The sequence below is a fragment of the Grammomys surdaster genome, unplaced genomic scaffold, assembly GCF_004785775.1.
Source record: "Grammomys surdaster isolate TR1022 unplaced genomic scaffold, NIH_TR_1.0 136, whole genome shotgun sequence".
Classification (NCBI taxonomy): Eukaryota; Metazoa; Chordata; class Mammalia; order Rodentia; family Muridae; genus Grammomys; species Grammomys surdaster.
This window is the reverse complement of record NW_021604594.1, coordinates 369,587-486,151: the sequence shown is the minus strand read 5'-3', so window position 1 is coordinate 486,151 and position 116,565 is coordinate 369,587. Positions and strand designations below refer to the sequence as shown.

The 116,565-nt window shown below is 47.8% G+C and overlaps 5 protein-coding genes across 5 annotated transcripts; 3 read left to right on the top strand and 2 right to left on the bottom strand.

Moving 5' to 3' along the window:
- The first annotated feature begins 6,570 nt into the window (after positions 1-6,570).
- Positions 6,571-21,622, top strand: Ube2l6 (ubiquitin conjugating enzyme E2 L6). The gene is made up of 4 exons (XM_028762989.1): positions 6,571-6,669; positions 10,112-10,207; positions 16,786-16,972; positions 20,950-21,622. The coding sequence occupies exons 1-4, from the start codon at positions 6,643-6,645 to the stop codon at positions 21,099-21,101; spliced, it is 462 nt and encodes a 153-aa protein (XP_028618822.1). The 5' UTR covers positions 6,571-6,642; the 3' UTR covers positions 21,102-21,622.
- Positions 21,623-22,596: 974 nt separating this feature from the next.
- Smtnl1 (smoothelin like 1) lies at positions 22,597-35,744 on the bottom strand. The gene is made up of 8 exons (XM_028762988.1): positions 35,591-35,744; positions 30,885-31,519; positions 29,768-29,900; positions 29,611-29,662; positions 28,511-28,666; positions 28,228-28,342; positions 27,919-28,070; positions 22,597-22,952 (listed from the first exon to the last, which is right to left on the bottom strand). Exons 2-8 carry the CDS (start codon positions 31,515-31,517, stop codon positions 22,808-22,810), a joined length of 1,386 nt encoding a protein of 461 aa, XP_028618821.1. The 5' UTR covers positions 31,518-31,519; positions 35,591-35,744; the 3' UTR covers positions 22,597-22,807.
- A 2,836-nt stretch (positions 35,745-38,580) lies between these two features.
- On the top strand, positions 38,581-41,890 carry Timm10 (translocase of inner mitochondrial membrane 10). The gene is made up of 3 exons (XM_028763030.1): positions 38,581-38,706; positions 39,158-39,272; positions 41,478-41,890. Exons 2-3 carry the CDS (start codon positions 39,202-39,204, stop codon positions 41,677-41,679), a joined length of 273 nt encoding a protein of 90 aa, XP_028618863.1. The 5' UTR covers positions 38,581-38,706; positions 39,158-39,201; the 3' UTR covers positions 41,680-41,890.
- An 8,169-nt stretch (positions 41,891-50,059) lies between these two features.
- Positions 50,060-76,626, top strand: Slc43a1 (solute carrier family 43 member 1). Its single transcript, XM_028762937.1, has 15 exons — positions 50,060-50,360; positions 51,534-51,700; positions 62,717-62,894; positions 62,992-63,047; positions 63,176-63,252; positions 65,776-65,868; positions 67,543-67,676; positions 68,616-68,794; positions 69,854-70,000; positions 70,103-70,138; positions 70,341-70,494; positions 72,583-72,724; positions 72,975-73,048; positions 74,493-74,616; positions 75,934-76,626. Exons 1-15 carry the CDS (start codon positions 50,245-50,247, stop codon positions 76,078-76,080), a joined length of 1,824 nt encoding a protein of 607 aa, XP_028618770.1. The 5' UTR covers positions 50,060-50,244; the 3' UTR covers positions 76,081-76,626.
- An 8,229-nt stretch (positions 76,627-84,855) lies between these two features.
- On the bottom strand, positions 84,856-100,462 carry Rtn4rl2 (reticulon 4 receptor like 2). The gene is made up of 3 exons (XM_028763078.1): positions 100,414-100,462; positions 94,091-94,572; positions 84,856-85,973 (listed from the first exon to the last, which is right to left on the bottom strand). Exons 1-3 carry the CDS (start codon positions 100,442-100,444, stop codon positions 85,224-85,226), a joined length of 1,263 nt encoding a protein of 420 aa, XP_028618911.1. The 5' UTR covers positions 100,445-100,462; the 3' UTR covers positions 84,856-85,223.
- Positions 100,463-116,565: the final 16,103 nt, after the last annotated feature.

The following is a 116,565-nucleotide window of genomic DNA, read 5'->3' as shown; positions in this document are numbered from 1 at the left end:
CTCTCTCTCTCTCTCTCTCTCTCTCGCCCTTGTCATCCTGGAACTCGCTCTGTAGACCAGGCTAGTCTCGAATTTAAGAGATCTAACTGTGCCTCCAATGCTGGGATTAAAGGCAAGCGCATGCGCGACCATCCTCTGTTTTTTCACCGAAGCTTTCTAGAGACTTTTCTGGGTCTTACCTGGAGCCGTAGAGCAATTGAGACTCCACAACCCTTCCACAGCCTTCCTCTGCCTGCGTTTGCGTGGGCGGTCTCGCTCAACCTGGACTGCCTCATTAGCCTTCCCCCATTAGGTTAAAACCAGGAGAGAACAAAACTCTCAGATCTCCATTGATCTCCCCACCTCTGGGTGAGTCCTCTGGTCAGGCTTGATTACCTGGGTGATAGAAGCTTGTGTTTTGCCCATCGAGTCAGGAATGCTACATTACTCCGGTTCCCTTTCCTATTTGGCATGTGGGTGTTGGGAATTCAACTCTGGGTCCCTGGGAAAGCAGGGAGCATTCTAAGCCGCTGAGCGTCCACTTCAGCCCCATCAATTTGCTCTTCAAAGTTCCTCACCCTCTCTTTTCCTCTCCTTCAGTAAGATGTGGCAGTGTGGACTTAAAGGTACGCTGTCTTTGGCTTCTTATCTCTGAGCAGTTTAGAAAGAGTGCACTGCTGGAGTCAAAGGCCAGTCTGAAGCAGTTTCTTCACAGGGTCCTCTGGGAAGCTGACTCCCAGGCCCTCAGGCTTGGCAAGAGCAGGCAGGCTATGGGGTAATTCTGGAACTTCCCGATTCCTGTGAAAACCGGCCATTGGAAACAGATCAGCCCTTCCGGGATTGTTCTGGGGCAGCTGAGACAGCCTCATCACAAAAGGATTGAGACTACTCAGTTCTGTACTTCCTGTCCCAGCCCCTTCAGGAAGAATGTCTCTAGACCCCATTCTGTTCTCCTGTGCAACGAAGGGCTTTGATTAATGCCATAGATAGCCTCATCTGCCCAACCATAGGATTATTTACTTTCATATTGTTTAATGGGTTCATTTTGTTTACTGGCGACACTAAGAGGAAAACAGAGCAGGACATCGGCTCTATAAATGGAAAATCAATAGCACTCACCACAAATAGAACTGATCTGGGCCAGCCAGGCTCGGGGCCTTGAGCCTGTGATACTTTCAGGGGCCTATGAATATACTTTAACTTTAATTTCTTTTAAAATTAGGAGAAAAATTGACCTTGCCTGGAGTGTGTGTGTGTTTATGTTTGAGTGTAGAGGTCAGACAGAGGATAACCGCATGTGTCTGTCAACTGGAGTCTCTGTGATTGTTTTTCCATTGCCTGGGAAGCTAGCTGGCCTATGAGCTTCAGAGGAGCCTTCTGCCTCCCTGTTTCTATCCCCCCCATAGGAGCACTGGGGTTATGGGTGTTCATGCTGCTTGCTTAAGTGGGCGCTAGAGATTTAAACTTAAGTCTTCACATTTGCATGGCACTCACTAAGCTACCATGCTCAGACATGGATTGTATCATTGTTCATTCATTATGCTTTAATAGTATTTTTTAAATTATTTTTTAATTTTTGACCACCTCACAGAATTTTATGGGAACCGAGAACAAGAGTTTAGCTTATCACTTAAGAAATGTCCAAAGTCCACATCTCTCTTCTTCTAAATGATTTATTTAATATGTATGAGTACACTGTCACTGTCCTCAGACACACCAGAAGAGGGCATCAGATCCCATTACAGACGGCTTCAAGTCACCATGTGGTTGCTGGGAATTGAACTCAGGACCGCTGGAAGAGCAGTCAGTGCTCTTAACAACTGAGTCAGCCCTCCAGCCTGATTTAATAATATTTCTAATATGAAGATTTTATGTTTGTTTGCTTGCTTTTTTGTTTGTTTTTTGAGACAGGGTTTTTCTGTGTAGCCCTGGCTATGCTGAAACTTGCTCTTTAGACCAGGCTGGCCTTGAACTCAGAAATCTGCCTGCCTCTGCCTCCTAAATTCTGGGATTAAAGGCATATACCACCACCACCTGCCAATATAAGTTTTTTTTTTTTTTTTTAAAGTGGAGGAAGGAAAACAAGACAATAACAGCCATGAAACTCATAACCCTGTAGTCTTAAAGGGAATGTTGCTAAGATAAACATAATGAATACAAAATGCTGTTACTAAAGTCTTCCTGTTAAATGTGTAGTGAAAGCTGGGCAATGGTGGTGCACACCTTTAATCCCAGCACTTGGGAGGCAGAGGCAGGCAGATTTCTGAGTTCAAGGCCAGCCTGGTCTACAGAGTGAGTTCAGAGTGAGCCAGGACAGCCATGGCTACATAGGGAAACCCTGTCTTGAAAAACAAAACAAAACAAACAAATGTGTATAGTGAAGCCTCTTCCCTCCCTCCTTGTTAAATGTGGGAATCAGAAGCAGTGCAGTGCCATGGTGATAGATGCCTGAGATCTCAGCGCCTGGGAGGCAGAGACACAGAATCATGAGTTTAAGACCAGGCCTTAACTGAAGATCAAGTTATAGTCCATCGTGGGTTAATGGAGATGCTGACTCAAAAAGAAACGAAGGAAATTATCATGCATTAGATAATAAAGACCGACAAGCTTGACACTGGTCAGTTATCCTTGGAAAGCAAAGAGAATCCAACAAACTCAGAAGACTTTTTTAAAACAAAAGATTAATTCTATTTTATTTTTAATTATGTGTATGTGCATATGAATACAGTTGTCTACAGAGGATTCCCTGGAGGCAGAGTTATAGGTGGGTGTTTGTGATCAGTCCCAGAAAATGAAGGAAGGAAAAAGCAAAAAACAATATAACAACAACAAAAAAAACAAAAATCCCCTTACCTATCCTCCCCCCAAAAAACAATAAAAAATTATTATTTTAAAAAATGCTTGCAAATTTATTTATTTATTTCTTCCTTTCTTCCTTTCTTCCTTCCTTCCTTTCCTTCTTTCTTTTTTTTTTAACTTTTGTTTTTCAAGATAGGTTTTCTCTGTAGTCCTGGCTGTCCTGGAACTTACTCTGTAGACCAGGCTGATCTCAAATTCACACAGATCTTCCTGCCTCTGCCTCCCCAGTACTGGGATTAAAGGCATGCACCTCCAATGCCTTGCGGCAAGGTTTTGTTTTTTGTTTTATTTTTTTAATAATAAACATCATATACCAAATTTTACCAGATCCAAAGTAGAAAATGCTTTTTAAATCTGTGTATTCTGTAGCTTTGGAGACTGAAGCCAGGCTTTGTTCTTACTAAATAAGCTTTCTACTTATTCTTTTAAAACCCCGCTTTTGTTACTTAAACCCATTTAAAATGTTCAGCGTCCTTTTGGGGGATTTACCTGCACTGGAAGTCACTGGATTGGATGATGATGATGAGGAAAATGGCAATGACAATGTTGATTATTATACTGTTGTCATCTGTGACCTTCTACAGCAACAGGGATACATGCGGTACCCACACCTACACATAAATTCACACAAAACACTCACGCACATAAAATACAATGAATCTTAAGAAAATTTAAATGTTCACCTGTAACCTTTAAAATATGTATTTGTCTATAGTTTTGACTGGATAGTTATTTAAACTTTATATCTTAACTTTAGGGCATGGCTTGTGGGCGTCATAAATGAAATAAGCCAGACACAGAAGGACAAATACTACATATTGTAACTCACATACACGGTTTCTGTTCTGTTTGTTTGTCTGAGACAGCATCTCATGTAACCCAGGCTGGCTGCCAACTCTTCAGGTGCCCAAAACTGACTTTGAAATCCTGTCTCTACCTCCCAAGAGCTAGGGTGTGTGCCACCACAGCTGGCTCTTTCCCTATGTGGAAGTTTTAAAAAGTTCTCACGGAAGCAGAGAATAGAATAAATATTACTAGGGAACGAGGAAGGGAAGCAGAGAGGAATTATACAGAAAGCTAGATAATAAATACCAAATATGCTTAGGTAAAAGAAATGAATTCTAGTGTTTTTTTTATTATGTTTTACTTTGTATGTGTGTGTGTGTGTGTCTGTGTGTGTGTTTGTGTGTGTTGGTGTCTGTGTGTGTGTCTCTCTGTGTGTGTGCATATACCATGGTGTTCATGTGGAGATCAGAAAACAACCCAAGGGACTCAGTTCTCTCCTTTTCTCCTCCCATTATGTGGGTCCTGGGGAGCCACAATCTTTGCTTGTAGAGCCATCCCCCAGCCCCAAGTTCTTTCTTTTCTTTCCTAACTTAAAAAAGGATATTTTATGTGTGTGATTCTTTTGCCTACACATGTGTGCACCGTACATATGCCTGGTGCCCAGGGAGGTTGGCAGAGGATGCCTGATCTCCTGGAGTTATGAGTGGTTTGTACGGAGCTGCCATGTGGGTCCAAGAAACTGGACTCAAGATGCTGTAAGAGCAAGTGCCCTTAATTGCAGGACCATTTCTCATCCTAGGGCAAACTTCATTAACAGTGATTCATGATATATTTCATAAAGAACTAGGAGAGTTTGTAGCTCCCAAACACAAGGAAATGATGTTTGCCACGCAAATACTAATTTGATCATTACATAAAATTTGATCATTACATAAATACATCTGTTCAATTACCACATGGTATCCATCAGTATGTACAATTATTATGTTCCAGTTAAAATAAAGGAACTGTTTACTTATTTACCTGTGCATCTGTGTGTGTGTTCTTAGAAGCTGGTGTGGACCCTTCCCAGAATGCCTGATTTACATCAGGATGCAGTGCGGTAAAGAAGCAGGAACATCACACTTTCTGTGCTCCAAGCTATCCACCCTATCACTTGGCCAACGCTGTTCCTTCCCTCTTATTTCCCACACCTTCCTCCCATTCTCTTGTGGAGCTAACTCTTCAGGCTCCCTCACTTCCATTCTGTCATCCAGGAAGCCTTTGCCCTGTCTCCACAAGGAGATCATGTGATTCCCCTCCTCCTCTCCTCCTCTGGGATGGAGTGATTTGTTATGTGATTTTCATTAAAAATTCAGAGACAAAATTGCTGAGTGTGGTGGCACATGCCTTTAGTCCCACCTCTTGGGAGGCAGAGACAGGCCGAGCTCTGAGTTCAAGGCCAGCCTGGTTCACCAACAAGTTTCAGGCCAGTCAGGACTACATGCTCAAAGAACTACAAATACAAAAATTTAGAGGCTGAATTCTCTGTGTTTCAACTGCCTGAGAGCTTCTCTGAGGACAGACACCACAATTTCTCCATCTGGTGTGTTCCACAGATAGTGCCTGGCACTTGGTGTTAACTAAAACTACTAACCAGAAATTGGTTCAGATGTCCTGCCCCCTTGTCTCCGTCTATATTTAGAATTGCAGATAGTGTCCTGTTTATTGCTGGCATTTAGGATTAAAGTTATTGAATTGAAAAAAACAGAATCGTTTTCCAAACACATCCTATATCTAAGCAGAACAGATATTTGGTTCCTGGACAGAAAAAAAAATTATGTGACATACTGGGTCAAAATCTTGGGCTTCGGCCGGGCGGTGGTGGCGCACACCTTTAATCCCAGCACTTGGGAGGCAGAGGCAGGCGGATTTCTGAGTTCGAGGCCAGCCTGGTCTACAGAGTGAGTTCCAGGACAGCCAGGGGCTACACAGAGAAACCCTGTCTCGAAAAACAAAACAAAACAAAACAAAAAAAATCTTGGGCTTCAAAATATGCTAATTTCTGGGCTGGAACGGGTGAGGCAGGTAGGTGGATTCCTCTTTAGCTTCAGAATTTCTCCCAGATGCTGTGGTCTGCTATTCCACCATGGTCTCAACTTGGGCTGGACAAGAAGTCTTTACCCTTGCCCAGAGGGCTAGAGACTTCTTGGCTGTTCATGAGGACACACAGTAGGTCCACAGTTTGTAATAGGTTGGTGATAAAATATAATAGGATCCTGAAATCTATCTTGAGGCTTCGGCTACTCATCGTTTTCCCAAATCGCCACACAGCAAACAATTTTATGTGCCCTGCAGAGTCAAAGACTTAAGGTCGACAGAACTCTCCAAACCAAAAGTGAATGGGTCCAACAGCGTCCTCTAGTGGTTCTCGGCACCAAGCAACCTAAAAGAAGCATCCGACGCTGCGTCTCTGCAGGTCTGCTGGACTGTACCACTCAGGATCCCACACAGCTAAAGGAGTGGTCCTTGGAAGGCATAAAGTCTACACTGACATTCCACCCCACTCTCTTTTAGGGATGGGGCACTGGACTCACAAAGGCAAAGTGACTCTGAGAATTTCTCTAGAGGTGGGGGTTAGGTCCACAATCCCATTGCGGAGGTCGCAGAGAGCCCTGCAGCCGAGATATTTTGCATCGAGAGCATCAGTACTTCGGGCGTCGCGGGAGTTGACAGAGGCTGGAGATGAATCCCATTCCGGCTTCTGCCAGATGTACCCCGCAAGATTCAGGAACCAAAAGGAGCAGTGCGCTCCACGGACGTAGTCTCTGATCTGCAAAGAACACGAGTTCCTGAGATCCAAGACCACCAAGCTGGGCACTCTACCGCAGCCTCCAGGAATCCACCGAAGGGGTGGGGAGCAGGTCTTTGCCGCCTCAGTCCGTGTGGGTGGTGCGGAGCGTGGGCGGGGCTCAGGAGCTGCAGTTCAGAGATCCGCGTCCCGCAGGAGTCTGCTGGTGCCCCACGCTCCAACCTGAGATGACCGCCAGCAAGCGAGTGGCGAAAGTAAGCCTATATAGGATGACCCTTTTCCTGTGTCCCTCCCCGCCATGCCCTATCCCCTCTCCCCCGGCTCTCTGAGCGCCTTTGTTTATTTGCTTACCAGGGCTGGCTGAAACCCAGGCATCCTCACCTTCTCTCAATGAAGGAGTGGGAGGAGGAAGGCGGTGTGTGTTTGTGTGTTTGTGTGTTTGTGTGTTTGTGTGTTTGTGTGTGTGCGCGTGTGTGCGTGCGCGCGCGCACGTGCGAGGGGGGGAGGAAACGGGGGGGGGAAGGAGGGAGAGGGACTGATTGAGAGAGGCTGGAAACAAAAAAGTTGTCATCTGCTTCCGGAGTTGTACTGGGAGATAGAATGAACTAGCTTTCCAAACTGGTTTCAGTTTCAATTCTGCTGAAAATTTATTAGTGGAGCTTATCTCACGCACAGGAAGGGCTCTGTTGCGCCGCCTAGTGGATACACCCAAATTTGATACCTACCTTACCCGAGGCCTCAGAAGCCAGAGATGCTGTTGGGCGGTGGGGCAGACCCTGGAATCAAAGTGTACAGAACAGTCCCTGAATGAGAAGTAACATTTTATGCCCTGAGTAGGTTACTTGCTGCAGATGCTAAACGCCTACTTTGTACTAACCCGGTGCCAGGCGGCAGGGGCAGAAAAGGAACAAAAATCTTGTTCATTTCTGTGTAGGACAATATTTGGTACTACCTGAAAGAACGGAAAGAGGGCAGTTTACTTGGGAATGTCTAGAGAGCCAGGATTGGAGATCGTGGAGGAGAAACGCTGGTGAGCTGGTACTGGCACCCTCAGGCTTTGAGTCTCCCCCAAACGCCCCTCTAGTCTGCAGAATTGAGAGGAAGGCTTCCTCAGGAGACAGGAGGGATGGTTGCTGGCCTCATCTTTCAAAAAGAAAATTCTTTTAAGATGGAGAAGTCTAGAGCAGACCCAAACCAGAACTAAACTTTGTTGGTTTTAGGCTAGTACACAATGAGACAGAGGGCAATTGCTACCTCAGCGCTAAAAGGTAGACCGGCTTTTGTTGCTCCAGAATCCTCAGCGCCAGACAGTTTGTTAATCTAACTCTTGCAACAACTGTGGGATAACTGTGTCTTCCCATTTCACGGAAGAGGAAACGGAGACATCAGGGAAAGTAACATGTCTGACCAGCTAAACTCTGCAGATGTAATGGGGCTGGAATTTGAGCCCAGACTGATAACACTCTAACTCACAGGGCTCTTAATGGCCTGTTTGTCTTCGCTTTCACTTCTCCTAAGTCAGGTGACTTACTAGCAGGCTTTGGGAGGAGCTGTGTGTCCCAGCTTGGGTTTCAGCAGTCATGTGAAATTCAGTCAGAATTCATCAAAACAACAAAATCCAAAATCTCTTATCCAGTAGTAATTCCCCTTCTGTATTTTTTGATACCATTTTGTGTTGTTCAGGTTGGCCTTAAACTAGATATGTAGCTGACAATGGCCTTTAATTTCTTTTTTAAATGATTTGATTTAATTTTATGTGTATGGATACCCTGCCTGTCTGTTTATCTGTTAACTACCTGTGTGCCTAGCAGAAGCAAAGGAGAGCATCAGATCCTCTGGAGCTGGAGCTAGAGATAGTTGTCAGTCACCATGTGGCCGCTAGGAATCGAACCCAGGTCCTCTGGAAGATCAACAAGTGCACCTCACTGCTGAGCCATCTTCCCAGCCAACCTTTAATTTCTTATTCTTCTGCCTCCATCTTATCCCTAAGACCTGGGATCATAGATGTGCACCACTTTATCAGGTTTTATGCAATGCTGGGGATTGAACCCAGGGCTTTGTGCATGCTAGACGAACACTCTACCAACTGAGCTGCATTGTCAGTCCAGGAAATATCCATTCAAGATCGGTGTTATACTTAAGCCTTTGTTCTTGCTCGAGCTATAGCACACGTTATGCTTGTGGTAAGATAGACTAGGCAACTGGCTGTACATAGAAGGCACAAGAAGCAATTTGTTAGTGTGATTACATATGGAAGATAGGCTTAGAGATAAAAGGGAGTGTGGGGAGTTTATATACTTGGGAGACAGAGTACAGATGATGTACAGCAGTGAAGGACCCCACTCCCGAGCCCCTGGCTTAGGGGAACTTTCTGCCTGTGTGTACACAAGACTTTCTCAACTTCATCTTTGTTGACATTTGGGACCAGATCATTCTTTGTAGGATGTTTCATCAGCATCTCTGGACTTTACCCATTGAATTGTGGCAGCAGTCACCCCATTTGTAACAGTAGAAAATGTTTTTAGATATTGGCAGAGGTGCCCTGGTGGGCAAACACGTCCCCGGATGAGAACCACTAGATTGTATCTATTCATTTTCACCAGAGCTGCCTTGAATATGTGAACATTTTTCAAACCATCATCCCCTTCTCAAAATGAGAAGCTCTAAAGTCCTCTGGGGAAGTCCCTTGGTCAGATGCACCATGGTATACTGGGGACTCTGGGTGTGCTGGGGGTGTGGTTCAGTGGCAGGGTACCACCTTGCTTTCTCAGGGTCCTTGGTCCCATCCACACTACTGCAATAATGAAACCAAACCAAACCCAAAACTTTTGGGTTGTTCTGCAGTGAAGAAGCCGTTTAGCTCAGCTTTCCCAAATGTACTTAGCCATAAGGCCCTTTTCCTGTAATAACTATTCCATGGGGGACCTGCACATGCTAGTCCTGTCTAGGCCCTTAGCCTGGGCTCTCTTTTTTTCTGCCTGGTGGGTTTGTACCTGCTCTTCCAAGACCCATCTCACAGCACACAGCCTCTGAAGTGTTCCCATCCCCCTCTTTCCTGGCTTTGTGCCCATTCACTATTCTTGTTTCTGCCATTACTCCAAAGACGTTCTTGAGGGCCACACCCTGCCTTAGTCAAGGGTCAGCAGAGGGTATTCAGTAAACTGCTCTTGGGAGAACTCAGGGATGCCCAAGTGATTAAGCCACATTTCTGAGAAGGTGAGTCACTCCTTGCCCCTTGATTACCATGTGTGATGTGCAGATTTCTCACCTGGGAAGCCTGGATCAGTCCTTTACCCCTGGGTGTGTGATGTCCTTGCCGTTCATTCTCCGAGTGCGTATTGTGTTGGAAACTGAGATATTACTGAAGAGAGAGGGATGAAATAGGACTCAGTGAGTTTTCTAGAAAAAGGGCAAGAGGATAGAGTACCTTGCCTTCAGAAAGAAGGCTCCCAGGAGAACTCCCTGGAGTTCTTAATATTTGAGATCACCTAATCCTTACACTGGGGCCTACAGCATCGCAGTGAGGCTGAAATCAGGTAATTCACATCACTCAGCACTGGGTCTCACACCAGCTGAGCGCTTCCTAAGTTGGGGCTCTGACCTTTCTCTTTCTGCTCTCAGGCTAGCCTGTTCGGGCTTGCTGTGGGGCTGACTTTGTGAGCACTTGACTTACACCCCTTGATGTGATCCCTACAGGAGCTGAAGGATCTTTTGAAGGAGCTTCCGCCATACCTGTGCCAACTGTCTAGCGATGATGCCAATGTGCTGGTGTGGCACATGCTCCTGCTGCCAGTGAGTGTCCATGGGGACCCTTTGGAGACTTAGGTTAGCATGGGTAGGGAGGGTCAGGCCTAGGATCTCTTCCTGGAGGTTGTGCTATGCAGAAGAATCTCTGTCTCTAGACCAATTTCAATTAGTCCAATCAGACCAATGAGCACAACAGAGACTTTAGACATAAGAGGACACCCTCCTTCAGACCTGAAGCTTCCAAACCCACCACAGAAGATTGAGGAGATGAACAGAATCAAAAAACAGAGCAGGCCAAGTGGCGAACGTGAGGACCTGAGTTCAGTCCTCAGCACCCATGTAAGAAGTCACAGGAGCTGGGAATCCCAGGGATAAGAAGCTAGAAACATGTCATTGGAGCTCACTGACTAGGCAGCCTAGCTCACTTGGTGATTTTCAGGCCAGTGAGAGGCCCTGTGTGCCAAAACAAGGTAGTATAACACACACACACACACACACACACACACACACACACACACACACACACTTTGAGAAAGGTCTTCCTATGCAGCTTTGCCTGGTCTGGAGCTTACTATGTAGACCAGGCTGCTCTTGAACTCTAGAGTATCTTTAGTTAATATAGTTTTTGACAAAATGAGATCACCTTGGGTTTTTGTTTTGTTTGGTACAGGATCATGATTCAGCTTGATAAATATACCTAGAAGAAAGAGGGGTTTTGTTTGTTTGTTTTTGTTTTCAAGACAAAACAAACAGGTCTGTGTAGCCCTGGCTATCCTGGAACTTGCTCTGTAGATCAGGCTGGCCTGTTTCTGCCTTCAGAGGGCTGGGATTAAAGGCGTGCACCACACTGCCTGATTAGAAGAAAGATAAAACAAGCAACACAGCCCTTTCTTAATTAAAGAGCAACACAGCCTTTCTTAATTAAAAAAAACTGATGGTCTAATTATTTAGAATCTGTGCCTACCATGCCAAGGTCTCACCTTCTCTTTCCACTAATCTGTCATCTAGAAAAATGGAGGAAGGCTTGAGCTGGGCCAACATCTGAGTCCCGTCAAGGACTTGAACTGGCTTGAAGCAGTTCAGGTGCTGGGCTTGGAGTAGGTCATGATTCTGGTTCAACACAGAACTCAGGTGTAGTTCTGGGCTACAAGTGCTAGGGGAAGAAGATAGTAAAATGAATCCTAGTTATGTCTCCAAGGAAACCAGTTTTGGGATGATGACAGTGACAGAGGAGGATCAGGTCAGAAGAGGGAAGTCATAGGAAGAACTAGGAAATGTCTTGTTTGGGAGACACTACAAAATCAAAGGATCTCTATGATTGGCTCCTCAGTTAGTTGTGCCAAAAACTTCCCAGCCAATCAGGAGCCCAGAGGAGATTTGTTAGGATCTCGACTTCCCTAGGACCTGTGATGAAGAGTGTAGCTGGCCCACATGAATAGAGAGCAGGGGCCTTAGGGATGAGCAGACCTCTTGTCCCAGAAAGACTTAGTCTTAATTTACATATTCATCCATGGGGCCCTATCTATCACTTCAGTTTTGTTGGGTCAGAGCTGTACTGGCCTTGTAAAGCTCAAAGAATGGATCACAATCTGGAGGACCTGGAGAAAGGTAACACTGAGAACCCTCACTACCTTAAGACAGGACAGTTCCTTTTACAGATAAGGAAGTGGAAAACTAGGAGGTTAAGGAACGTGCTCATGGTTACCCAGAATAAGGTGATGGGGCAGGAGCTCAGCGGCCTCCAGAATTCCATTTCATTTCTCTTCCCCTTCTTCCCTTCCCCTCCCCTCCCTTCCGCTCCCCTTCCTTCCTCCTTCCCCCTCCCTTCTCTCCCTTCTTTCTGTTTGCCTTCATGGATCTGTGGAAGCAAGAGGCTGATTTAAGCTCTGTCTACTTTTTTGTTGTTTTTTAGACTTTAGTCTGGAACTTTCTAAGTAGGCTAGCCAGGCTAAGCAGCCAGCCCCAGGGATCTACCTGTTTGTGCTTCTGGGCATCGGGATTACAAAGGTGTGTCATCATGTCTAGCTTTTTTTTTAATGCGGGAATTTGGGGGACCCAAATCAAGTGTGAGTGCTCACAAGGCAAACACTTCACTGAGTGAGCATCCCAATGGACCCTTCCTTTCCCTTTTCGTCTTCCTTCACATGAGACAGGGTCTCACTCTGTAGCCCAGACAGGCCTTGAGCTCACAGAAGCCCTCCCGCCTTGGACTTTCAAGTTTTTCTCTTTTTTTGTTTTGCTTGCGGTGCTGACACTCAAACCCAGGGTGCACGTGCTAAGCATGCACCTTGCCACTGAGCTGCATTTCCAGCTCAAGTCTTCTGTCTTAGTTTTCAGTCAAAACATTTTTTTATGTAACCCAGAATGTGGAAAGTAGTCGCAGTCTTTCGGCTAACATTAGATGCAGTGTGAAATCCTTCATCTGGCCCACCTTCCTCAAGGATGAGAGATGGATTCCTAGGGAAGCTCAGAGTCACTTAGTAGCTTGAAGCAGAACGGGAGCAGGCTTTGCCTCAGCTGTCTATAGACCAGACGCAGAGACACCCAGTGCTGCCCCAGGGTCTTCCCTCATCCTTGTCTCCACTTCCCAGGCTCAGGCTTCACTGTTTATCGAGACCCGGGAGCTGGGCATTTCTCTTATCTGCTCATTTCCACACAGTCAAGCCCAGTGTCCATTTTGCAATCTGTTACGGAGGCGCAGTCAGTTAGAATCTTGACTCTAGGCTGAAGACAGCTCAGTAGTGGATGTGCCTATTGAGCATGTGTGAGCCTTGGGTCCATTCCAACACTCAGAGCGTAACACAACACAACACAACACAACACACTTGACTCTGCTTTGCCACTATTGTAATTCTAGCTGTCTTTACTCTGTGTTTTCTTTTCTTTTTCTTTCTTTCTTTTTTTAAAAAGATTTTATTTGTTTTATATATGTGATGAGTATGCTGTATCTGTCTTCAGACACACCAGAAGAGGGCATCGGATCCCATTACAGATGATTGTGCGCCACCATGTGGTTGCCGGGAACTGAACTCAGGACCTCGGGAAGAACAATCAGTGCTCTTAAACCGCTGAGCCATCTCTCCAGCTCCAAATCTGTGTTTTCAATAATGGACACTCTAAAAGGACTTGGAGTTTGGCCTCAGCCTAAAACACCCTGATCTCTGTGCTGGATCATTCTGGTCTCTCCTCCTCTCCCCTTTCCTCTTCTTCTTATAGGGTCTGATGTATCCCACGCTAGCCTCAAACTTCCTAAATAGCTAAGACTTTATCTACCACCCAAGTGCTGGGATTGCATGTGTGCGCCATCACGTGATGCTGGGAGCTGATCCCAGGGCTTTGTCCATGCTCCGTAAGCACTCTGACACCTGAGCTGCATCTCCACCCACTGGAATGTTCTCAGAGGGCAAGGAGTAGTGGTCATGTGTGGGTTGTAGAGTAAAACAAGTACCAAGTTTCCACTTCAGCATAGTCACAGTGGCCTGGACATCACATACACACGGAACTACAGTGTCCTTATCGGAAGATGGAGATGCTGAGATACATGGCTTTCATACTTATCAGTAATAGCTGGCACATGTCTGTGCTGCCAGACCTTTCTAAGCCTTTGAAATAAAATAACGATTATTCTCATCTAAGTCCTATGAAGACATCCACTGTTATCACTGTAAGGAAACACACAGAGATCCAGTTACTTGCTTTAAGAGATCTACTATTAAGACAAGGGCCCAAGGCTGCCCAGGCAGGGTAGCTTCAGGGTCTTATATTCCCCGTACTCCGCTCTACAGGCTAACTAATGTGTGCCATTCCTAGTCTCAGATGGTTCAGGGTAGGTGCCCAGGAGAATCTTGAGGTCATGTGATCTCAATTCTTCTTGTACTAGCTTTTGGTCATCACCAAACCCTTGTCTACTCCAGTCCCTAAGTTTATGGTTTTTGTATTGTAACTGAGTTTGGCTGTGTAGACCAGGCTGACTTGAACTCACTCTGCAGTCCAGGCAACAGTCCTTCCACTTCACTTTCCAAATGCTGGGATTATAGGCATGTGGCTTTATGTCTAGGTTTTTTTTAATTTTAACTTATGTATATGTCTGTTTTGCCTGTGTGTATATGTCATCATAAAGTATAATCATCTTTAAAGTTTTCAGTCTTTAAGGAGTTCAGTGATGCCCAATCTCAATGGATAGCTCTACCAAACAACTCCAGCATTTAAGGCCCAGAGACTATTCCAGAAGAGGAAAATTGTAATTGCCAGAGGATCGGGGGTTTGCTGCGAGACTGTGTTTTGAGCAGCATCAGAAGCTACACCCAAAAAGCCTCACCAACATGAGATGCATAAAGACATCAGTAGACATCAATAGACATGCCAGAGTGGACTGGGAAAAGCCCAGCATGCCTCAGTCCTGTACAGTTAGCTTCAGGCGACTATGGAATTCTGACAGGGGGAGGAGTAGTCTTCCCCAGGGAAGAGCACACCAGTTGCTTATCCAGTACCAAATGGTCAGCTGTAAAAACATACAAATGAGGAACATTACGCAGACTGAAAAGTGTATGTGTGTGTGTGCGTGCGTGTGTGTGTGTGTGTGTGTATATATATATATACTTATGTATGTATATATACGTATATATACAAATCCACACATATATATACTTATATATGTACACTTTTATATAAGTATATATGTACATGTGTGTATATATACTGTATATACCTATATACACTATATCTATATCTATCTATATCTATCTATCTATACATATACATATACATATACATATACACACACATACACACAGCACACAGAAAGTGGGTGATTGCTGATGGCTCAGGAGTTAAGAGCACTGACTGCTCTTCCAGAAGACCCAGGTTCAATTCCCAGCAACCACATGGTAGCCCACATCTCTCTGTGCATGCAGGCAAAACACCAATGAACATAAAATAAAAGTTAAGCTTTAAAACATTAAAAAAAGTGATTGCTTTTCCAGTTTTAACTCTGGTGTAGTTTTCTTTTTTTGGTGAGTGCTGAACAAGCCCATAAAAGTGTAATTAAAAGTGAAAGTATAAAACCCTAGTCTGGTGATGTCACTGAGAAGCCTGCTCTTTTCTGAAGGGAAACAGGAGCAGGGGATCTCAGGGAGAGGGGAGGTACAGGTGGCTGGTGATGGTAGTGGACTGGGAGGAGGGGAAACAGGGGAGGTTATAGTCAGGAGGTATTGTATGAGAGAAGATAAACTTTAAAAAAAGAAAAGGATAAAACAAACAAAAATTCTAAGGGAAGTGGCTTGGCTTCAGAATGTTCTCACTGTGGAACGTTACTGAGGTGTAAAGAGTTTAGAACCGGGCAAATGTTTCAGTGACTACAGGAACTTGTGTGATGTTTTTATTTGTAACCTTACTACAACAACAAAGTGATTTTATTTAAAAAAAAAATCTCCTGGATATGGTGGTTCACACCTTTTATCCCAGCATTCAGGAGACAGGAAATAAATGGATCTATGAGTTCGAGGCCAGCCTGGTCGACAGAGTGAGTTCCAGGACAGCCAGAACTACATAGAGAAACCCTGTCTTGAAAAAACAAAGTCCTCTGAGGAGAGCTGGAGAGATGATTCTGTGGTTAAGAGTGCTATCTGCTCTTGCAGAGGACCTGAGTTCAAATCCCAGTACCTACATGGTGGCTTATAGCCATCTGTAACTCCTGTCCCCGGTGTTGACATTTTCTGACTTCCACGACTATGTGGTACTCACTCATACATACATGCAGGCATTCATACATAAAATAAATCAATCTTTAAAAATATTCTTTGGGGGGCTGGAGAGATGGCTTAGTGGTTAAGAGCACTGACTGCTCTTACAGAGGTCCTGAGTTCAAATCCCAGCAACCACATGGTGGCTCACAACCATCCATAATGAGATTGGATGCCCTCTTCTGGTGTGTCTGAAGACAGCTACAGTGTACTCATCAATAAAATAAATAAATAAATATTTAAAAAAAATATTCTTTGGGAGAGGGGGAATGGAGGAAGGATTTTGGGAGGGGGTGACCAGGAGGGGAGGGGGGCAGTGAGAAAGGTATTAAATTTAAAAAAGAAAAAAAATTCTTTGAGGGATATATCCCAAAATGGAATTGATAGATCACATTTTAATTTTTGGAGAGTTGCTTTCTGGTTCCCCACAGCATCTGCACCATTTTTAATTAATAAATTTGCTTTTTGATGATTTCATATCTGTGTTATTCACACACTGGTTGCTCTCACGCCTGCCTTGTCTCTTCCTTTCTCATACACCTGTTTGTTTTGTGTTATTACCCACTGAGCTTAACCAAAGCTGTTTGTGTGCTTTTATGGGTTCCTGCCCCATTTTTCAGGTGAGGAGTCTGAGGTTCAGGGATGGGAGGTGGCTCACTCATGGCAAGAGAGCAAAATGCGGGGTCAGATTTTCTGACACGGTGCTTTTGTGAGAGTCTATCCTCCATCTAATTCCTAAGGCTTATATCTTCCTGGTAGTGGAGGCCACCCAGGACCCTGGGATGGGGAAGAAGGGACGGCTAGATCAATGCTTTTGGAGGAAAACTGTCTTTCAGGGAGTCGTACCATCAGAACAGACCTTAGTTGCTTCTCTTTGATCAGGACCAGCTTCCCTATCGCCTCAAGGCCTTCGGTCTGCGGATTGATTTCCCTAGAGAGTATCCACTTAAGCCTCCCACACTGAGATTCACCACCAAGATCTACCACCCCAACATCAGTGAGGATGGACTAGTGTGCCTGCCCCTCATCAGCATCGAGAACTGGAAGCCTTACACCAAGACCTATCAAGGTAGGGTGAGCCTTCCCCAGAAGAGGGGCCCATGGAGAAGGGGGCTGCTGGATAGGGTTGTTGTGGACTTATTTTGATTTAATATAGGCTTAAAAGAGAAGAGATAGGGAAGGGGGTGTAACCCAGGGTGTAATTTGGTGCTTTCCGTGTCTACATAAGGTCTTAGGTTCAGTTACTCCAAATAAACTGAGTGTGATCACCCACACGTGGGATCTCAACACTTGGGAATTGGAAGTAGGAGGGTCAGAAGTTCAAAGTCATCTTCAAGGCAAGATGGACGAGCTGGTAAAAAGGCTCACTGAGCAAGCCTAAACCTGGTGTGATCCACAGATCCCACAGTGGAGCGATTGAACCAACTCACACAAGTTGTCCTCTGCCCTCTCCACAAGATCTGTGGCATCCATGTGACTCCACATGCACACACACACAACACACACACACACACACACACACAAATAAGTAAATAAAAAGTTCATTCTTGAGGCTGGAGAGATGGTTCAGCAGTTAAGAGCACTGACTGCTCTTCCAGAGGTCTTGAGTTCAATTCCCAGCAACCATATGGTGGCTCACAACCATCTGTGATGGGGTTTGATGCCCTCCCTCTTCTGGCGTGTCTGAAGAGATTGACAGTGTACTCACATACATAAAATAAATAAATCAATCTTTTTTTTTTTTTTTTTTTTTTTTTTTTTTTTTAGTTTTTTCGAGACAGGGTTTCTCTGTGTAGCCCTGGCTGTCCTGAAACTCACTCTGTAGACCAGGCTAGCCTCGGACTCTCGAACTCCGAAATCCACCTGCTTCTGCCTCCCAAGCGCTGGGATTAAAGGCGTGCTCCACCACTGCCTGGCAAATAAATAAATCTTTAAGAAAAATAGTTTATCCCCAATTCTGCAGCATGTTTGAGGCCTGGCCGGACTACAGTAGACCCTGTGTCAAAAATAAGTGGGTGCTGGAGTGATAGCTCTGAGGTTAAGAGCACCCATGGCTTTTGCAGAGAATCTGAGTTCAATTCCTGCACTCAGGTAGTGCAGAGCTATCTGTATTTCCAGTTCCAGGAGATCCAGTGCCCTCTTCTGGCCATTACGAGTGATGCATGCACGTGATGCACACATATGCATGCAGGCGAAATACTCATCCATAAAAATTTAAAAGGTATATACAAAAAATTTAAACATTCATTTAATATGTAAGGACTTTCTGTCTGCATGCATGTGCATGTCTAGTGCCTGTAAAGGCCAGGAGACGGTGTTGGAACCCTGGAACTTGAGTTACGGACATTTGTGAGGTGGATGCTGGGAATCAAATGCAGTTTGTCTAAAGAGAAACCAGTACTGTTAACCGATGAGCAACCTACCCATCCCCAGTAAATGTATTTAAAAAATAAATAAGTCCGAGTGATAAAAATGTTAGTGTGAGATGAACCCCCTGTTGGATGGAAAGATGCTTCCTGAGACACTGGATGGTTGGCATATTCTAGTAGGCGTAATTGAGACACTTAGCCATGGTGTGTGTGTGTCTGTGTTTGTCTGTGTGTGTGTCTGTTGGGGGGAGGAGGGAAAGAGGCGGGGAGGGAGAGGGAGAGCCAGAGCTTGGCTGCAGAGGGAAGAGCTGGGAATAAGAGGAGCTTCATCTCATCCTGTGAGATGGTGTTACCATTAGCCTGGTGGAATAAACCGAGACACTAAAGCTTAGGTGAGGGACCTAGAGGTGCTGAGGGGCAGAGCGTGGCTAAATCTAGGAGGTGTAGTGTGTTGGTTAGTTTTATGTTAGCTTAACACGAGCTAGAATCATTTGGGAAGGGGGGACTCTCCATTGAGAAAATGAGCGTCTGGCATTTTCTTGATTAAAGATTACTGTGAGAAGGCCCGCCCACTGTGGGTGGTGCCAACTGTGGGCAGCTGGTTCTGAGTTGTGTAGGAAAGTGGGCTATGAGGGGCAAGCCAGTAAGCAGTGCTCCTTTGTAGACTCTGCTTCAGCTCCTGTCCCAACTTCCCTCAGTGATAGAGTGTGATTTGAGACCTGTAAGCTAAATAAGCCTGGTCTATGGCTGTGGTCTTTCATCATAGTCACGGAAACCCTAGGGTATGTAACAAGCCTCTAGAGACTGTAAAAGGATACTGCTGCAATATCCATGCTTGAGAACTGCATGGCCAAGCTACACCTCCCCACCCCTCAAAAGGCAAAAAATAAACATGTTTAAGTAAGCTTATAATTTTGCGTTGAGCCCCAACTCGAATACCCCCAACTCTAGAGCAATAACAGAACATTGCCTGAAATGCAAATGCTGGAAATGTTGGGTATGTCTCCAGTAAGTGACTTAACAGTCGTAGTCCACCTGAAACAGGAACTGAATTCTTAATTGTATTGAACGTTCATGAATTTAAACTTAAATAATGTGTAGGAAGTGGTGACCATGTTGGACAGTAAAGTTCTAAAATATGTGGACTCAGCCCGGGTGCCAGACTGTATCTGGCCTGCTCAAGATTCTTAACCCAGGGGAACAGGGATCCTTGGGGCTGAGGGAGACACAAGAAGTGGGGCTTGGCTGAGCTCCCCCCACCCCCCCAGGAGGGGGCTGTGATGCTCTCTTCACTAGAGCTGTAAATGAAGGCATAGACATTGTGCACATGCTAAAAGGGTTGGATGCCACCTCCTCAGGTTCCTGAGAGCAGCTGAGAAAGATGAAACGCCACTGAGGCAGGAGTGGTGTTCATTCTTTCAGTTCAGAACCCCTTTGCCCCAAATAAAGGTTTCTTGGCAATCCAAGTCTAACAGAACGCCAGGATGTTTGAAAGATGGCTTATAAGTTAATGATCACTGCCCTTGCTGGAGACAGGAGCTCAGTTCCCAGCCCCCACATCAGGCTCCTCACAGCTCACTGTAACTCCAGCTCGAGGGAATCCAGCTCTTTGTTCTGGCCTCCAAGAGCATCTGCACACACAGGGGGCACACACACTAAAATATTAAAAATAAAACAGAAAACCACAGTGCCTCTTAATAAGAGTGAAAGACTCGTAGATCTAGCCCAGTAGTGCCTAGCCCCGCCATCATCAGAGAGGTTTCCTATTAGTAGCTGATAGGAGCAGTCAAAGATTAGGTAGAACTCGGGGAACCCTGCAGGAGAGGTGGAGGAAGAATTGTAGTAGCCAGAAGGTTTGAGGACACCAGGAGAACATGATCCACAGACATCAACTAAACAGGGCTCAGTGGGGCTCAGAGAGACTGAAGCCTCAGTCACAGAGCCTGCAAGGGTCTGCTCTAGGCCCTGCTGTGGTTGTTTGGCTTGGGGTTTTTATGAGACTCCGAACAATGGGAGTGGGGGAGTCTCTGACTCTTTTGCCTGCTTATGGGCTCCTTTTCCTCCTACTAGGTTGCTTCGTCCAGCCTTTATATGAGGGTTTGGGTAACATCTTGTTATGCTGTGTTTGGCTGCTATCACGGGGAGACCTACTCTTTTTTGAAGGAAAACAGGAACAGAGGATCTGGGAGAGAGGGAAAACATGTAGGGGGACTGGGTGGAGGGGAGGGATGGGAGGCTGCAGTCTGGATGTATTGTATGGGGGGAAGAATAAGTAAAAAAAAAAGAGAGAGAAAGTGAGTAAAAGTGAGAATCGAGAATCCTGCTTATCTCATGAGAAGCCTCTTTGAAGCATGGCGAACACTGAGATGTGTCTGAACACTATGAGATGTGTTGATAATCCTAGTACATGGCGGGCGGAGGAGCTCGGGTTCGAGGGCAGCCTGGGTTTCATAATAGACGAGGGAGAACTGCTAATCCATGAGTCAGGGCTTTAACCTCACCCATCGAGAATGAGAGTGACATCTGCTTTGACTGTGGAGCCATCCTGAGTGATGGTATGCTCTTGTGGTACCCTGAAGATGATTGTGGGCCTTCAGGAGAATCCGGGGATGAGTATCCCTTACCTCCTCTCATGGCTCTCCCTGGTCCTGATGCCCTTCTCTGTCCTCTTCCTCAGTCTTGGAGGCCCTCAACATCCTGGTGAGTAGACCGAACCTGGAAGAGCCTGTGCGATTGGAACTTGCTGACCTCCTGACTCAGAACCCAAAGATGTTCTGGAAGAAGGCGGAAGAGTTCACCCTTCAATTTGGAGTGGACCGACCCTCTTAATTCTGGTTCTGAAGCCTCTCTGCCTGGATCTTCTGCTTAGTGGATGGGTATCACAGACTGGTGCCAGAGGCCTTGGGAAGCCCATCCTGTGTCTAAGTTTTCCTTTGTAGCTGATGATTATGAATTTTGTACCCGGTGTGTATGTATGTGTTAGGGGAAGCTGTGTGGGGTGTGCTCCTTCCCTAAGTCATCTGGCTGGAGAGGTGCCATTCCCACATCCTCCATGGCTCCAGCGCTAGTGGGAGTTAGGTATACACAGTTCCAGGCCTGCTTTCCAGCTCTTAGGTCACCTTCCAGGCCAATTGGCAGAAAATTGAATGCCCCAGGGCCCAGGCACCAAGGGCTGAGAAAGGCAGGACTCTGCTTGGAAGGCAGGGCCTACAGAAGGTGCCAAATCTACTACTGAGTGATTGAAATCAACCACACTTGTAATAGGCATGGCCAGATTTAAGTCTTAAAACATCTTATTTTCCGCTGATGAATCTCAAAATTAAGAGTCTAATCTCCACCCAGAAATCAGACTTCATGTTTCTAAATTTTTTGCTCTCTGACTGGCTACATTTCTGGGGACTAGGCCTCAAACTGGGATTTGTGTACCTCCAATCTCCTGTCCAGGGGGCTCCACAAAATGTGTGTGCTTGCTTGCCATTAACTTCACAGATGAATTCCAGAGTTCAGCTAAGTTTTCCATGAGAGGATGGGGTGGTGTTTTGGGGCTTGTTTTTAAAGTTTTTGTTACATTTTTATTTATTTTGTGTGTTTGTGTAGAAGTGAGTAAGCATATGATGGCCTGGGAGTAGAGGTAAAAGAACAATTTATTGGAGACATAAATTTCTCCTTCCACTATGTAGGTCCTGAGGATTCAACTAAGGTTGGCTGTCTGGCTTGGTAGCCTGCACCTTTCACCTTGTGAGCCCTATGAGTGAAGTGTTTCATCAGAAAGCAGGCTGGCTGGGGACTAACAAAGAGTGTGACTCAGTGTCTAGTGGCTATTCCTCCATACATGATAAGAAATGCTGGCCCTGACTAGGCCATCCTCAGGTGGGCCTTCCAAAGGTCTACAGGGGGAACACCAGTGTTTTGCACGAGGCAACAACTCATCAGTGGGTTGTGTACATCCTTCTGTCAGCAGAGACCCCCATTTCTTCCTATATCCTTGACAGCATGTCTGATTTTCCTTCCCTGGTGCTAGACAGTGAACCCACAGCCTCATATATGCCAGACCAGTCCTCTATCATTAACTGACCTTCGATACAGTGGAACGACACAAGGCAAAATTTCAGCCAGAGTAGGAGTGATCAATTTTGTTGGAAACCAGTTAGTTAGAATGGGTGGCCGTCTCTCGAGCGCCACCCACTGACCGGCTCCAGAAGCACAGTTGTGTGAGATTTCTAGAGAGTATCTACTTCCTGTCTAGAAATCGGCGTTTCCCCGACTCCCCCCTCAGTGGGAGGAAGTGGAGAGAGTAAAAGAGGCCGGGCAAACTGACACATATGGTTCCAAATACGGGTCTCTTTTTATTTTTCTCCACCGCCTATAACACACTTGTGGCTGGTTGTGGTGCAAGGAACGAGAGGAATTCTGCAAAAGTACTTTTAATGCCGTTGATACTGGTGCCACCTGCTTTACGCCTGATGGCGCAAAAGCACCTCGAGGCCACGGTTGGCAGCTGGGCCCTGCTTCCTCCTCCTGCATGGCTTTGCCATTCATTTCTTTTTCGTCTTCACCAGCCCTTTCTGCACAAGGCTACGGTATAGCTCCTGGATGTAGGTGTAGACACACTTGGAATCGGGCACTGCCAGCCGCACCATATCATCCACCTCCAGGAGCTGGGCACAGTCGGCTAATTTCCTGAAGGGAGGGTGGAAGGAGGAGCTTAGGGTCAAAGGTGATGAGGGAGCAGAGGAGATGGATGGGCCCAGGGGAGTGAAAGGCACCAGGTCAGCCATCCCATATGCTGTGTGGTGACCGAGGCACTGCAGGGTCAAGCCTAAGACGTATATATTTAATGGACCTGGGTCTCCACATCCTCACATGGGACCTCTGTTTTCCAGTCTGTATGATCTTCCCCTTCCACATGTAGAGCTATGGTCGGAGACAGCAAATACTTAAAAGAATGGACATGAATCCTACTCAGAGTACCAGCTTACAGCAACCCTAACAGTGTCACTCAATTAGATCAGCTATTTATTAAGCACCTACTGTGTGCCAGACACTCTTCTACTTGTTAGCACTGAATAGTCAAAACTCTGTTCTCGAGGTACCAACAGAAATCAAATACATAAGGCAGAGGGTGTATCAGATTGGTGAGAGGTCTTATGAAGAAAAGAATAGCTGAAAAGGGCCACTCTGTGCTAGAGAGGGCTTCTGATCATTTTAATAGGGTACTTTAGGAAGGCTTTAAGAGTAAATAAGGAAGCCAGGTGGAGACACAGCATTTGTAAAGGCCCTAATGCAGGACTGCTTGGTGTGTTTCCGGACTGCAGGGAACCTGGCAAGTCCTCATTTTCTAACATCTCAACTGTACTTTGAGGCTACTTGATACCCCTGGGCTTTGCTGAGGCCGATAAGCTGGGCTAATCACTGCCGGGGCCTCCCTTCCCGGTGCCAGGTGTCTTATCAGCTAGTTCAGCAAGACGGTCTCGGTTACTCCTTTTTATCGCTAACAAGCAGTGGAGGAACTGAGCTGAGAGGCTTTGGTGCTTTGCCCAAGGTGAAAGAATGTAACAGTTGGGACTCAGCCCCAGGCCTGCCCAATGCCTTTGGCACCTTAGCTCCAAGGACGCTAGGTCTCAGCAGTCTGGGCTGCCGAAGCCAGCCAACCGTGGGTGCTAGCAATGGGAACAAGAAGGCCCCAGCGGAAATCCCGTCTTGGGGCTGCCCCAGCTGGGCTGAAATCCAAGCCACTGGCATGGGAGCTGGGGGAGGGGCACAGATATGGAAGAACGGGACAAATTCACTGCATCCACACCTCAGCCAATGGGTGTGGACTAGTGCCGCCCCCCATAATACTGGGAGGCAAACCTTTTATGCCTCTGGAGCCCGGAACGAAGGAGGGCTCCTTCATCAGAGTAACTAGTAAAGCCCACCGGGGCTTTGGATTGGCTCTTCCTTCCCTTCATCGAAGGATTTTGAGAACTAGGGGAGAGTACCAGGAGGTGATAGCTTTGACAGAGGCCCCCTTTCAAATCCTGTGAGACACTTTCAGAGAGGCCACGGAGCTGGAAAAGAGGAGTGAGGATTCAAACCTCGGCACCTCAGCTATGACTCTCCACTCTCTGTTCCTAGAATTCTCCCTAGCCTCATTCCCATTCTGTTGCTTGGAGCCTCCCAAAGCCTGTGGTCATCCTCTGCTTTTCTGTGACTCTGCCTCACTTGTAACCAGGTTTGTCCTCTCTTAAGTTAGAGATATTTGGCTGGGGCAGAGCTGCCTATTCTTTTGTTGCCTCTAAGCTTAGTTTGTCCAGGAGTGTCACATAATACCTACCCCACCATGCTCCTCCGGTAGGTTGGGAAGACCCTAACCTCTCTGCCCATCTCCACCTGTGAGGATTCAGTGAGTGAGTCTGGACAAACATTTTGCAGATGCTTATTTGGTTTCTAGAGCCTTCACTCAGCATTGGGTATTGCTGGGATGGAATTTCATGGTCCCCGGCCTTATCTTCCATCCCACGGCAGAACAAGATAAAACTGGAAGAGTATTTTAGGAATACAGAATCTAGCTGGAATTTAGTAGTTATTGTTTGCCTTTGTGGCCAAATGTTGGGATTAAAGGCACATTCCACCACCCCTGGTGGCTTTTAAATGGCATCCCTGTATCTAATGACCTGCCCCAGAGACCCTCTTAGAAAGAGAGGGTTGTCCACTGATCTCCACCTAACTGGAACGTCACCCCTTAATATGAGCAGTATGTAGCTCATTCAACTAATGTTTAAGAAAACCTGCTATTAAAAAAAAAAAGTTGAGAGGGAGTTGGAGAGATGGCTCAGTGGTTAAGAGCACTGGCTGCTCTTCCAGAGGTCCTGAGTTCAATTCCCAGCAACCACATGGCAGCTCGCCATGTCTGTAACTCCAGCTCCAGAGGATCCAACATCCTGAGACATACATGAGGGCAAAGTATGGGTCAATATGCTTTCATGATCCTGATGGAGATACACATCCCTACTGGTGGGTGGCCAGGCCGAGGTTAGACTAGAGAGCACGGGGTTTCCAGGCCAGACAATTTAGCGTCCTCATTTCTAGGGTTTGTTTGTTTGTTTATTTATTTGAGACAGATTCTCCTGTATCACGCACAAGCTGATCTCCAACTCTGTGTGTAGTGAAGGATGAACTTAAACTTTTGATTCTCGGGCCTCTAGCTCCTAAGTGCTAGGATTACAGGTCTGCCTCATCACATCTGTTGATCAAACACAGGTCTTTGTGTTCCATAAATGAGCACTCTAAAAACTGACCTCTATCCACAGCCATTGATTGATTGACTGACTGACTGATGAGTTGGGTTTTACAGCAGAGATGAGGCTGGCCTCAAATTTGCAGCAGTCCTCTTGCTTCAGCCTCAAGGTGCTGAAATTATAAGCACACACCACTATGTATGGGCTTTAGAAAAAGCACGTGGCTGTCCATTAGGGGCCTGAGTTGTTCTCCTGCTGGCCATCCCCTCTGTACAACCCTGTCTCCATTGGTGATTTAGAAGTTTCTTGCTGGGACATAGCATTACCCGAGGATCCAGCTATACCACTCCTAGGCATATACCCAGAAGATGCTCGAACATATAACAAGGACATATGCTCAACTATGTTCATAGCAGCCTTATTTATAATAGCCAGGAGCTGGAAAGAACCCAGATGTCCTTCAACTGAGGAATGGATTCAAAAAATGTGGTATATTTACACAATGGAGTATTACTCAGCTATTAAAAACAATGAATTCGAGAGGTTCCTAGGTAAATGGATGGAACTAGAAATTATCATCCTGAGTGAGGTAAGCCAATCACAAAAGAACACACATGGTATTCACTCACTGATTATTGGATATTAGCCTAGAACCTTGAAATGCCCAAGAAGCAACTCACAGGCCACATGAAGCCCATAAAGAAGGAAGACCAAGTGAGGGTGATTCGGTCCTTCTTAGAAGGAGCAACAAAATACTCAAGGGAGCAAATATGGAGACAAAGTGAGGGACAGAAACTGAAGGAGGGGCCGTCTCAAGACCACCCCACCTGAGTATCTATCCCATGTGCAATCACCAAAGGTAGATGCTGATGTGGAAGACAGGAAGTGCATGCTGATAAGAGCCTGATATGGATATCTCCTCAGAGGCCTTCAAGAGTCAGACATATTCAGAGGCAGATGCTCACAACTAGCCATTGAACTGATCATGGGGTTCTCAATAGAGGAGTTGGAGTGAAGACTGAAGGAGCTGAAAGGGTTTGTGGCACCATGAGGAGAGCAACAATACCAACCAACCACAGCTCCCAGGGTCTAAACCACCAGCCTGGGAGCACTTAGGGGGGGATCCAGGGCTTCAGCTGAATATGTAAAAGTGGAGGGCCCTGCTGGGCATAGGTGGAAGAAGAGAACCTTGACCTCATGAAGGCTGGATGCCCCAGGGGGTGGGAATTTTGAGGTTGGGGAGGTGGGAGTGGGGGGATGTAGATAGAGGTTACATCCACAGAGAAGAAGGAGGAGGGGCGAGGGGATTGGGGGTTCTGAGGGGGTGGTGGGGGATGGGGTAAGGGGACAACATAGGAAATGTAAATAAATCATCCAATAAAAAAAAAAAAAAAAGAAAAAAAAGAAAAAGAAAAAAAAGAAGTTTCTTGCTGGGATCCACTCCTAGGGTGGAGGTGTAAGGTAGAAAACCTGTGTCTGCCCTTATTGCCCCTCTGGTAACCATGTTTTGTTGTTGGTGGTGGTAGTGGTTGGTTGGTTGGTTGGTTTTGTATTAAGATGGGTTCTCACTACACATCCCAGAAAATCCCAAAGTAAATAGTAATTATCATGGTAACCATGATATCATTTGTTATAATAATAGTAATGTAGCCGAGAGTTTTTGAAGTACTTACTGTGGGCTAGCCCTGTTACAGGTTACAGGGACTTAATTATGTTACTGAATTCTTATCTCTGTAAAAGAGGAGACATCATGGGATTTGGAGGCACTGGGAAATAAAGGAGAGTGGGCATGTCTAAGGTTACGTAGAATCAAAACCTGTACTCCCTTGTCCAATACCAGAAGGCTTGCCTTTCTTCTCTCCCTTACCCTGCTTAAATTTCAAATTTTCTCTGGCTGTATGTGTTCACGTGCACAAGTGTATGCAGGTTTGTGGAGGTCAGAAGTGAGTCTTGGGTGTTGTACCTCGGGCACCACCCACTGGGTGTTTGAGTCTTGGCCTCTCACCTATTAGAATAGTATGGTCAGCAAACTCAGGGATCTTCCTGTCTCTGCTACACTTGGGATTTCACATGTGTCCCGGATGGAACTTGGGTCATCATGGTTGTGCAGCAAGCATCTTATCAACTGAACCATCTCTCCTGCGCACCGAATTTTCCACAGGGCATCTGTCACTGTCTGCCATTACATGTTTATCTGCATGCTATGTTCTTATGATCTGTCTCTTCATTTAGAATATAAGCCACAAGGATCATAATTTTGACTATTTAAGCCATTTACCTAAAGGTGCAAACAAACAAACAAAAAGCAGCAACAACTCGGATACAAGGCTGGGTGGCAGCATTCTCTGTTTGATCACCTGCCCTGCACCCGGTACACCCATCTGGACTCCCTCTGAGGCCACCCAACTCCCAGAAGTGAGGCTTACTCTGCAGTAGAGAAAGCTAGGGTGAAGTTGTGCCGGCGCTTTGTTGGGTCCAGCTCTGCATAGTCAAAGGCTTCTGGAAAAAACTTGTGGATGAGGGCACAGAAGGCCATGCCACTGCTCCAGCTGGAGGAGAAGTTTTGGATGTCCACGTGCTGAGATAGGCGGGCAGAGAACAGAAGACCTTAGCAAGCCTGGGCTGGAGAGCCTGTCTCTCCCACCCTTTGGAATCTGAACCTTCAGATTCTCCACCACACTATTGCCCCGGGGAAAAAGTTCCTTGTCCCTTCTGTATCCCCAGCCAGTCCCCACCTCGTAGTTTCTCGTCATGGCTCGGCACCATTCCAAAAGCATGTTCTTAACACCACCAATGGCCGCCCCGGCTGCCTTTGTGTTCCGGAACAGTGCAGTGGGGCCAGAGGCTGCCCTGTGAAGAGAGGAGCAAGATACGGACGGACATTGTGGGTAATCTCTGGCTCCAGGGTTGGGTCTGGCCTTGATGGTTTCCACTGGCCCCTAGGCCTCCCTCCCTCAGCCCCATCCACAAATCCAATGAAAAATCTCAGCCCATCCTGGCTCCTGGTTGAGATCCTACCCGCCAAACTTGTCCATGATGGCCTTTCGATTCTGTGCACGAGGCCCCCGGGGCCGGGTGGGAGCTGACACCCTGCGTTCTGGTGCCCGTTCCTTCTTTTTCTCCGAGGGTTGGGGCTCCGTGGGACTCTCCGGCACCTCACTGGGCAAAGATTCACTACATGGAGAAGTCGCAGAAGCAGAAAAAGAGTTTGAACCGACACCACAGGCTGCATGGGGGCTGGGTAGAGGTCACTGCCATAGACAAGTCTGTACATGTATGCTTACTCGGTACACACACTCATCCTGTGCCTAGCACTGGAAGGGCCAAGAAGCAATAAACAGACTCAAGCTAACTCTGGGGGAGCATATAGTCTGTTGAGGCCATATGGTGGAAAACTAGGGCACATCTGGGGTCTGACCTGAGTTTAGATCCTGGCTTTGTTATTATTCTCTGTGTGATCCTGGGGTTGTCACCTTACTTCTCAGAACCTCAGCATTCCTATCTGTAAAGTGGGGACAAGAATGCCTACCTGACAAGGTGATTCTGAGGCCTACAGAAGATCAGGGTCAGGTAGCCATACTTGCTACAAAGCTATGCAAATGCTTGGTGAACATTCACAGGTCACCTTTCCTTAGGAGACACACAAGGGTGATGGAAGAATAAGGCTGGCTGTCTAGAACTTTCCATCTGCCAGGCACCATGCTGAAGTGCTTTTTGCTCTCTAGTCATCACAGCCTACAATAATCCTGGGATATCCATACAACTGTTATGTGCTCTTCACATGACAGCCAAGTGACATATAACACAGCTAAGTGACATAGCCAACCAAGGTCACATGACAAGTAAGTGGCAGAGCCATTGTCCAAACTCAGGACTCTGAATTCTTAGAGAGCTGTAGTAAAGTCATGGGATCTGAAGAGGCTTCAGCCACAGAGCAGGAGGTAGACCAGGCATCTTTCATGCCTCTTACTCCATTTGTTTTCTGGGATCTGTTTGGGATACAAGGCTGAGGGTCAGGGATCCTGGAAACTGGGTTCTGGGGAGGTCCAGAGAGAAGCGATGGTTGACTGCAAAAGGATCAGGAGAAAGGAGGAATCAGCTCTAGGGCTTGACTTTACCTGGCTGAAGGACTGGTCTCTCCAGATGCCGTAGACTCTGGAGCCAACCCATCTGGCGGGAAGGAATAGAGGGGAAGGAAGCTGAGGCTATCTGTGATGTGCTCTCTGCATCCTCCTCCTTTAGGTTAGCCATGCAACATCCTGGGCTGTTCCTTACCTGGGCTGAGGCTAGGCCCCTCATCTGTGGGGCTCTCAGGCCACTCCTCGGGGGAGCTGGGAATCACTGCTGCCCTTTCTTCTGATTCATTTTCCTTACCCTGCTCCGGCTCTTCAGTGGGACTCCCTGGCTCCTGGGATGAACAGGATCTGTGTAGGCAGCTACCCAAGGCTTTCTAGGAACTTCAGAAAAATTTGGAAGGCAGCCTGAACCACACTCTCCTTTCTCCCGTATCTCGATACCTGGTGGAGGAAGAGTGTACTTTCCCAAGATATTATAGTTTGGAAAGAAAGTGGCCACACTTCTATTGATAGGTGGTTGTATCATCTCAGACTATCCCATTGATGAATTTACAGATAAATGAGCTTTTATAGGAGGTAGGGCTTAGTTAGAAGATCTATTGCTGGGGCTGTGCCTTTGAAGGACATATCTTTTATGTGCTGTACATATGTGTGTGTGTGTGTCCCTTTGTGAATACACTTGTGTATGAGTATGGGTGCCTAGATGCTGCAGTGTGTGTGTGTGTGTGTGTGTGTGTGTGTGTGTGTAGGTCAGAGGACAACCTCAGGTATAATCCTTACTTCCTCCTTATTTGAGACAAGTTTTTTTGTTGTTATTGTTTGCCTGTGCATAACAGGATTCTCTTCTCAGTCTTGGCTTCCCATCAGGCACATGGGGATTACAAATGTATATTACTGGCCCTGACTTTGGCATAGGCTCTGGGGATTTGAACTCAGAAACTTAGCTTGCTTAGCAAGTGTTTGTACCCAACAAGCCATCTCCCGAGGGAAGAGAATATCTTATGTTCAGAGATTTCTCGTCTCCTTTTTCCTGCTTCTTGGCTGCCATAGAAACAGTTTTCTTATATCATACCCTTTCAGATATTTCTGCCTTATCAAAGGCTTAAAAACAATGGAGCCAGGACTGAAACCTTTGGAACCACGTTCCAAAATAAAATTTTCCTCCTTTAACTTGATTTGCCTGGGTGTTTTGTAGTAGTAACAACAAACAAACAAACAAACAAACAACAAACCCACAAACAAACGAGAATCGGGGGGGGGGGGCTTTGATTCCAGAGGGAGAGAAGGCTTGAGGCCTTTCTGTAAGTTCTACTCACCACCAACTCCTTTGTGTCACTTCCGGTCTCGTTCCCCTCAACCTCCTGAGGCTCAGGCTTGGTCTGGTCTTTCACATCAGCCTTCTTCTGAGATTCAGTCTCAGCCTCGGTGACAGTAACCTCTGGTCCAGCATCCTCCGTGGGTTCAGGCTTGGCCTTATCATTCACATCCGATTTCTCCTTAGATTCTAGATTGGTCTCTTTCTCATCAACCTTCTGCTTCTCTGAGGCTGGCATGACCTCCTCTTTCTCCCTAACTTCATTGGGTTCAGATTTTGTCTCTTCTTTCTTACCAGTGTGTTCCTGAGAAGCTGCTGTGGTGTCTTCCTCACCACCCTTCTCCTCGGCAAGGTCAGCCTTGGCTTCCTCCTTCCCTCTGGCCTCCCCTTGCAAGTCTGTCTTGAGCTCATCTAATATATCTGCTTCCTCCGAGCATCCCCCTGAGGCTCCACCCTCACATGCTTCTTTACACAAATGGTCAGCCCCATCTGGAGACCCTTCTTTGTCACTTGTCCCAACTTTGCCTTTGGCCACCTCCTCTGCAGTGCCTTGACTTTCTTGTGTCCCAAGATTCCCTGCAGTTGGGGAGACAGTAGTCCCATCCTCAGAAAGATTCCCTTCTGTCTGTTCCATGTCTAGAAAGAGAAGATGTGAAGACATGAGCCGGGCAGTGGTGGCACACACCTTTAATCCCAGCACTTGGGAGGCAGAGACAGGCGGATTTCTGAGTTCGAGGTCAGCCTGGTCTACAGAGTGAGTTCCAGGACAGCCAGGACTACACAGAGAAACCCTGTCTCGAAAAACAAAACAAAACAAAACAAAAAGATGTGAAAACATTATTGCACACTGCCCTGGCATGAGGTAAAGACCCTGACCTCTCAATGCCCTTCAAGAAGTCTGTAATTCTGTCCTGTTTCCCTTACTAGTTAGTTGTGTGTGACATCAAATTCCCACTCTCCCTGTAGAAATGAGAAAGATATAGAGAGTGCTCTCTGCTAAAGAGGGGCAGTTGGAGCATATTGAATTGATGTTGGATGGCACTTACCCAGTGCTCTTCTGTAAGGATGGCTTTATTGTTGTTATTTTGAAGCAGAATCTCATGTAGCCTAGCCTGTCCTCAAACTTGTCTTCTAGCAGAGGAAATTCCTTGAAACCCTAATCCTACTGCCTCTGTCTCCTGAGTGCTGGGATTATAGGCTTGTACTACCACACTTATTATTATTGTGCTGGTACACCATTATTATTGTTGTTGTTATTGTTGTTGTTGTTATCAAACCTAGGGCTTCATGCATGCAAGCCATTACTTTACCCCTGAGTGAAATGTTCAGCCTCATATCATGCTTTTAAAATAATTTTTGCTTCATTTTGATTAAGCCAATAAGGTGGTCACAATTTAATACCTTCATTCCTCAATGTGGGAGGAATAACTGCTGCCTGCCCTCTAGAGCCCAAAGCAGGCAGGTGTAGAGAACTGAGCAGCCCTGCTTTGCTTCTATTGTGTAGATTTCCAATTTCCTTCTATTTCGGGTAAGCGACATTGAGCTCCCATCGCCAGCAGTGATCTAACGTGTCTTAAAAATGCATTATTGGATTTAAAAATAACTTCATTCAAAACAAGAGAGGCCTTTAGGAAATTTGAGTAGAGATGGTACAAATGTCAAATCGTAGAGGTGATGTAAAAATACTGAAGCTTTGGGAGGCCCTGAGCAGGCTAGTCTCTGAACCTCTGTGATTCTTGAGAAGTGGACGAGAAGAGTTTGCTCTGGTAAGAGAACAGAATCCCATCCTCTCTAGCATGCAAAGCTGGCCTCCTCCTGCTCCTGGGTGTATGTGGCAGAGAGGATTCCTTCATTTGATGATTCTTATTTGAATGTAGTATATAGTTATGGAGTAGGGGAAAGATCCTTCACTACCTTCTCTTGTTGGGGTTCTAGTTACAAAGAAAACAGTTCCCAAATGAGGCTCAGGGCATGACTCAGACAGTAGAAAAAGCGGACACTCTTGTCATTGGCTAAAAATACCTCCTGCCCTTGGCAGTACTTTCTTGGTGAGAGTATTCAGGATCTCTCCATAAATTGGAACAGAGCTCAGGCAGCATGAAGACAAGATCTGCTTCTGTCTCCTACTTCAGTCTTCCTGTTCCCCTAGATAAGAGTCCAGAGGTCCCTGGATTTGGTACCCTCTACTTTCTAAGAAGCAGATGGGGTTTTGAAGAGATACAAAGACTGTTCACACAGTAGCCTCTTCATGTTGTGAGAGCTCCAGTCGTATATTCTAGTAAGAGGGTTCCCCTTGCTGTGTGCCTGTGTGGCATCGTGAAGAGAAGATAGCCAGGCAGTCATAGCACATGGACCCTGACCTTCTGGCCACTCACTTTGAGCTCAAGGGACTCCCTCAGAACCCCAACTTTAGATCAGAATGGAAGTATGCTACAAACAAAAATACCGTGGCACGGGGGCATGTGCAAGGCTCCAACCCAACCTCTAACACTGTATAAACAGGAAGGACTGGTACAAGTATGGAATTCTAGCATTTGTGAGGTAGAAGCAGAAGGATCAATCTAAGCTACAATGGTATCCTTGAGGACAGCTGGGGCTATGTCTCAAAGAAGAAGAGGAAAAATATGAGGAAGAAAATGAAGAAGATGAAGAAGAAGAAAAAAGAAGAGGATGAAGAAGAAGGAGAAGGAGGAGGAGGAGGAGAAGGAGAAGAAGAAGAAGAAGGAGAAGAAGAAAGAGGATGAAGAGGAAGAGGAAAAAAGGAGGAAGAGGAAAAAGAAGAGGAGGAAGAAGAAAGGAGGAGAAGACAAAGGAGAAGGAGGAGGAGGAGAATGAAGAGGAAGACGAAAAAGAAGAGGAGGAAGAGGATAAAGAAGAAAGAAGGAGGAGAAGAAGACAAGAAGGAGGAGGAAGAGAAGAAATGAATAAAATCTCTTGACAGTGAGAGGAAGATGCACTTATTTACTGACCAAGGTTATTCCAAATTTAGCCTGCTTTTCTTAGAGATATACAGCATTATTAGCACTTAAGTGGGTATCAGGTACCACTGAGTTTAAAAAAAAAACCTGAATACTTAGCTTGAATATCATTGAATTCACCTTTCCTTAAACCTACCTGGCCATGGAATCTCTCTTTGACCTCTTTTCTTACTGAAATGTTTTCCATGAGACATTCCTATCACCCTCTTTGACAAAACCATGTTCAAGCTCTGAACGAGGCACAAATTCTCTTCCTTCTCTGTTCTTTGCCCTTGTGGTGTGCACCAGGGGTGAAGGTCACTGGGGTTTTATGGGGTTTTAGCTCCCACTGTTTACTGTCTGATGCTTGTTCAGCATTTTAATTTCTAGAGGTAGAAATAGATCTTAGTCCACATGGATAGCGGAGGGCTTAAGCACACGGGAAGTATTTGGAGGGAGTCCTTAATCAGAGCTTGTCTAGTGAAGATTGACTGTGCCATTCCTGAGCCACAGTGAGGTCCTGATCTGGTCCCCAGGGCATTTATTAGTGACACAAGACAGAGAGAGCTGGATGTCAGTAAGATGATACCCCCAAGTGAGGCATATTTGGCTAAGACATAGCTGTTTGCTTCAACCATCGTTCCCTCTAGCAGCACAACACACGAGTGAGGTGGAGGGGAGGAGACAGTATACATGTGAACAAACACACACACACACACACACACACACACACACACACACACACACACCCCTCAGCTACCTTGACTCTTCATCACCTCTGCTTTCCCCCTCTAGGCTTGACATAAATAGACAAGGAGTGAAGAAGCTCTGAATTCTGAGGAGCCAGGATAACACCCCCTTCCCCCAGTGCTCCCAGTTCTCCAGCAGCTTACAGCTTAAACTGATGCACTCCACCTTAGTCATCCCTTGCTTGACCCCTCGGGAAGGTGCAAGTACCACCATTTTATAGTTTAGGAGTCTAGTTTAGGGAATAACATTCCTGTGACTGAAGTCATAGGAGAATGAAATAGGTCAAACTATACCTGGAACCAAGGTCTCCTGAGTCCAGAGTTAGAGCATGTACTGAAGATACTTTTTCTATTAGATCCTCAGCCCAGTGTCATTTCAATAGCCTCAGCTCAGAAGAGTGGACAAGCCACCCGTAGGGAGGAGCCACTGAATAAGGCTGAGGAGGTCCTCTTTCTAAGTGCACACTAGACCCTTCACGAAAGAAGCACCCCTCAACGCTCCTTTCCTGCTTTTCTCTCTGCTTCCTTCTTCCCTCTTCCCCCTGAACCCCAACTGTTACCCATATATTGTGCTCAGTTCAACTCTTCAGTCCAGCTCCCCTAGTCCAAAGGGAAAACCACAGTGTGGATGATTGCTGTCTCTGTGATGCCTCTCTTTCTTACTGCCACCCAATCCTTGGGAACACCCAAGGAGTTCCGGTCTTCACTTGGAGAGATCGTTACATCCTACTCACGCCCCCCCCCAAGACCTCCACTTGTTACTCCCCTCCCCACTGCCCTCTTCATAGATGCCCACCTGCAGACCATTCTGTACCTGACCTCAAGGTCACCCAACTCCTTTAGGTATCAAAAAAGAATTGACATAGCAGAAAGAATTAGGAAGCAGCCTGAATTTCTGTCATTGTACTATCCCCATTGAAAGATCTGGCTCGTGGAAGGTCAGAGTAGGGGCTAGAAGATACGGGAAGTAGTTTTAGAAAGGGGACCGTAACTTTTCCTACCTGTGTGCCTGCAGCTCAGAGATCTTGCCTCGTTCTAGCCGAGTAGCCTCACTCTCATCGTCCTTTAAGCTCTGGTGGCTTTGAGCCCCCAGCTCAAAGTCCCACCTCCTTGCTTCCACCCCACTCCACCTTCAAGAGGCCTGGGCTTCGGGAAGAGCATTGTTTACTGCTCTGTTGGTACAACACTTTCTCTTAGGCTGGGAGGCTCAAATTTCCCCTGAAGATCTGACAGGTGCCACCTTTCAATCACGCTGTGTCCCTCTCACTGACTGGCCTTAACAACATCTTTCCTGCGATCACCTTCCTTCCTGAAGTGCCCTGGCCATGGAGACCTTGACAAGCTACAGTCAGTCAGGGACCCATTTGGAATGTGGTCTCCAGTAGACCTCCCTTAGCTCCTTGCTTCCAGCTGTCGTCTAATTTCCTCCTTTACTCCTCTCTAGACAAAGTAGCTGCGGAGGGGTGGGCTCAGAAGGTGGTAAATGGAGCAGCTGCCAACTGTCGGCTCACACTGGACCAAGAAGCTTGAAAGGGGAGGGGCCAAGAGAAAAGAGAAATGGAAAGAGCCAATGAGACTGGACTTTAAGCATGTACACCATACATAACTCATTGCTTCTGCTTTGAGCTCTATTGACTGGAGCGTGATCACTCTGAATATTCTCTCTCTCTCTCTCTCTCTCTCTCTCTCTCTCTCTCTCTCTCTCTCTCTCTCTCTCTCTCTCTCTCTCTCTGTGTGTGTGTGTGTAAAATTAAGATTTTGCAACCAAAGCAAAGCAAATCCTTCTCCTGGCCGTTCGTCATACAACTTAAGGAGGGTACCATTTGGAGAGTGTGGGCGGTGACACTCCTCCCATTTATGAAGCGTGTGACTCCTCCAATTCCCCTCCTCCAGCCCCTTTCACTCAGCCATACTGGCTTGCTTCCTGTGCCGTAAATAAATCTAATCAGTGCTTTCCAGACTCAGGACTGGGTTTTTCCTTCTGCTCTTTGTGAGGCTAGCTCCTTCTCATTATTCTGAATCCAGCTCAAATTTCTTTCTCTAATGGAGATTCTCTATTGTTAATCTCTCTTCATCAATACTGCCTGCTCATGTACTGTATAATAGTTACCGGAATAAAAAAGTGCATTCTTGATGTTAGGTAGTGGTGGCACATGCCTTTAATCCCAGCACTTGAGAACAGATGTAGGCAGATTTCTGTGAGTTCTAGGATGGCCAAGGCTATACAGAGAAACCCTGTCTTGAAAAACAACAGCAACTCATTGCATTCTTGGGGTTAGAGAGATGGTTCAGTGGTTAAGAGCATGGCACTTACTGTCTTTATGGAATACTCAGTTCCCACCACTTACATAGTGGCTCACAGCCATCTGTAACTGCAGTTCCAGGGGATCTGACATGGAATGAACCGAAAGACAAGGTAAGCTGTTCATCCAGTAGGTTGCTCTTCTCAGGGGATGGATCACATCACAGAGAGAAGCGGTACAGGGTCTTAAGCTATTGGGAAGACTTTGGCTTTCTCCATGATTAGAAACCACTAGGGGGTGTGTGGCATGATCCAGTTGTAGTTTTTTACATCACTCTGGCTGCTGAGAGAATCAGTTGTCCTTTGACCTCCACATGTCCTTTGATCCCACCATGGGCACATGTCCTTATAAATTTAAATTTAAAAATAGTATATCAAATGAACTGTGTTGTTCAGTTATAGAGTGTTTGCTTACAACGTATGAGACCCTGAATTCAACCTTCAGCTCTGCAGAAGACAGATGAAAAAAAAATCACTATTACCTGAGAATGTGAAAATAGCACTTTGGAAAAAGACTTCATCTGCTAAAGACAATAATAGATCAAGAAAATGTGACTAAATATTAATAATTATTAAATCTCGCCGGGCGGTGGTGGCGCACGCCTTTAATCCCAGCACTTGGGAGGCAGAGGCAGGCGGATTCTGAGTTCCAGGCCAGCCTGGTCTACAGAGTGAGAGAGTGAGTTCCAGGACAGCCAGGGCTACACAGAGAAACTCTGTCTCGAAAAACAAAACAAAACAAAACAAAACAAAACAAAACAAGACAAAAAAAAATAATTACTAAATCTTGGGGTTAGATACAGTGATGTTCATTAGACTGTGTTCTCTGTGTGTTGTGAATTTGCCCTAATAAAAATACTTTTAAAAGGATAAACACAAGCTTTTTTTAAAAAAATTACATTTATTTATTATTTATTTATCGTGCGTGTGTATGGCTATAATAAAGAAGTGCAGTAAAATATGTTGCAGCGCTGGGGCAGTTGGTAGAGTAACTGTCCTACTTCCATCCCAGCACTGCAAAGTCAGGCATAATGACGCTCATCTGTAACCGCAGCACTCGTAAGGTAAAGGCAGAATTGTAAGTTCTAGGTCATCTTCTGCTACACTGCAAATTAGAGAGCAGTTTGGATTCCATGAGACCCTGTCTTAAAAGCAAACAAAGAAAATCTCTATACGTGTTTCCTTTTTCTGCGAACAGCAATCTTGTATCTTTCTCTCTGCAACCCCACCAGTTAATGCTGCACACACAGTTCGTTCATTTACTAATGTTTGGGTCCTATTCCGCGGGATTCTGACTTCACGGGTATGAGGTAACGTCTGGGCGGTGAGGTTTTTTATAAAAGTGCTTCAGGTAGTTTTAACATGCAAAACTGACAGGAATGCTCCTTAGGGAAACGTTCTCCCTTCTTCGCACAAGATCCGTCTGCGCTCAGGCTGGGCTCTCCGTGGTGGGTTCAGGGAACCAATACTCTTCCACACTCTAAACACTCATAGGTCTCCGGGACAACTGGAGGGATGGAACGCTAACAAGGCCGCCGGCGCTCTGCCATTCACTCGGCACTCTATGGTACTGTGGAGTCCACTCTAGCAAGCTGAAGTCGGTTTCTCTTCGGCCAGCCAATGGCTCCGTCTCTATGGTAGCCGGTTTCCCAGCGCAGCCTGGTCTGCGTTTTCTTCCGGATCAAAGAAGAGGCTAGACTTCCTTCCGGAAGTGACCCACGTGCTTCTTATTTCGCTTATCTTGGTACCCGGTAACTTTTTACTTTTGACCCGAAGTTGGGGACGTTGTGGGAGCTGTGACCTGCCCAGACCGTGGTGAGTGAGCCGTGGTATCTGATCCCCAGGGTGATTCTGATTATGCCATTGCAATGACAGAGGCTCAGCCTTTAGACCAGCCCCGGGAACCTAAGTTGTGGTTAGGGTCACATTCTTGGGGTTGCGTGGGTTCAGGCCCACGGTTTGGTGTGTTCTGTCCCTACTGTCGATCCTCTGGCTAGGAGTGATCTCAAGGTACTTATTTCTCGAGAAGAGGTTTCCGTTTCCAGTTCCGAGCCCCGTGGCATCTTGAGTGACCTTGAGCTGGACACTGTCCCCTTTAAGGGCCTCATTTCCACTTCTGTTAAGAGGGCTGATTACGTTTACTGACGTGGGGTACTGGTTCCTGCTGGTCTGAAACGCTGTAATTCCTCGCGCCCTCCAGCCCCTGGGTGGGTACTAGGGTGTGAACCGGGAGAGGTCGGTGGTGACTTACTATGTCCGCTCCTAGGACTAAAGACCAGGAGGCTATTCTCTCCACCGTGCTAAATTGACATGGATCCGCTCAGAGCCCAGCAGCTGGCTGCGGAGCTGGAGGTGGAGATGATGGCCGACATGTACAACAGGTAAAGAGAACCTTGGCTAGGAAAACTAGCCCTAGTCACCCCTATCACGACAGAGGACTTGTAACGAATGAGTTCCATAAGGTACTGGAGCCAAATCCCACCCTCCTGTCCCCGCCCGACCCTCACCACGTGCTTGGCTGAAGTAAATACAGGTCACTAGAAGGATTTGGTTGACTATTTAGAGGGAGTAAAAGAGGTGTGAGGGAAAAATCTTCTGCTCAGGCTCTGCTGAGCATCAAGAACAAGTAAGCACTGCCTTTTCTTTTCCTTCCTTCCTTCCTTCCTTCCTTCCTTCCTTCCTTCCTTCCTTCCTTCCTTCCTTCCTTCTCCCCAAATAGCCCATCTAATTACCTTTGTTTATGTATTTTGTGTTTGGTTATGAGTGCCAGCGTGTATGCCGTAGCAGCACACATTTGGAGGTCAGAGGACAACTTAATAGGATTCTATCCGGGATTGAACTCAAATCTTCTGGCTTGACAGCAAGTGCCTTTGCCTCCTGAGCCATCTGAACAATCATTTAGTAGTTAATAGCATTTAATAGCTAATACTAATTTTTTTCTTCCTTTTTTGGGGTGGTGGTGGGGTAGGCATTTTTGTTCTTGTTTTCCAAGATAGGGCTTCTCTGTGTTGCCCTGTTTGTCAGCTTGATTTGTGTGGACCAGGCTGGCCTCCCAGAGATCCACTTGTCTCTGTCTCCTGGATGATGGGATTAAAGGTGTGCACACCCAGCCTTCATTAAACTTTAACTCTGTGTTAGTTACTTGCAAAGCATTTTATATACATCATCACTTAGAATTTTTATTTTATTTGTTTTATATGTATGGCTGTTTTGCTTGCATGTATGTATACATGTGCATCACATGCCCACAGAGGCCACTAGAGGGCATCATATCTCCTGGAACTGGTGTCAAAGATAGTTGTGAATTGCCATGTGGGTGCTGGGAACATAACCCAGGTCCTCTGCGAGAGCAGTAAGTTCTCTTAACCACTTTCCAGGCCCCAGTATCATTTTTGTAAATACTTAAAAATAATTCAAAGAGATAATGGAGTATAATGTAGGGTGTTTGTCTAGAATGCAGGAAGCCCTTGATTTGATCTTGACATGGTGCCTGTAATTTCAACACTCAGAGGCCAGAGACTCAATAGTTCAAGGTCATCCTTGGCTATATAGTGAGTTCAAGACCAGCCTAGGATAGATGAGACCAGTCTTCAAAGAAAGGAAGGAAGGAAGAACAAAAGAAAGAAAATCAGTGGGTTAATTTTATTAGTACCATTTTAACATAGGGGAATTGAGATATCAAAGGGTTTAATAATCTCAGGGTCTGACGGGGAGTGGTGGTGCACACCTTTAATCCCAGCATTTTGGAGGCAGAGGCAGGCCGATTTCTGAGTTGGAGGCCTGCTTGGTTTACAGAGTGAGTTCCAGCATAGCCAGGGCTACACAGAGAAACCCTGTCTTGAAAAACAAAACAAAAATAATAATAATCTCAGGGTCTATAGCTGGTCAATAACAGTGTCAGGACCAGAACTTCACAACTACTACTTGTAGTAATTTGGCCAATTTGGAGCCATCCTGGTGCACCAGTCACCTGCTGAATATCTTTAATCTGAATGTCTCATAATTGGTTATCTCATCAGTGAAACTGACATAAGAAGCACTGCTTCATAAAGACATTACAATACTAAACTGAAAGCCTTTAGTACCTAGCACATCACACAGGAAATAGCAGGTATCTGCTGATTTTAGTCAACAGCTCTTGATGGGTTTGTCTTGGAGACTACAAATTAGAATAGTTTTTAAAATGAAGGCTGTGCAGTCAGACTACCTAGCTTTGTGTGATCCGTAGCAAATTACTGAGCTGTGTCTTAATTTCCTCATCTGTAAAGTGGGGATAGTGATTGTGCCTACCCCACTGGGTTACTGTGAGGGTTGCATAACAGAATCTGTATTAGCCCTTAGCACGATACCTGGCATACAGCGAGTATTCAGCAAGTGCTTCCTCTTTAACTAGTCTTATGTATGACTCAAAGAAGATTCTTAGTTGGAAGAACCTTCCAAAGTGGTTGAAGTGAAAACTGGGGGTTTCCACTGTTTGCATGAGGTTGGGAATCAGGCAAGAATCAGTACAGCAGGTTGGACTTACTGAAGGTTCCTGGGATGCTACAGGAAGTTACTGATACAACCTTGTTCTTTTCTAATCCCAGAATGACCAGTGCCTGCCACCGGAAGTGTGTGCCTCCCCACTACAAGGAGGCAGAGCTGTCCAAAGGCGAGTCTGTGTGTCTGGACCGATGTGTATCCAAGTACTTGGACATCCATGAGAGGATGGGCAAAAAGTTGACAGAGTTGTCTATGCAGGATGAGGAGCTGATGAAGAGGGTACAGCAGAGCTCTGGGCCTGCATGAGGCCCCAGGCCGTGTGCACCTGTGGTGTACCTTACTTGATTAAAGTGTCCCTAATGGATGTCACATGTGAAAACTGTCATACTTAGCCCCTTGAGCATCTTCAGGACCCCTGCGTGTGGTAGAGCTCTCCTGGCTAAGGAACTTGTCACACTGGTTTGTGACTTTGTATGTATGTATATGTATATATCTTATTAAAACAAATTTGTCCAAAGCAGTGTCTTTATTTGAGAGTAAAGAGTCAGAGCATCCAACAGAAGAGGGAATTTAATGCAGTGGGTCTTTCTGTTTGTGGGGCTGGGTTGTTTTGCTTATTTTCTTTCTTTTCTTTTCTTTTTTTAAGTACAGGATCTTACTCTGTAGACTAGACTGTCCTCAAACTCACAGAGATCCACTAGCTTCTACCTCTCAAGTGCTGGGATTAAGATGTGCACTACCATGCCCAGCAGGTTGCTTGTATCTTGAGGTGGGGTTTTATTATGCAGCCCAGTCTGGCTTCAATCTCAGTCTTCCTGTGTCAGCCTCTAAATGCTGTGATTATGGGTGTGTATCTTAACACAGTGCTTTAACACTATAGACTAGTGGGATGGATAGTATGCTAGAGTCTGATGCTTTGCTGTGTGACCTGAATGTGCTACATCTCTGTGATACAGTGGACTGACTTGGATATAGGAAGCGTTAAGTATCTTTAAAGCTTGATAGTAAGAGGAGGCAAGCAGGCCATTTTGACACATATCAAAAAGAAGCGATTTAGGGGACATGGTGACAGTGGATAGGATTTTGTGAACAAGTAACCACTCTGTTCTAGGTGTTATCTAGATAGCTATAATACTGTCAAGATGGGACGTGGGTCAACCATCTTGGAAAGTGATCTAGGCAGGGGCCTGAGTGATGACTTCACCATCTGTGTTTATCTGATTCAGATTATCCCTCAGTCACTTTTCAGTCTATGAGAGTCCACCCACCCAGACTAAAGGTCTAAGTAGGAAACAGGTTCAGAGCGGCAGCTGCTTACATGTCACACAGTATAGCAGTGGGAAGGCCAAGTCCTATTGCTGTCTGAGGAGGGCCCTTGGACTGCAGCTTTCTGGATTATTCTCAGTTATTTTTGGATTATTCTAGAAGCCACTGACAGCTGTACATTCAAAGTAGGCTTTCTCTGTATAGGTGTCTGGGACAGAGTAAAGGACAATAGAGGCAGAAACTTTGTTCAGCTTACAAGTGCAGGTTCAAATTGGTTTTGAATCTTGGCTGAGATTTCTAGCTGTGTGACCTTGGGAGAGGCATTTAACTGCTTTTGTTACCCTACCTGTTAAAATTGCAATAGGACCCATCTGTCATCTTGGGTAGTTGTGCAAACTACTAACTCAGTAGTTAGAAAGACTAGATGGACCTCTGGGCAATGGAAAAAGCATTGTTCTGTCAGGATGGGCAGAAAGTCTTTCTAAAAGCTGAAATATAAATTTAAGTCAGCAGGTGGCACTGTGTGCACATGAGTCTGAGCTTCTGAGGCCTGTGCCACAGTTACATTTGCTTGTTCTCTGCCAGCAAAGCAGCACATTGCTAGGAAGAGCCACTGTGAGGAAAAGAGAAACTGTATCTGCTTTCAGGTTTAAAAGGGACATCATGAGTATTGTCTTGATAATGCACAGCTGGAACAAACAAAGCCTGGTGGACCTAGGGAGGAGAGGTTCCAGCTCAGGGATAGCTCTTAGAGAGGCTTTGCCATGGCAGGGAAGTGTGGAGCGCTGGGAAACAGCTGCAGTGTGGCTGCAACACCAAGTGTGAAGAGAAAAGCTGAGCAATGAGCCCAGAAGCCAGGGCAGGCTCAGCTCCAGAACAGCCTAGGGAGTGGGCTGTGTTAAGCCATTTGGAGTTTCTCCCTCTAAGGGTGTCAGCAGGCTGTTACAGGATTTAAACCTTTCAGTGTCAGGGACAGGTCTGCTTTTCAGAGGCTTGCTCTCTTAGCCAGACAGACCGTGTTAGATGGCAGTAGATAAAATGGACCAAGGAGGGGCATGGTGCAGACCGTGAGGAGAGAAAGGGCTGATGATGTAAAGCCTGGCTCACATATATGGAGTTGTTGTAGCTAACCTCTGCTGAGGGCCTTATATTATTTTGCTTAATTGTAGGACAACTCTGAGGTAGGTACAACTATTGCATTTTATGGATGAAGAGACTGAGGCTTTCAAGGGTTAGACATTTGCCCAAGGCAGAGCTGGAATCCTGAGTTACAGACCTGAGGATGCTTTAGCTGCTGCTCTTTGGCTTAAGGGGAATTCCCTAAGGAAATTGTACTGCAGCGACTTTGCATTTTCACACTTTTTTCTGTGGGATGTGTACAGAATGAGTTGGCTAGGTTCTTGCTGCCAGTGAACCATGGGGCTGGAGTGGAGGGTTGGAGAGACAGTAGACCTCTTCATAAGGTCTGAGAAATAAGACGGAATTAGGTCCTTTCTGTCACTGAAAGGAAGTATAAACCCAAATGTTGTTTTGCTCAATTATCCCAGTTTTAAAAATCAGGAAGTATCTCACAAAAATCCAGGGTTTGGCTACTTTTAAGAGGTAGAAGATCTGTAAATCTGGACTACAGGTTGATAACAGCCTGTTGGAAGTGGGCAAAGGCTCATCTGCTCATCAAACTCTCACCGGTGGTTTCTGCTTCCTCCTCTCTGGCCTGACCCAGTAAGGTCTGGTCTGTGTCTTCTTCGGCTGTTAGTGTATTCTGTGGTAGGCAACTTCTAAGATTCCCGGGGCCTCAAATGATTCTTCCCAGTATTTATAGTCTTATGTGGATCCCTCCCTGTATGCAATGTGCACTAGATGTAGATACTTCTGATAAAAAGATCAATAGCTATAGTTATAGGATATAGTTATAAAAAGACTGCATGCTCTTCTTCCCTTCCTTGCTACCTCTGATCAAGCCAGCTCCTATGTTGAAAGCTGACCTGTGAAGAGGCCCTTGTGGTAGGCAACACTCACATGGTAAATGTCCCACCATGGGTGTGAGTTTGGAAGCAGAGCCTTCCCCTGCTTGGCTTTCAGATGACAGCATCCCTGATCCACACTTTGCAAGCCTGTGAGAGACATTGAAGGTCAGGGCCCAGCCAAGTCACACTTTCTCTCCTAACCTGGAAAAGCTGAGATAAAGCATTGTGTTTTGGGGTAACTCAGCCACAGACAGCTTGTGCACATGTCTGTGTACCCGAAGCAGTTGTCTGAGACTGCTGTTCATTTCACACCTATGCTAGAATGTGTTGGGTACCATTCTAGGTCCTTGGCATATATCATGAGCAAAACAGAATAAGACACTTGCCTTCTCAGAGCTTATATTCGAGTAGGGGATGCTTTTCTGAAGGGCAGACAACCCCTTGAGAATCTAGGGAAAGGTTTGCAGTCTCTTTCAGGTCTCAAACCCTGTTAAAAATCTGACAAAAGCTAAGAGTTGTTTTCTCAATACAAACCTATAGACGTGTGTAAGGGGTCTTATATGCTGAGCTGAGAGGAATCTTGTGATGAGCATTGTCTTAGGTCATAGGACACAGTGGAATTAAAAGCTAGTTGGTGGGACAAATACTAAAACCAGGTGGTTTTATAGTTGTGAAAAACATTAGGCTTTGGGTTAGGAGCCGACTAAGCCACACCCATGTATATTAGCCGCTTTCTACAGCTGTTGTAAAAGAAATGTCAAGCCCCCCACCCAAAGCCTATTTCTTACCCTCTAGCAGACTTCCAAGGTGCCTGAATTCCAGGAGAATAACAGGTACCCTAACTAAAATAAAAAAAAAATATTTAGTGGGTAGATACATGCATATATGTCAGAAGTTGGAAAAACTTGCAAGTGTCAGTTTTCCCCAGCTATGTGGGTTCTAGGGATTGAACACAGGCCTGGCAGCAAGCATCTACCCATTGAGCCATCTCTCTGTCTTCTGGTGCCCTTATTCTTCTTCAAGAATAGAACCAGGCTACTAGACTCCTAAGATATCAGAAGGCACACCCTGGACCAGGTAATGGGTACACTATAAGCAAATGTGCTCCTTATCCCCTTTCCCCCATGTCCTCTAAATCATTCACTAATAAGATTACTTCCTTTCTTCCTCATAAGGCAAGACCTTCTACTCCCAGTCCCTGGTTGTCAGAGGCAGGCCTGTGCTGTGGTTATGGTGCCTGGAACTTCCCTCTTCCTTTGAGACCTATAAGAAGGGACCTCTCACTTGGCTCCTTCTATGCTGTCTGTCTACAGTGTTGGGGGTCTGTGATCTTGTCATAACCCCTACACCACTTTCCATGGCATTAATATTTCTCCTAATATGTCTCTCACCCAGAAGGACAATCTGTCCCCAGTGTGCTCCAATAACTCTAAACCAGAGGCCTTTCAGTAAGTGTTACAAAAGATGTTCAGAGAGTGGTGGGGCTATGGAAAGGACTGTACTCATAGTCTGGGTATTCAGAGAAGGCTACATTCTCCAAAACGATAAACTAATGAGATTCAAAGGATGAGGATTTACCAGGCAGGGACTCTGGAGTGTGGGAGGCTAGAGGGAAGGCACATCCATGCACCTGCCCTGAGAGGCACACAGTCCTTCAGAGGACATTTACGGAAATCACCTAACTCCACTAACAAAAAGACACAGAAGACATTTCAAGGGCAGTGGCCAGATAAAGCTTTTGTTTCCAGTAGATCATGCTGGTTATTTGCGTGGTCAAGTGGGGTGGAATTGGGAAGGCCAGGTTGCAAGGGTCCATTCTGGGCTCAGTGAGCAGCAGGGCTCAGGAAGGCCAGTGTTTGGAAAGAAGGTGGGAGCTGCAGGTAATGACAGGGTACATGCAAAGAGGGAGGCAGGGAACAGAATCTGGGGTGTCTCCGCTTTTGTCACATAAGCCCTGGAAGAGATGCTGCTGCTGTTGACCCAGGGAGCAAAAGAGGAAAGAGAATGGTCACTTTAAACTGCTGAGCAACCCTCACAGCCTCAGAAGGCCCAGCAGGCCTGGAAGGGCAGCTTTCAGCAACAGTCTATGCTACAACTCCTTTCCCCTATGTGCGTCCCTGCAGCTTTTGGAATTGAGTTCTTCATATGAGGCTTCCTTCTCTTGGGGACTGATAAATCCTGCTGAGTCTTTCCCTTAAAGCTATCTGCAGACATCAACTTAACACATTATCCTTAAAGACCATTTCCTGAGCTCCTGACTAGATCCAACTCCCTTCCCCAAGTACATTTCCCAGTTATATATACACTTCCACCACGGCCCCTTGTTCAGCTTCCCAAAATCTCAAGTGCTCTCCTGGAATAGAATGTGTGTTGAGTGTTTTGCCAGCAGGCATGGAGTGTACCATATGCGTGCAGAGCCTTTGGATGCCAGAAGAGGGCACTGAGTTCTGTTAAACTGGCATCATAGAAAATCGTGAGCCACCATGTGGGTGGATGGGAACCCAACCCGGGTCCTCTGCAAGAGCAACAACTCCTCTTAATGGTTGAGCCGTCTCTCCACCACCACCCCGTCCACTGCTTTCTGGTTTTTGCTTTGCTCTGTAGCCCTGGCCTAGAACTAGCCTCACCCTTGTACCTGCCATGCAGCCTCACCTCTGCTTCTGGAGTGCTGAGAATGTGTGTGTGTGTAACAATACCTGGACTTCTCCAACCAGCTATTATAATGGCTTCCTACTTATTTAAGCCTTCCCCCCAACATACCCTCTCTTCATTAAACATTAACCATGTCTGTCCCCTTCAAACAAAACCAAAAGAAGAAAATGAAAACATTCAAGTTTTTGGGTTGTTTTTACTGTAAGTATTTAGCTTCAGGGAGACCATTTCAAAGTCATCCTAGACTCCCTTCCCAGCTTTATTTCCTGCCACTCCCTTCTCATTTACTCTACAGATGTTTAGCCGCAGTTTACTGTATGCCAGGTCTATGATAGGCAGCAGCAGCCATACAAATTACCTACAAGATTTTGCACCCAACAGGCTTACAGCCCATGGAGTGGGGAAAGGGAAAGAGGGAAAGAAAGTCTTCATTTTAGTTTAGCAGGGGGCTTCCTAAGTGATCAGCACAGTCTTTGGGGATGGGTGGGCAGCTTCCAAACAAAGATGAAGCTTGAGAATGCTGCCAGGATGAGTGAATGGGAAATGAAGAAGTGAACCTGCCACTCCTACAAAGAAGGAGGAGCAGGTGCAGAGCCGGGATGGTGTGAAACCAGCTGGCCAGGCTCCGCTGCACATCTGCTCTTAGGTGTTCTGAGTATGCAAGCAGTGAACAGAAGAAAGGCTCCTGACTCCACAGAGTCCCTGAGAGGAAGACGGGAATGTCAGATGGAAAGAGGAGTAACGAGCCTTCCAGACACAGGAGTTCACAGACACTAAAGTCTTATGGGTGGGACTCACAGCCACACTGAAACTTCAGTGCAAATGTCTGTGCTTATGTCCATGAAGCATTTTCATAGATAATGGATTAATATTTCAATGTGGTCATCAAGAGGCCATGATGTTGTTGAGTTAGAACCTTCCTGTGGGGCCCCTTGTGCTGAGCTAAGGACCAGAGATCAAGGATATATACATATATATATATATATATATATATATATATATATATATATGAATGAATGACACGCACGCGTTGCCTTTCTGGATTGGATTGAAACACATACATATGCAAGAGCTCTATTGCTCAGTCACACTCCCTATCCTGCAGCCAGCAAGGCCTTTTAAGAAGTAAAACCATCAAAGGCTGACATGCGCTTTCGCCAGAGAACTCCCCGTGCCTTTCTGCTGTCAAGCTTTTGCTTTGCTGTTCCTTCACCTGGCTCACAGGAATGAAAACACCAGAAAACTTACAAGCCAGACAGGCCTGCCTCCAGTCTCTGTGGTCTAGCTGCAAACCTTGTTTACTTTCTGTGTGAAAACTTGTGAGGTTTGAAGCACACTGTGACGAGCTGCATATTTAATAACTTTTGTTTTGGAAAGTGCCCATCACATCTTAGTCCCTTGGCAATGTTAGTTCCTTTATTGGTGTGGTGACTCAGCTGCTCAGGAGTTCAGGAGCTCCTTAGTGGCTACCTTGGTGGAACTCTCTGCACTGTTTCAGGCTCCTTCAGAGATCTGTGAATACCACCTGCAGCACTCTTCACTTTTTTTTTTTTTTTTTTTTTTGGAGATAGGGTTTCATGTAGCCCAGGCTGGCTGCTTCTTCTTCTTCTTCTTCTTCTCCTCCTCCTCCTCCTCTTCCTCCTCCTCTTCCTCCTCCTCTTCCTCCTCCTCCTCCTTCTTCTTTTTTTTTTTTGGTTTCTCTGTGGAGCCCTGGCTGTCCTGGAACTCACTCTGTAGACCAGGCTGGCCTTGAACTCAGAAATCCGCCTGCCTCTGCCTGCCAAGTGCTGTGATTAAAGGCCAGCGCCACCACCACCCGGCTCCAGGCTGGCTTCTTGCAGGTTGAACATGACCTTGAATTTCTGATCTCTACCTCAGGAGACATACACCACTAACCCTGGTTTGTGCTGTGTTTCAGATCTAACACTCCCCCACCCCCCACGCCCCATCCCAGGGTTTTCTCTGTTTAACAACCCTGGCTGTCCTGAGATCTGAGATCAGGCTATCCTCAAAGTCGCAGAGATCTGCCTGCCTCTCCCTCCTGAGTGCTGGGATGAAGTGTATGCACCGAGCTAACCCATATCCGTATTTTTCTTCAGCATAATTACTTCCTAAATCTGTGCCATTGTCCAAATAAGTACCGAATACCCTCCTTGTTTTACAGATGGGGAAATTGAGGCCAAGTGGGCTGAATGATTTACCAAAAGATCAATCATTTAGCGACAGGAAGCACCTGATCATTGAGTCTTGCGAAATAATGACAACAGCCGCAACAATGAATGTTTGTTATGCTCACCAAGGGTACCCAGCATCACAACTGCATCCTAATTCCATCTCCTCTTGACAGGCAGGCAAATTCTACTGCTATCCAAATTTATAGAGAAGGAACCAATCTTTGAGAAGTTAAGCTGCCCAAGGCAACTCAGGCTAGACAGCTTTCAAAATGCATTAACTGGAGCATATAAACTCCAAAAGAGTTCTGACTCTCAGAAAACAATCCTTTTCGATTTCACAGTTCAAGACCCCACCCAAGCCTCTGCAGCATGCAGTCTAACTCCAGCCAAGTGTTTGGTTGTTTTGAACAAAGATGCAGCGAATGCTGTCAAACGTTAGTTCAGGGGGTCAACAGAGAAGCTGGGGGTCGAGAGTGGAAATTTAGGCGCCCCAGGCGTACTGGATAAGAAGAGTATCTGGGGACCAACAGGCGAGTCACGTGTGTATGAAACTCGACCTAAGGGGTGGGGAAGGGACGGGAACCCCCGCCCCCACCTTGGGGCGCTGCTCCCAACGCCTGTAAATACAGCTATCAACTCGGCAGACCGCGTAGTCCATGCCCTGGCTTCCCCTCTTCACTCATCTGTGGCGCCCGGTCGGTTCCTAGATCCACCGCTTCTTTCGAGGGCGCAGACGAGGTGAGACCGGCGGGCTGTGAAGCTGAAGCTCCGAGGCCCGCTGGGTCTGGCACACAGGGAAGACCCCCGCGTGGATGCGATTTGGAATTGGGATCCTGGGTCTCCGGAGATCCGGTGTGTGGAAGCGCCGCGGAGACTCTGTGTTACTCCGGGTGACAACAGCTGCGGGAGGCAAGTTTGTAGGGTACAGGTGAGCAGCTAGCGCAGCTCAAAGTCACCCAACCACACTTGCAGGTCCCGGAGAAGCGTTCGTCCGTTACCTGAGTCGCTGGGCACATTGTTCCCTCTGCCAGACCCCTCCATTCTCCCCTTCTTTTCTTCCACTCTGTTTAGAACCACGGTTGTCATTGTGGGAAGGGACCTCGGGGACCCCTGATTCGAAAGCCCCGTTTCACAGATAAGGGGCTGGGCCACCCCCTAGAGAAGCGGGTAGGGTCTTTTCCCCTTCGTCTTTCTTGCTTGTTCTTCCCCTGACCCTTCCCTCTCGGCTCGGTGGGGTCTTGCTCTGGGTCCTCGCGTCTGATTGCCTCTCTTGTTGGCGGTGGCTACCGCGGCCCTGGCGGGCTCGGGTTTCTTCGTTGCCTCTGGTAAACACACCCGCCCGCCGGCTACCCCATCCGCCTCCTTATAAAGTATGTCCTTATAAAGGCTGCAGGCACCGGACTTCCTGCCGGAGCCCGAGCCCCCTCCCCGGGACTGAAGGGCTGGCGCGTTCCCAGGCGCGCGGCGGAGTGAGGGGCGCGCCGGGGCGCCACAGGGCCCGCCCAGGGTCTCCCTCCACGTGGCAGCCGTGGGATTGGCCCAGGAGACCGGAGGGACAAGAGCGCCGCCGGCTGTGGCAGGCGGGAGGAGGTTTTCTACCCAGGCGCTGGAAAGGAGGAGTAGAATGAAAGGCGTAACTAGAATAGAGGGTCTCGGGGTAGCCCCAGACTTCCCTTTCCGCCTCCTGCTCGCTTCGGAGAATCCGATCTGGCGCCAAGAGCCTGGCTAGTTGTGGGCCAGAGGTGGCTACAGAGTACGGTCTGCCCCTTGGTGACTTTGAGAGACTTTGGGAACTTGGGGATTTGTCTCTGGAGCGGGATCGGGGCGCCCTGGCCCGGGTAGGCAAGCCCGGCAGCGCGCCAGGAAGTTGCTTCGTTCAGACCAGACCTTTCTGGTTCCTGATATCGCCCTGCGGGCCAGTGGCGCTTTCGCTCCTGGCACTGCCAGAGCGCGCGGAGCCAGCTCCGCCGCACCGGGCTCTATGGGGCCTCCATGAAGGCTCCATCTCGTTGGCTCCAGGGGTCTCAGGAGCCACCATGATGGAGTACCCTTCCCAAGGGCCGCTAGGAAGCCCTTCTCTGAGCGCTCTGTTTCTCTGCAGAGTCTCGGCCACCATGGCCCCCACGCTGAAGCAGGCGTACCGCAGGCGCTGGTGGATGGCTTGCACCGCTGTGGTGGAGAACCTCTTCTTCTCTGCGGTGCTCCTGGGCTGGGCCTCCCTGCTGATTATGCTCAAGAAGGAAGGCTTCTATTCCAGCCTGTGCCCAGGTATATCCGAGAAGGGTTTGGGGTGGGAGGTGAAGACCGCGAGGGACGGTAGAAGGAGGAGGCAGGAAGTTGGAAACAAGGACAGGTGATCAGGCAGAGACAAAGCGACAAAGCAGGGCTGTCCAAGACTGGAACACTGGGCATCTAGGAATTGGACAGGTTCACTTCATGATCTCTTCAAACTTAACGTGCCACTCTGTCAAGATTCTCTGATTCAGTGGTCACTGAATGCCGATGTCCTACTAGGCTGATTGCCTATGACAACCTTTTGTCTAGAGTAGTCTGTAGACTCTCAGAAGTTCTGCACCTACCTGAATAAGGAATTCTCAAGTTAAACAGGTCTTTTTTGTGTGCTAGCAAGCATTGAGCTGCGTCACCAATACACAGAGAGTTTCTTAATGAGATCAAGAAGAAGCACACAAACTGGATTATTAGTGTGACGGATATATACTCTTGGCCTGGACCTATACTCTTGGCCTTTTCAAGACCTTGGAGTTCCCCGTTCTACAAATCACCCTTTTGTACAAGGTTAACAGCATTATTTCCTCTAGAATGGATATTTGTGGAGCGTTTGTTTCTGTTTTCCACATCAATCACCTTGGTGTGGTGTAAAGTGACCCCAACCTGGAGTGGGAATCCTAAACTCTTTGAGAACAGTAGGTGCAGCCAAAGGCTGCCTGTCTGCATCTGTCCTTCGGGGAGGGAGCGCCTCACTTGGTGGCTGGAACTTGGTGCATATTTTTCTTCTCTGGAAAGGAGAGTGCTGTGCTCAGTGCTCAGTGCTCAGTGAAGGAGCTGTGTGGTGTGCAGTTTGGTGCCTCTCCTGTCCCTTTCTCCACATTCATGTTGTGGAAAGAAGGCCAGCAGGGATTTGAATTCTGCCTTCCATCTCATTTAACCATCGAGCTCCTTACAAATTGAGTGTCTATTATGTGGGAACAATAGTAGTATCTGTTCTTGGGATGGCTGTGTCTCAACACACATGTAATTGTCCTTCTGGCTTCTGGCTCCTCAGTTCAACCTGTTGGCCTCATAGCTTAGCCTGTGAGTGTGGGAGGATGGGAAACCATTTCCTTGAGGGTGGAGGTGAGGCGCTCTTGATATCTATTCCTTTTTGCAGCACCAGCTATACCATGGGGCTGCCCCACCCCTACTGAAGTTATCTGTAAGGAAGCAGTGGGTTGCACCCAACTATGGCACTCTGCCCAGGTGCCTGACCCCAGTTACAGAGGGCAGGGACTGGAGATGCTGAAGTTAGCATGAGTCCTAGGAAGGCAGGGTGGATTCCTTGAGGAAGAGGTCTGAGATGGAATGATAGGTATGCATTTCAGGATGGTTGAGAGGACCAAGTGGGCCCTTAGGGACCCCCACTCCCAGGAGACTCAAATCCCTCTGAGCTTTCTCTGGAGACTAGAGAGAATTATCCCTTTGTTGTCTGGGGGCCTTGATGTCTGCTATAACCCATCCAGTGGCTTTTCCCTGCCTTCTGAACCTGGGAGTAATAGAGTTTCACTAAGAATTCTTTAGTGGGAATTCATTTACCTTGCTCATTTTGGTGATATTTGACAAATACATACACTCTAGCCAGTTATCACAACAGCCAGTATTCACAGCGTTTCTACCACCCCCAAAACTTTCAAGGGCCTGTGATATGTGTAGATCCCTCATTTAAAACACACAACATAATAGGTTCCAGAATATTCAATATTGCATAGTCATCCCCACAAATTTTAGGGCACATACTTTATCTTCAAAAGCAACACTGTACCATTACCAGCACCAGCTCCCCCTGTGCTCTCTCTAGGCAACCGCTTGTCTGCTTTCTGTCAGAGGCTTGCTATGACAAATGCCAGCTATACCTATTTGGAATGTTTTCTATAAATGGACTTTTGTCTTTTGTGGCTGCTTTGTTTCACTTAGCATAATGTTGTTTTTTTTTTTTAAGGTTTATCCTTATTCCACATATAAGCCTTAATTTTTTTTATAGCAGAGTGGTTCACTATCATGTAGACTGACTACATTTTCTTCATTAGTTAATGGACATCTTGGATATTAAGGATGATACTCCTGTGTTTATGTGTTTATTTTGGAGTGGATTTGCTGGGTCATGAAGATAACTAATGTTTTCCAAAATGACTACCACATTTTAGATTCTCACCAGCAGTGCACGAGGGATTCCAATTTCTCCACAACCTCAGCATTGGTTGTTGATTGTCTTTTTAAATTTGCATTTCCCTAATGGCTACTGAGGTTGAATGTTTTTTTCATGTGTTTTTATTGGCACATTCTCTGGAATAACATCTAGTCAGCTACTTCTTCCACTTTTTAAGTTGTGTTATTTGCTTGTTTATTTATCAGAGATTGGACCCTGCGCCTTACACTGCTAAGCAAATGTACAGTCTACCACTGAGCCATACGCCTAGGTCTTTCTTTTTCATTATTGAAGTGTAAGGGTTCTTTACCAGATCTAAGTCCTTTATATAGTTTTCTTTTCTTTCTTCCTTTTTTTTTTTTCCTGGTGTGTATCCTTTTTTAGTGTTGATAAAATTTTATTTGCCTAATTTTTATTCTGATACACAATCCTGTTTAAGAAACTGTTGGTTAAATTTAAGGTCACACAAATTTGCACCTGTGTTTTCTTAGTTTTGTGGTTTGGCCTTTTAAGTTTTGATCCTCAGTCTTATGAGGTACCGTCCTGATGTTTTAAGTTTCTTGAAAGTGGGTGTGTTGTTGAGTCTGGCTGTGGTGAACTAAGTGAACTCTTGTCCTTTCCCCCAGAACATATTTGTACACTTTTGGAAAGCAGTGCACAGCATCTCTCCCCACCCCCTTGTTTAAGGGGCCCTGCAGGCTGATGGATGGGATGGTGTTTTCTGTTCTGTCCTGCTCATGCTATCTGATCACAAACAGCCCTTTCCGATTCTTGGTGCCTCATTCATCATGAGTCTTCCCTGACATTTCTAGGAGATCCAGTCTCACTACAAACTTGCTCTTCCTCTGGCTCTTAAAATCTTTCTGTCCCCTCTTCCATTATCATCCTTCTGCCTTAGGTCCAGGAGTGTTGTATGGTAGATTGAGCAGTTGGGGCTAGGTACCACATAGGTACTTGTCCTCTGTGTTCTGAATGGTTGTGATTTTCTTTAATGGTCTCTATCTAGATAATTGTTATTTTTCTGTCACAGAGCATTGCAAGTCTCAGATGATGTTGTTTAACAAACAGTTGAAGAACTAAGCGAATGCGAAGTTTATTACTGAGGTTGACATTAGTATAGGCTTTGGGGTTCCTTGATCATACTGTCTGGTTTCAGGGTCTCCCTGCTATGTATACTCTGGCATAAGAGCTAATGGAGACTGTTACTCAAAATTTAATCAGGATCATTTGAGTTTGTAACACACTAACAGAATAACAAAAGAATGTTAACAGTTGTTAAATATTTACTATTTGTTAGGTCTTTAGATCTCATTGTAAATCTGTGATGCCAGTATTATTATAATGCCATTTTGGGGGACAGAAACCCAAAACTGAGAGATGCAATGTGCCTACGGTCACTCAGGTGGTAAGGAGACCAAGGGCTGCTGCTGAGGCTCCCTGACAACTGCGAAGCCGTGGGCTCTATCCCCACATCCTCCTTTGAGAGAAGGGCACAAAGTGACCCTAGAACTTCGTTACTAAGCCTCATGGGAAAAGCTGAAGTGACCCAACCGCTAAAGGCTGAGGATTGCTCTGGAGCAGTCCAGCTGTCTTAGATATTGTTCTTGGTATGAAGAAACATCATAACCAAATAAGCTTATAAAAGAAAGCAATTAATTGGGGACTTGCTTACAGTTTAAGAGGGTGAATCCATGACCATTACGGCAGGGAGCATGGCAGCAGGCAGGCAGTTATGGCACTGGAGCAGTGGCTGAGAGGCAGAGAGAGATAGACTGGGTCTTCCATGGGCTTTTGGAACCTCAAGGCCCGCCCCCAGTGACACACCTCCTCAGTAGTTCTATCAACTTGGAATCAAACATTCAAATACCATTGTCATTCACACTACCACATTTCATGCCCTGGCCCCCGTAGGCTTATAGTCACATCATAATACACAGTACATTTAGTCCACCTTCCAAAGTCTCCATAGTCAGTAACAGCCTCAACACTTAAAAAAAAAATGTCACTTTGGAGATTTGGGCAATCTCTTAACTGTAACCCCTGTAAAAATCAAAAATCAAATTACATAATTCAACATACAGTGGCCCAGAATATACATTAGCATTCCAAAAATGGGGGAAAAAAAGCATACTGAGGAAATACTAGATCAAAGCAAGAAATGGAGCAGGGCAAACTCCAATCCTGTTACTTCATGTCAGTTATCAAAGGCTCTTCAGATCTCCCACTCCTTCTAACTCTGTTGACTGCAGCACACTTCTCTCTCCCTTAGGCTTATTCTACAACCTGTTAGCGGCTCTCCTTGACAGACATCCCATGGCTCATCCAACATCTTAGGGTCTCTAGTGCAATCTAGGCTTCGTCTTCACAGCTCCACGAAATGGTCTCCTGGGCCTCCATGGAGAGACTCTTGCCACACACCTGGTCTCAGTGGCTTTCCTTAACTGAAGAGGAAGATTCTACAGTCTCTTTATAATTATCTTTCGTTAACCACAAGGTCAAAGCTGCCAAGTTCTGTTGCCTGGTGGGGCTGGAATCTGGGCCCCTCCAGGAATTACATTTGCATAAATTTTGACTCTTTGATGCTTTTTAGGTATCAAATCCCTCAGGTCTTTTCCCTTCAGAGGCTCCAGGATTGGCTGGGTAGGGTCTCACTCTTCGGAGCCCACTTAGCATCAGGCCTTTCCCATTTAGCATCAGGCCTTTCTTAAAACTTCTTACCTCAGAGCACAGGACTTGACTCCAACATTACCTTCCCTTTGGCCATAGACAAGACCTTACCAGCTAGAACTTTGTCCTGAGGTGTTTTGGTGGTATGACCATGTCACCAGCAAGAAAGTATCATGTGGAAGCAAACATGGATTAGGAGACAAATCAAATCACTTAAAATTTGCTCTGCATGTATGGGACTCAGGCCATTGTCACATCCAGGTGTTTCAGGTCACTGTCTCCATTTTAAAGGTGGGGCAAGTCTTTAGAAAATTTTAGCAGCATTCCTAGTGAAGCCAAGATTTGACTAGAGATGTATGCTTAACCATGATCTAATATTGAGGGTTTCCTAGACAGAATCATATATAAGCCACTTTTGTAATTTTATCATTTCTGAGTTCCATAGTAACTGTTATTTAAAGTATGGTGCAGCCTTGGGTTTGATGTTGTATATAAACAGGTATCTATTTATATATATTCCTAAGAAATACATATATAGTCCCATGTTTTTTTATTGGATATTTTATTTATTTACATTTCAGATGGCATCCCCTTTCCCCATTTCCCCTCCTTAGAAACCCCCTATCCCATCCCCCTCCTCCTTTTTGCTTTTATACCATTCTAATTACATGCAAGTATTAAGGTCAGTTCTAGGTTGAGGAATTAGCAATACAATAGATACAAATAGTCAAGGAACAAGCAAGACAATAAACACAAATAGTCAAAGAACAAGTAAGGCAATAAACAAAATTCTGTGAACATTCCCGTGATCACTGTTTCTAAGGACTTATCAAGATAACCAAGTTATCTGAGCCTACTTCCCTGTCCTAGCTCATAGTCATTTTCATGTCTGAAGTCTACTTCCTTGTTCTAACCTAATATTTATATTCCTGCCTGAAATTACTTCTTTGTTCTAGTCTAAGATTTATATTCCTACCTGAAATTACGTCTTTGTTCTAGCCTAATGTTTAGATTCCTGCCTGAAATTACTTCTTTGTTCTAGCCTAATGTCAGATTCCTGCCAAGCAGCCCATTTCCTTGTCCTTGACCCATGTTAGATTCTTGCCAAGGAGCCCCAAAAGCTCTCCACCTCTCCCCCTTTTTTATTTCATAAACAAGACTGAGCCTGTGTTAGGTTGTTCTGCCAAGAGTACCTTCCTTACCCATCAGGGAATATGCATTATCAAAAGCAATGCACTTCTGTCTTAGGTTGGTAAGGGTCTGTGCAGAATCTTACCCATCTTTGGCTTGCCAGCCTGTTAATTTACTGTCTGGGGGTCCATTTTCAGTTTCAAGCCATGTACTTTGGCTGCCAACATGTTGATGTTGTTAAAGACAAGCTTTAACATGATAGGCAGGAATAAAATTATTCCCAGGGCTAAAAGGGCTATCATGATCAAGCTATATATGCTATTCTTGAAGTTTAGCCAAAATAGAAATACTGACTTCAGGGCATGGGTAATTTTATCAGCAGTATCTGCCTCATCAATGCTCAGCAGAGCAGTATTCTTCAAATTCATAAGCTTACTATGCAAAGTTAAAACATCCAGAGATGTGTTAGAATTATGCCAAATACACTGCAAGTGTCTTTAAACTTTTTCCTAATTATAATGACTACCGCTGTAAATTTTAGAACTAACATGCATCCAATGGTATTTGGCATGACACTTGAGATGGCTCCTTACTCTTAAACTCTGAACCTCCTTCCAATAACTTGAATAGGATAAAGAGCATCAATCTGTTTTTCCAAATGCCTATCTAAATTTTCTTGTATATTCAACACGTTAGTAACATTTTTTTGCTAAATGATTAGCAAAAGTAGCTGTCTTAACTTCTTGTGTCACAGCAATTGCAGAAACAGTGGTGATAGCAATTAATGTAATTAAGGCTGTTATACCAGCAATAATCAAGCCCACTACCCTCTTCCTTCTACTTAAAGCCTAACTCACTTCTTCCAGTACTTGCAAGCTCTTTTCAGAAGACCAAGGTTCTGTAAAACTCAGGGCAAAAAAAAAAAAAAAAAAAAAAGCTGGTTGATAGATCTCCATAACTGACATGCCAGGTTTCAACACACTAACACAGTTAGAAAGTGTACAATCGCCAGGCGGTGGTGGCGCATGCCTTTAATCACAGCAATTGGGAGGCAGAGGCAGTCGGGTTTCTGAGTTTGAGGCCAGCCTGGTCTACAGAGTGAGTTCCAGGACAGCCAGGGCTACACAGAGAAACCTTGTCTCGAAAAAACAAAAAACAAACAAACAAACAAAAAAGAAAAAGAAAGTGTACAATCAATGCAACTTACATTAAATACTGTAGAAGAAACAAAAATAATTTTAACTTGACAATTAAAAGAGCCTTAACACTGGGGGCTGGAGAGATGGCTCAGCAGTTAAGAGCACTGACTGCTCTTCCAGAGGTCCTGAGTTCAATTCCCAGCAACCACATGGTGGCTCACAACCATCTGTAATAGGATCTGATGCCCTCTTCTGGTGTGTCTGAAGACAGCGACAATGTACTCACATAAATGAAAAAAAAAAAAAAAAAGAGCCTTAACACATGTACTAACACTTTATCTCTTGCTAACATAACATCATAGAGAATTGCAGCTAACTTCCAAATATGTCTCTGAAAATGTCCAGATCCAGTTTTCCAAATGAAGACTGTTATTTTCAATATTGAATTGATTTCTAGACTAGTACATGATTGAGTCTGAATAACTGGTTACATTTAAGAAAAATACAAGAGTCATTAACTTCTCTTTTTGATTCTCTGTTCCACAAGATCTAAAAACTTGAGGCAAGGCAGCTTGTCCCATCAGGGGTATAGGTAAGCAAAGGTGGGTCAGGAACATATGTCCAATACAGCTTCCCAGTCACCATTGTCAGGGCACTCAGCAAGCTCACAGGTCAGCATCATTCTTTGTCCTGGCATCAGCATGTCTCATCCGTCACTCTGGCAGCCACCATGATCCTTCAGCATCCTATGATCCTGGGTGTGTTAGAGCTCCTGGGAGTCCAGCTTCCTCTGGGTTTTGGGGGATTGGGTGCAGAGCTGACACCCTAGGACTGTTCTGGGCACCAGCGCAGACTGGAAGGTCTACTCCCATGTTTTTAATGCACAAATAACCAATAATTGAGACCTCAGAAGTCATTCCATATACTACCTAACCTCACTTTGAGTTACACTTCACATGTAGTATGTATGGCCAATGTAATGTAATGGCCCAGCAGGAGCAGACAAGGGCTGGAGTACAGTGTTAGTCATGTGCTTTTCCTTGATTTTTTTTTTTAAGATTTATTTATTTGTTTTATGTAAGTATACTGCTCCTGTCTTCAGAGACACCAGAAGAGGGCATCAGATCCCATTACAGATGGTTGTGAGCCACCATGTGGTTGCTGGGAATTGAACTCAGGACCTCTGGAAGAGCAGTCAGTGCTCTTAACTTCTGAGCCATCTCTCCAGTCATTGATTCTTAATCCAGATGCTAAGTACATTCCCACTTACTGAGTACATTCTCTTTTCCCCCATGTCCCCTTTGTCTGTGAAAGTGGGGCACTTGGATCCTAAAGACTTACTCTGCTGTGACTACCATGGATGCAGGTCCTTTAACCAGCCACTCAGTGATCAGGCTTTAGGAGCTAGCTCATATTGAACTCCTAAGAAGTTGATTGCTTAAACCAGAAGAACTTATGTATTAGTGGACCATTAGCAGTCCACTGGGCCGGATTCTGTACCAGAATTCGCTGGCATAGGATATACTTGGGGAAGTTTTCAAGCTGGCCTGTGGGACAGCTAGGATGGGTGGTGTGGTGAATCTCTGCTGGCTTTGGAGATTCTTCTGAGTTTGAACTGGAGCCCGCTGTAGGCTGCTGAGTGGTTGAGTACTCTTGCTTCTGGGAACCTCATCATCTGGAATCAAGACCGCTGTCTTACTCTTTAGGGTTGTTGTAAAGATTTTGCTTGAACAACCTGGCACAAAGCAGGTGTTTGCTGTAAGCTAGTGGAATTACTTAGGAGGGAGCTTGTCATTTGATTATAAAAGATTTAAAGGCAGGGACAGTCTTTAACTCAGGGGCTACAAATTCAAATGTCATGTAAGGGCAGGCAGATGATAATAAAGAAGGCAAGGAGGGTAGGTTTAAGATAACCATCATCTGGGAGCTATGAGATAGATGTAAACCTGTTTAAGGACAGCACTGGCAAAAGAGGAGGCCACCTTCCGTAGGAACAGCTAGATCTTCCTGACTTTCCCTCCCTCCCCTCTCTCTTTCTCCCTCCCTCCCTCCCTTTCTTCTATGTTGCTCAGGTTTGGTCGGTTCAGAACTTCTGCATTCAAGGCCTCTTACCTCAGCCTCCTGAGCAGCTGGGACTGTGGTTGCACATCACCATGCCACAGCCGAGAGCCCAAATTGTCAATGAACTAGAAGTCTGGATTTTTACTTAAAGTGACACTCAACCCAATCTACTGCCAGCCCAGCACAACAGGGGCAGGGAGAGAATCAGTGGTGGTCACCTGTTTGTGGCCTTTGGTCTGACTTGTCTTTCTCCAACACAACGCTGGTGGATAGCAAATGTCTAGCAATCAGGTGTAGAGTAGACCCATGTGGACAAACCCAGTGGCAAAATGGATGGTGATCATAAGGATAGTAAAGTATGATGGTTAGCATCATTCTCAAGGCTGAGTGGTCTAACCTCCTGCCTGCTTCCTTTAAGACTGAGTGGGCTAACCTCCTGCCCACTTCCTCTAGGTGCCTTAGCCCTTTTCCTAGCTTCCCAGGTAGTTGGAACTACCCAAGGCAGTTCCTTTTTCGGTAGCCTGCTTTTATGTTCTTTTTTATGTTAATACACAGATATCATTACCTCCTGCTACCTGTAGGTCCTTTGGCAGTTTAAGGCTACTTGAAGTCAGAGGTCAATAACCACCCTCTTTCCCAACACCCAGGTACAATCGTATCCTTCCATTCTCTTTACAGAACTCACTACTTTTCTATTTTTTAGTTAACGATTCTCTGTCTGTCTCTGTCTTTCTGTCTGTTCTCTCTCTCTCTCTCTCTCTCCCTCTCTCTCTCTCTCTCTCTCGGCAGAGTCTCATGCATAGCTTAGGCTGTCCTGGAACTCACTATGTAGCTCAGGCTGTCCTCAAGGCAATCCTGTGTCAGCCTCCTGAGGGCTGGGAATTCATGCATGAGTCATCACAAACAGTTCACCTCACTCTTAAAATCAGCATCCATTTGTTCCCCATCATGAGCCTTTGCAGAGCTAAGGGTACGATGTGTAGGTCTGGTCTCAACCTCACTGTCAGCTATTTCAAGAGCTCTGGAATGTGCCTCAGCCCTTTCCCCTGGGCCAGAAACTCTGCAGAACTCTCTTTACTGTCTCCAGCTGAGGCTGCTCGTTGGCTGCCCTTGTTAGCAGACAAGGGGTCTGAGGCACAGAGTAAGAGAGTTTCCCTGGTCCATAGCTAGTCAGGTGGGCGATAGGAATGAAGACCCTGTTTAGCCTGTTTCCCAGGTAATGCCCTGTTTTCCCCTGACACCCAGAAACAATTCGGAAGCAACTACCACATGGCTCAATGCACAGAGTTATGTAAAGTCACCTTCTGTCCCCTTTACCTTGTTACAACCCCCAGGTTCACACCTGAACTTGGCCCCTGGAAGGCAGCACATCGATGTCTTCATTGGGGGATGGGATGCTTTATTAGTGGACTCTTGCGGGCTTGTTGTGACTTACAGGGTCTGTGCAGAGCAGTGCCCGGAACATAGTGCTAAATAATACGAGCTGTTGTTATCAGGATGTCACTTACTGAGAAGGCTTCCTCTACTTTTTATGTGTGATCTTATTGCACACATTAAGGAACCAGTCACCGATTTGGGGTGTTCCCCACTGGTGCTCTCCCATGACTGTAATAACTTGGTACATACTGTGATGTCCACTTTCTCAACTAAGTTAGTTGAAACCTCAGATTGAGAGTGTATGCGATTCTCTCAGGACCAGATCCTAACAGCTATCATTCACGAGCTCTTTTCCTACCCCAGACAGAGCATATTACTTCCAGGGACACCTGGCTGGTTCAAGCCGGAGGCCTGCATTGGAAGGCAGGACCTCTGAGCCAGGCTTCCTGATTCTGTTGCATGTGCTGAGCCCTCTCTTTCCCTCCTCAGCTGAGAACAGGACCAATATCACCCAAGATGAACTGCATCAGTGGACAAGCTGTGACCAGCAGGAAAAGATGCTCAATCTGGGTTTCACCATTGGTTCCTTCCTGCTGAGTGCTACTACACTGCCTCTGGGGATTCTCATGGACCGCTTTGGGCCTAGGCCCCTGCGCCTGGTGGGCAGGTGAGGTCGCTGTGTTGTTTGGAGATACAAGGCCAGGAAGGTGATACAGAGGAGGGGAGGCTAAAAACTCATGCCCTACTTTTCTGTGTCCTTACAGTGCCTGCTTTGCCGCATCCTGCACTCTCATGGCCTTGGCCTCCCGGGACACTGAAGGTAAGCCATCTGCCCTTGTGTGCCTTCTCTAGAATAGGCACGATAAAGGTGGACATTGACCCCAGTTTCTGTCTGTGGACTCCCATGGCTCCACAAATGCCCTCATCTACCCTTCTTTCTCTTTTCAGTTTTGTCTCCATTGATATTCCTGGCACTGTCCTTGAATGGGTTTGCTGGCATCTGCCTAACGTTTACCTCACTTACTGTGAGTATTACTGATTTGCCCTGGCAGCCATCCAGACACCTGGGAGTGGGTGGGGTTAGAAATGAGTGAGAGGGGGTTGAAGAGAGGGCTCCGCAGTGAAGAACATTTGCTGTTCTTCCAGAGGACCAGATTGGGTTGTCAGACCCCTCAGGCCTCCAGCTTACAATCATCTATAACTCAAGCACCAGAGAAACTAACACCCTCTTCTGGCCTCTAAGGGGACAGCATGCAAGGCACACCCAGACACACTCATACACATAAATAAAAACAACTTTGGAATCACGAGAAAGGATAATGACTGTCTCTGATCAAGTGCTCGTGTGTGACAGACTATGCAGGTGGGAACTAAGGGTAGGCACGGAGCTGTGCGTGGGTGAGACTTTGTGTGTGTACTGAGCCTGTAATGTCAGTTGAGATCCGTTCCCGCAATGAGCCTACAGTACAAACAGGACTATGTCCTCACCTTCCAGAAGATTCCATATGGGGGATTAGGGAGGGGTGGAACAGAAAACCCAATAAGCAAGCAAACTAATAAATCATGTCAGCAGTTATAAATACTGGGAAGAGAACTCAACTGGATAATGTCTCTAGGGCCAAGGAGCAGCTGAGCCGTGGGGACCTATACCACATTATAGGGGAGTGTGTGTTAAAGGGCTTGAATGGAAATGTGTCTGCGAGGTTGTACTGTGTGAATTTGCCAATAGTTGACTGTCTTCGACCTATGAAACTAACCCTTTCATGTGGCTTAACCTATTACATCTCTGTGTGTTTGTTTTACTGTATATGTTTATGTATGTCTGTGGGTATAAGGGTTAAAAGTTTAGCAGGGTGGGGGTGGGGTAGGGAATTTACTGTTGGGCTTTTTTTTTTTTTTTTGGTTGTTTATTTCGGATTCGGCCAAACTGGGTGTTTTGGCTGAATTTCTCATCCCAGCAGCTGCCGTTAACTGCAGCTGGGAACATTTCACAACTTTCAAGGAAGCTGGTCCCTTCTGATCCACCCCTCTGTGCAGCAACCCCTTCCCGCTGTGCAAATTGGCTCAGGCCTCTAAATCTCTTCTAGGGCTGGAACAGGAGGCTTGACCTGGACCCTGCCCTGGGTTGTAGAGGGGATTGGAGGGCCAGCCAGTCTACTCTTCAGCGGTCATCGCCTTGGTGATATCCAGCCAATGGTGGGGCCTGACGCCAGCCCCGCCCCGCCCCACCACTTGTTGGCCCTGCCCCTGCTGACAAGCCTAACCAAGAGCCTTTTGCTGTTGCAGTCCGTCTGTGGGCTCTAACTACTGCCGATACGCTACCTCCTGGGTCACTCTATGGTTAGCTCTTGCCAGTGCTGGGTTTAGACAGAGCCTCTTCGACCCTTGAGGTGCTGGGATCCTTTCCTGGTGTCCTTGACAGTGTACGTAACAGACAGAGGGCACTAGGAAACCTTGTTCTAATGGGAGCCTGTTTGGTCTCCCTGACTATGTTCTCCTGGGTCAGCGACAGCTCCCTTCTCTAAATGCTTTACTCCCACATTGCTATTTGAGGTCTCTTGACTGAGCCTCTGTTCTGGTGGAGAGTTTTTAGTCTCCATATGGCATCTAAGGTCCTATCCTACGGCATCTAACACTGGAAGACAGTGGGATGAAGGGAGGACTTTGCCTTTCCTTTCCCCGAGGGCCTGGCTCTCTATTAGTGAGCAGAATAAATGATCAATGAATTCATTACTGGTTGGTGTTCTGAGCCTGCTTTGCACATCAGAGCCACCTCAGCTTCGTTCTTACTGTCCTGGTCTTTCCTGTGATTTATCCCAGTTCAGCAGAACCGGTGGACTATGGTATTTGGGCCTTGAAGAGGATTAAAGGTCACCTTTGTTTTAGAGGGTTATCCACGGCCATAGCCTTGGTGGGGCCAGGAGGAAGTCTTTAAGGCTGGAAGCTTGAGTGCTTTTCTTTTCGTCACAGCTTTAGCTTTCTCATTTTGGAAATGAGTTGGATGGACTACATCAGTGCTTTTTATTTATTTTTTGTTTATGTTACTCGAATGTGTGTTTGGTCTGTATGTATGTCAGTGTATCATATGCATGCCTGTTGCCCTGCAGAGGCCCGAAGAGGCTGTCAGGAACCAGAGTTATAAACAGTTGTGAGAAACTATGTGGGTGCGCACTGGTTATTGAACATCTGTAAGCTCTCCTGTCCCTTGTTCCATGTTTCTTAACACTTGCTCCAGCATATTATCCAGAGGTGTCATCAAATAAAAGGGGCTCCATGAGCAAAAAAACTGGGGTAGCCCTGGGATGAGACAAAGTTAAGACTTCTCTCTAAGGATATTTCTGGAACACTGTTAGTTGCCCATGGGTGTGATAGACCGGTCAGAATGAAAACATTCACCAGTGGGTTTTACCTTGGGACCTTTCTGCAGGTCTCCTGGGGCTGCCATTCCTGGAGTTCACCTCCGAGCTTTCCTATAGAGTGCTAAGAAAGATGAGCCCAGGAAGGTATTAGCATTTCACCAGCTCATAGGAGTTGCTCTTCTCCCTCAGCTGCCCAACCTGTTTGGGAATTTGCGATCCACTTTCATGGCCCTCATGATTGGTTCCTATGCGTCTTCTGCCATCACTTTCCCTGGAATCAAGGTATGGCACTTTTCATAGGGCTGGGGAAGGCTGGGGAAGGCTGGGGAAGGCTGGGGAAGGCTGGGTTGTCTCTTTCCCCCTCACTGTGTGTATCTGTGTGTGATACAGTTGGGCTCATCCATGCTTATGGCAGCAGAGGTTGATGTGGGATCATAGTCTCTTGCTCTCTATCATCTTTTTTGTTTCTTTCTTTGTTTTAGTTTTGTTTTGAGACATGGTTTCTCTGGTTATCCCTGGCTGTTCTGGAACTTACTCTGTAGAGGATAAGGCTGACCTCAAACTCCTAGAGATCCACCTGCCTCTGCCTCCCAAGTGCTGGGATTAAAGGCGTGCACCATCCCCAACCGACTCCATCTTAGTTTCTTTGTTTCTCATTGAACAAGAAGCTTGAAGTTTTAGCTAGACCAGCAGACCAGTAAGCCCACTAGGATCTGCTTGTTTCCACACCACAGCCCATCCCAGGTGGCAGACGTGTGTTGTCACATCCCACCTTTGCTTATGTGATAGAGATCCAAACTTTACCACCGACCCATTTCCCTGCTCCTCTAAGCTGTCTTTTTGCTTTGCCCCAGGAATTGGACGGGGCAGGGTAAGTGGTGGTGTTAAGTCCGGAAGGCCAGATATTTCGGCTAAGTCTTCCTACTGGAGAGGCTGGGTAACTTAATCTAAGGTTACGAAGTAAGCCTATGCCAGAGTGGATCTTGGTCAGGCTAGCCTGGTGGACCTGGAAGAGGAAGGTCTAAGCTTTAAGCTTGGGGTGGGCTGGAGGACTCGATTCTTCCTCCGTCAAATGGTACAAAGCACTCTTTCCACTGGACCATGCCATCGTTCTTCAGAGTTGACCTTGGGCAGCTGGTTGCTTTCATGGATATTTTTGCTTACCTTCTCTAAAGGAGTTTGGAGTGGTGAGCTTGAGGAGTCCTACGTTACCCCTACATGCTTAAGGGGTGCTGTTTATAGAAGCTGTCTTACCTCCAGAAGGAAAGAGCCCAAGTTTCAAGTTCCTGGAAGAGGTGGAGGTTTTCCCCACACAGTGACCAGGGCTCTCACCAGGAGGCTGTTAGGGAGGACAATTGGAGACAGTTCTCTTATCAGAGGGGCCGGCACACTTGCACAAGAGCCCAAGGCAATTTGGAACCTATTTGTTCTGGGATTAGAAACTTGCCGATCAACCCACCTCCTTTCCTTTCGGTGTATGTACCTGTGTGCTCTTGGGAACCTTGAGATAAGGCTTCTCATGTTGGATTTGCCTTTCCATGAGGAAATGTGCTAGCCAGGGGAAGGGTAAGCTCAGAGCATTAATTTCCCTTGTGCATATGATATGAAGTAACATTTTTGTGTGTGTGTGTGTGTGAAAATAATAGTTTTTATGGAGTCACTGGCAAAAATTGGCATTCCTTTCCAAGGTAGTAGTTGAGAGTCCCTAGGCTTGTTGAGGAAGGGGCAGGCACTTTTAAAGAATGGCCCCACGCTCCTTCAATGGGGCTTGAGTGAAGGAAGGGAATGGCAGGTGTTCTGGTCTGGCTTTTAATTTCTGGCTTTGGTTTCCCCACCTTCAAATTGGGTATAAGGAGCAGGATGCAAGAGACCTTGGAGGCTTCAGTCCTCCAAGGGTTCTGCTTTTGTGGGGCTCAGGAAAGCTGGCTTCCTCTATAGCCTGTTCTTCCCCAACAGCTGATCTACGATGCTGGAGTCCCCTTCACGATCATCATGTTCACATGGTCTGGTCTGGCCTGTCTTATCTTTCTGAACTGTGCTCTCAACTGGCCTGCAGAAGCCTTTCCTGCCCCTGAGGAAGTTGATTACACGTGAGAGGCTGGGAGAGGAGGTTGGAGTATGAAGTGGATCCCTGACCCCCTGGCCCCTGACCCCTGACCCCTGACCCCTGCTGTAGAGGGTTAACGCCAGGGCTATGATGATGTGATTGACAGAATGGCTTTGGCTTTAGACCTGGCTTTGGAATTCAGTTTTGCAAATGGCCTCATATTTCCCAGCTCTGCTTTTGCACCTGAGCCACCTGTTTGCACATGTTTTTAAAATAGCAGAGCTAGCACATAATAGGTGGTCAACATGTACTTTTTACTATTAATGTCAATAATATCTTTGGCTTTGGAGGAGAAGGTTTGATTAGGTGACCTCACCACCATCCCTGAAACGTGGTAAATAGTATATGGAACCAAACAAGAGGCTGCCAAGAAAATTAGTTTACTGTTTTTTTTTTTTTGGGGGGGGGAGCAAATTGATTGCCAGATTTCCCCAGCCCCTTTTCAGTTCAATAACAGCCAGAGGTGGTACTGCACAGCCTAGCACTTATGTATGGTAATAGTCAAATAGCTGGCATTAATTGAGTAGCTACTGTATGCCACACATTGTACTTACTGTTAAATAGCTGTATGATATAGATGCTGTTACCAACTCTGTTAATGACAGAGAGACTTGATAAAGGTCCTAGCATTGAAGAGGTGAGTTGAAGTTTGGAGGGGACCCGGCTGAGCCAATGTCTGTACCTCTTCTGTGAGACTAGACCAAGAGAAAAACATTCATCTGCCCTTCATTTACCTGGGTATTTGTGTAGGCAGCTGCCTAAGCTAGGCTCTGAGCAAGAGAGATGGGGGCCGCAGTAGGGAGCTTATGTCAGGACCAGATAAAGGGGTGGTCAGTACCCTGGGACAGCCTGGAATGGTACCTAGAGCTTGACATTAGACTGTACAGCTGGCTCTCACATACTGTGGTCTGACTGTTGGCAGGAAGAAGATCAAACTCATTGGGTTAGCCTTGGACCACAAGGTCACAGGTGACCGTTTCTACACCCATGTAACTATGGTGGGTCAGCGGCTGAGTCAGAAGACCCCCAGCCTGGAGGACGGGGCTGATGCCTTTATTTCATCCCCGGATATCCCTGGTACCTCAGAAAAGACTCCTGAAAGTGAGTGTCTTGTTCGGTTTCTAACCTTGAGGGGCAGGGAGGGTGCAATGTCATCTCTCCTTGGTTTTCATAATACCCTCTGTGGATATCGTGGATGGGGAAATCAAAGCCCAGTGGGAAGTCCAGATTTAGGGGTACCCTGCTGGATCCTCTGGATGAGGGTAGCAGGAGCTTCCATCATAGAGCAAATCTCCTGAGCTGTGAGGCAGCTGGTGCTTTGCCCCCCAACCCACCTGGAATCAATCCCCCTGTCTGTTGCATCAGGCACTGCCCAGTCAGGGAACTTGCAGGCAGGGCCTTCTGATGTCTGGAATACTTGTACCCCCTGCTGGCCACAGGAAGAAATGCACAAGGCTGAAGTTCCTTTCTAAAGATACCTTAGCTGGATTTCTCTCCCACTCCCCTTCCCCCCCACCCCCCCAGGCCTCAGCTACATGATTGAGGATGGAACATGGGCTCTTTAGTGAGAAGGTGAGAGTCTGAATCCTGCTTTCCATTGAATGACATTGTCACTGGTCCTCACCCTTGCCTTCTTCATGTCTTAAACCATCATCCAACGGGGAGGGTCGTTAGGAGGACTGCCTGACTCACTGGGCAGGAAAGCTGTTCATGTGGCGCATAGTGGGTCTAGCCATAATAGTAATTATCCCCACTGCCCATCCTTACAGGAGGATGCTTTAGAGTGGGAGCCTGAGCCAGGCGAGCCATTCACTTGTCTGAGCAGCAGCTTCCTCACTGTAGGAAAGCCTAGCTCAAACAAGTAAAAGTTAAAAAAAAAAAAAGATTGTTGCAGAATTGACTTACTGAAAATAAAGCTTATTGGGAATTGTGTTGCATAGCAATTGCTTCATAAATATTGCTAATATACAAACACACACAGGAAGCATTTAGAAGTCCCCTGAAAATGTGCTTTGGAGGCTGTTATAGAGCTTGGCAGGACCTTAGAGTATAGTGTACCTGAACCTTATTGTCTCTGAAGAGTCCTTTAGTTACACTTGACCCATAGAAGCTGAACAGTGGACGGTCCAGGGGCTTGACCTCCCACCACTCTTTCCTCAGAGTCTGTCCCTTTTCGCAAGAGCCTCTGCTCCCCCATTTTCCTGTGGAGCCTCGTCACCATGGGCATGACCCAACTGCGGGTCATCTTCTACATGGGTGCCATGAACAAGATCCTGGAGTTCCTTGTGACTGGTGGCAAGGAATTCGGTAAGACTCTTTGGAAACCCCGTGCAGGGGTGGGGGCATGGTGTGTGTGTGCAGCGCAGCTCAGAGGATCATCTGCTCACCATGTCTCTCCTCTACCCACAGAGACGAATGAGCAGAGACAGAAGGTGGAAGAGACAGGTAGGGTGATAACAGCAGAGCCCTGGCCCATACCTTACCCTGACATGTCCTGTTCCTTGGATTGGACTCATTCTCATAGTCCTGGGGTCCTGAGAATTTGGATCAAATGAAGGTTGTCTGAGCACAGTCTTCCTCTGCTGGAGGCGGGTGGCAGTGCCCACCCAGCTGCTGGCATCCTGACCCCACTTCTCTTCTTGCCCAGTTGAGTTCTACTCTTCCATCTTTGGAGTCATGCAGCTGCTGTGTCTTCTCACCTGCCCCCTCATTGGCTACATCATGGACTGGCGCATCAAGGACTGTGTGGATGCTCCAATGGAGGGCACCCTGAGTGAGAGTGCTTCCTCTGGAGATGCCAGGTAACCCGTAGGGATGGTGCTGACAGGAACCCAGACAACACTTTCCATTTCCTCCTTGTTTGTGCATATAGCATCTGATTTCAGTCTCCTGAGAGGTCTGAGAAAGCAAGGCACTTCCCTGTTTTACAGATGGGGGAACAGGCTGGAGAAGGCATGGCCTGTTTGGCATAAAAAATACCTATAGTTGAGGGCTGGGTGTGCACTAGGCACTCTGCACAATTCTGAGTCCAACAGAATCTCTAGGAGATGAGTTCAAGATGGTCCTCATTTGACAGTCTAGGAAGCTGAGACCTGTACCACTAAATAACCAGCCGGAGAGCACACACACAGCAGGTTCCTGAGCCAGTGTCAAAAAGCAAACACTCTAAAGCTTGTCTGAACTTGGGGACTTATGCCTGTTATCTAGGCAGGGGGCTGAAGCAGGAGGTTGCTATGGGCTTGAGGCCAGCCTGGGCTACATGGTAGTACTAGGCTTACTTTGTCTACAGAGTGGAACCCAGACAATTTCAAAACAAAGGCTAAGGAAAGGTGGGGAGTTGGTTTATTAATTATCTATTGCTCTGGAATGCTTTGCCCTATTCCCAAATCACAAATGTTCACTATTCCACACTTCTGCTAAGGGCAGAGAGTCTGGGAATACCTCAGCTGGATGTTTCTGTTTCCAACCTGGGGTTTCTCATAAGGTTATGTTCTAGCTTCCTACTAAAGTGCTGCCTGGATTGGATGACTGCTTCCAGGTTTGCTAGTGTGACTGAGCATGAAGTGGCCCGTGTTAGGACTACTTTAGATATGGCTTCCTGACAGAAAGAATTCTGAGAGAGGGGAGAGGTGAAGGTAGAAGCCATTGTATCTTCTGTAATGTATAGTCTTAGTAGTAACCTACAATCACCTCTGTCATGGCCTGTGCTTACTCAGAGTGATGGTGTAGTAGATGATGGCCTGGGGTTATCCTGGGCATCTTGTTGGCTGAAGATTGAAGTTGGATTGAACTTGGGGATCCTGACAATTTTGCCCTTTGTAAATCCATTTGCCCTGAGAATGTAGGAGAGGGTGATTAGGAGAAGAGGTATTTAAGGATAGACCCAGTGGCTCTCTTTTGTTTTCTGGACTCCAGTCTTCTACTCTTGATGGTCAAAGCCCATTTACAGAGCCCATCTGACAGGACAGGTGGGCAGCCTGAGATCACCCCCAGCCTGATGTTCTTTATCCTGGGCTGGCCCCAGAGCTCTTAGTCATGCCAAAAGGGGAGACTTCTGGGCAGTCATGCCAAGCTGTGCCCAGATTGGCATCTGCTTTTGTTCAGGCTGGTGGGCAGTTGGTATGAGGAATCCCTTCTCTATCTTCCTTCTCATCTATGATCTCCTGACTTCAGTGTGTGTGAGACATGCTTGGGGCACTCGCCAGGCTGATTCCTGGGCCTCCAGACATTCTGCATTCTGGGGATAGCTCTGTAGACTTATACCTCAAGTTGGTGCTTATCTAGTTAGACGAGGAAGCCATGCTTATAGAGAAATGGTTTTCTCTTTTGCAGGTGAGTATGAATGTGCGTGTGCGTGTGTGTGTGTATGTGTGAACATGCACACATGTGGGTAGAGGGCAGAGGACAACCTTGGCTGCTGTTCCTTAGGTATTGTCTATAGTTTTCAGTTTGAAATAGGCTGTCTCATTGACATGGACCTCGCCCAGTAGGCTAGACTGGCTAGCCAGTGAGATCCAGGGATTCACCTGTCTGTACCTCTCTGACACCTGAGTTTACAAGTATATATATACCGCTTTTAGATACAGTCTAGCATTCAATATGTGGACCAAGCTGGCCTTGAATTGCTAGGATTAAAGACGTACATCATGCTGTTTAGCAATACCTAGAAAAAAAAATATATATATGACATTTAGTGGTTGGACTCAGATTTTCACATTTGCAAGGCAACTTCTTCACTGACTAAGTCATCTCTCTAGATGGAGAAATGGTTTTCTGCTTTTGACGCTTTCCTATCTACAGGTATACCAGCAGGGGATGGGGCCAGGCTAGTACCAAGGAGCTCCCAGGGAGTTCTAGGCAGCAACTAGTGACTACCTGTTATTTTTCAGAGATGGGGCTATCACCAAGTTCACCAGACCACGCTACCGCAAGATACAAAAGCTCACCAATGCCATCAATGCCTTCACCCTGACCAACATCCTGCTTGTGGGTTTTGGCATCACCTGCCTCATCAAGAACTTAGAGCTGCAGGTATCTGCTTTCCTCCACCCCTCTCCATTTCTAGGACTTCCTCTTAGGGATGTTCTACCAGTACCTGCACACTCTAGAAGCATGGCTCTGTTCCATGTCTGTATCCTGGGTTCTCCAGGGGGCATGCTTATTAACTCATATTGATGAGGGTTGGATCAGGGTAGAACCGTAGATGGCCTTCGAAGGCCTGGGTCCCTCCTCTTTCTGCCTTGATCTTTCTGACCCTCTTCTCTCTCTCCTTGGATTTCAGTTGGTGGCCTTTGTCCTGCACACCATAGTTCGTGGTTTCTTTCACTCGGCCTGTGGAGGTCTCTACGCTGCAGTGTGAGTCATGTGGACCAAGTTGCCTTCTAGAATTTTGCCTGCATGATTAGGGATGCTTAGCCAGAGCTGAAAGGGACCCAGTGCTCTGAAGTGGCATTGCTCCTGGCCTCCTGTCAGTATTGGCTTGTCAGAGGGGGATGTGGTCGTGGAAGCTGGCTGTTCATATCTCATGGCAGGAGCTCAGTGATTACAGGTAGTCCACCCCCTATTCACAGAGATGACCAAGTCATGATGTCTTTCCTAAAGAAAATGGGAGTCTCCTCTGATAAACGTTTTGGCCCTGGGGCTGGATTATGGCCTCTCTCCTCGTGCCTGTCTTGTAGAGATTTCTTGTAGTGTCCTAGTGAACAACTTTGGTTCCTTTCTCCCTTCATTCTAACCGGAAGTCATTGTTGAGATACTTCTTTGCATGGATTATGTCATGCAGTGCCCCTTCATGGGAAGGCTCTGGGTATGTGGTTGGCCAATGCTTCCTGGAGCCATCTTAGCAGTGTAGGAGCTCCTCTCCTACACTGTCCCAGCTATGCCTTTCAGTCACCTTTGATGTCTTTTCTCTGAACACTCGTATCCAGGGTAGCTGTAATCCTCTTGGCTCCACCTTTCACGTTCCCCCATCTGGTTTCCCAGCCTTGCCTGTTTGAGTCCCAGCCCAACCCAGTGTCATCTCACGTGTGGATCATTGCAAATCCGCATCACCTGTAGTAACCTTGTGTCTCCCCACTCCTACGTTTTGAGACAGGGTTTCTCTGTGCAGCCCTGGCTGTCCTGGAATTCTCTCTGTAGACCAGGCTGGCTTTGAACTTAAGAGATCTGCCTGCCTCTGCCTCCCAAGTGTCAGGATTAAAGGTGTGCGCCACTATGCCCACCTGCCTACTCTCCTTTTAACATGGGCTGGATCACGAGTTATCTAGCTGTCCTTTTGTCATGACCACCTCTGGTCACCTCAGGGTCTCCATTTGCAAGACCCTGGTCTCCATGCAGTTCTCCACTTGTCTGTTTAGCTTTCCTCCTTAGCTCTTAGCATTAAGATGCTACGCATTTATCTTACCTTAGACCACAGCTGCATGATATCTGTCGGTTCATTGCTTTTCTTAAGCATTTTGAACAGTGTCTGTACATAGGAGAAGCTCAGTAAACATCTGTGGAAAGAATAACATGAGTAACCTACTGAGGCTTGTCCCCTCCCTGCTATTAGTGAAGGAAGTGGGGTACAGAGAGACTGAGCTACTGACAATGACCACACAGAGAGTAGGTGACTGAACCCAGCCTGCTGGCTCAGAAGTGGCATATGCCTTTGAGGGCAGGGACCAAGGGCTACATACAGAGCCTGAATTCTTCAAGGAACACTCCTCCTGGCCAACACAGTGACATCTGGGGAGGGAGCGGGATGGGTGCTGGGCAGCAGGGGGTCTTGCCTCTGACTCTTGGATGTCCTTCTGGATAGGTTCCCGTCCAATCATTTTGGGACGCTGACAGGTCTTCAGTCCCTCATCAGTGCTGTGTTTGCTCTGCTGCAGCAGTTACTCTTCATGGCCATGGTTGGACCCCTGCATGGAGATCCCTTCTGGGTGAGAGCCGGTTGAACATGGCCCAGGGGACACGTATCCTAGTACTGGGGAAGGGGGAGGGGTTGGTTTTTTTCTAGAACCCCTCACTCCTGGCATCTCAACCAGGAGGTGCCTTGGAGATACCTAATCTGGGTCTGTGAGGCTGGCTGCTCATCAGAACCCTTCCCAGAGTGTTAAAAACCACACGTCTCAGATCAGTCTCTCTCCTGATCTGGTTCCAACAGTCTGCTTGTATCCTATTTCATTAAGCTTTAGCATGTGTGTGGTGAGTGTGTGTGACTGTGTCCGTGTTTGTACGTGTGTGTGTGTGTGTGTGTGTGTGTATGCATGTATGTGTGCATGTGGAGTCCCACGGTTGACACTGGGTGCACTACTTGATTGTTCTCCACCTTATTCCCTGAGACAGGGCCTTTCAGTTGAACTCAGAGCTTAACAGTGTGAATAGTCTGGTTAGGTAGTTTTCTCCAGGCAACTGGAATTGCAGGCGGACCACCACTCCCACACAGTATTTATGATTTTGGGGATCTGGACTGTGGTCCTCATGGTTCCCATTCACATTGACTTACGGAGGCACCCTCTCTCAGGGTTCTTCCCCACCTGACTCTGGCAGAGCGCCTGCTCCTGAGGTGCCACTGTTATCATCAAGTGCCCCCCTTGCAGAACTCTCATCCACTTCCCTGACATTATTTCTGCTGTGGGACAGTCAACCATGAACCCTCCTTCTGAGAGAACACTGACATTACCCTCCCTGAAACCTGCTGAGCAGTTGTGGTGCCGAGCATGCTGATTTTTCTTTCTTTCACTCAGTCTTTGCCACAGTCGACCTGTGAAAGAGGAACTCAGAGTTGAGACTTTTTGCCCAAAGTCTCACATGAGTTATGGAGTAGGATGTGATTCCCAGGAGCTCGTGAAGGCCGTGGTCCTGGGAGTGAAGTCCTATGTGCTCCAGGCTGGCTGTGGCTCCTTTGGCCATGACAAAGAGCCTTTTCTTGTCATGCTACTGGGATCCTGCTGGCTGGCATGAGCCTGCCTTCAGGGGCATAAGTTCCTCCATTCATGAGAGTGGTGCATTGTGGGGCCTCCCTGTTATTTCCTAGACTTCACCTCAGGCCCTCTGCCAGATTGCTGACCCATCTGACATGCTGATGGAACAGCCACCACACCTGCTAGGTCTGACTACATTTCTTCTGGTCCTGGACCTGGAGTACAGACAGCTACCTTCTCCTCCATGTTGGGAGTCTCAGGCAGGTCCCTGAAGAGGATGTGTCCAGCCAGTAATGATTTGGCTTTCTTTGACTTTCTTTCCATGTTCTGAAGGTGAATCTGGGCCTCCTGATTCTCTCGCTCCTGGGATTTCTCCTACCTTCCTACCTCTACTACTACCGGTCTCATCTGCAGAGAGAATATGCCACCAAGTTGCTAGACCCTCAGAAGGTGCTCAATACTTCGAAGGTGGCTACATAGACTCCTGAGGCCAAGAGACTTGGAGGACAGGCAATCAAGGCCTGGTAACACAAAGGGAATGGCCCATGGCTATCTACCTGCATCGTGTGCACAGAGCCAGGGGCTGTGGATTTATAAATACTAAGAGTTCTATTTTTGTAGGGACTTGCAAAAAAGGGAAACAAGGAGAACAAAACCCCCAAACCAAAAACAACCCTTAAAGAATTCCCCCAAACAAGCTGTCCATCAACTGAAGACAGTGCCTATTCCAGTGGTTGGGCCATCTTCTTGGAAAACAGTGTGGGGCTGTCCTTTCTCCACACTTGGCCTAGGAGCCTTTGTGGAGCTGCCTTCTGAAGACTCATTGATCAGTGAACAGACTACACTAAGATTCCAGCTGCCAAGTGTGCACACATTCACGTTCTGCACATGCAAATGGCATCCTTTCCTGCGGGGGAGGGATGGAGGGGCTGGCTGTGTCCATGAGGGGGTGTGGGGCTGGAGGGCGGGTTCCCTCCCTGGTGCTGTTTCTTACAGATCTTAGAGGAAATAAAAAAGGAAGTGAAATCTGGCTGGTGTGTATTTGTGACTGGAGGAGTGTGCTGTTGTCTTTCTAGAACTCTATGCCTCTGCCTCATCCAGGATTGGCTGGGCCCTTAGGAAGGATGCTTGGGGGCAGGGGGGTGAGAGCGATGGTTCAGTGGTTAGAGCACTGGTTGCTCTTTCAGAGGACTTGATTTCAATTCTCAGTACCCACATGGCAGCTCACACTCCAGTATTCAGAGTGAGTTCCATTCCGACAGCTAGCCAGGGCTATATAGAGAAACCTTGTCCTTTTTTTTTTTTTCTTTCTTTTTGGTTTTTCGAGACAGGGTTTCTCTGTATAGCCCTGGCTGTCCTGGAACTCACTCTGTAGACCAGGCTGGCCTTGAACTCAGAAATCCGCCTGCCTCTGCCTCCCAAGTGCTGAGATTAAAGGTGTGCACCACCACTGCCCGATGTGAAACCTTGTCTTGATAAACAAAATAACAACCTGTGTGTGTGTGTGTCTGTCTGTCTGTCTGTCCATCCATTGGTTGTCCAGCCATCTTCCTCTACTCAGTTATGTACTACCTTGTCTTACTTTTCTGTTGTGCAGACACCATCACCAAGGCAACTTTAAGGAAGGAAGAGTTTGTTGGGACCTACAGAAAGGTTAAAGTCCATAACCATCATGACAGGGAGCATGGCAGCAGGCAGGCTTGGTGCTGGAGCAGAGCTGAGAGCTCACGGTTTGAGACAACAATCAAAGGAAAAGGAGAGAAAGCTAATTGGGAATGGTGTGGGCTTCTGAAACCTCTTCTTCCAAGGAGGCTGCACCTCTTAATCCTTCCCCAAGGGCTCCACCAACCAGGGAGCAGGGATTCAAATATATGAGCCTATAGGGGCCATTCTCATTCACCACCCCATTAGCGTCTAAAGGAAGTTCAGTTTCTGTCTCCCCAGGGTTTGAGAGGACATCTTGGAAGCTGCCCTTTCTCCATACAAGAGACCAGGGCCAGAAGCTTAAGGAGGACATACTTTAGAGCCAGAGCCAGCTGTGGTGGATCCCAGGCCTTAGAAGGCTGAGGTAGGAAGGTTGCCAGGACTGTCTGTGAAGCTAGCCTGGACTACATAGTAAATTCCAGGCCAGCCTGAGCTCCAGAGTCACACACACATACACACACACACACACACACACACACACACACACACACACGGGGCGGGGGAGAGGAGAGACATTAAAGAATGACTCCAACTTTTCTGTCACCAAGGCATGTCTGGGGCCTGCTGAAAGCAATGCCTATTTGTTGCCTCCTATTTTATCTTAAGACACCAGGCAAAGTCTGAGCTGTGTGACACTATTTTTACATTTACTTTAAACACTAAAGCGAGACTTTAAAATTACTCACATGTAAAGAGAACACCATCTTAAGTAATGAGCGACATTCCAGGAAGATGTGACCCTGTTTATCCCAGGCTATCACTGGTCCATGCCCTGGGACATAAAGCCTTAGCAGTTAGTCATAGACAGACAGGGCCATGGGTGCCTGCTGAGGCTCTGTCGGCCACACAGGTGAGTCATTTCCCCGCTATAGTTGGAGAGGTTAGTAATGCACTGATTTATAGTTTTCAGAAAACACCTAGAAAGGTTAAGGCAAAGGCAAGTGCTACACAGAGGCAGAGAGGATTTAGACAAGGGCGGATAGCAATGTGACTACAGAAGCCTACCCCATTAGCAGTCAGAGGCAGAAAAGATTACCCTGGCATCCTAGTTCTCAGGGCTGGATGACTTGTTAGTATGTTCCAGGGATTCACATGTTAGCCTAGGGTAATCTGTCAACTGCGCGGTTGACAGATTAACACCACTATCTCTGACTTAGAAGTGACCCCAGTAAAAGTCTGGATTCTCTCTCTTGGCCCCTACCCCATGGAGGACCCCCAAATGCTAGGGCTGGAAGATAACATCCCAGATAAGCTGTGCTTCCCTGTTTGTTCTGAGTTCCTCTTGAGGAATAAATAAAGAATGGCCCACCCATCTTCAAATGACAAAACTGCACGGAGGTCTGGGGAGAAGTCACGCAGCAGATGGTTGCTTTAAGCAGACTCCTGACTCTCTATGTGGCCTTTGGTGCACAAAAAAAATCTCAGAATCGGAGAGAGCCTGTCAATGAGGCTGGATAGCTCCCAAAGGCCCTGCCGGGGTCTCCCTGCTCTCTGCCCAGGACTCTAATTTTGAGAACTTCAAGCCATCGAGTGACCTGTTTGGCATCTCAAACAGGTTCTCTGATGAAGGCAGGCTCTGGAAGCCCAGTGTGTGGGCGAGCGGTACTCAGTATGCTCAGCAGGCGGCGCTCCGTGTTTGAGGGTGGCCAAGTCGGGGGTGGCAAGCCAGGAGGGGAACCCCAGACCACTGCGCTCAAATCCACGCTTCTGGCACCTATGCCTCGGTTTCCCTACCTCTGTTTGCTCTGTCAATTCCCGAAGTCTCTTCTACATCTTCCCAGATCCCCCAGCCCCTGAAGCACTCTCTCTCAAGCTCCACGGATCCCTCCGGAGAACGAGACTTCCACAGCTACCCTGCCCAGCTGAGGCAGGGGCTGAGAGAGAGGTGGAGGCCGACATGTGGACCTTCTAGGAGAGGGGTGTCATCATTGTTCCATTCCTGGGGATGGGGGAGTTTGGGGAGGGGGCTGGGTAGGGACGGAAGCAAGCTAGAGCCGTGTTTGTCGCGGCGCTGCCTAGAGGAACAGATGGCTGGGGAGGGGAGAGGGTGCCTTGCCGGGAGGAGGGGTGCGGGGGCCGGAGGATGAGGAACGAGGAATTTCGACGCCCGAGTCTCCCGGGAGAAGTCCCCCTCCTCATCTCTTCCCAGAAAGAGGGGCGGGCAAGCGCCTGTCGTTTCTCCAGGGAGCTCCGGCCTCTGCCCCGCCCTTAGAGCAGTCCACCGCCCAGGGGTGCGTCCCTGGCTAGCTAGCTCCTTCGGAGGGACTGGCTAGAGGCCACGAGGAACCGCCTGGGGCTCAGGGGTTAATGGGGCTGCGATCCGAGGGACGAGGGGGCGGCAGGAAGCAGGCTCTGGGTTGGGAGCGAGTTCAGGGATCGCAAACAGCTCTGGGGAAACGTGTTAATTGGAACTTTATGCAGATTAGCTGGCACTGGGGGCTGGGGAAGGCCGGAGAGAACAGGTCAGAAGGATGTTGGACACAGCGGAGTCCCTGGGGGTGCAGAGGGCCCTGGTTAAGGAGGTGACACACGCAGACCCACAGATTCCTGTGATTCACCCTACAGAGGCGCGCTGGTCTTGGGGAATGAAACGCTTGCTCTCTGGTTCTCCTCCTCCTCCTCCTCCTCAAAAAGCTAGTGAGGGTTTGTCTGTGCTTACCCTTCTCTGAATCTTGGGTCCAGCAATGCAGAATCTCAGGTGGCCATGAGAAAGGGTGGGTGGTCATACCTGCGTGTGCAAAGTCTTGCTTCTGGCTGCTTCTCAGACTCATCTTGGCCACTTCCCACCCCGTATGACTTGGGTCCCTCTTTTCCCACGCATCATAGTATCCATCTTGTATTTTTGTTTAAACAGGACCTCAGTGTGTAGCCCAAGTTAGCCTGGAACTCCCTATAGCCCAGGCTGGCCTCGAACTCATTGTTATGCTCTTGCCCTATCCATCCTAGTGGAGGCAAGCACGTTCTGGCTGTAATCCTCCATATATTTTTTTTTTTTTTTTTTTTTTTTTTGGTTTTTCGAGACAGGGTTTCTCTGTGTAGCTCTGACTGTCCTGGAACTCACTCTGTAGACCAGGCTAGCCTCGAACTCTCGAACTCAGAAATCCACCTGCCTCTGCCTCCCAAGTGCTGGGATTAAAGGCGTGCGCCACCACCGCCCGGCCTAATCCTCCATCTTTTATTTGTACCCACTGTCCTCTACACAGAATTCTCATTCACAGCGTCCTCCGAGTGTGTATGTTTGGGGAGGACCTCTGACTTTCTTTTGCATTGCTCTGTCTGCTTCACTCTTTCCTCTCTCTCCCCCACTCTCAGTCTTGAGCGCACTTACAGTGGATCTCCGCTTGAAAAAAAAAAAAAGCAGATTCCTGGACTTCCAGCTATCTGATCCAGCAGCGGTCGGTCGAGGGGCTCAGGAATCGGTTTCCCACTTACTCAGATAGAACGGTTCTTATTTTTGAAGCACAATGCAAAAGCTGAATGGACTGGGAAAAATGGGGACCCACTTCCTCCTATGGCCCCTCCCCCCTCCCCCGCACACTGTGGCTGTCTCTGGTGTGATGATATCTGGCGTGGAGAAGGTGCAAAGAGGAAAAAGGGAAGCGGAGGTCACTGGGAGGGGAGGAATCCGAGATAAAAGGGAGAGCCTGCACCTGGCTCTTCTCTAAGATGGGCGGCCCCCTTTCGCCAGACTCAGGGTTTCCCCCTCTCTAGTCCCATCTCTTCTCCCCACTCTTCAGCTCTACTGTTTACTTTTTGCTCAAACCTCCCCCTCTCTTCTCATCTGTAGTTCCTGGGAGAAATTTGAGGCTCAGGCTATTTGGAGGTGACTGAGGATACCGAAAGCAGCTAGAGTCCCACCTTCAAAACAAAGAGACGAAGCCATTTCTAGGGGTGGAAGAAAACAAGACGAGAAGAGACAGGGCTTGTGGGAAGATGGTACCGACAAACACAGGCCATTTCCCCTTTCCGGTGGCCTGCTGGGTGCTTGCTCTCCACTTCAACTCAGTTATATCGGGACCTCCCCCACCCAGATGTCCAAACCAACACCACCAACAAAAAAGGGATACCAGGAGAAGTAATTTGCCAAGGTCACAGAGCTAGGAAGTAGGAGAACCCTCTACTACCCTAAACCACTTTCTAGAGCATAGCGATCCCAGAGTCCCCTCTCTGGCCCACTCCCCAGGAACACTGGGATAGACAAGGGCATCTAGTACAGAAGGAAGGAGACGGATACTCAGGTTTCAGGACATCTGACAGGTTTGGCTGGAAGCATTAAAAATTCATAGAGAAACCTGACCCTAGCTGGACCTTAGGCCTACCACCTGGTCTGGGATCTGCTTTTGTGGCCTCTCAGAAGTTGTTGGCCAACTATCCCTTCTAAAGGGTCCTGGAAGCCCCGTTTTCATGTTTTGTAAAAGAGCTCTCTAACAGATTAGAGATCTAAAGTGGGGAGCCAGCTGCTCAGAAAACCGGGCTGAAAACACCCTCACCCCCAGTCTGGGTGTAAGAACCTGAGAAGCTTAAGGGCTTAAAAAGCTTGTCATCTGGCGTCCTTCTATTCCTCTCCCCGGGAGATTGCATGCTCACTCGGCAGTTTGTGGTGACAGAGCCTGTCTGTGCTTCCCGTGATGGCCAGTAGGGGACAGCCATCCTCTGGGCTACTTCATCTCTGTAGTTTGAAGGGCAGTGAAGAGCCCTACCTATGGGCAAGAAGGTGCAGTCTTGGCTTTGAGGAAGAACTCTGGAGTCTGTTGATCTGAGGAGAGCAGGGAGGAGTTTCCTAGTTTTGGGAGAGATGAATGAACTTTAGGGAGCATTCAAAGTAGATGTCTGGGGATTCTGGCATCTCAAGCCAGGTGGCCACAAACATTCAAGCTTTAGAGAAGGCTGGCTGCCTGCTGGCCATCAAGGTGGGAAGGTTTGAATAGCAGCTGCTTCTTGACGGTGAAACCTCTCTGATCCCTGGATAAAGTGTTTTACCTTGAATCTGAAGGTTATGGGGGAGCCATGAGAAGTTTCAGATCGACATAGTAACACAGTCTGGCCAGATGAGTCTGGTCACTGTGAACAGGCTGGGTTGGAGGGAGGGAGACCGAGTGCAGAAAAAGCTGAGTAGAGATTACTTCCCTTTTCATTTATATTCTAAGCATGAGGTAATGAGGAGCTTCAGCGGGGAGGTGGTAGGGGCTAGGAAGGAGAACATGGACAGGGGCCAGGAGGGGGGCTTGGGAACGGAGTAGATGTAGGAGATTAAAGAAAGGAGGAGCTAACGCCAACCACATTGGGCGTCTGAAAAGAGCCGAAGCATCCAGAATGGAGGCACACTCACAGAATGTGGGAGGTGAATGGATTTTGTTTCTTCCAGGAGTTAGGGGAGTCATGGATGAGTCCATTCCTGGACCCTCTGGCCTCAGTTTCCTTATCAGGACATTGGTGGGGGTTGAGATACATAGTCTTGCCCATCTCTTCTATTCTGGGGTATATGGCTCACAGCTGTCAATCTGGATTGTTCGGAGAAGCTGGGTATCTGAGCTTGTGAGATTGCTGAGGGTGGGGTCCTGGGTGAGAGAGAGGGTGTGGGTACACGTCCATATATCTGGGGTGCATCTGCCTGTTTGTAGGACCCGTGGGTGGCTGGTGTGCTTACACTTGCCGCAGGGCTCCATTTTGTGTGTGTGTGTGTTCGTGCGTGCATGTGTGTGAGGGAGAGCTAGGGAGTGTGGGTGTGCACGTGCTGGGCGTCCCTTGGTCTGTCTGGGCTAGCAGTGGCTGTGGTGGGGGCCAGTGGGGAGCAGTATTGCTCTAGGCTTCTTCCTGAGGCTCTCACACACTCCTCCTGCTCTCGTTGTTCTGAAATAGCATCTGGACCGAAGGTCCATGAATATTTCACAACGATAATTCTGTGACCTGGACAGCCTGCCTCTGATTTACCAGCATACTCCCCTCCCCTGCCCTGGCCCAGAAGCCCCTCCTCCAACACTGCACTTTTCTAGCTCACATCTCCCCTTCCCCCTCAACCTTAACCTCCACCTCCTTTCTCTCCCCAGTCCCACTTATGAGCTTCCCCAAAGCCAGCCTAATACAGGCCCTTATAAGACCCTCAGCCCAGATCTCTCCAGTTCTGACCTCTTTCTCACTGCTCTCTTATCCATGTCACATTCACATCTAAAGTCCATCTGCTACAGGCTTTGGATACCTAGCCCTCCCTGTGTCCATCCCCTCTTCTGACCATCCTTGCACATCACTGGCCAGCCTTATAGGATCCCAGTAGTAGCTCAGTCCTGAAACCCTAGCACCCAGATCCCTCCTGTTCTGCCATTCCCACCTCTCAGCTTACATCCTTAATTCTGGATCCTAGATCATTTCCATCTGATGAGTCTCGAGGCTAAGCTTCATGCTAGCCCTGCCCCCAGCCTCTTTACCTGCCCAGGAGAGGGAGCTCCTAGCCACACTGCAGTGTAAGGCACTCCAACTGGAAATCCTTGTCCCTTGATTTTCTTAACCTCTTCTAATCTGCTCAGAGAACTGTTTCCTTGGCTCGATCCACCTATGAAGGCTTCTATCTCACTGGAGCAAAGAGAAAGACCAGATGGCTGTCAGGCATTGAGAAGAGCTGTGTATGTTGAATACTTCATATGGGGCCATTCAACAAACACAAGCTGAAATCTAGTCTTAGGTTCTGCTCTTTCAGTCTTTTGAGGTGCCACTGTGCTCTCCTGAGGAAAACCTGTCTTTTTCCAGAGAGGCCCAAAGACATGTTTAGGCTGGTTGTGCCCATGGATGTCTAAACTACGATGCCTCCTGGCGGGGGAAGGTAGGGGCTGCATTTCTTTCCTAGAGACCTCTTAGGCAGGCTTTCAGTCACCCCACTAGTTGTTCAGCCATCAAACCCTTCAGGGCTGATCGTAGCTGCTTCTCTTGGGCAAATTGGTGCCACCCGCACACATCCCCAACACCCAGGTAACTCAAGAAACAGAAGCTTTGGGAGGATCTGAATGACCTTGAGGCCCAGGTCAGAGAAGTCAGTGCAGGTGAACCTGCTCAGCAGGAAATACTGGTGGCCTGAGCCCCAGGTCTTTGTGTAACAGCCCTGGGTGTCCTGACACGCACTCTGTAGACCAAGCTGGCCTCGAATTCACAGAGATCTGCCTACCTCTGCCTCCTGAATGCTGAGATTAAAGATAAGTGGCACTACCATCCCACTGTCTTTGAGGTCTTGAGGAGAAACAAACAAAAAAACCAAACCAACCAAACAACAACAACAACAAAAAAAAACCTTACAGGAGATAAAATAATAGAATTTTTTAATAAATTTTTCCCCCAAACAATTTCTTTTGATCTTCACCACACAGGGGCCATGGTGGAGAGGAAACTCTCCAGGCACCCTAAAAAGTGTCCCGGGTAGACTTAGGAGAAAAGTATTCCTCCGGTGTCAGGAGGCTGAAGGGATCACGACAAACAGGGTCCAGGGACAGCCTGGGCCTTGCTGAGACATCCCTCCGAAGATCCGGGGGAGGAGGGGAGGCTCCCAGGGGGAGCTTTCAAAGGCTCTGCTGGTGGAAGGTGCTCTGCAGACTAAAGCCCCTCCGTGGGGCCCTGGAGAGAGGAGCAACGGCTGCCTGGGGTGCCACATCCCAGGCTTGGGATGGGGGAAGAAGAGTTAATGGCTAGAATCAGGGCGAATGGGGCCGAGCCACCTTCTATACCGTCTTAGGGGCTGCCATACATAAGTCACAACCGCCCAGAAGGCAAATGAGGCAGCGTGGTCGGGGGTCGGGGGTGGGGAGAAAAAGAGCGAGGAGGCCTAGGGAAGGAACCAGGCCGGGTCGCAAACAGGGGGCGAGGATGGAGCTGAGGCTCCGTGGGGCAGAGAAGGGAGCGGGGCGAAGGCCGTGGCCTCTTCCGTCTGAGCACCGCAGTCAGAGGTGATGGGGCGCCAGGAGCAAGAGGCAGAGCAGAGGGGTGCGCAGCCCGGCCGAGAGCGCGGGGCCACGCGAGTCTGCCGGCGCCTGGCACGCGGCCCCGGGACACGTCTGCTCGCCCCGCTGGTCCTCGCCGCCGTAGCCCCCCCAGTAGTCGTCCTCGGTGGGCGCGTCCCCACCCTGGCGCCCCCGCGAGTCCTCAGCAGGCAGGTCTCGGTAGAGCGTGGACGGGTCTGCGGGGGGAGCGCCCGCCTCGGCCACGCCGTACAGGTGGTTGGAAGAGCTGTTGCCGCGGGCGCGGCTGCCCGGCCGCGTGGGCGTGGGCGGCGGGCACGCTTGGAAATCGGAGTCGCGCAGCGTGCGCAGGTCCCGGCCCTGGCGCTCTGGCGGGGTGGCGCAGGTCACGTCGGAGCTGGACACCCGCGCGCGCTGGAACCAAGCCCAGAGCGGCCGAGCGCGGCAGTCGCACGCCCAGGGGTTGGCGTTGAGCCGCAGGAACTCGAGCGCCGGCAGGTCGGCCAGCGCCTCTCCAGGCAGCGAGGCCAGGCTATTGTTGAACAGGTAGAGGATGGTGAGGCGGCTGAGGCCGTGAAAGGCCGCGCGGTGCACGCCCTGCAGCCGGTTCCCGTGCAGCAGCAGCCGGTCCAGGCTGCCCAAGCCGCGGAACACGTGTTCCGTGAGCAGCCGCAGGCGGTTCCCGTGGAGGAAGAGGTGGCTCAGGTTGGCCAGGTCCGCGAACAAGTCATCCTGAGTGGGGGATGGAGACAGAAGAGAGTGGCTTGAGACAGGGTCGGAGACTCCACTCCAGGACCTAGGGGAAGGCATAATGGCAGGGTGGAAAAGTGGGAAAGGGCTCACGCATCGGTATCCCAGCTGTGTAACCAAGATCTTCTAATTTCCTGAATCCACCTCTTGATTTCTGAGATTTCAGGCTTGTGCTACCAAAACAGTTTAATGTTTAATGTGGTTCTGGAGATCAAACCCAGGGTTTCAAACATGCAAGACTGCACCTTATCAACTGAGTCTGAGCCCTGAACTTGAAACCCCCGCATCTTCTAACCTATTTCCTATGGAAAAAAGCTACACAATTGAGGTCAGTGGGTCACGTTGCTCAGGGCCACAAGGGACAGAACCTAGTACAACAATGCCAGGCAAGAACTCTACCGCTGAACTACAGCCCCAGCACTTTTTTTACATCTATCTGTATTTTGAGACAGAGTCTCATCGAATTGCCTAGGCTGACTTTGAACTTGCTGTTTAGCCTAGGTGGATCTTGAACGTGTCATTCTCGTGCTTGAACCTCTTGAGTAGCTTGACTCAGTAACACAATACCCGGTTATATCACTGGGTCTTAAAATTTATTTATTTAGTGTATCCCAGCTCCGTGTGTGTGTGTGTGTGTGTGTGTGTACACAACTTGTGGGAGTGTGTCCTCTCCTTTCATTATAAAGGTTTCCAGGATAGAACTCAGGCCACCATGCTTGGTAATAGCTACTTTTCTGATGAGCCATCTTGCTAGTCCTAGGTGAATCTAGATCCTGTCAAGATGGTAGTCAATACTAACCATCGCACAGAGATAATGCCACCTCACCTGCCTGATTCTTAGAGTTAGAGTGTATCCCAGTCCCTGTCAGATTCCAGTCACTTCCCAGTGCTTGCCATCTGGCAGGTGTGGGGTAAGTCTGCCTTCCCAGAGAGATGTTGATGAGGTTGCCTGAAGATGACACTCGGAGTTTGAGAGTCAGATCATGGGTCTGTCATGAACTGACTGAGATGCCTGGGAAAATTCATTCTATCTTTTTGTGCTTCAGATTCGTTCTCTGAAATGTGAGGATGAAATGGAGCGGCATGTATTAAGATGTTTGGATTTTTAACGTGGGCAGACATCATGTGAATTAGCCGTGTTTGTCAATTTGGCCAAGACAAAGTTACTTCTAAGCATGCTTTCTTCTCTGTAAAGTAGAAATGAGTGGCCGGGCAGTGGTAGCAGCATGCCTTTAATCCCAGCATTTGAGAGGCAGAGGCAGGCATTTCTGAGTTCGAGGCCAGCCTGGTCTACAGAGTGAGTTCCAGGACAGCCAGGGCTACACACCGAAACCCTGTCTTGAACCCCCCCCCCAAAAAAAAAGAAAGAAATGAGTGTTTCTAGCTCTTGGGTCTGTTCTGAGGACCCATGAAGAGCATTCACAATAAGGTTCATGGGGTGGAGTGATGGGTACAGTTCCTGCAGATAGAGTTTTGGTCCAGGGATGAAGCCCACAGGCTCAGGAGGTAAAAGCACCAATACAAACCCCAGCTTTTCCTTTTCCTAGCTTCTGGGCAAGTTGTTTAGCCCCACTGAGACCCTGTTTCCTCAGTATAAAAGGGAAAAAGATTCTTCAACAGACTGAAGGAGGGTTAGATGTTATGATGCTGTTGAGGGTACAGCAGCTAATAGAAGCAGAGTCAACCATCCATAATTCACGGTTGTCATGACAGCGGGGGCTCATTTAGAATCCCATCCCATCCATTTTTCTCTAAGAGAGATGCTCTTTGGGGACTAGCAGTCCTCCTGGCAGAGTTACTCAGGGTCTAGTGTCAGCTCCACATTACAGACATAGAAAAGGAGGGATGAAGCTGAAGTCCTGATGCACTGTGAAGTCCTCTTACAGTGTGGGGACAGTCCCTGGGGTGGAGACCTTGGGAGACATCCCAGGAGCCATCCCTGGGAGAACCTTGGGATTATGGCTCAGAAATACAGATGTAGGTATGACCATGGGGAGTGGACTCTGTATTTTAACCAGCTTGCCAGGGAACCATTGGTGGTGAGCTGGTAACCCTTGGTGGGGCTGTAGCTCAGTTGTAGAGTGTTTGCCAACTGATGTTCAAGAGTCCAAGTTGGGCCCCGACTCATGTACAGTGTGATTTGGGAGCTAGAACTTAGGATCTACCCCTTAAAAGTACAGTTTGCTTTAGAGATGAAGGATATACTGTAGAAAGAGCCAGAACTCTGTTCTTCTTACCCCACAACCTTGGAGTCCTCCCCAAATTGTTGTGATCAGTAGATTCCAGAAGCTCTGGTTTAATAGGACATGAGTCTTCCTCTCTGCCAGCTCACCTTGGGCCTGTTCCCCAACCCTGGTTGTCTCTCCCTCCCCCAGTACCTGGGGAGATGGTTCCTTCCTCATGCTACCTGGGCACCTGGTCGAAGGTCTCAGGAGGGGGAGTGTGCTGAGTCCCAGCTCAGATCCAAGCCTCTACCTTCCTGTGTTCCTCTGTGCTCGCACCTCCTCCCATACGCCTTCCGCCCTCTCTGCTACAGGAACTGAGTCTGCCAAGAACCCTCCTCTTGGCCACATTGAGATCAGTCCTTCTCAACCTTCTTGCTACCTCTAACACCAGGACAGTGGTCTCCACCCTCTGAAGCCATCACCAGGAATGGCTGTTCAGCCCCACCCCACCCCACCCCTACCCCAGCTGACCGGCTCACCCCAGGAGCCTCAGCCTCGCTGGTATGCCCTTCCAGTTTCTCCTTTCCTGTCCTGCCCAGGCTCAGATGTAGTCTGAGCCCTTTCTGCTTAACCCTTCCCTTGGGGTTTCTCTTCAGAGTGTCAGCAGTAGGAGGTCACACCCAGGGAAGTATGTTCAGAGGATCAGTGTGGGGATACAGGAGAACGGCACCAGGCTAAGCACATCTTTGGAGACTTGGGGTTCGGACACCCCAGGGAACCCAGATGTTTTCAACCACAGCTCAGTTTTGTATTCCAGCCTCCCCTCCTCTGTGTTGTGTTTCTTGGCTAAAAGTCTTGCTCCTCCCGAATCTGAGCCTCAGCCTTGGGGTCCATTCCCCTCCCCCAACCCAAGTTATAGCCAAATCACTTCCTGGGCTGAAGCTCTCAAATCTGGTCCTTCCTCTCTCCGCCATTAAAACCTTTCTCTGTGCATTAATAAGCTTTTGACTTTCACAGACCCTGCCCTCCCCCATCACCTTCTTGCACGCCCCCTCCCTCTGGGCTTGGAACATCTGCTAAAGTCATTCTCTTCCATTTCAAAAACCGCATTTCTCTTGCCTCCTGCCTGGCCAGTTCACAGCTTTCTGTATCCATTTGGAATCTAAATGCAGCTTCCCTACACTTTCCCAACCGTGCCTGAGAGCATCCTATTCTTAACCTTGCCTTCCTCCAACCTTCCAGCACCTGGCACTGGTACTGATCTTCTCAGCCACTCAGGCTGTGTGACCTTGGACAGCTCCAGGCACCTCTCTGGGCCTCAGTGTTTTTGTTTTTTTTTAATCTGCACCATAAGTGACTTGGAGTGGCTGATCCCCCAGGTCCCCTAAGCGTTTGCTAATTTTGACTCAGTGAGCCCGGGAGTGTATCTCACTCATTGAGCAAAGCTGTTCTGTGTGTGCATGCTGCATTAGGCACACACACACACACACACACACACACACACACCACACACACCCCGCTCATGGTGCTTGCCCATCCATGGCAGGAGTCATAAGCATCGGCGTCAGCAGGTGATTTGCCAAGTTCTCGTTGAATGCCAAACTCTGTATGGCACAGATCCTGATAGTATCTTAATCATCAACACTATGAGGCAGATGCTATGATTATCTCTATTTGGAGAGTAACAGAGAGGGTATCAGAGAAGGGGAGCCACTTGTCTAAGACCCAGCATCTAACACAGGCATGAACTCCAGAGACAGAATGCTCAACACCTGCGCTGCAGAACCTACTAGACCTGGGCTAGTTCTACCCTGGCAACGCTAAGGTTGGTGAATTCAGTGATGTTGCTCACTTCCACCGGCTCTGTATTCTTTCCAAGTTATCATCTCCTTTAGTCCTCACCGAACTTCCTACCCTGGGCATCATAGATGGGACTAGGACCAGGAGGGCACAGCAAATTAGAGAGCGCTTAGATTTAGAACTCAGGTCTGCCTGAGCTCAAACACTGCTTGCAAACACCAAGTAAGCCACTGCGGTAACCAAAGGAGAGAAACAGCTTTACCATCTGGCCACTCTCCAACAGGCTCCGGCAGAGCAGGGATACTGTTTTTGTTCACCCTGGAATCCCTGGCACCCTGCATGCTGCCTGGCATGCAGTAGGTGCTCACTGAGGAGTCTGCTGGTGAATGAACTGGCCTGGCACAGTGCCTAGCCCTCAGCAGACATTCCGTGAGAAACTCCGCCATTTCCAATGGGCACCCGCCACATCCTAACAGTGGGCCTCCTCCAGAAGCTACCTGGGACAGGCTGGGCTCCATCCTCCCTGATGGTCACACCTGCTCCTGAGGATCTCACTGAGCCACATGCTTCCTCACCTGCTTGTGGCATCTCCTGGCCTAGTTCCATCAGGTACTTCACAGACAGAGGCTGTCTCTTCCCTTCTCTATAAAGGACCAGGTGTGAAGAGGCTTCCTTCCTATGAAACCTGGTGCTGCACAGGCCAAGATTGTTCAGAAAAGAAAAACGGATTCCCAATTCAGAAGACCCCAGTGACCACCTAGAGGTTCCTTAGGCTTGGGCTTCAGCTGACTCCAGGCACAGGCGCTGCTTGTGGCCGGAGGGTGAGGAGTAATTGGTTAACCTTGAAGCTGTGTATTCTATCTACACCTTAACCTACTAGCATCTCACAGCCGGTCCTCGTGGAAGGCATCATTTACGTGACTCACTCCCCCCTAGGAAGAGGAGATGGAGGCTTAGAGAGGAAAGGCACCTTCCCAGAAGCCAAATAATGAATACTGTCTCGATACTGATGGAGAGGTCAGGGTCTTAGGAGTAGTACAGAATCAAGGCCAGCAAGTTGGCCAATAAAATTGTCTGCCACCAAGCCTGGTGACCTAGGTTCAATAGTTGGAAAGAAGGAAAAGAGAACATGAAGGAAAGAGAGAACCAACCCCCCCCCCCCAAGTTGTCCTTTGACTTCCATGTGTGAGCCATGGCATATGAACCTTCTACCTGCTATAAGCATAAAAAAATGTAATTTAAAAATTAAAAACAAAGGTCAAACACCCTGTATGAGAAAATCTGAAATCCTCTATCCTCTAAAATCTAAAGCTTTCAGAGCAGCAAAATAACTTGTCACCACTAGTGGAGAGTTCCCCACCAGGAAACTTTGTTTCGAATTATGAAGTTTGTATGAAATCTCCTTTAGGCTATGAGGCCAGCCGTATAGGAGCTATAGATGAACTATGTGGGCAAGCATACAGGAGACATGAGTGAGCTACGTGCTTGGACTTAGGTCCTGTCTTCAAGATAACTCATTATGTGTATACAAATCTTCCAAAATCTGAAGCAAACACATCTGATCCCCACTTCTTCAGATCAGGGTGCTCAACCTGTAACAATTATGGTGCTTTCATCTCAGAGTATAGCCTGTGCTACATGCCTTTCATTTAATACTGATGAATATTCTAGATAAACATAACTAAGGTGCCAACTCAGGGATGCAAATGAGAAGATGGAAAGAATAGTGTGTGCAAAGCCATGGAAAAGACGAGAGGCTGGAAAGTGCTTTGAAAAATGAACCCACAGGGCTGGGGATATGGCTCACTTGGTAGAATGCTTGCCTAGCATACCCAAAGACCAGGGATCCACCCACTGCCGTATAAACTAGGCATGCAGGTGCAAATGTGTAATTCTAGCACTCAGGAATCAGAGGCAGGAGTGATTAAGAAGTTCAAGGTCAGGGATGGAGAGATGGCTCAGCATACTGGCTGCTCCTGCAGAGGACCTAGGTTTGATTCCTAGCACCCATAGGCCAGCTCACAAGCATCTATAATGCCAACTCCAGGAGATCTGATTTTCTCTTCTGGTCTCATCAGGCACCGTGCACGTGTGGTACACAAATGTTCGCCCATACACATAAAAATGAATCTCAAAAAAAAAAACGAAAGAAGGAAGGAAAGGAAGAAGAGAAGAGGAAGAAGAAGAGGAAGAAGAGAAAGAAAATGAGGAGGAAGAAGAAGAGGGGGAGGAGGAAGAGGAAGAGGAGGAGGAGGAGGAAGAGGAGGAAGAAGAGGAGGAAGAAGAGGAAGAGGAAGTTAAAGTTCAATGCCATGCTTGGTTACATAGTAAGTTCAGAGCCAGCCTGGGATTCACAAAACCTCATCTTGAAACAAAAAACAAAAGCCAGTCAACCAGCCACAGCACAAAAAAACTAAGCAAACTAGCAGAAACTCCTAGTTCTTCAGGGTACTAGCCCTGGGAAGTTAGACTTATCAGGCAGGCCAAGTGTCAGCCCCTCCTCCCCAGCTATGTAGCTGCAGAAGCTTCCACTCTGTCTGTCCCTGCTGCCAGGCAATTTGAAGCTCAGGCTGGTGGGGAGACTAGTAAGGCCCCAGTCACAGGGACAGTGGCTTCAGGGACATATGTCCCCCACACCCATGGGATCCCCAGTGTGTACCTCCCCAGTGTGCACTCTGGTGAAAAACCTCTGCCTGCAAAGGCCTGTAGGCATGAGACGAAGTGACTGAGTGTGCTCTGTAACCGTGGCTCCCAACAAATTCAGGAAGAAGAGAAACAGGAGGTGTGTCTTGGATCCTATCCATGGCCTCAGAATAATCCTTAGAGTTGACCCAGATCTCTAAGACGAAGTTCAAGCTGGGGCACATCCCTGAGACCAATGTTAAATAAAGCTCATTTAAAAAAAACATGGCATTTTAACGAGCATTTATATAGCTCTTATATATGCCAAGCACTATTCTAAGTGTGCTACAAATTATTCATGCATTTAGTGCTTACAAAATCCCTGGGTGATGGATGCTCATATTACTCCCACTTCACAGATAGGAAAACTGAGGTTTGAAAACTGCCACATGCTTATAAATGGCAGTATTGATGTCTATAAAGTGTTTTGCCCAGGACCCAACAAAATGTATACTGTGTGCCTGCTAAGTTGATTGTTGTTATTCAGCAATAATGAGAATACTATTCCAGTCACTATGCATTTTTCTGCCCTCCCCTTTTTCATTTGAATACTGTTTTCAAAGCGGCTGTATTTATGATACAGCATGGATGTTCAATCCATTGATAAATTACCATCACTCTTGTTATGAGGAGCATCAGGCACACTGATGACCAAGCCCAGGTTGGGGAGAAGGCAGAGCCTTCTGCGTCAGGGGGGAAGTACCCCCTTCTAGCCAAAGCCTCTGCTTTTAGGGAAATATCTTCCTGGGTGTTTGTTAGAAGGGTATGTTTCTGCTTCCTGGGGAAATGAGAGGTGAGGGTTTAACTGCCAGACAGCCAGCATAACAACAATAACAATTAATAATGAGATCAATGATAACAATAACAACTATTCTTCTCACTCCCACCCCTCACCCCCCAGCTATGTAGCAGAGTTTTCCCCTGAGACAATGGGTTTAAGGGACAGGATCTAGAAAGGGTGAGGTTTCCCCTGTGCTCTTACTCCCAAGTGTGATCAGGGAAGAGTGTGACTTCTGTGAGACAACCCCCTCGCTAGCAGTGACTCCACCCTTTGTCCAGCTTGCACGACACGTGGGAGGGCTTGGGGGTGGATGGGAAAAGATCATGCAAAGGCCTCTGGGCTGAGGCTCTTGGAGAAAGGAGAGATCTGCAGACTTTGGGGAGTGTGCTGAGTGGGTGCATGAAGGGAGACAGACAGAAGAGGCAGAGGGAGACGTACATATGGGGGAGGCGAGTCAGGAGACAGGCAGAGAGGGACAGACCCACAGGCAGAGGCGAATGGGGGTTAGAGAGATACAGAGAAAGAGGGGTGGACAGACACTGAGAAAGAAGACAGAGAAACAGGTAGAGGGAGATGCTGAGTCGGGAAGGGTGACAGGGAAGAAGACAGGAAGGGTACTTGGGTCCAGAGAGAAAGAGGTGGAAGAGGCCTCGGGGAGATGGCCGACTCACCTGTAGGTGGAGCAGGCTGTTCTCCTGGAGGTAGAGGTACTGTAGGCTGACCAGGCCTCGGAAAATGTTGCCAGGCAGGCTGCTGAGCTGGCAGCGGTACAGGTGTAGTGACTGCAACCTCTCCAGGCCCTGGAAGGTGTCAGGCTCCAGGGAGCGCAGGTGCCGATTGTCACCGAGGTCCAGTTCCTCTAGGGCCTGCAGATGGCGGAAGGTGCCAGGGTAGATGGTGGAGAGGTTGTTGGAGAAGAGCCACAGGGTGAGCAGGTTGGGCCCAAAGGTGCCTGGCCGCAGCGAGCGAATGAGGTTGTTCTGCAAGAAGAGTCGCTGTGTACTGGGTGGCAAGGACAGCGGCACTGAGGAGAAGTTGTTGGCCTGGCAGCTCACGGTGGGTGGGGAGGAGTAGCAGGTGCAGAGCATAGGGCAGCTGGGGCTCACTGGAGGGAGGGCCAGGAGTGTCAGCAGTAGGCAGGCTGAGGCAGGACCTGTGGGGAGAGCAGAGCGAGGCTTACTGAGGCTTACTGGGTGCGTGGGGTGGGGGTCTAGCTACAACTTCACAGGCTCAGGAGGCCTGGCCCCTCCCCTCACATCACTCTCTAGGTTTCTTTGAGGTACAGGAACCTCATTTTCTCCCTCCCTCTCTCTCTCTTTGTTGTCTCTGTCTCTCTGTCTGTCTCTGTCTGTCTGTCTCTCTGTGTGTATGTCTGTGTTTTCTTCTTTTTGAGACGGTCTTATGTAGCCCAGGTAGCCCTCAAATGTAATGTTTAGCTGAGCATGGCCCTGAATTTCTTATCCCCCTGCCTCTACCTTCCTAGTGCAGAGATGATAGTGGTGTGCTCCATGCCTGGTTTATGCAGTGCTGGAGATGAAGCCCAGGGCCTTGTGCATGGTAGGCAGGCACTCCACCAATTCAGCTACGATCAGCTCCAAGACTGAGATTGTGCAAGGCAGAGAGACGTAATGGGGAGGCAAGTCAGAGAGGGACAGACAGACAGAGGCAAACAGGGGTTAGAGACATACAGAGAGAGAGGTTTCAAACCTCTTTTTTGGGAGCTAGAGTTTGGTGAGAGTGGATGCTTGTGTTACAGCATGGAGGAGTGAGGGCTCCTCTTTCATTCACCCCTCTCCTTTGTCCTCTACCTCTCAACAGAGCAGATAAAGACAGAACCAGCTTGACATCCTCCCTTTGTCAGGATACCCAGAAAGCCTCTGAGGTTTGCCTGGGGAGAGGTAGGCCTGCACCCCCAAACACTTGGTGGATTTTGTAGACAGCGCGGGGAAATGTCTAAACTTGTTTGGGGAGCAGGCATCTTTTTAATTGTTGCGTGCTTGACCTTGTTTAGAGTTGAGGTCTACAGTCTAAGACTAGGGTCAGGGTTTCCTTTCCTTAATACTGAGGTCGGGTTGGGGATTCTTTGGGATAGGGACAACCCTTTTTAGGGTGTTAAACTACAGCACTGTCTTCTACCCACCAGATGCCAGCAGCACCCTGCCCCCAGTTATGACAATCAAAATGTCTCTAGACATTGCCAAATGTCCTCTGAGAGCAACACCAGCCCACACGAGAAAGCTAGACACTAACTTGAGACCCGTTGTGGCTAGAAGGCTTGTAGGTGGCAGGGTGACCCACACCCTCCTCCGTCTCCTTGAAGGCCTTGGAAGAATCTTAGCCTTTCCACCTAGGAAGTGGTTAGAGGGCGAGGCTGCAGAATCAACCCAGGCTCTCTACTCATTCAAAGTCTCCTTTAAAGTCTTTGTTACTTTTCTTTGTCAAAAGTAACTTTTGGAGTTTGGGCATGGGCTATTCTTCTTACAATACAGTCAGGAAAGCAAAGCAAAACAAAACAAAACAAAACAAAACAAAAAAACCCTAGTGTCCAGAATGGGTGCTTGTGTTTCTCTGCCCCACCAAGGAGCTCAGAGTCCTAGCCCTTAATGCTGAAGAGAGAGGCTCCAGCTGGAACCCCCTTGGCCTTAGTTCTATCAGAATTTCCAGAAAGTCTGAGATTTTCCTGGGAAGTTTCCCATGGGGAGGGTTGAGCCTGCACCTTCAAGGCCAGGAGCCACTCCTTTGACCTCAGAAGTCAGAGAAAGGAAGACCTGGTTTGAGGGTCCCCATGGCTTGTGGGGGGGAGAGTGGGGTGTAGCTGAGATGGGTAACTTTGAGTGTCAGATCTCTAAGGCTGCCAACTGAGGTTTGAGTGTGAGGTCTCCAGGTGCTCTGAGGTGTCTGTGTGTATGAAGGGGTGTCTGTGATCTGGGGGGGGGGGTGCAGTGTGAGACAGGTGCTTACTACTGAAGGTGCCAGCAGCCTGGTAGGCAACATTGTATCAGACAAGCATCCTTGTATCTTTTCCTGGGGAGCTCCACTGACAGTTTCCTGTGTCTCTGGGCAGGTGCTCTCCCCCCAACCCCCAGCTCTTTAAGGCACTTCCCAAGGCCAACCCAGCCCTATTGTGTGTGTCGATGTAGATGGCCCCTCCTGGTGCTTGAGTGAGCGAGCATGTGCTGGCGGTCCTCTGCGTGTGTGAGTGCCGGGCCCCGTGCGTGTGTAGGCTGGGTGTGATGTAATATTCAGTGACACAGCGCGGCTGTTCCATTCGTTCACACCACCTCCGCGTTTCTCGGTCCTTCTCACCCCTCCCCCGTGCGGTGGTTCACGATTACTTTTCTCCTGAGTTTTTTCAGAGCCACGTGGGGTGGAGGAGCATGTCTCTCACCCCTGATCTTAACGAAGAAGGAGTGGGGTGTGGAAGTCCAGAGTGGGGACCCTGGGTGGGCTTCCCCAGCACTGAGGGCTGGGGTTTAGAACTGGAAATTTCAGAGCTGTGTAAGGCCTATGGGAATGACAATTGTATTTCAGAGAAGGCAAACAACTTACCCAAGGTCACATACTACAAAGTGGGACAAGACAAGGGCCAGGAAAAGACCAGCCTGGTGTTCAGTAGGGCACTCCTGTTCCTGTCAGAGTCACCCTCTGAGCTCTGCCTCACTAAGGACTTTACACCAAAGGAAGCCTGATCCTTCTCTGATCCCTTAATCCCACCCCGATCCACAAGCTCAACAGTGTCAGCAGCATGGCAGTCAACCTCCCCATCCCCCAGGATTATGGGACTCTTCCTCTAGCCTCCGAAGCTGCTTGACTGACCGCTATCCGAGGAGAGAAAACAGGAAGGCTACAAACCCAGAAGGCTACTCCCTTGGCCCCAGGTCCCAAGCTTGGGTCAAGCTCACCAGGGGCTCGCAAATTCCCTCACCTATTTTTGCCCAAACTCCCTGTTTGGCTCCTCACTCCTTCAGTGCTCCTCCTCTTTGCCCTCACTGCCTCCCTGCTCACCCGTCCACACCTTTCTCTCAGCAGGATTCACTTCCTTCCTTCTCAGTGGTATTCCCTACAGGCCCTTTGAGGAGGGACCCTGGTGGGGGGGCTCCACGGCAGTTGCTGCGTAACAGTGACTCTGATGCCATTTCTGGCCCTCGCTGCCGTGCAAAGCAGCTGTAACCCAAGGAGCTTCATCCATAATTCAGGTTGCGGCTCTCACTGGAGGCAAGGGGGAGGGGGAGGTGGTGGGCTCTGGGCTTCTCTGCCCCCAGGCAGGGTTGGAGTGGGCACTCCTGGCAGAGGCAAGATAGGGGGTTGGGAGAGCACCTTGTTCTCCTACCCCACCCCTATCGCCATTCCCCTTCTCCCACATCTCCTCCCTAAGGCCCACTTCTCATGCCTCTTCACAGCCCCTCCAGGCCCTCCCCGAGGACCACATTTAAACTCTAGGTTCCCCTATGCATGTTCTGGGCAGTCACAGCGTGTCAGAGGTGGACTGGGGGATCCTCAGCCACCATTGAAAACAAAGCTTCGTGTGACAGGAAATCACCAAGGGCTGGAAAGCAGAAAAGTGGGCTTCTGGTTGGTAGAACTCCTTTCCGTCCTTCTCAGAATCCTTGGTTTCTTCCCTCCCTTGCAGTAAAGGCAGAGGGAAGCCTTTTCTGCAAGCCTCCCTCACCCTCTGTTAAGGCCCCCAACATGAATGGAGTGTGGGACCAGAGAAGGACAAGATCTGCTATTGATCACCTATTGCATGCTAGCACTCCATTTATGCAAGCCGCACTCTTTATCCACAGAACCCAACCTGTCATGGCCCCAGGGGAGATCAACAGTACAAAAGCCCCAACCTTTCTAGGAAGGGAGGAAGACTTCACTATGAAGTCCAAGTGTAACGTGGGATCCAGAGATGGGCTGTGGTCCAAGGACCCACTCTGACCTTTCCTTCAGAGCTCCTTCCCCCATCACACCCTGTGGATGCTCAGTCTTGGGAGGATCACAATGCTAGCTGTTCGGCTGTTCAGGGTCAGGGTTAGAGGGTGGGGTGGGGACAGGACAGGATGGACACAGGCTCTCTCCAAAGATTTCCATTCCTGGGCTCCAGGCTCTGGTTACTCTGGAGCACAGCACAATTGAGAGTCAAGAAGAAGTGACCAGTGACCAAAGGCATAGCCAGATCTGGCTACAGGAGGGAGTGGAGAGAGTCTACAACACCATATCGATCCCCGGAAGGCTAAGGTACCCAGAGCCAAAAGGATCCATTCAGCAAGGGATCATGGTCAAAGCCCAAGGGCTGCCAGACCTTGGAGTACCAGGATCTGAGATAAAGTTCTCAGCTTGTGCCAACCGTTAGACCAGAGGCCCCTGGGAAGAAGAAACTTGAGGAGGAAGGGATGGGGGCAGTGTCCAAGGCAGGAACCAGGGCGCACCATAATAGGGCAGAGATGTCCCAGGAAAAGTAGATAGGCCTCTAGTTGTAGAAAGAGGGTACTGGGTCCTAAATACAAGCCCCATCTGCACACCTCAAACGCTGCCTCAGGGAAGAGCCAGGGGCCTTCCCGGCAGATGCTGAGGGGGCAGAGGGTGAGGAGGTGGGGGGCCTTGGGAGTGGCATGGGGGCGATGGCATATCAGTGACGCAGGGGCCTGAGGAGGCACCGATGCAGGTGACTGGAGGCTTTAAAGCTGCTGCAAACAGCTTCTCACTCTGCCAGAATGTAACACCCCAAAATAAGCAGCTACTGTGGGGCGGCAGGATCCGACGTCGGGGCTGGGAGATATAAATGGCAGCACTGAGCCAGCCCAGGTACCCACCCCAAGGAGGCTGCCCCCCCCCTACCACATTCAAAGTGCTCACTCTCCTTCTCTCATATCCAACCCAGACCCCAAGCTCAGGGTCCTCTGGACTAGCCCACCAGCTACTCCTCAGAGAAGGGATATTAACAGGCAGGCGCTTTGGAATGGAGAGCTTCCCACGTGGAAGTGGTTACCAGAAGCCTCTTTGTCTACTCCCTGGGCACCATCGCTTCTCTTCCATCTCCCTCTCTGGCTTCTGTTGACATCCTAATCCATCTCAAAACACTCTACCACGTAGGGATCCCGGCCCCCAACCTTGGTAACCATTTTCCCAGTATTTGACTCTTACATCTATCCTTCCTCACCAGCTTCCGCTGGCTTCTAGTCCTCCCATTCCCTTCCCATTCCAATCTCCTAGAGCACCAGTCCTCACCCTTCCGGTTATCTCCCCCCACCCCGCCCCGTTCTAGCTTTCTATCCCCATCTACATCTCTCTCCTGAACTGGTCACCCTCACCTCCCTCTTCCTTGGTCTTCCCCTGGACCCCAGTTTCCGGTCGTCTAACCTTTATTCCTCCTCCTACTCCTCCTTTATCCCGCCCCCACCTCCTCTTTCTCACCCCCCACCTCCCTAGACACTTTTCTCATCCTGACTCCCCTCCTCCTTCCGACCCCTACCCTCCCCGCCCCCAGTCTCCAGCCCACACCCTTGGCTGTCACTCGGTGCTCAGAACTAGCCTCCTAGCCCCTCCATCTGTGCGACTAGGCAGGGATATTGGGGAATCGCTCTCTAACCCCTAACATCCCCAGGCAGACCCCTACCCACATGGCTTGCCTTCCCAGGTGACTGGAAAGTGCTGAGACACCGGGCACGAGGAGTTGCTGAGTCGGCGCTTCCCCAGCCGGCCCGAGTCCTCAGCGTCCCCCGGAGCAGGTGGAGCCGGGACAACAGAACCTGAGCCTCTTTCTCCTCCTCCCAGCCAGCTCGGTCTGCCCTCCGCGTCCCCCCTCGGTCACGAGCTCCCCGCACATTCCCGCAGGCTCCAAGCCCAGTGCCCTCCTGCGGCTGGCAGCTCTGGGGGCGGAGGCGCGGCTCCCGCGCTAAGCGGTTTTTTTGCTCCCTACCTACCCCACCCCCTTCACTGCCCCACCCTCGTGCCCAAGGAGAGGGGCACCTCTCTCTAGTGTCCTCCCGCCGGCCGGTGTCCCTACCTTGCAGCAGGCGCCGGAGCCCGGGCAGCATCTTGTCTCAACGATCGGGGGAGGGGGCGGCGGGGGGGAGGGCGCTCCCACTCGCTCCCTTATCCCGCCGGACAGACGGCGGGGACTCCGCGGGGCTCCGTAAGGACCCGGGGAGTCCCCGGTTACGTAGCGGGGCTGCGGAGCTCTACCCTGCGCCCCCCGGACTCCGTGCCTCGGAAGGAGCCATCGGCCCCGACGGGACGGGGCGGGGCACGACCGGATGGAAAGGGCTGGGCTGGCCGAGGATACCGGGTGTCCGCGCCCCCTTGGCAGCGCAGCCCCGCAGGGAGTCGGTTAGTTGGTCCGTCCGTGCGCCCCGGCTGCTCGCCGAGGGAGAGTGGGGACAGCGAAGAAGCGCTCCCCCCCCCCATTCCCGCACTCGCTGGCTCCTCCCTCGCTTCCCGGCCTGCCGGTTTAACCCTTTGTTGGCTACTAGGAGGCGGGAGTAGTTCTCCATCTAGCCCACTCATTCTCGGGCCCCCTCCCAACCTTGGGAGATCGGGAAGGCTGTGTTCCCGTAGCCACCGTGGCGCCATGCCTTTAGAGAAATCCCTTCTTGATGTGTGTGTGTGTTTGTGTGTGTGTGTGTGTGTGTGTGCGCGCGCACGCAGTAGTGTTAAGTCCCCTCCCCATCCCCCGACTAGTTCTGGGTGAGGGTTTCCTCTCCCAACTTTCCCAGAAGACACGCAGTTTCAGAGTAGTTTCTCACTCAGCGCCCCTCCTCCTGCCCTCTCCTTCGCGATCGTTTGCGTCCCTTAAAGACTCCCTTAAAGATTTCACGTTCTCTTTGGTTCCCAGACTCTCAGGGCGGCTTGTATAGCTATGGGACCAGTGTGTATAGGACTTTGTGGGAGCAAGTGTATGTGCGCGTGCCCGCGCGCGCAGACGCTTGGACAGGTGTAGCTGAGTGCTGGCCTTTTATTCTTTTCAGGGGTCCAGGGCGGGAGTACGAGTGTGTGCTCGCTGGTTTCTGCGCTGGTGGGCCACGCGAGGGCTGTGTAAAGTTTTGCGCGCGCGACTTTGGGATGGGAGGCGAAGGGAATAAATGTTCGGGTGTGTATGTACCTTAAAGCTTTTACAAATGGGTGTAAGTTTGGGCGTGCGTGCAGATTTGTGTGTGTGTGTGTGTGTGTGCGCGCGCGCGTGTGTGTATTTACGTGATATGTCCCAAAGGGTATGATTTCTTATCCCTCGCCAGAGGGCAGAAGAGGACCCGAAAGTGGTAGCCGCTGCTGGTTCACAGAAACTTCTAACCCTCTTACAGAGGGGCCCTAGACGCCTTTATCCTGGCGGTATCAGCCAATCCCTGACCTCAGCGCCTTATTTTAAAAGCCTCAACACCTTTTGCCTTAGTCTTGGTCAGTCCAAGGTGCCTAGTATTCGGCTTTTGATAACTACTGTGCGAAGGATACTTCGGGGAGCCGCTTCGGGGACCGTCATCAAGTGGCGCGGGCGGGGTTGGGATTGTTGCAGTGGTGCGTGCGGCGGAGGGTGCCCGGGCCATCTGGACGCAGTCGGACTCTGCCTGCGACAGCGTGGAAGGATTAGGTAGCCACTCCTGCGAGTGGAGCTGAGGAACCCTTAGTCTAGGCACTGACTCCTCTTTATGCCGGTGCCTGGGTCCATCGCTGTGCACGGCATACAGTCGGCGCTTTATAAATGTTAGTCTCATTCTTCTCATTCACTCCACGCTGCTTTTTATAATCTGTCATTCTTCTCTCGTACTCACTCGACTTCTCTCATTTTCTCCCCCAACTCTTATTCATATTTTATGATCCCCATCTCTAGTCTCTTGTGCGCCGCCTTTTACTTTCTGTCTTTTTCCTCCCCAAAGATGAGTATACCTTCTGTCTTCTTTGGCTCTCTCTCTTCCCTACCCCCCCCCCCCGGGGGGGGGGGGGGGGGGGGGTGGGGGTGTGTATGAGTCCCAGCCTCCTGGCCTCTCCACGTCTTTGCATGTGTTTCCTCGCCTCTTCTTTGTCTCCACTCCCTTCCCCCTTTCATCTTGTTTCTTGGCGGGGTGGTGCTGATGGTGGCGGCTGCTCCCAGGCTCTTGCACCTCACGCTGGAGTGCCCCCTGCTGGTTCTATCTTTCGCTGCTTCCGGGGCTCTCAGTTTGGCAGCCCCTGAATTTTCTTCCCTGCTTTTCTCTTTTCCAGGTCAGGTAGAAACAGAAAGGGGCATATTTTGGTTTCCTGTCTCTGGAATAGAGCCCTGATTTTCCCTGGATTCTACCTTGTTCAGGGCCCGCGCCTGGAACGCGCACGCGCGGGGGGGTAGTTAGTGCTGGAGGGGGCGGCAGGGAGGGAGTGTTGGGGGTAGCAGGGTGGGATTTGGCGTCCTTCCCCGGAATGAGCCGCGGCACAATCTGTCGCTGGGTTTGTTTGCCGAGCTGCCTCCGGAGCGCAATGGGGCTGGCTCCCGGGGAGCGAAATATCACAAGATGCGGAGACAGACGCTGAGGGGCGGGTGGGCGGCGGGCTGACTCAGGTGTGCTTCATCGACTCCCTGGGCCTCAGCTTTTCTGAGAGGGGTGGGAGGGGAGGGACACTGGCCCCCGGCGCAGGCAGGCAACCAAAGCTTGGACGGGAGCCCCATCCTGGGATGAGCTGTATGGGGAAGAGGGTCCTTAGCTCCAGGCCTCTCCATCAGCCCGAGTTGGGATTCCCTAGACAGCCACAAGCTCTCTAAGCCACCGCCGTGTACAGGTGTTCGGGTTTCCCATGGTTATCTGTTGACTCACCACTCCTTCCTCTAGATTGCCAGCGTTTTGAGGGCAGGAAATGCTTCTCGTACAGTGTGTCCAACAGGTGCTGAGCAAGGCTGTTGGACCGCTGGCTGGTGGGTGGGCGGGTGGCTAGTAGCGGTTTCCCAGAATCCTACTGTGCATTTGGATTTCCCTGTGGGCTATTCCCACCTCTTGTTTCTCCAGATATTTACATTTGGAGTCCCCTCTCCTTGCACTCTCTGACAACTCTCTCTGGATTTGAGCACCCGCTTTCTCTAAGTACTCCTGCCCATTCACTCTCTCCCTTACGCCTCCTTTACTCATTTGTACATAGAGAATGCAGCACTCATGAGGCTTCATAAAGTCTCCAGCTCCCAAGGCAAGCTGGCCTCATTGCTGTTTCGAGGTCATCGTGGTATTTTTGATACGGGCTGACCCACTAGAAGCAGACCCCGTGATGTTTTTTTTTTTCCAGTGAAATGTTTGGAGATCCCAAGAAGTAGACTGAAGGCACAGTGTAATTGGGAACTGGTCATGTAGGCCCATCTCTGCCTAGACAGTTGGCCGAGCTCCGGGTACTTCTTGGCCACAGAGCTGGCTCGCCCTCTGGTGGCTATGTGTGGATCTGCAGTCCCAGAGGAAGCCAAAGATCTCTAGAAAGGGGTTGATGAATATAGACTATTTCCCCTCCACCTCCAACCCCCTCCCAAGCAAGCCAGTGTCTGGAGAAAATTAGGCTTCTAGACGGACTCACAGAGTTGGCATATTAGCATAAATTGGCACAAGATGTCCTCCATGAGTATTCTCATTGTGTCACTGGGGCCCCTAATCTCTCTGGTGGTCCCATTTAGTGAGTTGACAGAGCCTCCCCATCCCCTCCTAAACGCCTCCTGTTTGGCACCTTCAACGTTAAAACACTGCTTAGTAAGTGTCTATTTTGAGACTGCTCAGTGGTCACAAACACAGAGACCCTGTCTGGTGCATGCCTCTCTCTCCACAGTTCTCTAGTTAAACAGTCGGCCTTTGCCAAGTGGCCGAGCTTTCCTAAGCCTCCTGGCTTCTCAAGTAGAAAATGGGAGAGGAAAAATTTTGGTTTCCAGATCATAGAGCTGTTTGAGGATTAAATGAGATAAAGCACGAAAAAAAAATCTAACAGAGTCTCTGACCCCATGCTCAATAATGGTGTCATTACTTGTGCTTGTAGCCTAGAGTGATCCGGAGACTAGACTCTGCAGTTGATGGGTAAAAAGCAGAGTTAGAACCCAAGTTCATCAGGAGCAAAGGGTACTGCTAGGTTGTGAGTCCTTAGTCATGATGGCCTCCCTGAACTTGACATTGCTACCGTTCTCAGCACATGCCAAGGTTGCCCAGTGTCATGGCAGGATTCCCAATCTGAACCAGAAGTTCCAGCTTCATTCCTGCCTGTAAGTGTAAGCCGGGATGGCCTCTCAGGGTTTCAGTTTCCCCACTGTTGAAATGAACATCATGGAGTTGGGGTTTCTGAGAGCCTGGCTTTCTGGCGTTCCTGGTTCTCTGGGACGTCTGGGATGGAAGCTACTGAACCTGGGGTCCATCAGCCAGGGTCCACATTGCTCTCCCCTTTCCGGGTCTGGGCGGTGGGTGGTGCATCGGCTCAATAGATGATCAAGGTTTGTATGTAGGGATTCTGCAGAAGCTCATTTAGGGTTCTTAGCTCTCCTGATATCGACTACACAGGGATGGTGGGTGTTCCCCTGAATGACTCTGAACTGGCCCATGACCACACACACTGCATCATCTTTAAGATGCACTTGCAGCCTCTCCTTGAGGATCAAGCCCTGTCCTACTAGTCGGGGGGGGGGGGGACAGGACACCAAAACAAACCTTTCTAAATTGAGGAAGAAAAAAAAACCCTCTCAAACTATATTAGTTTAAAGGTCAAGTTTGGGAACTGGAGAGGAGATTTGGAGGTTAAAGCATTTGTTCTTGCAGAGGACCAGGGTTGGGTTCCCAGCATCCACGCGGTGGCTAACAACCATCAGTGACTCTAGTTCCAGAAGAATCAATTCATGTTACTTATGGCACTTACTGTGTGTCATTACTTATTTCAGGCCACCAACTTCTGAGCATTGATGGCTTAGAGAAACTCTGTGATGGAGGTTTGTTTGTAGTCCTTTTAGCAGACAGAAATACAAACTGGAAGAAACCGGAGTCATCTTGTACTTGTGTCAGAAAAGTCTTGCCTCAAGTTCCATACTTCCCAGTCTTTCTCCAGGCAATATCCATTCATGAGATAAGAATTACCCAAGGCCTTGGCAGTTTGCCCTCCTACAGCCTGTATCCTCATTGTGGTGCTAGGGACTACAGAGTTCTTTTCTCAAGTGGCCCAACTCTCCTTTGAGGACACTCATTAGCCTTTTCTCCAACCCACCTTTCTGTTACTTATGTTCCCATAACAGAAGCATGGCTGGAGGTGTGTGTGTGGCTACATTAGAAAGAATGCTCATGGACCATAGATCTACAGACATGGTGTTTATGTGCTTGTCCCTGAGGACTCTTGTTTAGGGGTAGATATGGTTGAGAAGAGACTCGGGCATGGTATATTTCTGTATAGAACCTTGTGGAATCAATCTATTCTAAATTTGAATCCAGATTTCCAGTATCAGGTTTCTTTGTAGAATGTGGGGATGGTGCCCGTGGCTCCGGAAGCAAAGGGTTACTTTGAGCGGCGAGTCTTGCCTGCTTTGACTGCTGTGCAAGGAGAGAACTCCCAACCCATGTTGATAGTATTTCTATTTGCCCTTGCACCCCAGCTCTGTACATTTTAGGTTCAGCTATGCCAAGAAGTCACAGGACTTCATCAAAAAGGCACATGACTGAGCAATGTCAGTACATACTAACCTCTCTTTCTTTCCTGAAGCCACATGCAGTGCTGAGCCTTAGTCAAGATTTGGCTTCCTGGAAGCGGATTAATTCAAAAGTTGGGTTCTGCTGCATTGACTGGAGTCCCTCTTGGATGAAGGCCTCCTGCCTCCTTAGACCATGAACTTGTTGACTTGCCTAGTTCAGAGTTCACATTTTCTCTCATTCCTCTTATTTCATGCATGCAGAAGTGAGCCCTGTCCATGTCCCTGGCATTCCCATGGCACATATACCTTCTGCTGGGGTCCAGGTCATGCTGGTATCTATCGGGGGGGGGGGGATGAACAATTAAATTGGAGGTGGAGCATTGCTTGGAAGTCCTGCTTGTGGTGTTTGTTAAATGGGTTGCCTTGGAGAGTTTTAGTCTGGGGACCACATTAGAGAGCAAACAAAACAAACAAAACCAAAACAAACCAAAACCCAGTGAGTCCAACATCTGTATTGCTGTAGCCACATGTTTTTCTGTTACCTTTTTGAAGACATCACATAAGGCTGGGCGTTTTGGCATCTCTGGGATCCGTTTTGGGAAAGACTTTCTTTAGTTATGTAGTGAGCAGATAGAGCAGAATAATTCTTTTCCCCTGGGTTCCACTGGATTTTCAAGGGAGGGCAAGTTCATGGGAGAGGGGGAAATTGTTGGATAAGGGTGAAGAGAAGAGCCACAAGCCTGAGAGGAGGGACATAAGACCCCTACTGACTGGGGTCTGCAGTCACCACCTAGTCCAGGCCCCTGTCACAATATCCTGCTGACAGATATCTCTGCCTCTCAGTCCATTTTCCTCAATTAATCTGAGAATTAATCTTCCTAAGGTGTAGCCTTGCTCATGCATCATTCTGCTCTAAAAAACCTCAGTGGCCAAATCTGGCAAGCAAAGGATTCCTATCTGTTGACTCTGAGCCACTCACTGGAATCTAGCACATGAATCAAAAGACTTCACTAGACAAAGAGGTGAGGGATGTGGCCGGCTGCTTCACCCAGTTGGATAGGAAGAGAGCAAACAGATACTTGGAAAATAGTTCAAACTGTTTGTGATCAAAGAGATGGAAATGAAAGCTGAATCAGGGTAGCATTTCAGACTGATTAAATTAGCAGAATTTAACAGACATCATCATCCTGCGCTGGCAAGGCTGGGTAAAATCTGTGCTGGCGAGTCTTCGGAAGCAGTGTGCAAGTCTGCAAAACAACCAAGTGAATACACAACAAGAAAGAGCCTTGAGAGGATTGTTATCTTTTGACCCACTAAGCCTGCTTCTGGGAATTGGTCTAAAGAACAGAATTCAGTAGGTGAAAAAAGCCCCCAGGCATGCCACTGGAATCTCTCTTTCATTTCTCCAAGCAGTGAGGTGGTTAAGAAAACCATGGTTGCTCTAATCAATGCAGGACTATACAGCCACAAAAATGGTAATAATCAAGGATATGCAGAAACATGGAAACTGTTTATAACGTGTTTGTTGATAAAGGGCAGGACACAAAATTTGCATGAATACTGATTGCAGGCATGCAAAATAAGTACTCATTTACAAAGTCAAGAGGAGAATATGCAAAAACAGAAATTGGCGAAGGTTGGGAGAGTGATGGGTGATTTTTCTTTTTTTGCTTAACCGTCTTCTTTGTTAATAATGTTGAAATTTATTTCCATAACGGAATAGGTTCTATAACAACAAAATCTTACATGGTCCATGAAGTTAAACACATTAGCTTACACTCACTGTAATCACAATTGTTACACTTACCAGGCACTTCATACATTCCAAGAAGTGAATGAATGCCTTTGTGCATGTGACTTCATCTTTGCAGGCATCCTGTGACATAAAGATATCACACCCATTTTATAGATTAGGAATCTGTGTTCTGGCGTGGCTAGCCCACCTGTTCAGCCAAAGAGTGGGAGCTTTAATTCTAGTCTGTTTGATTCACAGAACTCATGTTGAATTCTAAACTTGTCATTGTATATTAGTGTTTGAGGAACTCCAGCCACTAATGTATTGCCACCATGATTTTGAGGATACCTGTGGTTCAGATAGCATGTAACACGAATCACTTAGTTTTAAAATCTCAATCAAATCACTTTCAAAACATTTAAATTTTTCATTAACATTTTATTTATAAAGCTATTCATTATCTACTCACTTGCTTGCTTATTTATTTATTTATTTTTATTTTATGTCTATAAGTGTTTGCCTTCGCACCTGGGTGTTAGATAACTTGGAACTGAAGTTATAGATGGCTGTGAGTCACCATGTGGGTGCTGGGAACTGAAGTTGAGTCCTCTGGAAGAGCAACAAGTGCTCTTAACTGTCATCTCTCTAGCCTTCCCATTGCCTGCCTATCTATCTATCTATCCATCTATCTATCTATCATCTATCTACCTATTTTTGTTGTGTGTGATATACGTGTACATGTTCATGTGTGGACACATTGCATGTAGAGGCCAGAGATCAATGTTGTATGTCTTCCTCATTTACTCTTCATCTTAAAAAGTTATTTATATATGTGCATGTGTGTGTGTGTGTGTGTGTGTGTGCATGTGTGTCTGAGCACAGGTGTGTGAGTGCCCACAGAAGTCAGAAAAGGGCCTTACAGACTGTACCATCAGATACTCTGGAACTGGAGTTGCAGGCAGCAGTAGTGAGCTGCCTGATGTGGGTCCTTGGCACCAAACTCTGGTCCTTTGGGAAAGCAATGAGAGAAGGGCTGAGCCATCTCTCCAGCCTCTCCACCTGATTTGTTTTTTGTTTTTTGTTTTGTTTTGTTTTTTGTTTTGAGGAACTGTGGGATCATTTCTTAAGTGGGTTGGTTGTATTTTTGACTGCACAATAGAATATCAACATTTACAGTGTTTTAAGAAACAATGATCTTAGCCGGGCAGTGGTGTGGCACGCCTTTAATCCTGGCACTTGGGAGACAGAGGCAGGTGGATTTCTGAGTTCAAAACTTGCCTGGTCTTCAGAGTGAGTTTCAGGACAGCCTGGGCTACACAGAGAAACCCTGTCTCAAAAAAAAAAAAAATCAATGCTCAATGATCTTATGTATCTTTCTCTGGGTAAAGTCTGACTTTGTCACACAGTGAGTCTCTCATTCCAGCATCACATCTTCCACACTCCCTTCTCTCTTCCACTTCCAGGGCTTGAATCAGCCCCTGCTGATTTCAGCCTGAGCTTTCCTGGCCCCCCTTACAAGATGCACTCAGAACTGCACCTTCCAGCTCAGGGACAACACTTCCTCAGGTCTTACCTAGGTTAAATCTAAATCAAAGTCATTCATAGAGGACACTTGGGTTCAGATACCTGCTGTAGTACCACTGCCTGGGACTTTGTACACCTTCTGTCTGCCAGTGTGAGAGTAAAAATTAAAACAACTCAGCAGAGACCACCAACAACTTGCTGAGAATAGCCATAATAAAAATATCAAGCCCCTCTAGGGACAAGGTGACCAAAAATGTAGAAACAACCAAAGACATATCTTGACCAGTCTAAACATGCCCAAGTGAGTAATGGGCCACCTGGTGTTTATCCTAGAAGGTCTGAGGCTTCAAGGTCAAAAATAGTGGGCCATCCAGCCTGTCAAAATGATTGCTTACGCAAAAGAGCTGATGTTTGAAATATCCAATTATATGTAACCGCATCAGAATTTCCCGCTTACCCCTTCCCCCCCTACACTGTTCCCTACAAAAGCCCCAAACTTTCTGGGGTCTTCGTGGATTCTCTCCCCTGCGTGGGATGAGTTTCAATCCAAGGGCCCTCATTAGTAAACTGCCTTTTGCCATTTGCATCAAGTCAGTCTCTCGTGTCTCCTTGGGTGCGCGCTGATCGGGACTTGAGTCTGGGGTCCTCTTCGGGGGTCCTTACACCAGCTCTTTAAATGATCAGCTGTGTTTGTTTGTTTGTTTTTCAAGACAAGGTTTCTTTGTGTAGCCTTGGCTGTCCTGGAACTAGCTCTGTAGACCACGCTGGCCTTTAATTCACAGAGATCCACCTACTTTTGCCTTTCCAGAGCTGAGATTAAAGACATGGACGACCCACCACCCAGCTCAGATTCGGTTTTTAAAAGATTTATGCTTTATACCTTAGGAATATGAGGCCTGCCACGAGCTAAGGATTTGCTTAAATCAAACAGAACAGGTATTCAAAGCCTTGCCAGTGATACTAACCCTGGAGAGGTGGAGGCAAAAGGATCAGAAGTTCAAGGACATCCTTGACTACACAGTGAATTCCAGGGAAGCTGGGAGGCCACTCAAGACCTTGTTTAAAAACAAAACAAAACAAACAAAATGCCAAGATTCCAGTCTGGCATCACTGGGTTCCCAAGAGCCATCAGTCCACTGCTCTGCATCTGAGTCTTATTCATGATAAAGATATCTAACAGGCCAGCAGCTCCTTTCTGTGTATCCTTAAAAGTTGATCTATGAGTTGCTTGCCTCCCCAGAATGAGGAGAAAAGAAGCACGCTCATCTATCATGGGTACGGGTGTTAATTGGTATGGCTGCTTTGAAGGTCAGTTTGATAAATGGCTATTAACTTTAAGATGTACATAGTCTTTGATCTAGAAATTCACATTTTAGGAAGTGATCCTGCAATTATTCTTGAAGTGTGCACGTGGACATCTGTAGACTGAGAGCAATGCAGCCTTGTTTGTAGTTGCTTAATTATATAGTCAAACAACCTAGTGTCACCAGTGAGGCATTAGGGACTCAAAGTCTACTCCATATATAAATAGCTCAAAACTGTCATTGAATTTAATACAATAAAAAGAAGAATGAGGGTCTATATGTTCTTTTATGGAACAGAATTGAATATACTAATTTGTGGCTGGAGAGAGGACTCACTGGTTAAGAAAGCATATTGTTCTTCCAGGGAACCCGTCTTCAGTCTCCACACCCACACTGGGAAGCTTGCAACTGCATGTAACTCCAATTCCAGTGGATCCAAATCCTCTTCTAACTCCCACAAGGCACTCTTGCACACACACACACTCATGCTTTAAAATAAACGTTTAAGAAACCATATCAAGGGCTGGAGAGATGGCTCAGCCATTAAAGGCTAGGCTCACAACCAAAAATATAAGAAACCATATCAAGTTAATGGTCGGGGAGATGGCTGAGTTGGTAAAGTGCTTGCTCTGTAAGCACAAGGACCTAAGTTGATCCCCAGAAAAACAGAGAGAAAAAGCTAGCACAGTGGAACACAGTTCTTATCCCAAATCTAGGTGGATATCTTGAACTCTCTGGCAGGCCAGCAGAGCCTACTTGGTGAGCTCCAGGCCAATGAGAGACTCCGTATCTAAACACAAGGTGGAGATCTCCTGAGAGACAACATCATATCCTCTGGCCTCTGTGTAGATGCACACACATGTGCAAAGGTATCCCTCATGTGCAGTGACACAGGAGCAGGCATATACACACAGAGACACAGACACACCAAAAAAAAAAAAAGTTAAAGATACTATTAAGAAAATAATCTACAACAGTTTAACAGTATGTTACCACCTGGGTGAAAAACACTGGGATGAAATATTGATACAATTATACATACATTGTATCATTATATGCAGAGACTGTCTCTGGATGTCTCTGAGGAAACAGTAACAAAAGCTGGCCAGCATTATGAATTGGGCTGGAAGGCTGGGCTGGGAGGGCAGGGACTGGTCCTGACACTAGGTTTGCACAGCTGACTACTGAAATCTCTGGCTCATTGGGTGGGTTTGGGGATGTGATATGAGCAACAATAATCATGGAGAATCTAACTCCTTCAACATCATGTTGCACCTGCACTGGATGCTCTTGATAGTGTCATGATAGCTGAGAGTTAGCCTCTGTCTCTCTCTCTCTCTCTTTTTCAAGAGGGATGTGGAAGATCAAACTTAGGGCCTCACATATATTATCCGTGTGTTCTATCTCCAAGCTATGACCTCTGCCCTGGACTTATGTTTTACTGTATAACCTTTTGTACTTAAAAAAAAAAAGCCCTGGTGCATGTATTATCTCTTTAATAATTTAGCATTTAAAATTAAAAACAGAAGAAATTCTTGCTTGAGCCATCCGCATAAGAATGGGGACTCTCCATGCTGCAGGGGGAGCCTTAGTACATGTGAACTATTGGCGTGTTGGGGCCTAAACCCCACTTCTATAGCACTTCAGGACCTAGATTCCTCTCTGCTGTGTCCTTTTCTTTTTCTGAGAAGTAGTTGGCCATGGCTCCAGAGGTGGAGACATGAGGATTGATCAGCTCAATGGTTTAATGATACTGTCAAGATTGAAGTTCTGTCTACAGTGTGTCTTCATCCTAAACCAGGTTGGTTCTGTCTTGATTATAAGTTGACTTCTAGGACAGCCAAGACTACATTGACAAGTGACCTGAGTTAGTCAGGCTTTTTGTAGCCATGACAAAAATACCAGAGAAAACAAATGAGAACGAGTTTATTTTGTCTTATGTTTCCTGGATGTTACAGTCCAATGGCTGGCTGTATTGCTTTTGGGGGTCTTGGTAAGGTAGAACATTTGATAGAGGGTAGCAGAGCTGTTCATCTTGTAATAGTCAGGTGGCTGAGAAGAAGCAGGCGGGAGTGGGCAAGATATAGCCCCCAAGGATCCCTATACCAGGGACTTCCTTCCTCTAGTGCAGTCCTACATCTTAAAGTTTCTATCCCCTTACAAAAACAGCACCACCAGCTGCAGATCAACCCTTCAACACATGATCCTGGAGGACATTTAATATTCTAACCAATATAACCCTGCCACAGAATGAAGACACTTCCTTCTTCTGTCTAGGATAACTTGAGTCAAAATCCATCAGAGCTGGCCTCTGGAAAATGTATAGTGCGATTGCTTTTGTCAGGGCTCTTGAAACTGTCTCTTGGAAAGGACTATGTTATTAGCACGATTGTGTTGGACTCATCAAGGCAGCCTTTCCAATGGGATTGAACCACAAACAACATGGCTGCCACAGTGGAGAGGGAGAAGAGTTTGTGGAACAATAAAGGGCAAATACAATGTTTACCTTACTCCCTAGGTTAGGCCCTAGCATCTTGCCTGGACATAAAACAAAGAGAGAGAATATTCATACATTTAAAACATTGATTTGTTTAATTATTTTTTTTCTTTGTTTCTTTCTTTCAAGCCCTGAATATAAATCCTTTCTCCCTTAAGTTGCTTTATCAGGGAATTTGTCACAGTGACAAGAAAAATAACTACACAACACTTTAACCTCCGATAACTTTTTTAGTTATTTATTCTTTTTTTTTTTCTTGGTTTTCCGAGATAAGGTTTCTCTGTGTAGCCCTGGCTGTCCTGGAACTCACTCTGTAGACCAGGCTGGCCTCGAACTCAGAAATCCTCCTGCCTCTGCCTCCCAAGTGCTGGGATTAAAGGTGTGTGCCACCACTGCCTGGCTTATTTATTTATTCTTTAGGTTTATTATTTACTGTGTGGTTTATTCTAATTGAGTATAAAGAGGAATTTGAGGGTTTTTTTTTTAAACATAATCTTTTAGTGGTTGGGTGGTGGTGGCACATGCCTTTAATCCCAGTACTCATAAAGCAGAGGCCAGCCTACTCTACAGAGCAAGTTCCAGGACAGCCAGGGCTGTTATACAGAAAAATGCTGCTTCAAAATATCCAAAAACCATTTTTTTTTAATTATGGAACTCTGGCTTGCCTTGCGCTCACATAGATCTGCCTGCCTCTGTCCACCAAGTGCTGGAATTAAGTGTCTCCCACTATGCCCGTCTGATGCTGCTATTCCACCCACAGCATTTGAAGTGGTCCTTGGCATATAGCAATCATTCAAAAGTTCTTTTAGCAAATGACTAAAGGACCCTTCCCATATTGGGTTTGTTTACAGGAATGTGCCATAAAGAGAGAACTGAGAAATCAAGCAGCCCCAAACACAAATATGTAGCTAGCGTATAGAAAGGTCTATGGTGAACTAGTAGAGGCCATAGAGAGTGCCTGCTATTCTGTGTGGGTCAATGTGACAGCCATCTTGTTGGAGCTATTTGTCCACATTCTCCTAAACTCATTTGCTTTGGACCTCTTTGTTGGTAGCCAGCTTCATCTAAAACTTGTAGATTTGGTTCAAGACCCTTTGACTCTTAAAGCCTGATCCTGTGTAGGAAGGGAAGACACTGTAGTAAGTCCAGATTCTAACGATAGAGGATGATAAATCAGGCCTGCATAAACTGCACCCTGTATAGCTCTGGCTGTTCCAGCAGGAGGAAGCCCAGTGAACAGGGTGGAGCCTTCAGGAAGCCTATTACCTTTCTTCCTCAGGACAGTTCCTCTGATTGAGCTGCTGTCTGGCTTTGGGAGGTGAAAGAGAGGTTGTTGCTAGGTGTCACTGTGAGCCAGGTAAGACTTGGCCTTAACTGGCTTGGCTGGAACAGAGTGTCAGCAGTAGGCTTTGACCCCGCCCCTCTTGCCTGCTTGGGTTCTGTACCCGAGCCTCCTCATCACGTAACTAAGCAACAGCCCCCTTTAAATGTCACTTCTTCTGGAGTGAGATACCTATTACATGTAGGCAAATGATGTTTCTTGTGTCCCAGGGAAAGTGTCTGTACATGCAGCACTCCATGGCTCAGCTGAAAGAAAGGGTCAGGTCAGACCAGACTCTGCCCTGAGTTCTTCAGATAGGTGGGGTGATGAGGAGGGAATGTGGACATGCTTTGTTTTGTAAATTGCAGGGATTTGTAAATGAGAGAGACAGAGAAAAATAGAGAGAGAGAGACAGAGAGAGAACCACCTTCCAGAGAGGAAACAGTAACCTGAATCTCTGAAGGGTAGAGATTGAGGTTCTGCAAGAGATACAGCAAAGAAGAGAAAGAGTGGGGCCTTGAGCTTGCACTGATGCTATCCCCACATGAGCATTCATGATTATTTTTCTTCTTAATGCACCACACAAACACACACACAGCAATAATACTAAATATTTTTTATAAATTTTATTACATTTATTTGTGTGTGTGTGTGCACACACACTTATCATGGGTTACAGAAGGAACCAGGTCATCAGGCGTGTACAGCATGTATTTTTTTTTAAAGATTTACTTTATATATATGAGTACACTATAACTGTCTTCAGACACACCAGAAGAGGGCATTGGCTCCCATTTCAGATGGTTGTGAGCCACCATGTGTTGATTGGAATTGAACTCAGGGCCTCTGAAAAAGCAGCCAGTGCTCTTAACCACTGAGCCATCTCTCCAGCCCCAGCATGTACTTTTAACCAATAAGCTGCCTTACTGTTACCATTTATACTGAAAACAGAATGAAAGGGGGTCTGGGATGTGGCTCAGTTGGTGGAGTATCTAGCCTACACCTAAGTCCTAGGTTCAATCCCCAGACGTTAGCAGCACTTAGGTAGTAGAGGAAGGAGGATCAAGCTAAGGTCAGTCTCAGCTACATAGTGAGTTCAGAGTGAATTCCAGGGGACCAAAAAAAGGAAGGAAGGAGAGAAGAAAGGAGAAAGGAAAGAAAAAAAGGAAGGAAGAATACATATTTTGAAACACTGGGCCATCTGAGTGTAGGTCTTGCCTGATCATCCCCAGTTCTTTCTGGAGAAGCTCCTCCCTACAGAGGGAGACTCTCCAGCACCAGTAAGATCTAGCCACTAAGACAGAGCAGTGGTTCTGGGTACCAGCTGAGTTTAGTCTGTCTGCAGCAGGAGAGGGGTCAGAGTGGTGGAGGAAAGTGTGAGGAGAATAAAGAAGCTTCAGTTCCTGGCAGCTCCCAGGGGGATGGTCCACAAGAGCAGGAAACCATTAATCTGCCTGGCATGTTATAACCAGAAGTGGTTTTGGAGATTAATACACTGTATGTGTTACTCAGAAGGGACATCTTGTTTGATGAAGTTCTATGTGATGAGTACCTTGCTTGTACAAGAATTTCTTTTTTTTCAAGGGATTAGTTGGACAAGGGATGACCTCGTAACCACAAGGACTCCAAGTTCCATCCCCAGAAACCACATGAGAGAAAAAGAAAGGAAGAAGAAAAAGGAAAAGAAAGTTAGGTATGATGGTTGTAATCCCAGCAGAGGGGAGGCGGAGACAGTGGATTCCTGGAACTAACTGAACAGCCAGTCTAGCCTAATGAGAGACGCTGTCCTAAACGAAGGTGAGTGGGGTTGGGGAGATGGTTCAGCAGGTAAGGGTCCTTGCCATCAGGCCTCTGACTTCTATGTATACATCATTATGGCACATGTCTACACACACATACACACACACACACGACGACTGGAGGGATAGTTCGGCAGTTATAAGTTCAATTCCTAGCACCTACATGGCAGTTGACTGTTTCAACCTCCACTTCTGGTTTCTATAGGGACTGAGAACACAATACATAGAGATACATGTAGTCAAAACACCCATACACATAAAATAAAGACAAATCTTAAAAAATAAAAAAGGTTTTCTTTCTAATTATGTGTGTGAGTGTGTGCATGTGAGTGTACTTCCTTCCTTCCTTCCTTCCTTCCTTCCTTCCTTCCTTCCTTCCTCGCTCC

Excerpts from the sequence above, each read along its gene's own strand:
- Rtn4rl2 (XM_028763078.1), bottom strand. The coding sequence starts at position 100,444 with ATGCTGCCCGGGCTCCGGCGCCTGCTGCAAG. Across the intron at positions 94,573-100,413 it reads GCTCCGGCGCCTGCTGCAAG|GTCCTGCCTCAGCCTGCCTA; the intron begins GTAGGGACACCG and ends CTCTCCCCACAG. Across the intron at positions 85,974-94,090 it reads ACAGCCTGCTCCACCTACAG|GATGACTTGTTCGCGGACCT; the intron begins GTGAGTCGGCCA and ends TCCCCCACTCAG.
- Ube2l6 (XM_028762989.1), top strand. The coding sequence starts at position 6,643 with ATGACCGCCAGCAAGCGAGTGGCGAAA. Across the intron at positions 6,670-10,111 it reads CCAGCAAGCGAGTGGCGAAA|GAGCTGAAGGATCTTTTGAA; the intron begins GTAAGCCTATAT and ends TGATCCCTACAG. Across the intron at positions 10,208-16,785 it reads GGCACATGCTCCTGCTGCCA|GACCAGCTTCCCTATCGCCT; the intron begins GTGAGTGTCCAT and ends CTCTTTGATCAG.
- Slc43a1 (XM_028762937.1), top strand. The coding sequence starts at position 50,245 with ATGCGATTTGGAATTGGGATCCTGGGTCTCCGGAGATCCGGTGTGTGG. Across the intron at positions 72,725-72,974 it reads TCAAGAACTTAGAGCTGCAG|TTGGTGGCCTTTGTCCTGCA; the intron begins GTATCTGCTTTC and ends CTTGGATTTCAG. Across the intron at positions 74,617-75,933 it reads TGCATGGAGATCCCTTCTGG|GTGAATCTGGGCCTCCTGAT; the intron begins GTGAGAGCCGGT and ends CATGTTCTGAAG.
- Timm10 (XM_028763030.1), top strand. The coding sequence starts at position 39,202 with ATGGATCCGCTCAGAGCCCAGCAGCTGGCTGCGGAGCTGGAGGTGGAG. Across the intron at positions 39,273-41,477 it reads ATGGCCGACATGTACAACAG|AATGACCAGTGCCTGCCACC; the intron begins GTAAAGAGAACC and ends TTCTAATCCCAG.
- Smtnl1 (XM_028762988.1), bottom strand. The coding sequence starts at position 31,517 with ATGGAACAGACAGAAGGGAATCTTTCTGAGGATGGGACTACTGTCTCC. Across the intron at positions 29,901-30,884 it reads GTGACACAAAGGAGTTGGTG|GAGCCAGGGAGTCCCACTGA; the intron begins GTGAGTAGAACT and ends TGTTCATCCCAG. Across the intron at positions 28,343-28,510 it reads ATCATGGACAAGTTTGGCGG|GGCAGCCTCTGGCCCCACTG; the intron begins GTAGGATCTCAA and ends CTCTCTTCACAG.